At 43.8% G+C, this 121,896-nt stretch overlaps 4 protein-coding genes and 1 pseudogene across 4 annotated transcripts; 2 read left to right on the top strand and 3 right to left on the bottom strand.

Annotated features, from left to right (window-relative positions):
* Window positions 1-10,459: 10,459 nt before the first annotated feature.
* HOATZ (HOATZ cilia and flagella associated protein) lies at window positions 10,460-16,767 on the bottom strand. The gene is made up of 5 exons (XM_087434086.1): window positions 16,611-16,767; window positions 11,991-12,407; window positions 11,457-11,495; window positions 10,912-10,982; window positions 10,460-10,468 (listed from the first exon to the last, which is right to left on the bottom strand). The coding sequence occupies exons 2-5, from the start codon at window positions 12,214-12,216 to the stop codon at window positions 10,460-10,462; spliced, it is 345 nt and encodes a 114-aa protein (XP_087290212.1). The 5' UTR covers window positions 12,217-12,407; window positions 16,611-16,767.
* Window positions 16,768-16,994: 227 nt separating this feature from the next.
* Window positions 16,995-31,239, top strand: BTG4 (BTG anti-proliferation factor 4). The gene is made up of 5 exons (XM_004427349.3): window positions 16,995-17,040; window positions 27,256-27,453; window positions 27,927-28,064; window positions 28,920-29,118; window positions 30,951-31,239. Exons 2-5 carry the CDS (start codon window positions 27,281-27,283, stop codon window positions 31,128-31,130), a joined length of 690 nt encoding a protein of 229 aa, XP_004427406.1. The 5' UTR covers window positions 16,995-17,040; window positions 27,256-27,280; the 3' UTR covers window positions 31,131-31,239.
* Window positions 31,240-37,767: 6,528 nt separating this feature from the next.
* Window positions 37,768-49,488, bottom strand: LOC106801380 (uncharacterized). Its single transcript, XM_014785018.2, has 11 exons — window positions 49,304-49,488; window positions 48,984-49,109; window positions 48,617-48,839; window positions 47,757-47,879; window positions 45,592-45,743; window positions 44,811-44,897; window positions 44,347-44,364; window positions 42,703-42,831; window positions 42,068-42,265; window positions 38,894-39,016; window positions 37,768-37,782 (listed from the first exon to the last, which is right to left on the bottom strand). Exons 1-11 carry the CDS (start codon window positions 49,442-49,444, stop codon window positions 37,768-37,770), a joined length of 1,335 nt encoding a protein of 444 aa, XP_014640504.2. The 5' UTR covers window positions 49,445-49,488.
* Window positions 49,489-49,592: 104 nt separating this feature from the next.
* Window positions 49,593-85,782, bottom strand: LOC106801407 (uncharacterized). Its single transcript, XM_087434085.1, is given in 25 exon segments — window positions 49,593-49,853; window positions 50,132-50,251; window positions 51,601-51,758; window positions 52,217-52,387; window positions 53,484-53,639; window positions 53,642-53,863; window positions 54,346-54,588; window positions 54,591-54,680; window positions 54,993-55,220; window positions 55,921-56,042; window positions 56,186-56,421; window positions 56,719-56,844; window positions 57,393-57,514; window positions 58,148-58,322; window positions 59,183-59,362; window positions 60,033-60,195; window positions 60,308-60,479; window positions 60,596-60,691; window positions 60,994-61,045; window positions 61,047-61,100; window positions 61,823-62,005; window positions 62,210-62,371; window positions 63,054-63,271; window positions 63,519-63,761; window positions 85,731-85,782. Coding segments are annotated over 25 exon segments (4,005 nt in total).
* A 20,372-nt stretch (window positions 85,783-106,154) lies between these two features.
* On the top strand, window positions 106,155-106,487 carry LOC106801408 (ubiquitin-conjugating enzyme E2 variant 2 pseudogene; annotated as a pseudogene).
* Window positions 106,488-121,896: the final 15,409 nt, after the last annotated feature.

The raw sequence follows: 121,896 nt of genomic DNA, 5'->3' as shown, positions 1-121,896 counted from the left end.
TGGAGTTTGGGGGAAGGGTATATGCTTCTAGGACTTTGTTTTCTTTTTTATAGCCAAGCCTCTGTCTCGTACCAAAGTTTTAGAATATGGAATATTGTCTTGTCCTCTGTGTTCAGCTCCTTGTCTTGTTTCCTTGTCTAGTATCCCAGATACTCTGGGACAGTGGTTCTACCTTATTTTCCACTCCTGATCCTGTATTCTCATTCCCATGTCAAGGTTTCTCTTACATGCTGTTGAACCTTGGCACCATGACCTTAAATTTCAGTCTATTGCCTTTTCCTGCTATCACTTCCTTCAGAGAAGATACATTGCTCATCTACTGTGACCTACAGACTATATTTCCATTCTTGTCTGTTGCACATCCTTTTGAACAATTGACTACATTTCTGTTCAATATCTATGAGTCTGTGAGGCCTCTGAGTCTTGGTCAATGCTATTTTGGAATGTCCTCCTATTAAATGAGTACCTCATAGGCCATCAAGCTCAAAGAACTGGGCTATCACACAGGATCCTGGTCCAAACAACTTAAATCATCCATTTACTCATTCATAAGCATTTATTTGGAAGATTGGAGATCATCTACTATTTGTCAGGACCTGTGATTATAGTTAAAGAAGTCATGATCCTTTTCCTTAAAGAACTTTAGAGCCTGCAGGAGAAATACATCAACTACACCACAGCACTATATATCAAGGACTATGACAGGGGAATACACAGGGTCCTAGGGAAGCACAAAGGAAGGGGCATTTATATCAGATTGGGGAATATGTGAGGGTGAGAAAAGACCTGAATGTGACCACTGAATTGTTTTTAAGTACAGTCGTGTGTCACTTAATGACGAGGATACATTCTGAGAACTGTCATTAGGCGATTCATCTTTGTGTGAACATCATAGAGTGTACTTACACAAACCTAGATGCTGTAGCCTACTACACATCTAGGCTACATGGTACAGCCTATTGCTCCTAGGCTACAAACCTGTACAGCATGACTGTACTGAATACCGTAGGCAATTGTAATACAATGGTGTTTGTATATCTAAACATATCTAAACATAGAACAGGCACAGTAAAAATATGGTATAAAAGATAAAAAATGGTACACCTGCACAGGGCACTTACCACGAATGGAGCTTGTAGGACTGGAAGTAGCTCTGGGTGAGTCAGTGAGTGAGTGGTGAGTGCATGTGAAGGCCTAGGACATTACTGTACACGAATGTAGACTTTACAAACACTGTACACTTATGCTACACTAAATTTATAAAAAGGTATTTTTCTTTCTTCAATAATTAATTTTAGCTTAATGTAACCTTTTTACTTTATAAACTTTTAAATTTTTTTAACTTTTCGACTCTTTTATAATAACACTTAGCTTAAACACACGCATTGCACAGCTGTACAAAAATATTTTCTTTATTTATACCTGTGTTCTATAAGTTTTTTTTGATTACATTTTTTTTTTAACTTTATAAACTTTTTCGTTAAAAACTAAGACATACACACACATTAACCTAGGCCTACAGAGTCAGGATCATCAATATCACTGTCTTCCACCTCCACATCTTGTCCCACTAGAAGGTCTTCAGAGGCGATAACATGCATGGAGCTGCCATCTCCTATGATAACAAAGCCTTCTTCTGGAAAACCTCCTGAAGGACCTGCCTGAAGCTCTTCCTGAGGAAGTGTCACTCTTTTCAGAAATATGTCCATGGTGGTTTGCTTGGTTTCTTTTTCTCATCATAGATTTACTTATAAGCAGATAATACACCAAGAACATTCCTCTCTATTAATGAAAACCTTTCGGTGTTGGGGTCCATGTTTTCAAACTTTGCAAGGAGCTTGTTGAGCCCTGCAAAAGCATCTGTAAACGCTTCACTGTGAATTTCCCTGGGAGTTCTTCTTTTTCTTCTCCCGTAGTTTTCTTTTCTCTTGCCTCTTCTTCAGCTATGCGTTCCTGTTCCAGTTCCAACAACTCCTCATTAGTCAGTTCCTCAGAAACCACCTCTAGCAGTTCCTCAATGTTATCCTCATCTGCACCCAGGTTAAAGTTGTTTGCCGTCTCAACCACAGCCTTGTTGATTTTTGCAAGCTCCTACTCCTTGGCAAATCCTTTGAAGTCATGGACGAACCTCTTGAATATCTTCTTCCAGATGCCATTCATATACTCCTTGGTGACATCACCCCAAGCCCACGCAATGTTCTTGATGCAGTCATAGATGTTGTAATCCTTCCAGAATTGCATCAGTGTCTTAGTTGCAGCAATAGCCTGGGCAAGGGTCCGCCTCAGTTCATAGGCCTTAAAAGCTGCTATAACTCCTTGACCCACTGGTTGGATCAAAGAGGTGGTGTGTGAAGAAAGAAACACTGATTTGATATTAGGATGAAGATCACCAATAAAAGGAGGATGTCAAGGAGCATTATCAACAAAAGCAAAATCTTGAAAGGTAAATTATTCTCCAAAGAATACTTCTCCATTTTGCTGGCATAGCAATTCAGGAGGGCATCTTGGAAGAGGAGCTGGGTCATCCAAGACTTCTTATTGCTCCTGTAGTACACTGGCAATGTGTGCTTATTGATTTGCTTGAAGGCCCTAGGTTCTCACTGTGCCAGATCACAAAGGGTTTGAATTTTGAGCCTGCAACATTGCCCCCAAGCAAGACTGTTATCTTGAACTTACAAGACTTGAAATCTTGCTTTGACTTGGCCTCCTTCTGGATGAAAGCACTTTCAGGCATGCATTTCCAGAATAGGGAGGTTTCATCCATATTGAAAATTTGCTCTGGCAAGTAATTTTCCTCCACAATGAAGCTTATCTAGAGTTTCCAAAAATTCTTCAGCTGCCTTCACATCAGCACTTGCAAACTCACTACTCACTTTCACATTATGTCATGAATAACAATTTTTCAATCACTTAAACCCCCCAGAACTAGCAGTAAAGTCTACATTGTAGTCAGGTCCAGCCTTTTCTTTCAACATTGCCAACAAAGTTTTGCCTTGGCCATGATTGTCACAGTGCTGAGAGGGATATGCTTCTCTGTCTGGTCTTCAATCCAGATCATTAGAAGTTTCTCCATGTCTAATATAACTCCTTCTCGAAGTTTTGTTAGTCTCATTGCCTTCAGTGAAGCAGATCCTTTAACAGCTTCTGTCATTTTGTTCTTGTTCTTCAAGATCGTAGCTATGGAGGAATGGGACATGCCTGACTGGCGAGGAATAACCATCACTGATTTTCCACCTTGGTAGTCCTTAATTTTAATTTTGTTTCCAGGTCAATCATTTGACGTGGCCTCTTACTGGCAACATTAACAATGAATTTTGTATGCTTAGGGGCTGTGATGAACAAAACAGCATGAGATTAAATCAAGCACAAGAAAAAGTAATGCAATCAAGAGACGCAGTAAACATGAGATATATGAAGCGGCTGTCGGTGTAACATGGCATACTGTTTTACAGTAAACTTTTTTTTAATACGTAGAAAGAGTACACTCTAAAATAATGATAAAAAGCATAGTAAGTACATAAACCAGTAACACAGTTGTTTATTATCGTTATTAAGTATTATGTACTGTACATAATCATATGTGCTATACTTTTATACAACTGGAAGATGACGTCACTAGGTAATAGGAATTTTTCAGCTCCTTTATAATCTTATGGGACCACTGTGGCATATGTGGTCCATCGTTGACTGAAATGTCGTTATGCAGTGCATGACTGTACAAGTAGGCATTAGTTAAATGGGAAGAAACAGGAGAAAGGCATTTCCAGGCAGAAGAAATGGTAGACTCAATGACAGAGGTATGAAACACCTTGCTGGATTCTCGGAACTACAAATGGTTCAAAATGGCTGTAGTGTGAATTGCACTTAAAAGGAAATGGTGGTAGCTCCTGGTAGCATAGTGGTTAAGTCCGTGCACTCTGCTTTGGCGGCCCGGGGTTTGTAGGTTCGGATCCTGGGTGTGGACCTACGCACTGCTTATCAAGCCATGCTGTGGCAGGCATCGCACATATAAAGTAGAGGAAGATGGGCATGGATGTTAGCCCAGGGCTAACCATCCTCACACAAAAAAAAAAAAAAAAAAAAGGAAAGGAGAGGAAATGGTAAATGAGGCTGGGGAGGTGTGGCAGGAAACAGATAGTGAAAGACTTTGTACTTTAAACTATGTTTCAACGAATTTTAGTACAGTTAATTCTCATTATTTGCGGTAGCTATGTTCTATAAAGTGTCTGTAAAAAGTGAATTAGTGAATACTGAACCATTGCTCCTAGGTTCCTGCCTGCTTTTGGTCACAACATTTCATCAATGGTTCAATATATAGCTTTGTTTTATGTGTTTCTTTTTAAAGACACCTTATTTAAAATACATTGTTGATTCGTCAACGTTGAACTCACGGCCAGCAGCACTTTTAACTTATGTCTGAACAAAGTGCATCTAATGCATGTCTTTTCTCCATAAGGCACATCACAACCTTCTTGCACTTAGGAACCCTAGACAGCACTTCAGCACTTGGCTACTTTTAAACAGCAAAATCATCAAAAAAAAAAAAAAAAAGCTGAAAATTTGGCACTACATAAAGCACAAAAAGGAAACTTGTTCACAGTGTGAGAGCTCAGACAAGAAGGCAGAGCATCGCCTTGTTCATCCTCAGCTAGGAATGTGTATGTTGGGCAAATCAAATTTTTCACTGCTTTGTGGATGTCCATCAATGACCAGGAAAGTGCCACGAATATTGATTTTGGAGTTACAAACAAATTGTAGCTAGTAAGTGAATTAGCAAATATGGAATCCGTGAATAATGAGGATTGACTATATTACCAACACTGGCTTGGGGAACTGTAAAATCTTAAGAACCAACTAGAAAATGACGGTGTCACCTCAGGCTCTGAGGGCGTTCTTGACCACATTTCATGTGAGTAATATACCTCATCATAGAAAATGATAAAATGAAGAAGTAAATATAGATACATAAGTCATTTAACTTTATTATCTGGCTCCAATATAACTTGCCCACAGATCTTTTCATCTTACCTTTGATAGAGGCAAAGAGAAAAGGCAGATGAAGGTTTTGATTTCAGGTATGTCATGATTATTTTCAGAGTCACCTGAACCACAGAATATTCCAGTTCTTCAATAAATCCTATTTGATTTGCCCTACTGCTTGGAAGGTGTTTACTGATTTGAACAATAAAGCTTCATGTAACTGGAATCAAATCGATAGTTCTGTATTTATTTTACAAAAATACATGGTCTTTTTTGCTTCATTCTGCGTTCAATAGTTTCATTTAATCATGTTTTATAAGCAGACAATTAGCATAGGTCCTTTCCCAATTGTATCTTAAGATTTAAAATGCTTTATTTTCTTCTTAAGGTGAATGTGTATAGAAGATAAAGTATACAAATCTTTGGAAAAAAGAGGGAGAGATGCATTTGGGGCATGGCCCTACCCAACTCTGGGGTTGGGTCTGTCTGGGGTAATGAATTCAGCTATTTTATGCCAAATCTCATTCCTTTCCCCAAATATATTCTCATGGACTGCAGATGTTACTAAAGAAGATTAAGAGGGGAACCTCATCTGTCAACTGAAAATGTTCCCCAAGATTGAATAATGTTTGAAAACACAGTGGTATATAGATGATATAAAAGAGTGATTAATATTTATGTAATCTTCTAATTACCATTTGCCACCAAAATATTTGTTTGTTACTGTGAATGCACAGTCTGTTTTTATGATTCTTCCATTTGAATTCTTTGACAAATTAGGAACAACAAGAATTTAAATGACTAGGTATCTTTTGTTGGCGAAGGGGAAATCCACCACTTCCTAATATTTATTTTATGGAGGAAAAAGAACTTTGTTAATATTACATTAGGGCAGGATAGCAAAGCTAAAACAAAGCCAGATAACACGTTATTGAGAAAATTTAGGTTTGTCTGGGAAGCCAATCCTGATCAATTTGACATCAAAGAGGATTTTCCTTCATCTGAACATCCTGGCAATGAGACCGAGGAAATTCCCTACATCTTTGGTTTGGCTCTACGAAACTGACATATAATGATTCTGAGTATCCCTGTTACTACTTTGAAAGTGTAGGATAACAAAAGATAATGTTCAAGTTTTCCACTTTCATGATTCAGTGTCTAAAAATACACCTTTGTGAAGCTTCTTAGATTCTTCTTCTTCTAAGAATGTTCTCCTCATAGCATGATTTGCTTCTGGTTCACGTAAGTGCCATATAGCAAACTCCCTTTTGAGGAAGACATACACTATGTTCAGTATCAGTTGTATAGGTTGTGTGATAGGATGGATTAACACCCCATTCCCAATAAAGAGTATATCTGGGATGTTGTTATGCAGATTGCATAATTTCCTTGTAAAAATCTTTAGTTTATATCACTCATGTTAAAACTTTGATTCCAGATGGACATTTCCAAATATGTCATCTATATACATGCCTTAAAATACCATTCTGATCTCTTCTTCCTTCTCCCAGCAAATGAATTATTTATAATTCTTTTCATAAAGACATAATCAGCTAAAGAGCTTTCTTAAAGGTGGCAAAACTAAAAAGCAAATTAGTTTTATGATTTCAAAGAATTAGCTGACTATTCCTTTATTATAATGTTTTTAGACTACTTTAGAACTCTCAAAGGAAGAATAATGGTCCAGTGTAGTGCTATATGGTCTCCTTTATGGACAGAGTAAGCCATTTAATTTTGACAGATTCAATTGTTCTTGATTTTCTGCCATGGATATCCATCACAGAAATAGAAGTTGTGATTAATGGCATTTTGTCCACTAACCAAAAGCAATTATAATGTATACTTGGAAAATATCCCAAAATGGAGGATAATAAAGTTTAAAAAAAGTTCAACAACTGAAAAATCAATATCAGTTGGGGAGAAAAAGCTATAAAGGTACTTTTAGGGGAGATGGAAAAGAAATTTTTAGATTTTCATTAATTTTAAGGAGAAAGTGGAAGAAAAAATCTTTAAGAGAATTCATGGGAAATATTTTTTCCCATTTTAAAATGAAAATTATACCAGGAGTTTACTTATCAATGTATTTTCTCAAAACATGTAGAAGATTCTCTTAAATTAAATAGATCATTGCAAATGTTTTATTAGTTAAAGAGAACTTTCCGCCCCCATTTATTTTCTGCCATCAAGATAAAAATTCTGGAATGGTGGTGGCAACAATGCAGAGAGAGTACTATAGACTTAGAAAAACAAACAGTGGTATCCAAAAATAGATTCTATGTTTTAGTAATTACAGGGAGTCAGATTTCTTCCCATCATATATAGACGTACGAGGAAAGCAAAACCGAGAAGAGGGGTGATGTGTTAAAATGGTCATAAAGCAGACTTGCAAACAGACTAGCTTTTGGGAATATTCTTGCAAAAATTATCAGTCTAGAAAAATTTGCTAGTTGGATATATGTGGAAAAGGCTAAGCAAAATGGAAATATCTCTGACTAGAGCATACATTCACCCATTAATTAATTCAATTATGCATTTATCTATTTAATCAACAAATATTTATTGAGTTTCAATAACTGGAAAGGCACCGAGGTTAAGCAAATAAGAAACAACCTCTGCCCTCATAGAGGGGAAGAGAATTAACATTTGTTGAGGGCAAACTATGGCCAGGCACTTTCATATCTTACTTCCACTGTACGAGGGGGATATTTTTATCATTCCTCCTGTTTCATCTGAGGAAGCTGAGCCTCACAGGGGTTAAGTAGGTTGTTCAAGGTCACATAAATGGTGAATGGCAAAGGTGGACTTCCAAACTCACTCTGTCTCCACAGTCCACTACACTATGGTGCCTGTAATCTAGCAGGAAAGACAGAAATGTACACAATGACCTATAACACAGACCAGAGACTGTGATAAACACTAAGAGAGAGGTATATGTGACTTGCTATAGGAGCATAGAGAATATAGATTATTCATTCTGCTGGTGTCTAGGTTACCTCTGGAAAGGCTTCACAGAGAAGCTGGCATTTGAACTAGGCCTTGAAGGTAAATACGGAAGAGCATTCTAGGTAGAGACAATGAGTTTCATGGGCTTTGGAGTTAGGATTTGGGCTTTGAGTCTAGGCTCTGCCACTTACCAGTTGTGGGAACTCTGGAAAATCATTTAAGCTTTGCTTGATTAAATGAAGATAATCATCATGAGGTTATTTTAAGTAGAATATGATTTCATACATGTAAACTGCTTAGCTTAGTATATAGCACATGGTCCGCACTCACTAAATTGGCTGTTGTGAATACTACAGCACAATAATATCTGAAGATGTGTATAAGAGCTTTAAGTTATTGAAGGATTCTCTTGGTTGCTTTTTGCACCACGGCCTCGTTTGAACAGAACTGTACTGTGCAGTACTGAGTAAACTCTGCCATCCTATACTCACAAGGCACAGTTTCAGTAACATTCTCTTTCCTGCTGGCTTGTTTTACTAGGACTCTTATCTTCTACTCTCAACAAATAGAATCTTCTTCTATACTGCATTGCAGGACCCACTTGACTTAATGTACAATTTGGCAGATATCACAGAATAATGTGTATGTTTGGGTTTAGCAAAAATATGTTTTACCCATTCACCACTTTGGTAGCACATATAGAGAGGGGTACACAGTGTGCCCTAGCCTAGTGGTTGAGAACCAACTGTACAGAGTAGACTACATTGGGGATGGGGGAGGGGAACAGGGGAAGGAAGAGAGTCAGGTTATGGTCAGGTTGGAAATGCCATACTGAAGGGTTTGATCTTGATCCTGCAGAAATGGAGAGCCATGGAAGAAAATGAAAGTAGGTGTATGGACTGAATTGTGTTCCCCTAAATTCCCCATGTTGAAGCCCTAACCCCCAGGGTAACTGCATTTGGAGATAGGGACTTTCGGGAGGTAATTAAGGTAAAAGGAGGTCATAAAGATGGGGCACTGATATGATAGGACTGGTATCCTTATAAGAAGAGGAAGAGACACCAGAGCTCTCTCCCTCTGCCTCGTGAGAACACAGTGAAAAATGTGGCCATCTACAAGCCAGGAAGAGAGGATTCATCAGAAACCAACTCCCATGACATCTTGATCTCAGACTTCCAGCCTCCAGAACTGTGAGAAAATACAATTTGGTTATTCAAGCCATCTAGTCTGTGGTGTCTTGTTACGGCAGCACTAGCCGACTAATACAGTAGGAGAGCAGCATAATTGGATTCAGGTTTTAGGAAGATAACTAGTGCAGTACGGAGGATTGCTTTGCATATTCTTTGTCTGGTCAACTCTATATATTCTTCGAAATTCAGCTCCTTTGGGAAGGGTTCTAGATTCCTTAAGGTTGATTTTCATGTCCTTCAATATGTTTCCATAGTATTATGTGCATACATCTATCATAATAATGTATCATAATTCTTGACTTTAATGGACTATGTCCCCCACCAGACTGTAAACTCCCTGAGATCAGGGACCACATCTTATCTGTACATTCTCAGCTCTAGTACAGTAGGTGGCACAGAGCAAGTTCTCATTAGCTGTGGAATTAATTAAGTAATTAATAAGTTAATAGAAGAACCTGCTGCAAGGAAACTAGTTCTAAGACTACTAATATAATAGCCCATTAGCAGAACATCCACCTCCAACTCATATCTTATTGTCTTAATTGTTTGACAAAAGATGATGAAAATTGATAATAGTTTGTCTTTAACCTTTCATTTCTAATCCCTTCCAAAAACAAAATTAAATGAAAATTAAACTCCAAAAGTGCTGAAGAAGTCAAATTTTTTTTGTGAGGAAGATTAGCCTTGAGCTAACATCCGATGCCAATCCTCCTCTTTTTGCTGAGCAAGATTGGCCCTGGGGAAACATCCGTGCCCATCTTCCTCTACTTTATATGGGATGCCTCCACAGCATGGCTCAACAAGCGATGTGCTGGTGCGCGCCCGGGATCGGGCCCGGGAACCCTGAGCTGTGGAAGTGGAGTGCGCACACCTAACCACTACACCACCGGGCCAGCCGCTAAAGAAGTGAATTTTTAATGATTTTTATCTCATTGAAAATTAGGCTCTCTCCCCCAATTAAGTCCTGGTATAAACATATAAGTATCTAATATCCTCAGGAGAGAAGAAAATGCTGACTATTTCTAATCACCTAATTTGTTTGGAGGAATCACCAATAGTCCACAAAGTGAATTACTGTGATCAGCAAACTCAAAGGCATTGTTCTGTAATTTATGTAGAATTCCCGATAAGACTGTCAGAGTTTGCCAATACGTCCAAAGATTGAAGATATTAGGCCAAAACGAATCCCCTATCTTTGCTTTTACAGCACAGGAACAGTTACAGGAATGGAATTTATCCATTAACCAAACAAAATGTTTCTATAAATCACTGTATTAATTGCTGAGTTAAAGGCTGTGCCTGTATCAGGAGAAGTAAACAAGAAATGCTGCCAAGAAGAGACACGTTCAGTTGTTCTGACAACAAACACCAATATGCTTAATTTCAGCCTTTAGTCAAAACGGTTCTAGATGACAGACTCATTCCTCTGGTCATTTAATTTTGATCTATTAAGGAGTCAATTCTGTTCGATTTTTCCTGTTCTTACAATATTTCTGTTTTTAGAACATCGTATTTGGTTTGGGGCCTTATTGAATGGAAAGTACGTGAATCCATGCTTCCCCATTTCCCTCTGATTCTATTGTTCCTATACATCTTTGGGCTTTTGCAGAGGCTGAGGATAGCCAAAGTCTGATAGAATTTATTAATCTTCAATTAAAATTCTAATAAACATTTTCCAGCTGCTCAAGTTGACACAGCAGAAGCAGAAAATTTCTATATATATATGTTAAAAGAAGAATAATTGGGATTATTTAGAAAATCTAATGAAAATAGATGACCTTCTGAAATACTGACCCACCTTTTGGAGATACTTTTCTTTTTCCTCAGATTCTTGAATCTTTAGGGTTTCAGCAATGACATCTGTATTCTCTAAGGGAAATAAAGTCAAATTCAGTCTGAAATAATTTGATCATGATTTTACAATAATGTTGATATAAAACTGAATAAAGATTAAACGGTAATAGAGTAGGAAGGTAAACACAAGTACGTACTATGTCTTGAAACTTTAAAAACCAGAATCAAAAATAATTGGAGACTGAATTAATTAGCTGTGGCTTCAGGGAACCTCTAGTCTCTTTAGAAGAGGGGTGAGCCTGAGTCCAGACACAAGAAAAGGTCTCTAAAGATAACATATTTGCAGTATCAGAGATTCCAATTTCTACATTCCTATTCAATTTAGGAATTTTCCTCTGGAGAAACAGGGTGGTCCCTGAGAAGGGGGTCTCATTGGCATGCAATTCAGAAAGTTATGCCAAAGTGTAAAGTTGCTGGCTTATACTTATCACCTATTTTCTGAAGCATCTAGGAATCAGGATGTTGAAAGGCATAAAACTTGGTACTTACTGTCTTTCTCAAGGAAAAAAGGCTGCAAGTAATTTTTCCCTAAAAAATATAAAAGGGAAGTAAAGAAATCATAAGCTTTCTACACCTATAAAAATTGCATAACAACAGTTTCCACATCTTTGGCTTTACTAAGGTCTTACAGGTCAGGGAACTTGGTTCCTAATGGTGACTCTGCCTTCAACTTTCTGCCGGGCTTCCATGTTTGGCCTCAATTATGTAAACAACTACCTTTAATATCCTTTCAGCCAACACATAACATTTTCCCAGATTATTCTGTACTGTTTAGCAAATAAATGCCATAATCTAAGGGATACTTTAAAATGTATGTTTAGATGTAACAGAGATACCACTGATCCTCTTTGGGTGGAACGACTGCTGAGAAGGTTTAAGAACCATTTGTATAGGGTTTTAGACATTTGTAATGAAAGATTTTCATTTTAGAATTAGGTTCGCAGTTTCTGCTGGAGGGGCTCTGGTATCTTCCAGGTTAGTTATGGTGGAGGTAGAAATCATCCATAGGAGGCAGCTACTCACCGAGCCCACTGCTCTTAGAGGACCCCGCCACGGGCAGACGCTGACTGCTGCCTCTGGACAGCACCAACTGAGATTCGTTAGGAGGATACATTGACGCCGCGATCCAGAACTGCTTGGCCAAGTTGGCATCCTGTTCAGAAGAGCCGGTGAACACCAGTAATCCCTGGGGACAAGTTTCAGGGGACTCTTTTCGGCTGCTAGGACCGCCGCTGGGCCTCGTTTCCATGGCAACTCAGGACGCTTCTCCAAGCTCCCTCTCCCGTCTCCCAGCCCCGCCCTTTGGTGAACCGCCAAGTTGGCAACAGCCTCGGCTGGAAGCCCTTAGCTTCGTCGGTGGACGTTGGAGTCCAGCACGCGCTTGCTGGACATCTGAAGCCCTCTTCTGCAGTGATCACCGGCTTCCGGACCAGTCCAAGCCTTGGAGTCGAGATAGGAGAGTCAAAACATGAACTTTGGGGCGTGTCCTGTCCTGTTGGAGTCAGTGGGGGAGCAATTCAGCTCTCAGATCCTGTCAGCCTTCTACACGCCTTCCTCACCTCCCAGCTTCCACCCCCGCAAAAGATATCTAAATAAAGCTTTCAATTCCCCAGCTCCACCACCCCAATCCCTCTTTCCACACCAGATTGCCCAGTAGCTCAGCATTGCCTATGTGGAAGTTGTGGGTCTGCACTGGTTGGAGAGCAGCTAACATCCTAGCCTATGGGAACTAGAGGTCTGGACTGGTCAGGTAGGTATCCATGTATATAGTTTTTGTTATACATTTCCCCCCTGAATCCTTTAAGACAAATTTTAGGAAAGAAGCTGGATTAAATTGTAACTACATTTACTAATCAGTCCCACTAAAAGCTGCCTGGACTGCAACAGTTGTAAATGATTACTTCACAGAAGGAATATATCTGATGAGTAGACTCAGTCCCCTTATAAAAAATAAAACACAAAAAATTTTGTTAATGTATTCTTATAAAAATATTAACGAGTGCTTGTGAATTGCTTTCCCAGGAGATTTTGTTAATCCAGGAACAATTTAACCATTTCAGTGATAGGAAATTCGTAATTACTGTGGCAGGAATTGAGAAGGAAATCAGAAAGCCAACTTAGGAAAGGAAATGGACACATGGTAATGACCACAATTTATGACGTTATGGCACTTTATTCTTTCAAAATATTAATAGTCTCACAGAAACATAGTTCAAAAATTGATAATCACAAGTCTATACAATGACGTAGATCAGCTAAAGAAAAAAACCCTATTCCCAATACATCTGAAATTTTTTTTGGTTAAGACCCTGAAGGAATATTGAAAAATTATATATTAAAAAAATATACTTATTATATACTGTCGTATATTTAGCAGCTAAAATGTTGATTTCTTTCTTGGCTGAGCTATTGATAAGCAGGCAATGGGTAATAGGGTATTCCAATCCCCCCCCCATTGATATGCACAGACAGCTCATTTGGATGAACTCCCAAATCTTTTTACCTGGCCGTGTGGTTAGTGATTGGTACTATTAGCAATCAGCTAACTACACTGCCTGGTAACTAGACTCACAGAAAAAAAGGTTTACTTTCATCACAAACTTGTCTCAAGTTGGTGCCCCCATGCGTTGTGATAGGCAAATCATTGGTTGTTCTAACACTTTAGTTGGTGGGTTGGTGAATACCCTACCTAAGAATGAAAAAGGCACAATGAATCACAGTATACAGCATTAAACGTTACATAGGGGTCTTCTCTCAGCAATTTAAATGTCTTCATATCTTACAATTAAAGCTATTAAACGCCACAGATTTCGCCTTCCTTACAAGGGATTGCCCGATCTTGCTTTTAGTCCTGGAGATAGCTAACAGTTTAACTCTCTCGAGAAGCAGCAGCCCGCCTGAGTCTGCAGGGGTTTGCTCGCGCTGTGACAACGTGCCCGCCGCGCCGCGCTCCGAGGAACACATGCTGACGCCTCAGATCTCGAAGCGCGGCGGCTTTCTCCTCAGACGTTTCAGGTCGGCCGTTCGCCGCCGAGGGTGGCGTCCTCCTCCCGGCGGGCGGCGGGTGATGCTGTGCCTTGTTTTGATGGCAGTGGAGTTAGTGATTGTAAGCACTAGAGTACAATCAGCTAATTACACTGCCTACAAACCGAGCACCGGGCGCCGGCGGGCTGCAGCTCCTGGACGGTCCGCAGCGCCGACGAGGTGTCCCCGAGCGGGCGGGCCGCGCCTCGGCCCCACATTTCACCCGAGGCGACGCTCGACAGTGCCTGGGCGCGAGACCCAGGGCGAGGGTCCCCCTAGGACGCCCTCGGACCCACTGGGGACCCTCGCCCGGCCCGCGGGCTGCGCTGGCCCACGCCGGACTCGCCGCGCACACTTGGCGTGGCACAGCCAGCGGGCGGCGCTGCAGAGGGGACCTGCACCCCCAGGGCCGGGCCCCCGCACACTAGGTGACTCCCGGGAGCGCCCGGCCGGCTGGCTTCACCTCCCCTGCCCCGCGATCTCCCGCACCTCCCAGAGCCCTCCCCCTCAGGTCCCCTTCCCCTTTCCTTTCCCCTTTGCTTTCTCGGGCGCGGCTCCCACCTCCCTCACTCCGGTACCACCCGCCCCCAGAAAACTTCTCTTCAGTTCCCAGCCCAAACCCTAGAGCCGGCTCTCTCCACCGGGTGCGCCCCGCAGCTCCGAATGGCCGAGTGACCGTGGCCGTGGCGGGCCAACCGCCCTTGGAACCCCGCGGGCAGAGGGGGCGGGGCGGGCGCGAGACGGGGTGGATGGGGGAGGGGCGGGGGGAGGGGCGGGGGGAGGGGAGGAAGCTGCGAGAAGGGGCGGAGGGCGGGCCCCGGTGGGGAAGAGGACCTGGAGACGCAGGCACAGATTCTTGAGAAATTTTTCTTCCTGATATGGCCGGAGGGACGAAGATCTGCTTCTCCCCTCCCCCTCCCCAAGAAGCCCCACCGGCCCACCTAGTTTTCATGCCCATCCCCGTCAGGGAAAACAGCTTGCCAGATACCAAATTGTAGGCTCAAATTTTCCAGATGGAGATACGCCTGGGTAGCCTCTGACATGCAGGAGGGGCTGCCTTGGAGAGTCCCACCTGCACCCTGTGTTCCCCTTGGGCTCCCCTTATACTCTTGGAGGGCCGTTGAATGAGGTGGAAGGCCGGATCTTCTAGTCTAGTGAGCCAGCCAGCTGTTACTTAGATCCCAGTGTGGTCCTCTTGAGATTGAGGCCACAGTTTTGTACTCTCAAGGTCAGCTGTAGGCAAAACTGTTCCTACTTCTAGCACATATTTATTTAACTACCTGCTATATGTTCAGGACCTAAGGTCATTCATTCCACCCTCCATGTGTACATTCTGAGTACTAACACAGAGCGAACACACATTATTTACCATTCAAGACAGTATAAAATAAAGTACTAAATTGGGTAGAAATAGAAGGGGGTAGGGTGGGGCATCAATGAGAACTGTAATTGATCAAGGAAGGTTCATGGAGGAGGTGACCCTTGAGTAGATCCTTGAAGCAAGACTAAATTTGGACATTCAGGGTGAGGGCTGTGGAGGCCAAAGAAACAGTGTCTTGTGACTAGTTACATTTTCTTATTCTTACAATTTCACATTTGGTGATGTAGATGTGTTTATGTGTGTGTTTAGAATAGATTGGGCAAAGAGGACAGTTACAGAGGATTTCTGGGAGACTTCTACTAATAATTCTTTCCTTTAGTTACTCCTTCCCTTCTTTTCCTTCAATGAATGAATCAGGAGAGGATAAAGAATATTCGCTGATTACACACTTTGTAGAACTCAATTGGAAGGAGCCCCCCCTCCAACATATGGTCTTCATGCACCCAGTATAGAGCATATATATATCATTGTTGACCCTGAAAGCTTAGTTCTAAATTATTTTCCCCAAAGGAAAACTTCCCAGCTATGGATTGATTCCCTAAACCCAGCAAATGGTCTCACAGATGCCACCAATAACATAGATAGGGGCAGGCAATCTAGATCATTCAAGACAAATTCCAAACTCACACTATTAAAACACCAGAAGAACTTCCCAAGGATGAGTTTGCATGAGTTACAGCATTGTCTTTGAATATGAAAGACAGCACATTTTTTGCCAAATGCGTCATTTGTTCTGTGAACACCAATTGAAGAGTAAGAAACCCAAGTTAAGTATAAAACATACAGTACAGAAAACGTTAATTGTAAAACTTAACTTGTAAAGTTAAATTGCAAAAGACAGGTCATTTACAACAACTAACTATAATTTGTATTCATCATGTCTTTGGGAGAGGCATAATGTAGAACACATTACATAAATTCCTCACACTCCCTTAACATGTACAATATACCAAGCCACACCATGCAGTATGCTGAAATCAGAGCTAATTAACCTCTGAGCTTTCTAGAGATTAACTGTAGAGCCATTTTTGTATTTTATAAATATATATATATATAAATCAGCAGTGAAATAGCCTCCATTCCATTAACAATATGCAGACTTATAAGTCTTGGTTAGGATATAGTTACAAAAACAATTCTGTTCTTTTAAATTGTTAGTCGTTTTTACCGAATACAATATTTAATACCTCCTCCTGATTGATGTTTTATGATTATTAGTTGCATCTTACATGTCTTACCTGAGCTGGATTGTTGCCATCGAAGGCAATGGTTGCAGTAGATGCCTTAAAACTGCGATTTTTAAAACTTTTCTTCAAAGATAGTAAAAAAATAAAGAAAATTCGTATATAAAAGTCATCAAGATGCATTGCCTACTGAAATAAATTTTTTAAAAATACAACTATTTAAGTAGTACAACTAAGAAAGTAACGAGAGAAAATGTGTGTGGCCTAGTTCTGTTTAAAAAAAAAAAGAATGCTTGTTCTTAGGGTTGCTGTTGATTTGGCCTGCAGTTACTAGAGAAACTCCAAGGATCTCGTTCCCTTTATGGTTCATGTCTAGGCATGCCTGGAGACCAGGGAGACCCATGATTTAATCTAAGGAAGAATGCTTGTGGTGTTTTAAATGCCCAAACAGAAGATTGCGTTTGTTTTAGACAGCAACAGGAAGGTACCTTTCAGAGAATTGTTTACTGTTTTATTTAATTTCTGGGCTTTTGGTGATTAGGGTGATGGAGAAGGAGCGCCAAGGAAAGGAGGTGAGATTGGTGATTAGGAGGACACGAGGAAGACTACAGAAAACAAATACCTTCTGCGTTAGCTTTGGCAAATTTAAATTGGCTAAATTTACCACTCCTAGATAAAAGGCTAGAGTGATGGGAGTTAGGAATTACAAAAGATGGAGACAACTTAGTCTCTCCTTTCAACACACACAAACACACCATCTGAACATTTTCTATCTCCCATAGCTTTTGATGGATGTTGTTAGGGAGGAAGAAGTGAAGAATCAGACTGATCAGAAATTATTGGAGGTTAGCAGCTTCTTTTTTAAACCTGTTTTTTAAAATGAGTATTTTCTATTAGGAAATATAAAACCATGTTTTGATTTTTGTATAGAGCAGTCAATGTCAATTACCTTATTAACATTTATAATACTATATTTAGGAACTAGTTTATATGTTAAAGGAAGACTAGATTGAAGTCAGCTTAGTGCCTTTGAAGAACTAAAAAGCAATGAATCCGTTTGGTTATGAGAGGAGATTTTCTTTCTACCTAAAATGAACTGTCAGCGGTTTTTATAATTTTATAAATCTGATTCCATTTCATTGTACTCTTATTAGTAAGAGTGCACCAGATTCTTAATTAGCTTCTTGTTTATATTTATTGATTAATCAATACTGTTGTTTCCAATATGAAAATGTTAGATTAATCTATCTTTTAGTAAATGACAATCTAAAAAATAGGCTTTATAATTAAAGTTGCTTGAGCCCTTAGTTATAGCTTAGCAGTAGGAGCAACCACGTTGCATATTTACCATCTTTAGAGACCACAATCTAGGGATTTATGGTCAAGTAACTATTAAGATAGTTATAGTATTTTAGTTATATTAATATATACAATATAATAATTTATTTATATATTTATATTATATATAATTATATTAAATATCAAGATGGTTAGATTAATAGGTGCTTCAAGACTCTTGAATGCTAACATAAGCTTCATTATTGCCAGCATTTAGGAAAAAGGAAAAGGAAAATCACCAAAGGTTGGGACACAGAGAAGGCTATATGGAAAATATGGGATGGAGCTAGAAGGAAAAACAGGACGTAGATAAAGGAAGAAGATGGAGGGTGGATCTTCTTGGTAGCAGGAGCAATTTATAAAGGAAAAACACAAGTATATTCATAGAGGCTGTAATATACCTAGTCAACTGGGAGAGCAATGGGCATGTTCCCACTGGGGAAATAAAATTGGACAGGCAGGTAAGCAGGAGATAGATCATGGAGGACTTTAAATGTCAGGCCAGGGAGTTTTAATCTCATTCTTCTGGCCAAAGGACCTATGACTTATATAGTGTGTTGTTTTATGGAGATTAATTAATTGGCATAGGTTAGAAGAGAGAGAGAAAGAGGAGACTAAAAGTCCATTTAGGAGATTATTTTAATAGCCTTGATATGAAGTGATGTAGACGTGTAGATGTGAAGGAAATTTCACGGGACTTGGTGACTGGTTAAAGTGAAGAGAGCGAGAACAAGATTAACCTTCAGGTTTCAATGACAAATAGAGACGTTGGGAGGCAAATCTAGTCAGAGGATAATTATGATGTGTTTAGGTTTAGGCATGTTTAGTTTTAGGTAATGGAAGGACATTGTGGTGGAGTTAGATATATGGAGCTGGCACTCTGGAAAGAGGGCAGAACTGAAAGGAGAGATTTAGTAGTTTTCTAAAGCTGTAATAGTTGATGTCATGAGGATAAATGAGATCTCCAAGGGAGGTACACTGTCTTATTTTTCATTGACCCTTCAGCACGTGCTATGGTTCACTGAGGACAGAGTAGGTGACTAACAGCAAAGGGTTTTTCTTGAATAGAGAATAGAATGAGGAAAGCAGAAGGCTGAGGACCAACTTTGAGAGTATCTATCTCCCACTTAGGGACTGGCAGGAGGAGGTACATCTTGAGAAGGGTTAGTCCACAAGGAGAAGCAGAAGAGAGGACTCTCACAAAAGCAAAGCTGTTTTCAACAGGGTCATATACACATACGAATTCAAAGGAAACTGCTCCCTTGGCACCACCACATCATAAGGTTTGGTCGGTTGAATTAGTCATCAGGCAGCAGGTGACTGTGTTGGCTCTACCAGAACATTTCAGGGCTTTATTCAGTGAGTCACTGGAGGGGCAATGAACTTCTCTAGGCTATGACTAAACAGATTAACTTTCCTAGGCACTGCTCACCACTGGTTAGCCTCTGTCACCTCTCCAAAAAACCTCAGGTAGATTTTCAAGGTTTACAGAGGTAATTTTAGGTGAACAAGTAGTCTGGGTGCACAATTGAAGAAAGTCTATTCTCCTTAAGAGCTCTAGGATGTGTCCTGTGACTCTATGAAGCCAAAAGGAGGAAATTGACTGATTATCTGGTTAATTAATTCATTTACAAGAATGAAAATACTTTAAAATGCCATTCTCTTAAGCATCAGTCTATGTCTACTTATTCTTGTTTTTATTTCTGCTCTCCCCATTTGGCACTTAGGCCCTTTTTTCCAGGTGGGATTTCTATTCTCTAGCTTTTAAAAATTACATAACTGTCAATTGTTATCTTTATTTTCTCTACATCCATAGAATACATCTCAAGGATTTCATCATGCTTACATTTAGTAAAGTTCATATGGTCCTTCCCCTCTTAGCTCATCTGTAGCTTGTTTCAGTCTCAAGCTCGAGTCCTACTTCCTGAGTAAAACCTTCATTGGTGCCATTCCCTTGGTGGGAATCATCATGCATGAAGTTGGAAACCAAGACAGCCCACTAAAATTACTTCAGGGTGTAAGAAAATGTATATACAATGCTCTACACTAATAAAATAAATGTGTTATATATATCAGCACTCTCTACTATTATAATAAAATGCTAATTTTGAAATGCAATCAAGGGGCCGGCCAAGTGGCGCAAGCGGTTAAGTGAGCGCGCTCTGCTGCGGCAGCCCGGGGTTCGCCGGTTCGGATCCTGGGCATGCACTGACGCACGGCTTGTTAAGTCATGCTGTGGCAGCGCCCCATATAAAGTAGAGGAAGATGGGCATGGATGTTAGCCCAGGGCCAGTCTTTCTCAGCAAAAAAGAGAGGAGGATTGGCATCAGATGTTGGCTCAGGGCTGGTCTTCCTCACAAAAAAAAAAAAAAAAAAGTTAAAAAAAAAAAAAAAAAGAATATTTGGGCCGGCCCCATGGCTTAGAGGTTAAGTGCGTGCGCTCCGGTGCTGGCGGCCTGGGTTCGGATCCCAGGCACGCACCGACGTACCGCTTCTCCGGCCATGCTGAGGCCGTGTCCCACGTACAGCAACTAGAAGGATGTGCAGCTATGACATACAACTATCTACTGGGCTTTGGGGGAAAAAAGAAATAAAAAATAAAAATTATGAAATGCAATCAGAGTATTGGAGAATACTCCTCTAACTCCTTTTGCACTTAATATATTCACTCTACAATTAGTATCTTCCATTAGTAAGAGAATATTATTCTCTAATACTATAATTGCATTTTTAAATTAGCATTTTATTATAATAGTAGAGAGTGCTGGTATATATAGCACACATTTATTTTATTAGTGTAGAGCACTGTATATACATTTTCTTACACCCCGAAGTAATTTTAGTGGGCTATCTTGGTTTCCAACTTGATGCATGATATATATATCTTTTTGTGCTCTCTAGCACAATGCCACTTACAATTCTGAGTGCTCAATAATGCACATAGGAAATACAAATAAAGTAAGAAAAAGGCTGGTGGCAAATAAAACACTTGGATGGTAACTTTATGAAAAAGAAGCATCATATAGTTTAAGATTCCTTTAGTTTATCAGTAAATGAGTTTCACTTAGTAGATTAGGCAGCTCTAAACTTAATTTCTTTTGGGTTCAAATAACATTGCATGACTAGAATTTTGTTAGGTAACATTTTGGTATATGCAATTTTGTTTTGACAATGTAACTTCCTTTATATGTAGTTTGATCATAATGGGCCTGAGTTCATATGTGGGTTGTAGAATCAGTTCATTGCTCTATAAAATGGTGCTCCTTACAGGCTGTTATCAAAAAAATACACTTTCTATCAGAAGTGGGATTTTTGCTAAAACATCTACATTTTTTCCCTCATTGGCAATGATGTGCATTTGCAAATGGATGGATGAGCCTAGGGATGTAACTTGCAGCTTAAGGAAGGGAAGCTAATGAAATCAGATAGGGCTGATTATAAGACTGGTTATAACATCACGAGTCCGGTGAATTTAATGTTCAATTTAGATGATATTTTAAAATTATTTTGCCAATTTTTAAACTGTTGTATGCATTTCATTTTATAGTTGAAGTTTAGCTAAAATCAAGAAGACAAATGTAGAATCAGATTTTCAAGGTTTACATTTATTGATGAAACTTGGGACTTGAAGATACCTAAGCTATCAAGTTGAATTCCCTCATGTTAAAATGAAGAAATGCAGTTCTGGAAACTGTTAAATGTACAAGGTCATTTTTGTCATTTTCATGTTTTATACCATTTGATTCTCTGTTACAGGCTTAATAAGAAGGTAAAATATGTCTCTGATGCTTCTTCCCCTTCGTTCTGTTCTTCACCCTCATTCCAAATGGCCAGAAACCTCATGTTTCCCCCGTTTTCTGTGGTGCTTTTCCCCAGGCTTCCTCTCCTCTTCCAAACGTCCCCAGACAGAACATGATCCTTTTGTTCTACTATGGAGAACTCATTTGACATTTTCAGAAGGAAATCCTGGAAAGATAATGTCTTAATCAAAGGAATAAATGTCTCATAATGGGATTTTGGGCATTACATAAAAACAGTGGAAGAACTGTCTCTTGTCTTCAAATTTTAGCAGCCGTTTTCTATTCTACTTAAATATGAGGTTGGCTTAGGCTGTCCTAGGCTAGAACTTCTGCTAAATTCTAATATCCTTTCAATGATCATTACTACTTGGGTGTTTAATTGCCGTCGAAAACTCAGTGTAACTCAATCTGAACCAACCATTGTTCTTTTTATGCTGGCTCTTCTGCTGAACTCACTCATTTCAATGATCACATTATTGTCTTGGTTACTATGCTTGAAACTTGGAGTAATTTTTGAGTACCCCATTTCTCAAACCCTATATCCAAATAGTCACTTGCATACATATCTGATTTTTTTCTCCAGATTATAAAACTCTTGGAAGGAAAGTTGAATCTTTTTCACCCCACAGCACTTAGCAGTGTCTAATATGTAGTAGATAGTCAGTAAATAGACACTGAGTGAATGTTAACTATAGCAGAAGGTATGGTTGTCATTAATGTGTAGGAGGTGATGTAAATAAAGTGTTTAAAATCATCATGAACAAGCAACTGAAGGAAGTCTTGAGTGATGTTTAGTTTCTATTTGATTGTTCTTTCCTGAAATCTAAGTACATTGCTATTCTACTATTCTATTCATAACTTCCAAGGCTTGCCTGGGCCTGTTGCAGAAAATAATGCTACGAGAGGGTTCAAAGCCTCATCAGCTAATGTGTTTCACCAACTCAGAGTGCAGTAGAACAGTATGTCATCCAGGAAGGTGAAATCGTGAAAGAATTATTAAGCACCTGGCACCATTTAATATTGTAAATGCAAACACTAACCATTTGAAAAGGAAAAATTTGAGTGTGTGCTAATGCATATGTTGCCTTTAGTTCTGAAGCAAATTTTATTTCAGCAATATATGAGTAGTTGTCCTGATTTTCAATTTTGTTACTTCTAACATACATTTAAAAAATAATCTTTGCAAAAGTTTTCTAGAAAAGATGAGAATAAATGATGCAGATTTGTCATAATAATCTTTGCTAAGTTTAAGGCATTACTAAGCAATCAAAAGTGTAAAATAAATTTAAAATCTCCTTGCAAATTAGAGTCACTTGGGGAGCTTTTAAAACTCCCGATACCCAGGTTGCATTCCATTCCAATTAAATCAGAATTTCTGGGGGTAGGAGTCAGGCATCAGTATTTTTAAAAGATATTCAGGTGATTCCAAAGAGCAGCAGTTTGGAACTCCTGCAGTTGAGTAAAAGGAATAAATATATCATGGAAGGCTGAAATAAATAAGATACTGTGAAAGTGGAGGATTATTAAGGTCCCAGTTGCACTTTTATTTTCTGGGCATGTAGTAGAAACTTAAATACTTACTGAATTGAATTGAACTAGCCTTATTAAATTGTCTCATTACTAGATATCAAGGTGCTCAGCCATCCATTTCCATAGTCTTTATATTATCATTTCTCATAACTCTTAAGCATCAAAGATATTACACTGGCCAGTGCACCCCCTAATATCTATATTTAATCTCAGCTCATCACTGGTGAAAGTTTTAACAGTTATACCACTCCAGCATGCCAGGAGCCATCCATATCTGTATTCTACTACCACTAGCAATGAGGTTTTTATTCCAGCCAGCAGGTGAGTAACCCTTCTCCAAAATCACATTTTAGAGTCTGCTTCCTTAAAACATTCTGGTATAAACTGTCTTAGAATGGTTCTTTAGAAATAGACTCTGGGATTTGGAGTCGTATGCAGTAAGTTTACTGGGGATTCCTCTTGAGAGACATACTCATAAGGGAGTGAGAAAGAGAGGATTGGGCAGAGGGAGAGGTGGGCAGTGATGCAGTCACAATTGAGGCCTCAGCCGTCTTATGCGGAGCTCCAGAGATGGGATGGCCCTTCAGAGTTGTTGCAAATTAAGGCAAGCGGGCCACGTTTTTGTATCCCCACATTAACCGTGTCTGCAGGCCACCCCTTGGTGGGCAGATAACTTACCTTGAGGTAGTTTGTGAGAGCAATTCCCAATGAGAGATACAGCTATGAGCTGTATCATCACCATCTGATCATACCAGCAGTTGGGGGATGATTGTGTTGCCCTCGAAGAAGGGAACTGGTTGAAGGACCTCAGTATCTGTTACAATATTCAAAATGGCTTATCTTTGGCCAATGGGAGCTCTTCATGTAGGCTCTTGTGTCTTTTTTTTTTTTTTTTTTTTGGTGAGGAAGATTGTCCCTGAGCTAACATCTGTGCCAGTCTTCCTCTATTTTCTATGTGGGTCACCACTACAACATGGCTTGATGAGCTCTGTGTAGGTCTGTGCCTGGAATCTGAACCTGTGAATCCCAGGGCCGTCGAAGTGGAGTGCGTAAGCTTAACCACTATGCCCCTGGGCCAGCCCTGGCTCTTGTGTCTTTTGACATGACCCATTGGCTTTGTATAGCTTCCTTGCTTTCTGGTATAATTCATTCCAGTCTCATCTAATGTATTACCTGAACTAGAACTGGAATCAGCCATTTCTCCAAGGATTGTTTTTTTTAAGTGGGAAATGGTATTTAGAGATCACAAAATGAGTGTTAGGATTGTTTATTGACTCTAGGCCTTTTCAGTGGACAGAACTAAAATATGTATTTTTGAGAAGAAAAAAATCACAAGTTCATATTAATATTGCCACTTCAACTTTAACATTATAGAATTTTTACTTAATTTCTTTGATTTTACACTTTTATCTCTTTTTTCTTACATTGGACATTTTAGTACATAACAATGTTAAAGTAAATATTTGCATTACCCTATTCTATTTCCTCTCTCTCTGTATATATATATGATAGTTTCAAAATAGTAGTACTAATATTACTGTAAACAATTAGGACACAGAATGACTTCTAAAAAATATGTCCTTGCAGCTCTCTCTAGAATATATCCCAATGTGTTCCAGAGTCACTTGGATTTTGTGAAAGCACTCTGCTTGATCTTTATCCTATTCAGCTTGTTTAGTCATTACTTGTAGCAGGACACATTCTTGTCAAATTTACAGATAACAGGTAGCCAAAAAGATAAGAGAATTTATTGGAGGGCAAAATCAGAGTCACAAATAATCTCGATTCCCTATAGTGATGGTCTAAATTTAACACAATGAAATATGACAGGTATAGCTGCAATATGTAGTTGTTTTATATGCCACTTAATCCACAAAACATTAGAAAAAACATAATAAAATGATAAATATAAACTTATATTTATTAATAAGACAAACTACCACTTTTTGAGCACTTACTATATGCGAGGCACTCTACTAAATGCTTCATATAATTTAATGTTGACAAATACCTCATGAGACAATAGTAGTAGTATGGTAATTGTCCTAGTAGTAGTAATATCTAACATTTACAGAGCATTTACTGAGTACCATGTGCTATTTCATACATTTTACACTTAACTCTCATAACAACCCTACAAAGTAGGTACTGTTGTTATTTCTTTTAAATTGAGGCACAGAGAATTTAAATAACTTGCTAAGGCCACACAGTAAATTGAGGTAGGATTTAAATCTGGCAGTCTGATTCCAAGGCCTTAGGTACTCTTCTTACCCCCTTTTTACAGATGAGATTTTGAAGATTAGAGAAGTTGAGAAACTTCCCCAAGTTTCTAGAAAGCTAAGGACTGGGATTCAATCCCACAACACTTGACTTTATAGCTGATTTCTTAACTACTCTGCTGTACAGCTTTCCTGTAATAACTACCAGGCAGGCTCCAGCCAGGTGCTTTAATACACTATTGATTGTAATTCAGAGCAAGGGAGGTGACAGTCCCACTCTACTCTGTAATGGCAGAGCACACCTGGAGCATTGTGTGTGATTCTGGGCTCCACACTTTAAAAAAGGATCACTGACCTACCTGGAACTCATCCAGAGGTGAGTGCCGAGCACGGTGAAGTGTCTGAGTATCATGTCTATAGGAAGAACTGTTAAAAAGCTGAGAATAGTTAGCACTCCAAAAGAGAAGACTCAGAGGAGGCTGAATGCTGGTATTTGAAGTGTCTTCATGTGGTGGAGGGTTAGATACAATCTGCGTAGTTCCGGAGGGAAAAACTAGGCTGCACATAGAATCAAAGAGGTGCATTTGGCTCCTCATGGGGAAGAAGGACTGCCTGGTATTCGGAGCATTTTAGAAATGAAATGGGCTTTCTTGTAAGAGAATGAATTCTTTTTCGTGCTGAAGAAACTGACTGACCACTTACCGTGGATTTAAAGACTTATATCAAGTGTAGTGGTTCTTAAATTTTAGTGGGTATAAGAATCACCTGGGGAAACTTGTTAAATACTGATTCCCAGGCCTCACCTTTAGAAGTGCTAATTCAGTAGATCTGGGATAAGGTCCAAGAATCTGCATTTTTAACAAGCAGCCCAGTGGGTCCAAGTGAGGTGGTCGGTGACCCACACTTGGAGAACCAGTGAGACTAGATAAGCTCTGAGATCTCTTCTGCTTATTTTACCAATAAACATTCTAGTAAAAACTGTGTGTAGTTAATGTAATGATTGTTCAAAGAAAGTTGTCTTAAGTTTTATAAAAGATCCACAACAAAATTCTTTAATACGTTGACAGTCACAATTAGGATAAAGTTATTGGAAGGTAGGATATTAGCATACGGAAGGAGAAGGCTTGATTCTCAATCTATATCATAAAAGATAAGACTTTAATAGCAAAATAGAAGATAAATCCAGTTTGAACATCTTTAACCACTTTAAATAAAGAACTCACTCTACATTTGCTAAGGAGCAATCTGATGGGGACCTGGAAAAAGCTATCTGATTATCCTAAAAGACACACCTGTGTAAGGTTAAGCACCTCTCAGGCTTTGGGGCCCAGGCTTATATAAACTTCAGCCTAAAACTAACAGAACAGGTGTGGGTCAGAGTGTCTTCTAACTCTGGCTCGCTTTTTGGTGAGGCTGAAGAGCTTTTGCTGGTAAGGATAATATATGTTTGATTAACCTTAACTTTTACTTCAAGTGTGCAACCTGAGTCACATTTTAGAACTACTGTATCCTGAAATGTTTTTGCTCTCCGTAAATGTTTTTAAAAAGTAGTGCTTGGTGTGATTTATTGCCCCATATTAGGACTTTTTTTTTTACTTAAGTTGCATAATCATGTCTCATTTGTTTCTTAAGTGTATTAAAGTTTTAAAAAGATTTTTTTCTTTTGATGTACTTATTTAGTTCATTAAAGACTAGCAAGTGATTTCTGTTTTAAATTTAAGGTATATAAAATTTCCAAATGGCAATTACATGTTGATAAGTTAGATCCTTGTTTCTCTTTAATTTCTTCTTGTTTCCTTTTAATGTTTGCAGACTTTCTGTAAGTTTTTCTCGAATCATGAGGGATGAAATTGCAACAACGGTTTTCTTTGTCACAAGATTGGTGAAAAAGCATGATAAATTGAGTAAACAGCAAATAGAAGACTTTGCAGAAAAGCTAATTACAATCTTGTTTGAAACATACAGAAGTCACTGGCACTCAGATTGCCCTTCTAAGGGGCAAGCCTTCAGGTGAGAGTTAGTGTGTGGTATGGCAAAGGGAAGCAACAAGCAAGCTATAACCATCGGCAATGATTTTGTTGGCAGTCTGTAAGTCACAAAAGTTTTATGGGCTCAAATTTATTTGTTTGAATGTGGGCTTGAAAGAAAGAGATGCAGTAGGTGACAGCATAGCTGAAAATTATAGAGAAAACCCCCTTATGTGAGGTGGGTTAAACAATTTCTAACTTATGTTTACCATGAAAGATATGCAGTGAACATTCGATGAACTAATTGTGTGATATAGTGATGCAACCCACATTCTGACTCACGGTGTAAAAGTTGATGATGCTTACCCTTGTAAAACCGTGGAGGGTGGGGAAGGGGTCGGGGAAGGTGGGAGTGAGGTGGTAGCTGCGTGTATTGGGGCAATTGGCCTACAATATCATTCTCCTGCTAAAGCACCTGTCACCGCGTCTTTGTTTCCCTTTCGTTGTTTTTTTAAGGTGTATCAGGATAAACAATACTCAAAATAAAGATCCCATTCTAGAAAGGGCTTGTGCTGAAAGTAATGTGGATTTTTCTCACCTGGGACTTCCAAAGGAGATGACCATATGGGTAGATCCCTTTGAAGTGTGCTGTAGGTGAGTAATTTCATTGGAGTTAGTCTGTGTGTTCTGTGACCCCTGGAAACCTTAGATTATTCAGTCAGCTCTATACACCTTTGTGAAAGATGATGCTCTAAAGCCTTAGGTTAGCAGTGAGGGCACTGGTTGGTTAAGATTTTATTTTTTTTAATTAATTAATTTTTTTTGTCAGGAAGATCAGCCCTGAGCTAACATCCATGCCAATCCTCCTCCTTTTGCTGAGGAAGACTGGCCCTGGGCTAACATCTGTGCCTATCTTCCTCCACTTTATATGGGACACCGCCGCAGCATGGCCTGACAAGTGGTGCCACGGTGCGAGCCCGGGATCCGCACCCGGGCCGCCAACAGCAGAGTGTGCACACTTAACTGCTACGCCACAGGGCCGGCCCCAAGATTTTAGATGCAAACTTTATTAGATAACACAGACTTCCATTAGGAGTGGATGGAGTGGGATGCACAAAGATTTTGCATAGTATTTGAAATTTGACTTTAATCACTGCACCCTATTGCCAACCATAGATTATAATGTCTTGAGTATTATAGGCAGTATCAAGGGGGAAGAGGAATTATCTACTATCGGGCAATTCAGAGTCCATTAGCTGAAACTAAAGAAACTAGTCTTTGTCTTTTTCTGAGCAATTAACCAAGATAGCTCTTACAGAACACCCCCACAAATTACAACAGTGTAGCAGCTGAATATCATAATATCTCTCGGTTTGCTTTGCTGTTAAGCCGTTTCAATCTGTTTTTTTAAAAGAACTCTTTTTGTGAGTTGTCTCTAGAGAAGATTAGAGATAAAATGTGTGAGAAGTTGAATCCCTAGTGAATATTTTATTTTCCTTTCCTACTTAGGTATGGTGAGAAAAATCATCCATTTACAGTTGCTTCTTTTAAAGACAGATGGGAGGAATGGGAACTCTCCCAACAAATCAGTTATGCTGTGAATAGAGCCTCGTTAGACGACTACTCGGGCAATTTCTCCGATGAAGAAGGTTGTAACCAAGAACCTCAGATTATTCCTAAAGTCAACAATCCAAAGAGTATTTATCAGGTAAAGTGTGTTCCAGTTCTTCTCTCTGTATATTTTTCCTATTCTAATTCTAAAAAGAATATGCTTACTGTAAAAGCAGAGAAACAATTGGAAAACATGGAAAAACATAGAAAAAACAAAAGTTTATAGTTTTAAGCTTTATAGGTTAAAATTACAATATTAATATTCTGGAAAAACTTTTTCTGTTTTTTTTCCTTCTTTATGTAGTCCCTCTAGTTGGCTGAGTGCTTAGGATCTACACAGTCTTTTGTAGTCCTGTTTCTCCATACAGTATTTGAACATACATAAGTTTCCTTTCACCTAAATTGCTTCAGAATTAAATATTAAAATTGGTGGGCTTTTTTGCCAATAGAAAATAACATTCCACTCGTAGTATTAAGAAATGGTCAAAGGTCTGTACTCCCACCAGCAGAGCAGTTAAAAAAAATTTTTTTTTAATATTCTTTTGTTTCTCTTGTAATTTACCTAGTTAATCTATTATTGGCATTCATCTACATTGTTTCCACATTGTTGTGATATAACAATCTGATAATTTTTATAGAGATGTCTGAATTACGTTATTTTTGGAGATCTGATTCTCAGACATGGAATTACTGGGTCATTGGGTATGGACATTTGACTGTTCTTAATAGATGGCCAGAATACCTTCTAGAAAGTTGTATTTATTTGTAGTCTAATCAGCTCTATGTGAGAGTGTCTGTTTTATCATTTTCCCTAAAATGGGGTATTCTCATTTAAAAATAATTTCCTAAGTGGGGCTGGCCCAGTGGCGCAGTGGTTAAGTGCCCGTGCCTCACTTTGGTGGCCCAGGGTTCCCATGCGCACTGACCACTGCTTGTCAAGCCATGCTGTGGCGGTGGCCCATATAAAGTAGAGGAAGATGGGCATGGATGTTAGCCCAGGGCCAATCTTCCTCAGCAAAAAAAAAAGACGAGGATTGGCATCAGATGTTAGCTCAGGGCTGGTCTTCCTCACACACACACACACACACACACACACACACACACACAAACACACACACAAAAAAATTGCCTAAAAATGCTATCTGTTAGATATCATTAATTTACGTAAACATTCAAAAAACAATATCCATGTGCCCAAATGTTTTGGGTACTTATTGTCTTATGAATTTTCTCTTCTTCACTCATTTATCATTTGAGGTCCCAATGTATTACTATTATTATAGGCTCTTCAAAGGTTAGGAATATTTTAACCCCTTGTCATATTATTGGCCAATATTTTTCTCTCTAGTTTGTTTAGTTTTCTAAACTATATAGATTTATATATAGTCCTATATGTATAAAAAGTTAAAATTATGTAGTGAAATATTTGCCCTTAATTCTATTTTTATGCTTAGGAAGATCTTCCATCTAGGGATCAGATCTATAGTCAGCTATATATTCTCTTAGAGTGATGTCCTTGCAGAGTGTGGACTGCAAAACATATGTATAGGTCATCTGAGATGTTTAACAATGGATATTTCTAGCCCTTGGCTCTAGAGATCATGATGAGATAGTTGTGGGTTGGGCCAGTGAGGTAGTGGTGGGGTAGAGGAGAACCCAAGAATACACACAAATTTGAATAAATGTGTTTTTAAGTAGTTTAGTTGGATTAAAGAATTAGTTTTGTTACAAGATGTGACTTATTTTATACCCCCCAAACACTAGCCAATTTTCCAAAGATAATTATCTACTTTGATTTCTATTCATTGTACTTCATATGCTTTTGAAAAGCTTAACTTCTGAGTTATGGGTTTGTATTTAGTCCTTAGAACTAGTTTATTAGTTTACAAAAGATCTTCATGCCCTTTCTTTTTCCTTTTCTCCCCCCAGGTTGAGAATTTGAAACGGCCCTTTCAATCTTGGTTCCAAATCCCCCGCAAAAAGAATATGGTGGATGCCCGTATGGGCCTCCTAGGAAATGCTTATCATGCTTTGCATAAGAACCCTAAGGGTCATAGGCCTGCTATACACCGAGTGGACAGGTACCACTGGGTCAACACAAACCGATAATTCAGGGGCTGAGCATTCAGTGGGATAGAGCTCAGAGGAGCCACTTTATTTTCTCTAAAATGAAAATGAGCCTAAGGTTGAGAGGCCCATGAAACTGAAAAAATAACCACATTAGGGACTAGGCTGCATGCTGGTGAATCTTCTCACACAGATCACGTCTATGTTCTTAGCTGTAATTTAATTCTTTAATTTTATATGAAGTTTTATGTAATGAATGTACCCAATGAGATAATAGAATGAAGATATTGACGTGTGATAAGATTCAATGAATTATGAAAAGTAACAGTTTAAATAAATGTATTGTGTTTTTAGTACCTTCCTAGTTCAGTTCGTTGCAAGAAAGTTTTGAAAGTTTGTGTTTCTTCATTAGCCACTAAAAAAAGAAAAAGTAGACCTTCATTTAGGGAAGCTGATCCTCATGATATAGTAGGCTGGTTCTACTTTATTACCTGCCATCCCTGTTCTATTTCGCAAGGCCATTAAGAGCTTGTTTTAAAATTATTTTTTAAGACATACAATTCCCTTGCTTGTGTATCTTTTTAAACATTTTAAATTTCAAAATAAAAAAACCACACTGATTTTTATGTCTAGTTGTTCTATAAATTGTTGAAAGGGAGGTGTTATGAAGTCTCCAAATATAATTGTGATTTATCTATTTCTCCTTTCAGTTCTATGAGTTTTTGTTTTACATACGGTGCAGCCCTGTTGTATATACGCATTTAGGACTGCTATGTCTTCTTGGTAGATTTCCCCTTTAATCATTCTATAATGTCCCTCTCTGTCTCTGGTAACTTACTTTGCCCTGATGTTGCCTTATCTGATATTAACATAGCCACTCCTGCTTTCTTTTGACTAATGTGTGCATGGTATATCTTCTCCCATCCTTGGGAGAAGGATTACAACCTGCTTGTAATTTTATATTTGAAGTCAGTTCCTTGTAGACAGTATATAGTTGAGTCATATTTTCTGCTGATTTCTGTCTTTTAATTGGTGTATTTAGACTGTTTACATTTATTGTAATTATAGATATGTTAGGTCTTAAGTCTGCCCTTATTTTTTGTTTGGTTTGTTCTATTTTTCATTTGTTTTCCTTGCCTTCCTGTGGGTTACTTGAACATTTTTAGAATTCTATTTGGCATCTTCATAGTGTTTTCCAGTGTAACTCTTTGTATAGATTTTTTAGTGGTTGCTTTAGGTATTGCATTATATGTACATAACTTGTTGTGGTCTACCAGTGTGGTCATTTTATCAGTTCAAGTGAAGTGTAGAAACCTGAATCTTGGGCAGGCCCCGTGGCTTAGCGGTTAAGTGCGCGCGATCCGCTGCTGGCGACCTGGCTACGGATCCCGGGTGCGCACCGACGTGCCGCTTCTCTGGCCACGCTGAGGCCGCATCCCACGTACAGCAACTAGAAGGATGTGCAGCTATGACATACAACTATCTACTGGGGCTTTGGGGGAAAAGAAAAATAAATTAAAAAAAAAAGGAAACCTGAATCTTCATGTCTCATTATCTTTTTCCATTTATAATATTTGTATTAAATATTTCCTCTACATACATTTAGAGCCACATCAGATAGTGTTATAATTTTAAGTTCAACTGTCAAACATAATTTAGAAAACTGAAGAAGAGAAGGAAAGTCTATTGTATTTATCCTCATTTTTACTTATCATATTCTTCCTTCCTGGTGTTCCAAGCTTCTTTCTTTTAGAGAATTTCCTTTAGCCTTTCTTTTAGGGTAGGTTGGCTTGTGACATATTCTTAGTTTTTCTTCATCTGTGAATGTAGTGACTCTTCTCTTCATTCCTGAAGAATATTTTCACTGGACATAGAATTCTGGATTGATGGTTCCTTTCTTTCAGTGCTAGAAAAATGTGCCACTTCTTTCTGGCTTCTATGGTTTCTAAGGAGAAATCTGCTGTCAATTAAATTTTTTTTCCTCTATAGGTATGCTGTCATTTTTCTCTGGCTGCTTTCAAGATTTTTTCTTTCCTTTTGGTTGTCAGAAGTCTAATTATGATGTGTCTTGGTGTGGATTTCTTTGGGTTTATCCTATTTGAGATTCACTCAGCTCCTCGAATCTGTAGTTTTATGTCTCTTTCCAAATTTGAGGAGTTTTCAGCCATCATTTCTTTCAGTTCTTTTTAGCCTGCCCTCTTTCTCTCCTCCTCCTGAGACTTTGAATGCTAGATCACTTGTTATAGTCATAGGTCCCTGGGGCACTATACATTCATTTGTTCAGTCTTTTTTCTCTCTCTTGTTCAGATTGGGTAATTTGTGTTGTTCTATCTAAATATCCACTGCCTTTTGTTTTCCCCTCTATCTCTTCCATTTGACTGTTGAGCCTATCCAGTGAGCTTTTTATTTTATTTTTTTTATTTTTCAGTTCTAAAATTTCCATTTGATTCTTCTTTGTCTTCTAGCTCTTTGCTGTGACTTTATAGTTCCTTGCTGAGGCTATTTTCTCATTTGTTTCAAGCATGTTCATAATTGCTTGTTGAAGAATTTTTATGATGGCACCTTTAAAATCTTTGTCATAATTCTAACATCTTTGTCATCTTGGTGTTGGCATGTGTTTTTTTTACTCAGTTTTATATCTTTCTGGTTCTTAATATAAGTGATTTTTGACTGAAATCTGTACATTTTTGATATTAAGACAGAGTCTTATTTAAACTTTGTTTTAGCTGATTTCCTCTGATACTATTCTAGTGGAGAGGGGAACAGAGGGTGCTGCCTTGTTACTGCCTTGTGGGAGATAAGAGTCTAGGTTCCTCACTGGCCTCCACTGATACCCAAGGAAGGGGTTCCTCATAACTGCTGGGATGGTATGGGAGTTCCAGCTCCCTATATGGTTTCCACTAATACTTTAGTGGGGGTGGCCTCATTACTGATGGGCAGTGGTGAAAGTTCTGACCCTCTACTTGGCCTCCAGTGATGCCACTCCAGCAGGGAGGTGGTAGTGAGGGGACTCATTACTGCCATATGTTGGTTGATGTCCAATTCCCCATGTGGTCTCCACTAACATCATGGGGAGGGGGCTTTGTTACTGCCCTATGGGGATGAAAAGATGAAAATTCCCAGCTCTCTGCTTGGTGTTCTCTGACACCACCCAAGAAGGAGGTTGGGGTGCTTTGTTGCAGCCTAGCAAGGGTAGAAGTCTAGACTCCCCACTCAACTTTTGCTGGTGTGGGTGGAGCCAGTTTTTTTTCTGTGATGTTTGGCTGGAGTAAAGCAGTTATTGTCTAAAAATTTTCTGTCTTGCTAGGCTGCCCCTTTCCTAGTCCTTTGGCTAGAGAGAGCAGTCTTTTGGGGAGCTTTATTGGTCTGTGCCCATTCGTGTTTATGGGTTGCTGGCTTGTTTATTTCCAAGTCTGGAATACATGAGGGGAAAAAGAGAATCTGTGGAGTTCCCGACCATATCCTGCCTTGGGTTCTGAGGTCCCTAGCTGGTCTATTTTCTTCTCTACACCTTGAAGAATCTTCTTATTTGTTTTTTATATATAATGTCCAGGGACTTTAGTTGTACTTGGTGGGACGAGTAGGGAAAAGTATCCTACTTCATCTTCCTGGAAGCAGAAGTCTATGTACCACTTTTGAAATTAAAAAATAATTCTTAAAACAATTAAGGTCCTCTCTGTTAACAGTTGGTAAAATATGGCTTCTATAGCTATTGAAGTTTTCTTATCCTTTTTCTCGTCAGTAGGCTGTGCATGTGTGTGTATATGTGTGCACACAAGCTAATTCCTTAAAGATAACTAGAATCTCAAAACTTTTAAAAGAAACTTGCTATTGATTTGATTCAGCAATAAATATACATAATGTAGCAGGAAGGAGAACATGATTCCTGCCTTGTAATCTGTGGCATTGCCATTAAAAAGCACGTGCTTACTAAAAGCCTGCAGCTGTTAGTGTATTAATGGAATCAGATGGAGGGCCCACGAAGTCAGCCAGGAAGTTAATAGGATCATGTTTTGGTAGGTGCCTTGCTCAGCCAAGAATGAGAACTATAAAAGAAAGATGTTTAATTTCTGGATGGCTTTTTCTTTGCCATCTCTCACAGAGGCCCTGGACATTTGGCTTAACTATCCTAAGTGGTCTTCTGTGTCTGGTTTAATTAATCTTCACTGTGCTCTCTGGGAAATACATTTCATAATTATGTGAGTAGCTAAATAACATTCTTCAGGACACACACTCAATATTTATCATATCAAACTATTATTTACCTTCTCAAAGTACTGGGGAAGTCTTTAATTTTATAAAGTTACTATGCATTGATTTGGGGGGGTGTACTTTGTTTAAGAATTCCCAGTTCATGGAAGAGACAGGAGAACAGCTGCCTCATAGTCCATTCTGATGGGCAACTTCCATTTTATTGGTATCTGTGCTATGAAGGCAGCAGGTGATTTTAATTGATAGTAACTAATGAAACAGTTTTAAGGCTGACAGATTTGGTACTTATTTTGCCTGATGGCTAATCTAATGATTTAAATTGAATGATACTTAAGATAAGTGAACAACCTCTAGCAGCAAAGATATGAGAACTCAATGTCAGTGTAAGATGGGAGAAATGGAGGAGTTTGATGTAGTGAGTTGATTCTGAGCAGATCTTCTTTATGGCTGATTTAAAGCTTTTTGTTAAACCTTAATTGTAAATCTTCTTGTCATGTTGTCTCAGTGTTTTTTATTTTCCCTAAAGTTATTTACCATTAGTATTTTGGTTGGATTTAGAGTTAAATCCTCAGCATGTATGGGCATCTCTTAATTATGATGAAAGACTTTCAGTACTAAAAAATGTTAAATATGTGATAGATACTGAATTCATTAATTATCATTCATTATCTACCTACATAGTGTTTGTTTAAAGTTTTTTTTTACTAGCCTGCTTGCCTTCCATTGCTTGAGAGACTCAATAACAACTGTTACATTAAAAAATCCCCTCTGCTACTCATCTTGGAACACAATAAAGAGAACTATCCATGTGAGAAGCAGCTTGAATTGCTAGCATTGGATTTGTAATATGAGCAGGCTTTGGATTTGGAGTTTGTATTTGAAAACATTGTTTTTGGCTTACCTTGAATTCATATGATAGCTGTGTCTCTCCTGATCAGCACTCAAATTCACCAGGAAAATTCAGTTTCAGATGACAGCTTATTTCTTTGAGCTGTCCTCCTCAAAGGACAAGGCCTCCAAAGTGCATTTCGTGTGTGCCACATGGCCTATATTCTGTGTACTCTTATTCCAGATCACCAGATATTGTGCAACTATATCTAACTGTGTGACTCAGTGACAGGCAATTTTAGATAAGTTAGTCAGCCTGATAAATGATAATATATACAAACTTTACGTTTCTAGAAAGAGGTTCAATCAATATCTTTAAATGAACATTTTAATAAAATATGTGGTCTAATGATCTTTTAGTCACAGTGAAAATATCAGCATGTTTTTTATCTTCTGTGCCAAATATTAGCCCTTAGTATGATATATATCTAGCCAAGATTATAATATACATTGTGTGGTTTATACATGAATGCTATAGGTATTTTTATTTTTTTTTTTTGGTTATTGCTACCTATTCAAGATCTTTTTTTAAGCTCTTTTATTTATTTTATTATTTTTTATTTTTTCCTGAGGAAGATTCACCCTGGGCTAACATCTGCTGCCAATCTCCCTCTTTTTGTATGTGAGCTGCCACCACAGCATGGCCACTGACAGACAAGTGGTGTAGGTTCGTGTCTGGGAACTGACCCTGGACCACCGACACGGAGTGTGCCAAACTTAACCACTAGGCCACTGGGGCTGGCCCTGCTATAGGTATTAAAAAAAAAAAAAAAATTCTCTTATCAGCTTCACCAGATATTGTATTGACATATTTAACACCTTTTAATCATGCAGATTGACATGATTTTCTTTCTAGATCTAAAAATAAAACAGAAAAAGAAATATACATAGTTATTTTTGTAAAAAGACAATCCACAGAATGAGGAAAAATAGTTGCAGAATAAAGAATTCCTACAAATCAATTAAATAGGCAATCCAATGGAAAATGGACAAAACATTTGACTAGGTACTTCTGAAGAGAGGCATTCAAATGGTGTATAAATACAGGAAGAAGCTCAGTTTCACTGGCTATTAGGGAAGTGCAAATTAAAACCACACACCCAGAAAAGATGGAAAATACAAAGTGGTGATAAAGACGGAGAGTGACCAGAACTCTTATCCACTGCTGGTGGCAGTACATATTTATACAATCAGTTTGGAAGTCTGGTTGGCAGTATCTGCTAAAGTTGAACATATCCACACTCTAAGACCCAGAATTTCTAGTCCTAAGTAATACCTGACTACATATAGTCAGAAGGTGCACAAGACTATTTGTAATAACCCCAACCTGGAAAATACCCACATGCACATTAGTAGTAGAAAAAATAAATAAATTGTGATATATCTACACAGTGGAATGTTTTACAGCAAAGAGAATCAACAAACTACAATGACATGCAACAATATGGATAAACCTCACAAGTGTGAAGTTGAGCAAAAGAAGTGATCAAGTAATTCATATTTTATGATTCTATTTATATAAAGTTAATGAATAAGCGAAAACAATTTATGATGTTTGAAGTCAGGGTAGTGGTTACTCTCAGGGGATAGGTGACTGGAAGGAGGAGACATGGGCTGCTTCTGGGAAGCTGGTAATGTTCTATTTCTTGATCTGGATGCTGGTTATATGTGAATGTTCACTTTGGACAATTCATGAGGTGTATATTTAGGATATGCACACTTTTAAAAGCTGTTATATTTTAATAAAGTTTTAAAAGTAGTTTTCACTCCAGACATTGGTGATAACTTTAATTAAGTGGACTGTGCCCCAGGGCTGGAGTGAGTGTTCCGTTATTTCTCTAGGTTGCTAGTTTCTTTCTTTCTTTTTTGTTTTTTGCTGAGGAAGATTTGCCTTAAGCTAACATCTGTTGCTAATCCTCCTCTTTTTGCTTGAGGAAGATTCGCCCTGAGCTAATATCTGTGCCAATCTTCCTCTATTTTGTATGTGGGTCGCCACCACAACATGACCGAGTGGTGTATGTCTGTGGCCGGGATCTGAACCTGCGAACCTGGGCCGCTGAAGTGGAGTGTGTGAACTTAACCACTAGGCCATGGGGCCAGCCCCTCTAGGTTGCTAGTTTCTGATCTTGATTTTGATATGTTAGGTCACCACTCTGCTTGGGGAAAAAGGAAGATGTTTGGGGGTTGCTTCTTTGCTAATTATCCATAAACCTTACAAAATATTAGTGTTGGTCATTTGGAACCAAAATATTTATTGGTTTTTAAAGATATAACATTTTAAATGCTTATGATTAAAAACAATCTTTTATAAAACAGCAGTATGTATCCTTATGGTAAAGTGGAAGAAACTCTGAGAAGGCAGTGGACCCAAGTTCTAGTTACTTTTTGTCCTCTCCCAACTGGGTGAACTGAGGCAAGTCTAAGTCTCAGTTCAAGCTCTCTAGGTTTAAGACTTTACCAGCCTGAAGGCAGAGGGATAAACTGATCTCTTGGGTTCTTTCTAACTCTGAGATCTAAGATCCACCATCTGTTGCATCTGTTGGTACTGGGAAAGCTCTTAAATTAAGTGACCAATGATATAATTTATTCATACCACCATTAATTTCCAATCCTTTGTTCTGCTGTCATGTTCAGTACAGAATAAAAAGTTTCAAGGTGTACAGCCAAGTACAATCTTATTGCTATAGATCATAAGGGCATCTCACCTTATCTTCACCCCTAGATTGATCTCTTGGTTTTCTTTGGATTTGTTGCTCTGCAGCAAGGATGCTTTTCAGGAAATGTTCCATACTGGTGAAGAGGAGAAGATCTTTGTTTTTCTTAATGTACTGTAGAGCGTATGGAGGACAGACTTAATACCTCTGCTCCCATTTCTATATTCGTGGATCTTCTTAGCCAGAATGGGACCTGCGAGTACTATATACAATCCTACTTTGAAAGTAAATGAGACCTCTTCTTAGATGGTGGTTGGCAGAGGACTAACATTCCAGCTCCATCTCTGTCTCAGGAAAGTCATTTTTAACACTTCAAAGCCTCAGGTTTTTTATCTATAAGTTAGGAATAAAAGTAGCGTCTACCTTATAAGAGCATGGGGAAGATAAAATGAGATAATGCATGTAAAACTCTCAGCAGAACAGCTGGCACCTGGCAAGTGTGTCATCAATGTTTGCTATTACCTACCTTATAGTTAGCTCTGGTAGGTTGGAATGTTTAGTATATAGTATCAGGGTCCATATAAACCTGTTCATTAACATAGTAAATATATTGAAAGCCTCTTCTGAGCCTGGCACATGGGCTACATCAAGAAACAAAATAAAGAGACATCTCTGCCCTCATGGAACTTACGTTCTAGCAGAGGAAGAAAAGTAATAAACATAAGTAAATTGTTCAGTATGTTAGGAAGTGATATAGGAGAAAGATTAGAGCAGAGTAAGGAAAAGCTGATGAACTGGGGTAAAGAGGGTTGCACATTAAGATAGGCTAGTCAGGGTAGGCCTCACTGAGAAGGTAATACTTGAACAAAGACCTGAGGAGGTAAGGGAGTAGGCATGCTCTAACTCCTTAGACCAGGGTTTCTCAACTTCAGCACTATTGGCATTTATGGATGGATAATTTTTGTTGTGGGGGCTGTTTTATGCATTGTAGTATGTTTAGTAGCATCCCTGGCCTCTACCCACTAGTTCACAGTAGCACCCCGTCCTCTGAGCAGGACAATCAAAAACATCTCCAGACATTGCCAAATGTCCCATGTGGGATAAAATTGCTCCTGGTTGAGAACCACTGTCTTAGAGGAAAGAGCATTACAGTCAGAGGGAACCCTTAAGAGGGGAGTCTACCTGGTGTGCCTGAAGAACAGCAAGGAGGAAAGTGTGGTGGGAGTTGAGTGAATAGGGGAAGAGTAGTAGGTGAGGGGGTGGGAGACAAGGGGGACTTGGCTTCTTTGGCTTTTACTCTAAGTGAAATGGGGAGCCACAGCAGGATTTTGAGCAGACCAAATTTTCATTTCAAAAGGATCACTCTGACTACTGTGCTGAGAATAGACTGCAGAGAGGCCAGGTTGGACCCGGGGAAAGCAGTAAGTATAGTAATCCAGGCAAGAGATGACGGTGGTTTGCACAAGGCTGGTAGCAGTGTAGGTGATGAGAAGTGGTCAGATTATGGATATACTATGAAGGTAGAGCAACAGAATTTCAAGATGGATTGGTTACGGGATGTATGTAACAGAGAGAGAGATTTCAAGGAAGACGTTGACCTGAAAAACCGGAGGAATAAAGTTGCCATTAACCGAGATGCAGAAGATTTCAAGTGGAGCAGGTTTGGAAAGAAGATCAGTTTTGGGCATGTTGAGTTTGAGATACCTATTAGACAGCCAAGCGGAGATGGCTAGTAAGCAGTTGGGTATATGAGTTGAGTGAGAAAGTTGGGTTGGGGCTGAAGATAAAAATTTGAGAGTCATTGACATATAGATGGGATTTAAAGCTGGAAGACTGGATGAGGTCCCCAAGGGGAATGAATATAGACAGAGAAGAAAAGAGGACAGGGCTGAATGCTGGCCCTCCAACATTAAGAGGCCAGGGAGAAGAGGAGGGATCAGCAAAGAGACTAAGAAGGAACAGCCAGGGAGGTAGGAAGAAAACCAGAGGAGCCTGGTGTCCTGGGAGCCAAGTGAAGAAAATATATCAAGGAAGAGAAAGGGATCAGACGTGCTGCTGTTAGATGAGGACAGAAAACAGAAAATGGTCAATTCTCTGATTTGTGGGAGGTAGGGTGTAACAGAATTCTGTTATCCAGATGAACAACATCACCATCAACAACCACAAGATAAATCTCTGACTCAGTAACTAATGGAGATTTGATTACAGAGATGCATATGGGACATTTACTTAGGAGTCAGGAGATCTAGAATCTAGTCTGAGATCCACCACTACAAACAGCTTCAAGATTTAGGGCAAATTGCTTAATCTCTCCTTAAATACAAAATGTGACTAAAAATATGTATGCTACCTATCTTGCAGGATTGCTGGGTGGATCAAATGAGACAATATATACAAAAGTGCCTTGCAATTTATAAAATTTTATATAAATAATGAAAAAATATGTTGTTGTTTATAACTCAAGAATGAATTGACCTTTAATGGAGGATCATAGATTTAAATTTTATGATTTTTTTTGGTGAGGAAGATTAGCCCTGAGCTAACATCTGTTGCCAATCCTCCTCATTTTTTTTGCTGAGGAAGATTGGCCCTGGGCTAACAACTGTGCCCATCTGCCTCTATTTTTATATGTGGGACGCCTGCCACAGCATGGCTTGATAAGCAGTGTGTAAGTCCGCACCTGGGATCCAAATCTGCGAACCCTGGGCCGCCGAAGTGGAGCGTGCGAACTTAACCACTACATCACCAGGCCAGCCCCTTTTTTGATATTTTTAATAGTTGAAAAGCTGGTTGATAATATTCTCACAAAAGTGCTTTAAATAACACGGTATTAAGAATACCATTGTCAAGCTTGCACAGAAAACAGCACACTGTAAGTTTGGGTAAACAGGCTACCACTTGGGCATCTAAATTTAGTCTCTGCATTTTATAGATGGAATTCTGCTTATTTATTGATAATATGTGATATGATAATATGTGACATGAGTTAAGTAACTACAGAGCCACATTTGCAATTCTCAGAGCCAGAAAGTCACTATCTGCCTTGTAGAATATAGGATTCAAAAAATATCGTCATATGTGATTTGAGAAGAAGGCTGAGCATCAAGTCAGTGTGCCGCCTAGGGAGGCCAGAAATATCTGGCTAGGTCGTACACTGAGGCATTTACTCTGCGAAGAAGACAGTTGTAATCAGGACCATGTGCTACACAAGACAAAGTTAGTTACCTCTTCTGATGACTCTGGCTCCAAGTAAGACTCATGCTTCGTTTCAATGAGTTTGGAGAGAAGATCTCTTCCTCTTTCCGAGATGGGCCGCTCTTCCAGCAGAATAGCACTTATGCTTTGGTCAAGCTCACTGTCCCGGGAAACTGCTGACATTTGCAGTGTGATAGAGAACGCTTCTCTGAAATAGGCCTCCAACCCCTGGTCAAGAAAAGGGTGATGGGGGCAGATCAGTATGGTGCTACACAATTGCTATTAAAGCTTTAAAATGATGGTTGAAAGAAAAATGGGGCTTGAGATTTATCATCTTTACTTGCCCTCACCATGGGTTATCATTGCATTAGCAATTCTGGTGAGGTTTTTGTGTTGACAAAGAAATATCCACAGAAAGCTGTGATACCATGCTCACAGGAAGACCATTTCTCTCTAACATTCTTACAGAATGCATGCATTTTGTTATACGCTGCCGTAGGAAATTCGATCAGGAAAATCTTCTTGCTGGCCAAGCGGTAGAAACCAAAGGCCACCCATAAGACTTAAGTAGATTTGAAATGTTACAAAGCTTAAAGCATTTATTGGATAATGAGGTCTGAGTCACCGAGAAAGAGAAACAAAAAGCTCTGTGCATGTATAAATACCTTGTAAAATGACCTCAGAAAGGCAGGGTTAGAGTCCTGGTGGAGGTCCGCAGCAGTGATGTGGGCCAGGCAGTGGATCAACAGCAGAACGAAGCTTGCCACAGATGCCAAACACTCTCTCCCAACAAACTGTGTTTTCAGCACTGTGAGTGGAGAAAATACCCAAACACAGAGAAGTCAACCTCAGGGAACATTTCCACTGCCTCCTTTTTCTAGTTTTATGTGGTCTAAAATAACTTTTCGAATCATAAAGTCAGAGACTCCCTGGGCTTAATGGGAATTTACTGGAGGGAAGACTCAGATGACAAAGGAAAAAATATCGTTTCAGTTCAACTCTATGAATAAATCTTTTTCTCTCCTGTCTCCCAATTTTTCTGCTACCCCCATCTTACAGGAAACAAACTATCAGAAATTCAGAGCAAAATTACTCATGTATCTCTGTCTTTCATCAATGTCCTCTAATTACTGTTTCCTTAAGCAGCAGTTCTCAAACTTGAGTGTGAGTACGAATCACATGGGAGTGAGTCTATTCTTGGGGTCCCTCCCAGGATTTCTGGTTCTGTGGGCTTTAGGTGAGGCCTAGGCATTTCCATTTTTACCAAGCTCCCCAGGTGGTTGATGCATGAGGTCCAAGGACCACAGTTTGAGAATCATTGCCTTAGAGGGCTCTCAGGCTTTCTGTCTTTCATGCCTTTATTGTAATCAAGTTCTCAAATCTCTGTCTTGCCAAATTGATTTGAAATAACTCTCTTATTCATTTTCTTAAGAGGCAATAGGTTGGCATGGAAAAGCCTTAGGTGAGTTGGAATCAGGCAATCTGAGATCTGTCCCTGGAATGAGCTGTGGGTGGCAGCACAGACTAGTGGTTAAAAATGAGTTTGGTGTTCCAATGCACCTGGACTTGAGTTTCAACTATTGCTAACACTGTGGTCATGGGCTAGTTACTTGGCTTCTCTGGGCCTCAGTTTCCTAATTCATTTATTTATTTATTTATTTTTGTGAGGAAGATCAGCCCTGAGCAAACATCCATGCTAATCCTCTTCTTTTTGCTGAGGAAGACCGGCTCTGAGCTAACATCTATTGCCAATCCTCCTCCTTTTTCCACCCCCCCCCCCCAGAGCCCCAGTAGATAGTTGTATGTCATAGTTGCACATCCTTCTAGTTGCTGTATGTGGGACACGGCCTCAGCATGGCCGGAGAAGCGGTGCGTCGGTGTGCGCCCGGGATCTGCATCCGGGCCGCCAGTAGCAGAGTGCACGCACTTAACCACTAAGCCACAGGGCCGGTCCCCCTAATTCATAAAATGGAGATAACAAGAGTACCCACCTCATAGGGTTGGGTTGCTGTAAGTTGTAAACGAGATGATGCATGTAAGGCACATGGCCAAGTGCCTGACACACAGTACTCAATGAATCCTGAGTTTGTTTCCCATCAGTAAAATGGGATTAAATTCTTGTCTATTTCATAGATTGCTTTGAAGATCAACTGAAATAATACCTGAAGGTACCATATGTAAGTAACTTTTGGTATTATTAACAACCTATCCCTAACAACCTATCCCTAACAACCTACTAGTTAAGTATAAACCATTTCCTAGTCCTCTAACATTGATTAGCAGTTCCTCCTTTCACCATCATTGTTTACCAATGTGCTGTCATCAGTGTTTAAGGTCTGTATACACCAGCTTAGAGTTCCACCAAGGCACTGCCAGTCTACATATTTGAGGAATTACCAGGACAGGAACAATTTAGATCCCTTTCTGTAGAAAGATGCTGATTGTGTAGGATTTCCTGAAGCTGGAACCACGACTCTTATGGGAAACACTAGTCTGGAACCACCGGCTTTGATGACAGAGATTCAATAATGGGCACAAAGCCATTATGATTCTTTGGGCAAAAGCCAAGACATATTCATTTCACTAATTAGAGAAAGCTCTTACATGGTGACATTTATTGTGCCTTAGCTAAATGACTTATTACCAAAGGGGAAAAAAATATGTCAGGACTTGAGAGAGAAAATGTTTTATAACATTTGTTCTTTTTGCTTCTGTCTATCTTTAGGAGACCCTAGAATTCTACAACCCACATCTGGGACTGAATTTGCAGCATCTGATAGAAGAAGGAACCTTGGAAGGCATTGTCAGAGGCTTCCACAGCAGGAAGATGAGAAGCAATCTGCAGGGTGATTTCTGGAGCCTGAAAAGAATAAAAAACAAATAAAAACAAAACCAAAAACCATCCTTTTGCTAAAAAATTCTCATGCAGCTCAGCTTTGGTTCCCATACAACCAAATTAACCGAAAGTAAATGCATTGGAACATCAATTTAAATTGTAACAGGATAAGTAGGTTCAGTATACGCTACAGGACAGTGGAAAGAGTATTTATGTGTTTGACATTTATGCTAAGAATTAGTTTACTACTTTTCTAAGTAGAGGTAAGTTCGAGTGGTAGTTAGGCATGAGGGCTCTTGAGCCATTACTCCTGGATTCTAAGCTGACTCTATCCTGTTGGTTGTGTGATCTTGGGTAAGTTTACTCAACCTCTCTGTATCTTTCCCCCTCAATTTCAAAATGAGAAAGAAAATAATAGTAACTATCATATGGTTTTTGTGAAGATTAAATGAGTTAACTCATGCAAATTATTAGAACATTTTCTGGCAAGTACAAAGTGCTTAATTCATTCTATTATTATTACTATCATTTGAGAGATTAGACTTTAGATTGGTAAAATGACTCCTATCAGTCCCCTTAAGGAGAGACTAGAAAGATCCCTGTTCCAGGTGCTTAATCCTAAGGAATATCCAGCTCCTCAAAGCCTCCTTCCTGGTCACCCTGACCTTCTGGGCACCATGGATGACAGCTCCACAGAGAGGCCAGAAACCAGACTTACGTGAATCTGGGGGATGAGGAGGTGCAGGATGGAGAGGCCATACTGGTAAACCACAAACTCCCTGGCAGAAAGGTCTGTGGATTGCACAGTTATCAGCTCTTCCTTCTGCATTATCTGAGGTTTTGGGAAATCCTGCAAAGAGCTTTTTGGGGCTACAGAGATCTAGAGAAACCAGTAATGATTTCACTGACTTTTCTGTATAATAATGATATTAATAAAAACAATAACAGCAACAATAATACAATTCAACTTAGGAAAAGGTGTATTTCCATCCGTCCGTCCGTCCATCCATCCATCCATCCATCCATCCATCCATCCTCCTGTGCTATATATGCACTGTGCCTTAGGCTCTCTTGCCCATCTTCACGGAAAAGCCACTGAGTCTCAGTCAAAAGGAAGAGAGGAGCCAGAATGAGTGTCCAGAACAGATGGCAACTGATTTCCTTCTACTATTTCATAGCGTTGTTTGGAGCATTAAATGTAATGTACTCAGAACAGTGTCTGATGCACAGTAAGCACTCAGTAAATGTAAGCTGTATTAACAATCTTAGTTCCCCACAAAATTGTCTCTAATAGGCCTTCGGTCTTGAACCATTTTCTATTGTCTTTTTATTCTTGAAAGGACAATGAAAAAAGGCTTGTGCAGCATGGTATGGGAAAGAATGCTGAACTAACAGAAGACCTGAGTTTTGGTCCATGTTCTGTAAGACCCTCATCTATAACAAAAATAAGTTAATAATCTTCCAGTATCTTACAGAGAGTTTGGGTTTCCAAGTATAAATAAGACAATGTTTATAAAATTGCTCTCAACATTATAAAGTCAATATAATTGTAAGACAATGAAGGTTGAAGTAGTGGTGGGAACCCTCAAAGGAGGGCCCACCTGTCTGCCCGTACTCTTCTTAGTTTCCCCCAAAGGGAAGTGGAATTAATACTAAGATGGGTCAAGTTCTGGGGTCAGCAAACTTCTTCTGTAAAGAGGCAGAAAGTAAGTATTTTAGGCTTTGCCAGCAAGAGGCAAAATTGGGGTTCAAATTTAGTGTTCCCTTTCATCATGGTAGAAGTGTGGCCTCATTCTCCTACAAAGCCTTCCCTTGCTTCTCTGACACACAGTGATCTGCCCTCCTGGGAACTCATCAGAATATGTTGCCTGCATCTCCCTTTTGGCACTGCCATCATAGCGTTGGGTAATTCTTCATATGGGGAAGCAGGTTAGGAGCACAGGATCTGGGGTAAGACTCCGTGGGATTGAATTCCAGCTGAACTCCTCATTAGCAATATCATTTTTGACTACTCGACCTATTCAGAAGCTTCAGTTTCCTTATATAAAATGAGTAATAGTATCTACTTCACTGGACTGTTGTAATGATTAAATGAGCTAACATATCCAAAGACTTAGAATAGCACATGACATATTGTGCAGCACTCCATAGAAATATTGTTCTTCTTTTGACATTTTCTTTTCAATTATTTACATATATAAAGCCATTGTTAGCTTACGGGCCATACAAAAACAGATAGCAGTCTGGAGTTGGCCTGGGGACCGTAGTTGCTGACCCCTGGTCAAGTTCAAAGATGTTCTTGGGACTGTGCTCACTAGTGGCCTGAATTGTGGTCAACTGAAGGGCATACACTCCTTCCCTGTTAATCCTCTTCCACTTGGGAGGTCGGTGAGTTGAAACAGACCTGACTCTTCAGGGCAGGCCAGCCACATTCTCTTCTGACTTCCAATTTCAAGGGGTGGTACTGGTAAAGTGATCTGGAGTCCCTTTTTGGGGCAAGGTCTTCTTTCTCTTGGTCTCCTCTGTCTATCTCCCTGTGTCACATACTTTATCATGAACTCCTTGTAACATGTGGCTGGCTGGTATGGGGTAAAATCCCAAGATTTAGATTCAGTGTTTAGTGGGGAGGTCGAAAGCCTTTAGGAATTCCCTTTATGGAACTGGCCAAGTTATTATTACAGTGGGACTTTGATTCCTATTTGTTATTCCTTATATGGAAAAATCTTTTGGGAATCTTAGGATGAGGGTGGAGAGAAATGATGATTGGCAAAGCAGGATTCTGATATTCCTAGCCCCTGCGGGTTATATCATTGAACCCAAGGTTATACCACCTTCAGTGCGCCATGATAATTGCAAACAGAGGCTACAGGGAAAGGAGGTCACCTGGTTTGTGATGCGCTTGTCCTTGCAGTTCAGCTCCCTCCTTGTGGGGTTGGGACCAGATGTCTACTTTCTTCAGGCTGGAGAAGAGTGGTGAGGTCCACATGACGTCAACGTTATCTGCATCTGAACAGAGGGGAAGAAAACAATTGTTGGAGTAAGGGTACAGGACTGTGGCCAAAGTTCAAAAGAGCCAGACATAGCAACCGTGTGACAGGTGGCATCTAAGATGGCCCCTATGATCCCCCCCAGGTATATCCCTGCCCTTGTGTAATCCACCCCCCTTGAGTGTGGGTTTGGTCTAGTAATTCACTTTTAAAGAATAGAATATGGCAAAAGTGATGAGATCAGGATACAAAAAGACCGTGGCTTCCATTTTTTTTGCTGTCGCTTGCTCTGAAGAAAGCTAGCTGCCATGTTGTGAGTTGTCCTATGAAATCCATGTGGCAAGGAATTGATGTCTCTGACCAACAGCCAGCGAGGACTCGAGATCTGCCAATGGCCACCAGAGTGAGCTTGGATTCCCCAGTCAAACCTTGCGATGACTGCAGCCCTGGCCTGACACCTTGATATACCTATGTGAGACCCTGAGCCAGAGAGCCCCAGCTAAGCTGAGCCCAGATTATTGACCCACAGAAACTGTGACATTAAAAATGTTTGTTGTTTTAAGCCATGAAATTTTGGGGTAGTTTGTTACACAGTGATGTATAACTAATACATTAGGTTTCTCTATTTTCTTCTGAAAGAAACTACTGTGGTCACAATCTCATGGTGCCTAAAGCCCCAACTGTAGTAGTAGAATTTATCAAAGCATGATCAGGATTGGCAGCAGCAGGGAACGTTGGACCCGTGACCAGCCTTACCTGTTCCAGGACCCTGATCCTCCAATCCTAGGCCATGGCCTTGAGATCCCACTAGCGCTGCAGTGAGGCTCTTCAGGAAGGGGATCAACAGTGAGCAGGCAGCAGCCCGGTCACTGACAGTGGCCAGGCAGCAGTCCGGTCCCTGAGAGAAGTGGTGATTGTTCCGTAAAAATATGTCTTCAAGGTAATTCTCCAAACACACAGGGGTTCCTGAGGCAACAATCTAGGATGAAATAGTCAGAACCTAGTTCCCTAGTTCCGTGCTTGGTTCTCACCTGTCCCATGTGGCTGCTTTGGGAGCTTCTCTCTGAAGCCCCCATTAAAGTTGGACATACAGATCTCCTCGACCAAGTCCAGACGTCGGTACCTGAGTGTGCAAGAGTTGGAGGCGGCTCAGCTCCCGTTGGTATTGCAATTGACCGAGGGCCCTATCCAGGAAGCTCTGTCTCTCCCTCACCACCACCTGAAGCTCATCAGAGAGATGCTGAACCACCTAGAACACAGGAAATGTGATGCCCAAGTGAAAATGGAGCTTCTGTCTCTTTCTTTCTGCTCCTCTCCTAGCCATCTACTGCTCCATGGGTCCACTCATCCCTGACTATTACATTGTCCTGAAGAGCCACATCTGATGACATGGGAGGATGTACTCAGCCCACGCGGGTCCCTTAGTCAGCTTCCGAACCTTACCTTTCCGGGACAGTTCCAGATCTGTGGACTCTGATTCCTACTCTGCTGTAGCCACATCTCTTCCTCCTGGCCCTGCAGCCAGCTAGCTGCTTGCCTGAGCTTTTCTGCTGCCTGTCCTAAACTCTGCAGGACTTTCCCCATGCCCAGCGCCACTTGTGCCTCCTGTTCCCACTCCTCTCTGTCTCCTGCAAGGGGCAGAGAAAAGGGCCCCATGGCGGCAGCCACCTCTGGGGGTAGGGAGGGGAAGCAAAGACACAGTAGTTTATTGGAGCCAGAGGAATCTGCCAGGTTAGAGCCAGGGCCTGGCTGGAGCCTGGGAGATGAGCACATTCAGAGAGCAGGAGGGACTCCCAACTGGGCAGCTGTGGGTGATGGCACCACTCCTAGGAGATTTCTGCTCTGGGGATCTGGGCCCAGGGGATGCTTTCCCACCTTGAGAGAGCAGGCCTTGCACTGGGCCACTCTGCATGTTCAGGGCTCTGGCTCTCCTCTCAGTCTCTTGCAGGCAGCGGGTCTCCAGGGCTACATAGGCCTCCTCAGCAGCCCTCCGCTACACCAGATGGGAAGCACAAAAGAAAGGGCCATGGAGGTGAAGGCAGGAGCTCTGAACTGGGCCACCTCATGTTGTCCCCTCCTCCCCTGCTGAGACACTCAGGAGTAGCTGAAATGTAGAGCCTGGAGCTGAGGAATCTTGGGACTTTATCTGCCCTGGGATGGATTCTGTTCCTGTGGTCGGGGGGAGACAAGGGCTCCACACTTCCAAGAGAAACCTGTGCAGTCTGGTCAGACGGGTCGGGGGTACCGTGAGGTGGTGCCTCTGAGCCTCACCTGCTGCCTGGAGTCTTTGCCTGGAGTGAAGAGGAGCTCCTGGCTCAGGTCCTCCAGGTGTTCTGTCAGCCGCACCTCTTCCTGTTCCTGGCGGCGCCAGTACTGCTCCCGGGCTCTCAGCTACAACATCCAGCTTGTTTAGGGCTCATATGCTTTTTCTCCTCACAGCCCCGCACGGTCTGACTGAAGATCCCCAAAGCTTCTCGAGACCTAGGCCTCTTCCGCCCCTGGGCATCCACGACTAAGCTTGGTGAGGCAGTTGACTTGGTTGTAGATGGAAAAACCTTCTTCAAGCTCCCAGTCCCTCCCTCTCATCTTCTAACACCTGAACTCTGCAGAGTCACCTGTCCCCCTGCTCCCATTTTGGTCTTGGGAGGCCAGGGGAGGTGGGCACATGGCAGTGGGAAATTGTTCTCATCCCCTCATGTTGCCCCTTCATACTCAACTGTGACACTAGAATTTACATTTCTTGGCTTTATAACATATCTATCTTTGTTTCTGAAACATAGGCTGAGAATATGTGGGAGGACCCTAAATCATTTTCATTTTTGTGGACATCTGCCAATGGCTGAATTACTGCAATAACCTCCTGACGGGGCTTTTTGCTCCAGTCTGGCCCTGCTCCCATCCATTCTCTGCACTCCCTCTGCTGCCAGAGGGAACTTTCTAGAATACTGATTATATACATACATACATAAGCATAAAAATGTCTGGGAGGAGGTGTGCCAACCTGTTAATAGTGGCTGCATTTGGTGGGAGAGACTGGAGGAGGGGTGAGTAGCATCTGGCTAGGGGAGCACTAGGGTGGGTGTTGGTGGCAGATGGAGTGAGAGGAATGGGGAGGAGGGAGCTTCTTTACTTGCATACTTTATAAAAATGTAGTAAGACTATGAATAATTTGTTTTATTTTTGTATTGTTGCATATTTTCCAAATTTAAAAATCTTAAAAATATTCATACTTGATCATATCACATGTCTACTTAGAATCCTTCAATGGCTCCCCATAGCTTTCATGAGAAGTCACATTTCTTGGCTTCAGCCAAGCACACAAGGCTGTTCATGATTTGTTTCTTGCCTTCCTCACTGGCCTCACCTGCTGCCTTTGCCCCTATGCCTCCCTCATGTTCCTGGAACATTCATGCTCTCACACCTGCCACCTTTACACTTGCTGGCCCCTGAGGCATTTCTCTGACTTCTTTGGGTTTCAGCCCAAGTGTTGCCTCTTCAGGGAAGCCTTCCTTGAACTTTCCTCCATGTGATTTAGATGGCCATCCTCTGCCTTCCCTTAACACCCTTGAGAACCACAATCATGGCTGGAACCCATGGATGGCCAGTTGCCTGAGGATAGGAGCCCTGTCTAGGTGTCTTTGCATCTCAACACTTAACACAGTGCCGGGAACATAGAAGGTTCTCGAAATGTAATTGCTGAGTGAATGAAGAAATGAATGCAATGAACTCCTCCTACATACCATGTCAGGGTCTCTCACTCCCCGAGGTCAGGCCTCCAGCACCTGGACAACGGGCACCACCACTCCGCCAGAGGGATCCACTCGAGCACCAATGACAGGACCAGGTTCCCCTGTCAAGGGGTCTAAGGCGTGAGCCCCAATTGAGATTTGTACAAGACCTGTGGGATGCCAAACCCACCACCGGCTTTAGTATACAGAGATGGGGGAGAAAAGGAAGGGTAGTCATGGGAAGAAGGAAACGTGGCTGGAAGGGAGCCACAGGAACCCTCAAAACCCCTCTTACCATTTGAGCGGCCCTGAGCTGGATTAGAGGGCTTCCTGATGGCCACACACCCTGAGGGTGAGGGTAGTGAGTTTCTGAAGTGCTGGTCTTTTAAGGACCCAATTTTCTCAGTGGGGGATAAATGATCTGTGGTACTGGGGTTCTGGAATCTCTGAGCACCTTTATTTTGGGTCTCAGCAGCCCTGGTGGAAGCATCAGAATGAGCGCACCCCTTGGCTCATGAGTGAGTAGACTGAGGGTGCCCCTCTTGAGCTTTACAGGATTTTCTCTCCAAGGGCTAAATCACATTCCTGACCCCCCGAGGGCTTTCAGAGGCCCCAAGTTCCCTCCTACCTTTGCCATCAGCATCTTCCATGGACCCTGCCAGGGGTGTGGCATCACCGGAATTCCCATCTCTCTCCATGCCCAGGATGGGCACCATGAGCCCTGAGCCCTCAGGGTCTGGGATCTCCATCCCATATAGGACTGGGACCCATAGCTCTGTCCCAGGACAGCACATCATTCCTAACATAAGGCGGAGGGGGCACAGAGAGGAGGAGTTGAGGGTTAAGTGCCACACCGAGGATCTTTCCAGGCTCACAGGGCTACAGCCCTGACCAGAGAGGCTTCCCTGCAAAGACTGCATTTGTTTCCTTTGGGGCCCTGCTCAGTATTTTGAATTCAGAAGGGAAGAATTGAGCGGTATCAGGACTTCAGGAAGCTGGGGACACTTTCCAGGCCACACTGAAAAGGTGGAAAAGAAGGGAACAATTATTCTTGAGCACCTACTATGTGCCAGAGTCTGAGCTAAGAACTCTACATAAATTAGATTTTATTTGGTCCTACAACTAAACATCTGAAGCATGTACAATTTTTATCCTCATTTTAAAGATGCTAAAACAGAGGCAGAGCAAGCTTTAGAAGCCTGCCCAAGATCAAAGAGTTAATAAACGGTGGGGCAGGTCTTCAAACTCAAATTAGTTCTGACCCAAAATCCTCATTCTGTTTTGTCACCCCATGGGCAGAAGCTTCTAGAAAGAGTGAGTGAGATAAGCTCCAGGAAGATGCCACTCTCACTTCCTTTCCCTGCCCTTCCTGTATTAGTGCTGTTGGGGAGGTAGAGGAGTTGGGTGGGATCCTTTCCTGAGCTTATTAACGGAAAGTTGAAGGCTGTTGCAGGAATAAAAGTGAGAAGAGAGTTGAGGACTCAGGAGACTCAGGCCTCAGGCCTGGCTGTGCAGCTAACTAGCTATAGGACCCTGGTAGGGTGAGTCACTTAACTCTCTGAACTTCAGATTCCCCAAGGTCAAATGGGTGTCACAATGTGTTACGGTATTTGGGGATCCTATGAAATAACAAGAGAATATACACTTTACAAACATAAAGCATAAGACCCAGTGGAATTGGCAAGAAATTGAAAGACAGAGATTAAAAGCCAAGCATTTGTGAAGTCGGGGCATGAAGTCATCGAATTCCTTCTCTCTTCCCTTGGTCACGCGTGTGCATGGCCAGGGGGCTGCAGTCCTGTCCCTGGGCTTATGGGCTGAGGAGCACCGAAGCACCAGGTCATTCTGGGCCTGGGATTTCAGGGCCTGAGAGCTTTTGCCAGATCACCGTGTACCTATTCTCCCACAGCTGGCCTCAATGCCCTCCGTGGCCTCCAGCTGTCTCTCCAGTCTCTGAGCTTGTTGCAGGACATGGTGCAGACTCAAGGCCAGTGTGTGTCTCATGTCCTTGGTGGCAGCCTCCAGAAGCCCAGGGACCCTGGACCCAGCCTCTCCTGGTGCCTCTGGAGCACTGTAATCACTCACCTCTGGGCCACCAGCACATTGGCATCCAGCAGGGCCTGTGGCCCTCCCATGTGGGGCAATGTCTGGCCCTCCTGTAGGGAAGTCCCCTGGAGCTGGACTGTCTTCCTGCTCAGCGGCTCCACAAAGCTGTCACCAGGTAGCATGAGGTTCCCCGAGGCATCTCATGGCCCTCCCAGGGCAAGCACATGACCTGGAAGCAGGAACCCAAGAGGGTGAGGTGGGAAGCGGAAGGACCAGAGATGCAGGCAGATGAGGCATGAGGGAGAACTATGGCCTGAGGGCAGAGAGAGTGACAAGGGTGGGGGATCAGAAGTTGTGGAGGTGGGGGTGACTAAGGGGTGAGGGAGAGGGCAGAGGGAGAGCACGTGGTGGTGGCAGGAGGAGGAACGTTGCTTCTTGGTTGAAAAACATCCAATTACTTTTACTGCAGAACCAGCTCAGTTCTCTTTTTCCTCCCTGGGGGCACTGTGCTGGAGAGGGGGAAGGAGTGAGGGAAGCCAGGAAGGAGAGGGAAGGTGGGAGGAAGAGGCAGAGTGGGGATGAAGGGTGGAAAGAGGGGGCTGGGATGGACCAGAACACGGAGGGTCTAGGGGGCTGAGAGGAGGGGATTGGGAAGCCAGGCCAGGCAGGGAGGAGAGGGTGGGAGGAGAGCACTGAGGGCTGCCAGGAGACCTGTGTTTTCATCCAATCCGACTCCCAGGATTGGTGAGATGCCTCCTGTGACTGGGTCCTCCATGGGGCCCCCCAACTCTAGAGGGACCAAGGTCTTGGTGAGGGGATTGCAGTATGCCCCCCCAAGAGTGAGCCACTGCCTTGTTTGGGGGTGCAGAGTCACAGCCAGCACAGGCACCTCGATGCCAGTTATGGGGTCTGTCATGAGAGCCACCAGCTGTGATGTCCTTCTTGGCTGCAGGAAGGCAGGCGGGTGGCTGGAGGGGAGCCTGTGGCAGGACAGGTTGGGTAGGGCACGTAGGGGAGGATGGCAGCTTCTGATGTTCGGACGCCACCTGGACAGGGAGACAAGGAGGCCTTGTTACCCTTGACGTGCCAGCCTCCCTCCCTAGCCCTGCAGAGCATGGGCAGAGAGCAGCCTCGGGCACAGCTTTCTTTCATCTAGCAGCTCTCTTCAACACGGCGCCCTCTGCAGCAAGAATGTTTTTGAGGAAGGAGGAGAAGGCAGTTACTGCTCTGCTGGGCATCAAGCCCCACTGTCCAAGAAGAGAGCCCTGCTTCCTGTGCTGTGCCCCCTGGGAGTTTATTCAAGAGGGCCCTAGTGAGCCCTCGGCTGGGTTGGGGCTACTTAGTAGTCAGGGTCTCACTGGAACTGGAGTCCGTGGTGGGCACCAGGGTAGCTTCGTGCAGATCATAACCCAGATTTCCAGCCTCCGGCAGCACCCACCCAGTATCAGGGTGGATGAAGTAGCCAGGGGGGACGGACCCTGTGTGACCACTGGCTGGAAGCATCATGCAGTTGGGGCCAGGGACCATCAACTTGGTGACGGGATTCACAGTGATGTCATCGGCACCCCCTTGAGGGCCTGCTGAGGCTGCTGGAAAGCAAAGGCCTCCTCAGCCCTGGGTCTGAGGCCAGCAGGGTAACTACGGGCTCCCTTTGCTGGTGACTGGAAGGAGTTGGGAGAACCCCACCCCAACCACACCCCAGCACCGAGGTGTAGCACATGCGTCCCAAGGAAAGGGACCTTATCTTTTGCTGAGTCCAGGTTGGGACTCCACATTTGGGACATGACTCTGTGACATCATCATATTGCAGGCCAGCAGTGATTTCGAGGGCCTTGGGAAATGGTTGTGACAGCCTATGGGGTGACCAGATGGGGTTGGGAGACTCCTAGAACTCAGCATGCCTACGAGGTCCCTGAGGGGATCCTTCTCCCACTCTTCCTGCCAGACAAGTCCAGTATTTTCCAAACCTGGCCCTGTGCATTCATCTGTCAGGCTTTTGCTCTCAGGAAGTGCTACCTTATATGTAAAGATATTATTGTGATGGTGTTGTTTGTTTCCTCCTCTGCTCTTCCCATTTCGGAGGCTCCTTCTTCTGTAACACAGACGTTTGCCCAGGGCGCTGCACAGGAAGCCCCTCCCAGCCTCGGGGGTTTCCACTGTGTTTACCCCTCCTCCTCCCTTCCTCCCCTGCAGGGTTTCTTAAGGGTGGGACTCGAGTTTCTGCAGGGCCTGTTGCCCTGAACGCAGGGCCAGGTTTCCTGGGGGCCCTGGCTGAGGCTTGCTCACCTGGCCGCAGCAGTTCCGCCCCAGTGCCGGTGCCCAGGACGCCCCAGGCCTTCAGGCGGTGGCCCTCCTGCAGCACAGCCTGGGACAGGCGGCCCAGGGCAGCGTCCAGCTGGGGGACTTTCCTGTAAGGGGCATGGGGGAGGGGCAATTAGGAGTGGGAAAAGGACAGTTTGGTGTGGCCAGTTCCGGGATCCCACAAAGCCACATTTGCTCCTCCCCTAGCGCAGATGTCACCAAGCTTCTCTCAGATTCACCAGGTACACACCCTTCTGGGTTCTCCCCAGCCTGGGAGGACTTCGCGGGCCGGGGGCCTGTCTGTGCCTTCAGCAGCCGCTGAGCCACCATCAGCGCTGAGCAGAAGGAGCCCCACTGCTCCTGCCTGGCACGGAGGTCTTGGCGAAGGAGCTTCAGTTGGTGACTAAGGCTTGCTGTGTACTCGCCTGCCAGGTGCCCCCTCTGCCTGGCCGCCTCCTCTGCAGCCCTGGCAGCGGCCTCAGCAGCCTGGCGTCAGAGACAACTCTGCCTGCTCACCTGCAGGGGCTACAGCCTCCAGGGACAGCAGCCTCGGGCACTGGACACCAGCTTTCCCGGGGAACTCCAGAGCATTCTGGGTGGGCACGGCAGCAGCGGCAAAGGGGGTGAGAAATCCTCAGGGGTGGGGGTGGGGCTAAAAACTCTGGAGCCTGAGAGATGGAACAGGTGGGAGAGGCGCTAACAGGGGAGCCCGGGCCGCAGTGAGGGGGGAGAGTTGCCTTTGGGCACAAGGGACCAGATGGGAAGGTGTGAACACAGTCCAACCTGTTGCTGCTCCCTCTGGGGGCTCCCTCGAAACTGGTCAGCGGAGGCTGGGATGCGACGCTCAGCACCCCACAGCTGCCGGGGAGAACGGGCTTCGCTCACAAGTTTGAGGCAGAGGAGTTTGAGCTGTGAGAGAGCGTGTTTGCCTGTGAGCTTAGTTCTGTGAGCCACTCAGCCTCTTTCGCTGCTGTGACTGCAGCGCCCCCTGCTGCCAGTTTGTGGAAGAACGCCAGAGGACAAAAGGCCTGAACGGTTGGAAGGAATGGGTGAAGACCAGCCCAGGCAGATCCCGGCAAGTCCTAGCTCACACATTCTGCCTGGGGAACGCCTGGCAAAGTTTTGATACTTGGACTTCTAGTGTGTTCTTTTTGCTCGTAAGACTTGTCACCTACTGGCCTGAATTTCTCACCCAGTTGGGCTAAGGACCGGGAATGGGGATCTAAGAGACTCCAGAGGTGGCCTTCGTGGATTCCCTACCGTTGATCTGAGGCCCTACGTCTCATAATATCAGTCCAGAATTTAATCTTTTCTCTCCCCTCCCCATATGCTCTCCCTTTTTTTCTGATTGATTATGGGTAGACTGAGGATTTCTTCATGGTCTGTGGCCCATAACCAGCTCTCCCAGAGACAAACCTGTCTCTGGCTCCACTTGCTTCTCCAGCTTCTCTGCTTACCTCCTCATTGGTCTGGTTGATTGTGGTCATCACTGACAGAGACTGCCTATGTAGGATCCCAAAGAAGGTTTCTGTGTCAAACCACTCCAGGTCTACCTGCGCCTCGGCCTCCCAGCTCCCACCTACAGAGGAATGGAAGCAGGATTATCCTCCTGAAATGCAAATATGAGCTGCCCTACAGATCTTCAATGTACCTTCTTCCTACAGATCCTCAACCATCTAGGCGCAGTCTTGCTGCTAAATGTGTGGTCTTTGGATGAGCAGCATTAACTTTGCTGAGCAACGTAGTAGAAACGCAGAATTCCAAGCCCCATCCCAGACCTGTTGCAGCAGCAGATCCCCAGGTAATTCATAATCACGTTGAAGTTTGAGAAGAACAAACAAACTCCAGCGCTGTTCTCTGAGGACCATACTTTGAGTAGAAGGTGAAACACCTCCGCAGGACACATAATGCCTTCTGCAGTTCGCTCCTCTAGGTAGTACTCGTCATTTCCTAGCTTTGTACATGGTTATTGTGCCTTTCTTTTGGACAGTTTGTATTTCGATGTCTCTATCCCTCTCTACACTGTGTGCTCCTAGAACCTGGCAGTGTCTGGCATACAGTGGCCACTCAGTAAATATTTACTGAGCAAACGAATGAATGAATGGAGAGGAATGGAACAATGAGTAATCTAGGAAGATGAACAAAGGAAGCAGGAGCTGGCCAGGTGGATTTGGGGGCCCCTCTGGGATTCTAGCCCAAGTCTGTCACTCACCGTGACCTCCCTCAACTCTGGGGGTTTCAGAGTCTTGGTGTGATTGGCCTCTCCTCACTGAGGTTATCCCAGTTCTTGGGAAAGTGTAGGCATCCAGGTGGTATCCTTGCTGATGCTTCTGAAAGGTGGGGTGAGGAGCAGCCTTCCGGGCCCAGCTCAGGCTGTGACACTGAATCTACAAGGTACATAATGCAGTGGTGTGAACGAAAAGGAGAAACCGAGTGAGAAGCATCCTGTTTGAAGACTCTGAGAGAAGGAAGATCTCTGCTTAGCCATGGTTAGGGAGCACCTCATCTTCTCTCGTTTGGACCATTCTAACAGCTTATCTCTTTGTAGCTTTCTCCTCTCTAATCCATCTCTGTCTTCTACCCTATTGCTAGAGTAAAAGTAAAAGTCTTACCAGGGTTTCTCCCCTGCTCAAAATTCCTAATGAATTGCCACTGCCTAGAGTATAAAGTCCAAGCTTTTTAGCAGGGCCCATGAGACAACCCACAATTTGGCCTTTCTCTCAGTTCCAAGCTCATTCCTGTCCTTGCGCCCTAAACTGCAGTCACAGAGGACCACATTTGGTTCCCTGAGCAGGTGAATGTCATTTCACACCTCTGTGCCTTTGCTCATAATACTCCCTTTCTCATCCCCACCACTCTTCCCAAATGTGTTACCCTCCCCTCACCCCAGCTCGCCAACCCCTTTGTTAGCACAGGGACCACATTCTTATACATCTCATATCTCAAACCTCTTTTAGGGATCACAGACTTTGTAAAAGTCTGTCCTGACCCCCCTAGGGAGAACAGTCAATCTGTCCTTTGTGCAGCCAGGGCACCCTGGACACATTTTATGTGGACATACTCCGTTAACACTGGCTGACATTTATTTGTTTCCTTGTCTATATTCTTCCTTCTAAACGTTGACCACGGGAGGCCTGAGGCTGCACCTTTGTCCCTTTTGCATCTTAGCAACTATTATAATGCCTACTGCAAATGGGGACTGGGACACCCACAGCGGTCAAGATGTCACTTGTCCAGCTTTACTCACCAACAGAAGCAGGCAGAGCCCCAGGAGCAGGACAATCTCCCCGAGGACTCCTGGCCAGTCAGACCTCTTCGGGCGCCTGGGAATCTTGGCGATGCCCGTTTGGATCAGATACCTGGGAGTTGTGGAGACAAAGGGCCCTTCCGCAAAGCACTAGCCCCCTGGCGGGAGGGTGCGGATGTACTGGGTGGAGAGAAGTCTGTTCAGCCTTTGTCTCACTGTCTGCCAGAGACCGGCCAGGGGACAGAGTGGGGACCCAGGCCTGTCTACACTAACCGAATGGTCCAGATCTTTGCGCATACCTGGGGGAACCAGAATCTGGGTTTTCCCTGGGAAATGAATTCACATCAGATAAGTGTCTGAGGAGCTGTCTGTATGTTCCAGGGCTGGGTCAGCACAACCTCTTAGAAGTTATGCTGATGGATCAAGATACTAGACCCTGTGTGTGACCAAGACAGTGCACTTGGATCAGTGGTGGCATTATGTGCAGATCACATGTGTAAAAGCCTGTGTAGATGGCTTAGGATTTGTGCCTTCAGGACGAAAGAAGGGGAGGGGCTATGAAGTGGAGGGCCCTGAGAGATGGCCAGACATTCCGATGTCCTTAGATACGCACTGTGTTGTCATCCTCACAGTCCTCCCCTCCTTACACATCATGTGTTGGGCTGCTATGGAGTGAACCTTTGGCGTCCCCAGAATTATCTGCTAGGATTGATACTGAAACCTTGATAGAAGCATCCAGGGCATCTCCTTCCTTGGAGATCTGTCTGGGATGGTCAGGAGGCAATATTTTTTAAAGTGAGGGGAAATGGTGGGATAATGTCTTAAATGAGGCAAACCATCATAGACAAACCATCTTCCGATGCCGATTGCTGCTCAGACGAAAGACAAAGACCCCAGGCTGCTGGAACTGCTGCAGAAAGAGGTAGGGGCTTTGATCTTGGCGCTGGGACTCCTCAGCCAGGGCCCGGAAGCGCCCCCAGTCAAATTCCTCCAGTGTGTTATAGAAGTGGCCTCTGGGGATAGAAAAAGAGGGAGTGTGTTGTCTCTTGGAGGTGGCTGCAGGCACAGGAGCATTTCCTCTCCAGGGCCTTGGTGGTGGCAGGGTGGTGTTCTCTGGACACTCACAGGTTGTACTCAGGGGAATGCTCACAGGTCACCAGGAAGGCCAGTGTATGATTGGTCTGGAGGCAGACTGTGGGGTTTTGGATGCCCAGTTCTGGGGGCAACGGATCTCCAAGGCATGTGGAGTTGAGGCTCAGCAACCAAGGAGAGCTCAGATGTCCTTCCCTTGACTTTTCTGGGAAGATTCAGAACATGAGAAAGAGCAGCCACTCTTCAGATGGATTCGTGCTGGGATCTGGGAAGAGTGGAGGAGGGAGAAGAGAGGCAACAGGTGTCAGCAGTGATGCTCACCTGCATCCTGGCCTGGGAGCCCGGGATCCCTGAGGGGCATTCCCAGGGAGTGCAGAAGTTCATGACCTGGTCTGGTCAGGCCCAGGAAGCCCGTCCCTAGAACAAGACAGAATCTCCCTGAACCTGCAGACCTGGGGAGAGAGTTTTTCCTAGTGCATAGATACAACAGAAGCTGTCCATCCCTGACTTGCACACGGCAGGATTCAACTTTCTAAAAAACTGAGGGGTCAGAATTCACATGCACTTCTTGGGGAGCCCTCCCTGGGGGAGATGTTGCCTATCACCCCCCAGCTTCTGCTTGCAAGGGCAACGCTTATGCCAGGTAAGGGCAAGTCTTGCCCATGTGTGGTCCTGAGCTGCAGGCCTCCCTGGGGCCTCCCTCTGTCCAGCTCTCTTACCGTCCATCCTGACCACATAAAGAGGGACAGGCTTCTGCCCTTGGTCCAGGGGGGCAGGGATGGCCCACAGCATGTGGTGAGGAAGGCCTGTCCAGAAGGTAAAATTCCTGGGAAGGGGAGACCCAGTGTCAGGTCTTCCCTTAAGACACTGTGAGTAGGGCCGGCCCCGTGGCTTAGCGGTTAAGTGCGTGCGCTCCGCTGCTGGCGGCCCGGGTTCGGATCCCGGGTGCGCACCGACGCACCGCTTCTCCGGCCATGCTGGGGCCGCGTCCCACATACAGCAACTAGAAGGCTGTGCAACTATGACATACAACTATCTGCTGGGGCTTTGTGGGGAGAAAAAATAAATAAATAAAATCTTTAAAAAAAAAAAAAAAAAAAAAGACACTGTGAGTAGCACACTGGTCCGGCAGGGAGATGAGGAGAGCACAGGGCCTTCCTTGAGCCCTGTCTGAGTGTCCTGACAGGGTTGGAGGGGAGGTGGGGGTGGGAATGGGTCTAAGAGCTCTGTGCGAGTAGGGGCAAGCTGGAGTCGTAACTCTGGGTACTGTCCCTTGCTCACACGGGAAGATTTCCATGACAGTTTCTCCCTCTTTAATGAACACAATGACTTCTTCAAGGAGTTTTACAGGATGAAATTAAATCAAGAATGAGTCCTTTTCTCTGGTACCAGAGGTTGTGCCAGCGCTGTGGGTCAGTGAGCAGGGCCCTGGGCCCCATGCACAAGCGTGTGACACACGCTGTCAGGAGGCAGAGGCCGCAGGTGCTGGATCTGCACTCTCTGCAGTTGCCCCGGCTCAGCATAGGGTTGAACCTCAGGGCACTGTACCTTGCTCCCCGTGCCTTCAGTGATGGAAATCTGTGGGACGCTCTCAGAGCAGCTGAGCTGCAGGGCGTGTCTCTGTGTCTCTGGGCACAGGGGGCCACACATTCCACTTGAACGTTGTTCCCAGCACAGACAGAGCCCCAGGCCTGGGTCATAGGCATGGGCATCTCCCGGCGTAACACACACCTGCACAAAGACTCAAGCTTCTTGGGGACACCTTCCTGGGGGAGGTTTTCCCCAATTCTCCCCAGCTTCAGAGTATAGGGCACAAGTCTCCATATTTTTAGAGAGAGATTAGTGGAATGAATCCAGCAGTTAGCAGGTTAGGCATGTGAATCGTTGGACAGAAGGCCAGGAGTGCAAGAGGTACAATATGTGGCAGCCTCCTACCTTGTGGGCACAGTGGTCACTCCATTGATCCTTGGTCAGACATAGCCACTCCTGGTTCCAGGTGGCCCCATCCTTGCAGTTCTTGTGTTCTCGCTGGACACAGCCCCTTGGCTCTCCAATATCTTGGTAGCCTGGGAGGCAGGGGCACTGCCCATCACTGGGCTGGGGGTTGGGGAGGGAGGGAAAGCAGTTTCCGCTTGGCTGGTTAGTACTTGGTTGTGGTGAACCACACACAATGCTTCTGTTGTGACCCTGCCTGAGATGGACCAGAAGATAAGGGCAGGGGAGAGGAAGTGAGGGATCAACAGAGCTGGAGAGGAGTCAGATCAGAGGGAAGGTTACAGCCACGTGCTGGTTAGGGTCCAGCTGGTGCTACCATTTCCGTCAAACAGACCTGGGAATTTCAGGAAAGGAAGAATTCACATGCATATTTTTTGGCTTAAAGGGAAAGTTCAAGTTGGCAGGGCTTGGGCCAGGGTGTGTTTTCAGAGAGGTCATGGTGGAGAACAACAGCCGGCCCTGTCCTCCTGGTTAGAGTTGCGAGAGTTAGCAAATAAAAATGCAGAGTGCCCAGTTACGTTTGAATTTCAAATAAACAATGAATCCTTTTTTAGTATAGGTATGTCCCATTTAATATTTGAGACATACTTATACCAAACAATTATCCATAATTTATCTGAAATTCAAGTTCAACTGGGCACCCTGTATTTTATCTGGCAACCCTATCCCCAAGTCACTTGGAAACCTGAGCTAACCCTGGTCAGGTTACACTTGAGCTGAACTTGAGACCAAAACAGCCCTGGAAACGCAGCCTGTCCTTGGGTCCCACTGCCAGAGGACATACCTGGAACACTCGCCCAGGCCCTGGGCAGACGAACGTGTCCTTGCCCTCTTCTGGTTGGGTGGCCTCTGAGCCACATGGGAAACAGGCATCCTGGCCAGGCCAGGCGTTGAAGAATCCCTGAGGGCAGGGGTGACAGAAGGGGGTGTTGTGGGGACCAGCTCCCCAGAGGAAAGTTCCAGGGGAACAGGGAGCAGCTGGTGAGCCAGGGCAGAGCCTGCCTGTGGGGTGATGGGTGCACATTAATTAGGGCAAAGACTTACTTCCAGGGGCTGTGGGTCACAGCTGATTCCCCCAGGGGCCCTAGGTGGACCCCTGACTACTCTCTTTCCCACTTAGGGGCTTCTGACCCCCAGCCCAGCCCAGGTGTCTGATGAAGCCAGCTCCTCCCCTCAGAGCTGTTTTTCTTTCCCCACTCCTCAACTTTACCCTCAACTCTTTTGGTGCACATTCAGCCCCATCCCCTACCCTCTGGGCACCCTGGTTGGTCTGGCTCTTCTTCTCCACAGGGCGTCTCATCTCCACAGTCCTGAAGATTCTCCATGCTCAGGCATGTGGCGCTCTGGAGGGCAAAGCAGAGGAGAGCTACCCAGGCTCATGTCCTGGGGAGGCCCCCAAAGGGGAGAATCGTCACCTTCTGGGCAGGGGCGACAGTGGCAGGGAGAGAGGCAGATATGCAGGTGGGGGTGGGGGGCAGACACCGAGAAAGACCTTTGGGGACGCAGATGGGGAGAGAGAGGAGACAAAGGCAAAGACACAGTGACAGCAGCACAAGGGGAGGATGAGATCAGGATGAGAGAGGCACAGAGAGGTCTGGGCCCAGGGATCTGTATGCAAAGAGAATGCCAGGAAGGACAGCCTCCGACACTCATGGGAGCTCCAGGAAGCACTCACTGAATATTTCATGAGGATGAAATCTGAGATATGGATTCTCTGGGCGGCTTTGGTCCAGACAACTTAAATAGTGCCACCCTCTTTTTCCTCTCGCCATACTCCTTTTCCTTCCTAGAGCAGCTGGTGGTGTGTGTGTGTGTGTGTATCTGTGTCCGTGTGTGTGTGTGTGTAGAACTGGGCTCAGTGAGAGCAAGGGACATTCCAGCTCCCTTCTTATGCAAGGCAAAGCCAGTCAACCTTGTTTAAGAACTCTGCGTGTGCAAAATCCTGCAGGCGACGTGTGAAGGGAATTAAACATAAGGCTTCTGCCTTTGGTGCACCTTCAGTCAAGTTTCAGAGATCCATAGGATTTTAGCATCAGAAAGAACCTAAGAGATCATTTATTTCTACCCTCCCAATTTACAGATGAGAAGACTGAGGCCAGAAAGATGGAAAGTTTTAACAAATTCATAAAACCGGTCAAATGCGCTTAAAGAATATGCATATATGAAATACCTGAAAACTGTAAAACAGCCAATGAACCCTTGAAATTAACCATGTAATGCAGCGGATAAAGCATGCAGCAGGTGGTGGAGAGAAAGGGTACCTTTGGAAATTGGATAATCAGTTGACTTATCATTTATAAAAAAGAGAGAATAAATTATACTACTTGGCTTTCTTTTTTTAATTGAGGTAACATTGGTTTATAACATCATATAAATTTCAGGTGTACATCACTATATTTTGACTTCTGTATGGACTACATCGTGTTCACCATCAAAAGTCTAGTTGCCATCTGTCACCATATATATGTGCCCTTTTACCCCTTTTGCTTTCCCCCCACTCCCTTCTCCTCTGGTAAGTGCCAATCTGGTCTCCATATCATATCTATATGTCCGTTTATCTTCCACATATAAGTGAAATCATACACTGTTTTTCTCTGTCTGAGCTATTTCATTTAGCATAATACCCTTAAGGTCTATCCATGTTGTCACAAATGGCAAGATTTTATCTTTTTTAATGGCTGAGTAGTATTCCATTGTATATGTATATCACATCTTCTTTATCTCTTCATCCATTGATGGGCACTTAGGTTGCTTCCAAGTCTTGGCTATTGTGAATAATGCTGCAGTGAACATAAGGGTGCATACATCTTTTCAAATTAGCGTTTTTGTGTTCTTTGGCTAAATACTCAGAAGTGGAATAGCTGGATTATATGGTAGTTCTATTTTTAATTTTTTGAGAAATCTCCATACTATTTTCCATAATGGCTGCACCAGTTTGCATTCCCACCATCAGTGTACGAAGATTCCGTTTTCTCCACATCTTCTCCAACACTTGTTATTTCTTGTCTTCAATAATAACCATTCTGAGGGGCATGAGGTGATATCTCGTTGTAGTTTTGATTTGCATTTCCCTAATAATTAGTGATGTCAAACATCTTTTCAAGTGCCTGTCGGCCATCTGTATATCTTCTTGGGAAAAATGTCTGTTCAGATCCTCCGCCCATTTTTTGATGGGGTTGGGTTTTTTTTTATTGTTGTTGAGTTGTATGAGTTATTTATATATTTTGGATATTAACTGCTTATCCGATATATGATTTGCAAATATCCTCTCCCAAATGGTAAGTTGTCTTTTCGTTTCGTTGATTTTTTTTCCCATGCAGAAGCTTTTTAGTTTGATGTAATTCCATGTGTTTATTTTTTCTTTTGTTTCCCTTGCCTGAGGAGACATATTCAAGAAGACACTGCTAAGACTGATGTCAAAGAGTGTACTGCCTATGTTTTCCTCTAGGAGTTTTATGGTGTCAGGTCTTTCATTCACTACTTGGCTTTCTTCATAGCAGTTGTGAAAATCAAACAGGTAAGGAAGTGCTTGGAAAGCCATAAAGCGCTAACAGAAGTGAGTGCTAGTGGATGAGGTCTGGCTGCGTGGGACAGGGAACTGAAGCTCTGGAACTTTCAAGGCCACTCAGCTTGTAAGCACAACTTACAACTTGCAAATGAGACCTCTGACTCCAGGTTTGAATAGTACTGGGTTGGGAGAGCCTTAAGAAAACTTGTTACATGACTTTGTAATCAGGCTTTGGTTTTGAAAATAATAAATGGTTTATCTGATTTGATTTGTCCCATGTAATTCACCAAATTTCCCTCTAAATGACTTACGACTTGTTTGCTTCTAAAAAGAGATCCACTCATCCAGGACAATGTGCCCCTCTACTTGAGGGCACTTCACTCGCTCATTCATTCATTCCACAGATATTTATTGTGCACTTACTATGTACCAGACTCTCTTCTGGGGCTGGTGATTCCTACAAGAATGTGCTGCAAGCCTGAAGGATTGCTGGATGCTGTTTGTGGAGCTGAGGCTGGAAGGAGAATTACTGAGGTGCAGAAGTAAAGACTCCTAGTGGAGACATATTTGAGGGGGAAGAAATTAAGATCCATGGGAATCTATATTCTGAACAAACATAGCTGATATCAAAGCTGTTCAATAGAAATATAATGTGAATCACATATGTAATTTAAAATTTTCTAGTAGCTACATTATAAAGGTAAAAAGAAACAGGTGAAATTAATTTTAATAATATATTTTATTTAACCCAATATATATAAAATATTACCTCAACATATAATCAATATAAAAACTAATAATATGATATTTTACATTCTTTTTGTACTACATCTTTGAGATCCATTTTATACTTACAGCACATCTCAATTCAGACTATCCACATTTCAAGTGCTGAATAGCCCTATGTGGCTAGTGATTACAATGTTGCACAGCACAGGGTATCATCTTCCGGCAAAGTCACTGCTCCTCAGGGTCCTCTAGGCCTGTGAGTGCTCCCCTGCTTTGAACATCGCATCTGTCATCTGCTTTGTTTTCCTGAGTGGCTTAGTCTTCCTGCCTTGGTCTTTCCAGAAGGTGGCACTGTGAGCTTGTAAGAAACGGTGGTGGTGGTGGCGAGGTCTGATGGAGGGAGAAGAGGAAATGCAGTTGTAAGGAAGGATATATGTGCGTGCGTGTGTGTGTGTGTGTGTGTGTGTGTATGTGTGTGTAAATTAGTGTCATTACCTTAATTATTTTAGTGAAAATTAAGACTAACATCTGTGGAATATTTTATAACAATTCTCGTAAAACTTACTATCCCTACCAATCCTACCAATCACCTGGGGATCTTTTAATACATTTCTAATTTAAATTTAATTTAATTTTTCCTCTTTTATTTATATATTTTTAAAAATAAAAATTGTATATATTTAAGGTATACAACATGATGATTTGATACACATATATGTAGCAAAATGATTACCATAGTCAAAGGAATTAACATATCATTTCCTCACATAGTTACCATTTTTTTATGTGATGACAGCACCTGAAGTCTACTCTCTTAGCATATTTCCAGTGCTCAAGACCGTATTATTAAGTATAGTCATCATGCTGTACATTTGATCTCTAGACTTAGTCATCCTACAAAAGCGCAACTTTGAACCCTTTGACAAACATCTCCCCTTTTCCCCCAGGCTCCCAGCCCCTGGTAACTACCATTTTACTCTCTGCTGCTGTGAGTTTGACTTTTTTCTTTTTTTAGATTCCACATATAAATGAGATCATATAGTATTTGTCTTTCTCCATCTGGCTTATTTCACTTAACATAATGCCTAATGCCTTCCAGGTTCATCCATGTTGTCACAAATGACAGGATTTCCTTCTTTCTCATGGCTGAATAATATTCCATTATATATATACCCCATTTTTTTAATCCATTCATTTGTTGAGGGACGCTTGGGTTGTTTCCATATTTTGGCTTTGTGAATAATGCTGCAGTGAAAATGGGAGTACAGATATCTCTTCAACATACTGATTTCATTTCCTTTGGATATGTACCTAGAAGCAAGATTGCTGAATCCTATGGTAGTTCTATTTTTAATTTTTTGAGGAACCTCCATACTGTTTTTCATAATGCCTGTGCCAATTTACATTCCCACCAACAGTGCACAAGGGTTCCATTTTCTCCACATCCTTGTCAACACTTATCTTTTGTTTTTTTGATAATAGTCATTCTAACAGGTGTGAGGTGATATCTCATTGTGGTTTCAATTTGCATTTCCCTGCTGATTAGTGATGTTGAGCATCTTTTCATCTATCTGTTGGCCATTTGTATGTCTTCTTTTGAGAAATGTCTATTCAGGTCCTTGCTCATTTTTAAATTGGGTTATTTGTTTTCTTGCTATTAAGTGTTTGAGTTCCTAAAAGGGAGATTGTGATTCAGTACTGTAGGTGATCTGGGGTGAGGCCCAAGATTCTGCATGTCTAACAAGCTCTCAGATAAGGCTGTGGTCACCATGCTTCAAGTAGCGAAGTTTTGTAAGGAACTTTCACACACCACCCTATTTGATACTCACAACAATCTTGTGCCATAGACGTTACAATAAACTCCATCTTATCATGTAAGAAATGAAGGCTCAAAGCAGTTAAGTCACTTGCCTAAGATCATAGCATTAATAGGAAGTGAGGTCAGGGGAAGAACCCAGGTATTCTGGCTCCCAAGCATGTTCTTTCCATATCAATTACATAAATTTCACAGGTGGCAGAATGTGGGTTCATCTCATCACCCCTTCTTCTGTGAGAAGATAGGTGAGCTTCTTCCTGCTCTGAGATCTTATGGGAAGTTCTATAACCTTCTGGACCATCTTCATCCTGTATCTATTACAGTCATGGCTGGCAGCTCTCCTCGTTCCCCTTCCTGCTGTGAAATCAGTCCTGACAGTTACTTTCTACCCAGTGAATGGGACAGTGAGTTGGGACTTCGCTGCTAAGAGCGTCCTGGGGGCCTAAATAGAATCAGCTTACTCCAGCGGGTGGAGAGTATTCAAGCTGGAAGGGACCCTAGGGGTTATGTTCTTCAACCTCCTTATTTTGCAGATGAGGAAACTGATGCCCAGAGAAGGGAAGTGGCTTGTTTAGGGTCAATAAAAAATTCCCATAAGGTCAGGTCACTGGATCAGATTTCTAGGAATCATAAACTGGAAAAGAGAAAAAAAAAGTTCAGATTGCTCCTCAGATCAAAGTTTGAATAAAAAATCTGATTCTCATTGTTTTCTACTGAGATGCCTACCCTCAGAGTCTTTAGCCATTGGGGATATTTTGGGCCTAGAATGTGGCAAAGTATTTAATGAACACCTTTCCTAGGCCCAGTCCTGTGGGAATACAAAAGAAGCACAAGATGTGAATGGACTCTGCCCTCACAGGCCGTATATATGACAAATGAGGGCACAATAAAAGATGTAGAATCAGGTGCTACGTTGTGTGAATGACTATGCCTGCTGAAGGGGCACAGAGAGAGAACATTCCCCGGACTTCATTGGGATGATAAGCAATGGAAGCGGGAGAGTAAATGAAGAGCACAGTATAAAAGCAGCCACCGTCAGGTAGTGCTACCAGTCTTCCTTCCTGCGTTAACTCACAAATTGCATTAACTGGTGGAATCAGAGAAGGGAGCTTAGACATTATTTTCAACCCTTCATTTTAAAGATGAGGAAACTGAGGCTCAGAGAGGTTAGGCCATTTTCACAAGGTCACATGACGGGTTGATGGCAGAATGAGTGCGGGTGCCCAAACCCCCGTCCGTGGTTTCTTCACAACACCACGATCAAACCTTCGATTTTCCTTTGAGCTGCTGGTCTCTCTTTGCCACGGCTTCTCCTTTCCCCTCCCAATGTTTCTTTTTTTCTGTTCCTTAAAGCTTATACAGGAATGTCCTACTTGACAAGGAAGGTTGTCGCTTTCAAAAACAAACTTCCTTGGTTGACAGTTTGTTTTGATATGGCCTTCCCTCCCTCCCTCCCACAGAGAGGCTTTAGATCCTGTGCTCTCCTGCCTTCCTTCTCTGGCAGCGCCATCCTCTCCCTTTCCGTTATTCCCTTCTCTTCTGCCTTTCCTCCAGTTCTGAAGAAAATCTAATTCCATTACCACTTCTGGCTCTCCTGTTTTCCTTTTTCCTTCCCTCTCTCTCTCTTTCTCTCACACACACACACACACACACACACACACACAAGTCCCTCAGATGTAGAGGTTTCAGTTACTCATACTCAGTTCACGGCAGATTTTCATTGCTGTTCTGGGCAGGAACCCTCTCCAATTTCATTCATTTATTTTTCCCCGTTTATTCTCATTTCGATCTCCCCGTAGACAAAGACTCTAATAAATTTAACAGGTATATGTGTGTGTTCTTGCAAAATGAGTATTACTTGTGCACATGCACTTTTTAAATGTATGTAGAGGCTATTGTGCAGTCACATCCTGGTTTTTACTTTCCCACCTCAGCTGTTTTAAAGACTCACTTGTGTTGCTAAGTGTCTATCTAGTTTGAGGCTTCTGAGACCTAGTGCTTCATCCCTTCTGTCTGTCTATCCCTAAAGACCACACTTTCTGATAATCTGTCTCCATTTGTTGCTTCCAGGTCCTTGTACTGTCTGCCCTCGCTCTCTGACTTCCATATTCTCCAACTCCTAACCCTGCCCTCTCCAGGGCCCCTGGCAGTGCCCCCTGGCTGGTCTAGACCTTTTGGTTCTGATTTTAAGTGACTCTTCACGGGGTCTGACAGGTTGGGGACTTCTTAACTTCTGTGATTCTAAAGTCTTCTCAGTCTCTTATTTTTTTCCTCTGTTTATAGTTCTGTTTAAGTTTTTCCTGGAATATGCTGATTTTTTATTTTTGATAAAGTTTTTTTCGAACAGTTTTAGATTTACAGAGACATTGCAAAGATAGTACAGAGACTTCCCATATAACTCACACCCAGTTTCCCCTATTTTAACATCTTACGTCAACATGATACATTTGTTATAATTAAAGAACCAATACATTATTAACTGAAGTCCATATTTTGTTCAGATTTCCTTAGTTTTTACCTAAATTTTTTTTTTGTGTGTGTTAGCCATGAGCTAACATCTGTTGCCAATCCTCCTCTTTTTTGCTGAGGAAGATTGGCCCTGGGCTAACATCCATGTCCATCTTCCTCTACTTTATATGGGACACCACCACAGCATGGCTTGATAAGTGGTGCATCAGTCCGCGACCGGGATCCGAACCCGTGAACCCCGGGCCGCTGGAGGCAAGTGCGTGAACTTAACCCCTACGCCACCAGGCCAGCCCGCCTAATGTCTTCTTCTGTTCCAGGATCCCACATTACATTTAGTTGTCATGTCTCCTTAGGCTCCTCTCAGTTGTGACAGTTTCTCAGACTTGCCTTGTTTTTGATGATCCTGACAGTTTTGAGGAGGACTGGTGAGGTTCATTGTAGGATGTCCCTCCATTGGGATCTGTCTGGTATTTTCCAGTGATTAGACTGGAGCTATGGGTTTTGGGGAAGAAGACCCCAGAAGCAAAGTGTTGTTTTCATTACTTCACATCCAGGGTGCGTACTATCACCAGGACGTGTCACTGCTGTTTTTGACCTTGACCTCCTGGCTGAGGTCGTGTGTGTTAGGTTTTCTCCGCTGTGAAGTTACTCTTTTATTTTTCTCCTTTTCATACAGTACTGTTTGGGAGGAAGTCAGTACATACAGCCCACACCTAAGAAGGGGAGAGCTATGTTCTACCTCCCTGAGGGTGGAGCGCCTACATGAAGTATACAGAATTCTTCTGATTGGGATATTTGTCACTTCTCTCCTATTTATTCATTTATTCGGTTATTTATTTATATCAGCATGGACTCATAGTTATTGATTTCATACTTTGGGTTGAAAGTATTTTTTTTTTAACATTTCCTTACTTTCTGGCACTGTAAGATGCCCGAGGCTCATCTTGTATATTCCTGCCCCAATCTTAGAATGAGCCATTTCTCCAAGGAGTCCTAGTTCCTTTTATGAGAGAATGGTATTAGAAGCCAAGATCTGGGTGCTAAGTGTGTTCTGGTCTCTTATTTTTCAACTCACTTTCCTTTCCCTTTCTGTTAAGTTTCCTGTCCCCTGCCCACTGACCATGAGGGTTTCCCAAGAATTAATCACACATTCAAGTCAATAACAAAGAGTCCTGACTCTGCTCAAGAACTTTGTGAGAGATGAAAAATGAGTAATGCACAGTCTTGGAGTCTACAGTCAAGTGTGGGAGATAGATGGACATAGAGACGTAAAAGTCAATCCCTAAGGAACTAGTGATGAATTCAGACCATGGGATCTGGGAAGTCTCTGAACTGGGAGTTGAAGGAAGCAATGTTCTACATTTGCTATAGTCTAGCCCCAAACTCTTCTAAAATCTCCCTTAACTGGGGACACGATAAGTGGACCATCTTTGGATGGAGCAGCAATTGTTAATGCTGATGTTAGCTTCCCTCTTCCCCATCAATGCTTCTCCCCTTCCCGGGTGGAAATGAGCAGACCCCCATCTCTCCCCAGCTCTCCAGAGCCCTGAAAATACATGCAGCATGGGGAACTTCAACAGCATTGGTAACATTTTGTTTCTTACGTTATGGGGTGGGTGCCTAAGTGGTTTTTTTTTGTATTTGTCCTTCCTTTTGGTGTGGCTTAGATATTTCATAATAAAATTTGAAACATAGTAATGAGGAAAATGAAAAAAGACCTGTGTGTGGCTGTGGCCTACATAACCTTGCACCCTTGCTCCTGAAGCAAAGGCTGCCCTGCCAGATGCCTGTCACTCCCAGCCTGGAGCCAGGGACAGTGCAGCTGGTTTGGGCCAGATGGGTCTGCCAGAGCCTGTCTGACCAGGCATTGCTTAGTGTTGATGTGGCACAACACCTAAGTGATGTGGCAGATAGAAACCTACCCCCCATCCTCCTTGCCCCCCTCATCCTCAAGGCTCACCTCTGACTCCCAGAAAGGCTTAGAGCAGCTGACAACTCCTTCCCTCAGCAGGGACTTGCTGCTGGAGTCATTCTGCAAGGGCTGGGATGAGACTTGAAGTCTGGAGCATTAACCCCGCTATCTTATGGCAGCGTCTTTGCCTCTGCAAAAATGAACTCAAACTTCCTTATCTCCCATCTGAAGCCATCTGTAAACAAAAACCTGAAAATGGCAGCTCTAGTTCTGGCAGCAGCCGAGGAAAACCAGACGTCCTGCCAGCAGCCAAGGCAGGTGAGATGCAGGCCAAGCAGTGGGTCAACTGGGGATGCGACACTAGGCCCGGGGTAGGATGCTTGTTTGAGTCTCTGGGGGAAACAATGAGAGTGATGCCAGTACCTAGTGTATGCTGGCTGGTAATTGTGATGTTCTATTTGCAAGGTGAGGCTATTCAGCCTCTGGGCCCAGGACATTGCTCTTGTACTTGTTATCGAGGCTGGTGGCTCCTGAGCAGACTTTTTTAGCTGGTGTGGTAGACGAAAGATGTCTACAAATTCCCTCCTCTTGAATCTGCTTGACCAATAGAATGTGGCAGAAGTGAGATTCTGGGATTTCTGAGCCCAGGCCATCTGAAGCCTTGTAGCTTCTACTCACTTCTTTTGGAATATTCTCTCAGGGATCCTTGATCTGAGATGTAAGGAATCTCATTATCCTGAGACTGCCATTTAGAAGAGACCACATGTCGGCCCTTTTGTCAACAGTTATAGCTCAGCCAAGCCTTCTAGGCATACCTACCAAGGCACAAGACCTGAAAGTGAAACCATCTTAGCTCCCCAGATCAGCCCATCCACCAGCTGAATACCACAAAGTAACCCCCACGAATGCCACAGAGAGCAGACGAATTGCCCAGCTGAGGCCTGAACAAATTTCTGAACTACAACAACACTGTGAGATATAATAAAATGATTGTCACTTCACGCTGCTAAGTTTTGAGGTTGTTTGTTACACGGCAATAGATGACTGAGACAGCCAGGCCACCTGTCTGATTATCAGCTTCCAAATCCTGCATCAATATAAGAGACAGAGGATCATGGTTCATTCTCGAAATGAACTGGCGGAGGGCTGGAGCCAAGACTAAAGGTAGAAGGCATCTCTTCAAAATAGTATCCTAGAATCTCTTTGCTTGGGCAAAGTGCCTGAGTCCTAGGCGTGTAGTGCTGAAGTAAATAGGAACACTGACGTCCGCAATGACTCCCAGATGGTGGGGCAAAGAGTGTATAAAGGAAGGGGATGAGCCATTCTGGGAGGGGAAACACGAGGGTGCTGAACACTGTCTGGAAGAGGATCAGCTTGGAAGACTAGTACAGAAGGGGCTGGATTTGGGGAGGAGGGTTTGGGGGTGAGTGCTTCCAGATGAGAAGAACAGGGGTCCGTGGGAGTCTGGGAAGCCTAGAACTGGTGTCCGGCTGAGGGTTTCCTGCAGCGCCTGGGCTGGTGCCTTCTCCCTGGCTGTGCTTGGCTCTCTTTAAAGAGCTCTCCCGGGCACCTGGTGATCTCATACACACTGTGCAGGTGCAGGCCTGGCCCGTAAACCACAACAACTGGGGCCTGTCTGGCCACAATGCACAGGGCAAAGCCTTCAGAGGGGCATAAAGGGCGATTATTTGTTTAGCATCATTAGCAAGAGACCCAGAGCCCATCCAAAGCAAAGCAGAAACTTTTGTATTAAGGAGATTAAACCTTAAACTCAACTGAGAAGGCTCTGCTGTGTGGAGTGGCTTTGTTGTCCTGGCATTGTATGTGATTATATGCAAATCACCCAGAGGCCTCCCTGGGGTCTGACCACAGAGGCTTAGCTGCCGGCCCAGGGTGTGTGTTCGGGAGAGGGGGCAGCGGCACGCACCAGCCAGGCAGCACCCATCACCCCTGGAAGGGGAAGCCTGTTTTTTCTCAAGTTCAGGAAATTGGGGTTTTGACAAAAGTGTTGAACATGTCAACCAGAGGTTTCTGATGAATGGATAGGAGTGTAGGGACAGAAGTGCTACCAGAAAGTAAAACTGGAAATTCAGGGTCATGTCCAGTGAGGATGGGGGAGGTTCTTATATCCAGGGACCTCTGACCATATCGCCTAGGGCACTCTCTAGCATTCTCTCTTTTGAAGCTTAAGAGTAATATATGTGGTTGCCAAGGAGATGGGGATATGTTTTGGTTTTCTTGATTTTTTTCCCCCTCAACTATTAGCCAGGCTCCCTAGTGACCAATCAGAAGGACTTAGTGGGAGGGATTATCCTGGATTTATTGATCCAGAAAATGTTTAATGTCTGCTCTGTGCAAGGTACAGCGCTAGGTGCTGGGGGTAGGGAGTGGTGGGCAGTCAGTGAGAACAGAGATGAATAAGATATCTCTGTTGTTCAGGAGATTACAGATAAGATGTGTACCCAGATAACTAAAATACCTGGTGGAATTTGGTAAGTGCTGGAAGAAATGTCTTCAGAGAGTACATGGCTTCAATTAGGAAGGGGTCAGGGAAGGCTTCTCAGAGCCAGGCCTCAAAGGTCTGGAGGCCAGGGCAGGCAAGGGGGTTGGGTCTGCGTGAGCCAAGGGATTCATGCTGGAAAGCAGAGGGTGCAGACCAGCAATGTGCACTGGGTCACATTGTGTCTCAAGGGACTGGGCAAAGCAGCTTCTCCATGCCAGGGCTCAAGTTCTCTTTTTGTGCTAGAATTTGGCCTGCACAAATTGCAGTCAGCAGTCCAACCCAAGAGCTAGGGAGTCTACGGACGCTGGGACCCTGTATCAGCATCAGCAGAACTGCTGAATTGCCGGGGGTGGCCCCGGAGACTTCTGTGTCCGGCTGCTGATGGCTCTGTGGGTGCCCTGGCATGCTCTTTTGCTTTTTCCCTGAGCAGCATCTTCAGCTGCTTCTAGGTCCTTGATGATAGGAGCTCTGCCAAGGCCCTACTTCCAGGTGGGCATAAGATGTTGCCCAACAGGAGTCAGGAGTGATAGCCATCGGCTCCCCCTCCCGGGAGGCTATGGGCCTGGCTAGAGTCCTGTGGGTCTGAGCTGACCATAAAGGTTAAATGAGATGGACCCTTGGTCTTTAAGACGTGTTATTGATGGAGATCACCAAAGACACGATCAGAGCTGAAAAGAAAACCCGGGAAGGCTGGGTAGCCAAGCCATCAATCTGAGAAACTGGGCAGGGTGGTAGAAGCAGGTAAGAGACCATAGGATGAAAACCGGGGAGTCTAGCCTGGTTTCCTGATCACTGGGCAGTGGTGGGGGAGCAGGGGATGGCTGCCGGCACTCGTCATCGGAGCTCTAGTCTCAGGGATGGGCAGCAAGGACACTCAGATGCTTGCCAGCTCCTATACCCCACAGTCGCCAGTTCACCAGCATTGGCCCAGCGGGAGAGGCACCAGTCCTCAAGTAGAGCACAGCTCTTGCGATCAGATAAGAGCACTGAGATTTGGGAATGAGATACATTTGCTTTAAAAACAGAGCAAGTCCATCCTTTTCCAGCACTCCTCCACTCTAGTCCCCTTAGGAGCATCTGGTCTCATCAAGGGGCCTCTCAGGGGCAGTAAAAAGCTGAAGGTCACTGGGTCCTTCTGCTGAGGGGAGTTCTGAGCACAGAGGATAACAATTATCTTCTACTTTCCACAATGAATATATTCCCCTCCTTTTGCCGGAAGTTTCTGTGAGCATGGGTCTCGGTTCTGAGTGGGTGTAATGGATAGAAACCAAAAAACAAAAGAAAAAACCCCAACAAACAAACCTAATTGCTCTTCGGAACTATGTGTCCTTTGCCCCATCCAAGGAGCAAATGTTTCTGTGAGGGTGGGGGAAGGGTTGGGGGCTCCAGTCGGATGGGAGTCAGGCAGAAGGAGTCCCAGATGATGGGGGAGTTGAAAGGAATTTTGTAAAGATATTGTCTGGACTCCAGTTGGATAAAAGACGCCGGCAGACGGGGCTGTTCACCTGCTAGGCTTTTGTTCTGCCCTGCCGCTTCTGCTTTCCACACAGCCCTTGGGGTGGGGTGATGGTGGGGAGGGGACGCTGTCTGCCATCTGCAGGAGAAATACAACAAACACCCACACGAGAGCCAACGGAAACTCTCAGCAAAACAAACAGCGCGCGGAGGGTGCCTGCCTGGAGTGTGTGGCAGGGAGGGCCAGGCGGGAGAGGTGAGTGGGCACCTGCCGGGGCGGGGCGGGGACCTGCTGTGCTCTGTGGCCTGGGCTGCTGCCTGGGAGCGCAGGGGTCAGGCGAAGTCTGTAGCCACGTCTGCCTGCCCCAACTCAGGCTGCCAGGTGAGAGCCTCTCGTTCATTCACCTGCCAGGTTTGAAACGCCAGGGGTTGCAAAGCTGGAATTGGTCATAACCGATTCTCCTGATCACCATGACCGATGACCAGGCTGCTGGGTTTGTAGCGACGGATGAGTATGAGATGTAGAGTCAAGTAGCGTGGGTTCAAGACCTGATTTTGCCCCTCCAGTGGAATACCTCTCTGAGCCTCCTGCTTCTGTGTCTGCAAAATGGGGAGATGATAATGCCTAACATAGAAGGTTGTTAGGAGGATGGAAATAATATCTGTAAAAAGTACTTTGTAAACTGCAGAATACTGCACGAATGCTTGTTATTATAACATTTAACTTCTGTGGCTGGCCATTTGGATCACAGGTCCTTGCTCCTGACTTGCGACATGCAGAACACATATACATCAGTAGAAGAGGCCCCCAGCCTGAACAAGTGGCATTTGGGAAGTCTTTCAGCTTATAGGGCTTATGGGGAAGAAACCCTCGACTTACAGCTGGGTTCTGGCCTGGGTCAGCGAGGAGGGTGGGAACTGAGATGGCATGGGGTGCAGTGGAGGGTACAGAGTTACATCTGATGCCTTGGTGGCATTCAGTGTTGGGCCCTGGCCTTGCCAGGGGTTAAGGCTGGACGAAGGATCTTCCCCAACATCCCTAATCTCCCGGGCATCAGCTTCCCTCCCCTTCCCCCACATCCACACCTCAGTGCTGTGAGTGGCAGCTGGCGGCCAGTGTCCACAAACCTGTTGGGACAGGGCAGACAGCTTGTTTGCTCTTCCCAGGGCCAAGCCTGGTGGGCTGGACCAGAAGTATTGTGTTACTCAGCCAAAGAATTCCTTTCCTCGCCTGCCTCCATTTATAAAGGGGAAATAAAACCCTGAGCTATATGCTCTCGTGGCCCCAAGCCAGGTCCTTAAATGTTGTTTCTAGGGAGCTGCTTTCTCTAGGGCAGGGTGCAGCCTCTAGGAAAACAGGACACCTTTTTCCTCTTCCTATTCATGGTGGTGGTGGTGGGCCTTCTCTAGTCCACCCCTCCACCCACCCAAGAGGCCCTGGATTCTCCAACACACCCTTGAATATTTTCCTCATCCCAGGTCTGGGTCCTTGAGAGCAGAGTAGGGCTTGGAGCTTCCCCTGGCCCAGTGGAGACCTGGGCTGGGTTGCTGGGTTTCCGTTCCAGCCCTAGGTGGTGCTGGTGCTAGTGCTGGTGCATTCCAGCAAAGAGAACCACTGAAGAGGTCTTTTGCCATTGCCTGTGGCCTGGTGTCCTCGTCTCTGTTTGCGTTGAGAACCTGAGACCGGTTTTGGATCCTCCAGGGCTTGCTACACTTCAGAGTTCTGGTGAGAACTAGGTAGCCCTGGGGAAGCCTGCACCAGCCTTTGTGAGTTGCATCTCGCTGGAGAGCCCCAGGACCAGGTGAGGTCTGAACTTTAGAGACCTGCCAGGTGAGATCCTTTTATTCTACAGCCAGAGTTGAAATGGCTGATGGAATAAGAGTCAGGCAGGGAGAGTGACAGGTGAGGAGGGCGGGATAAAGATATTGTCCAGGGCTTGGGCTGGGGAAAACCTCAGAGAATCCTTGCCTCCACACTGCCTCCTCAATGCATGGCTCTTTTTCTATCTGGAGGAAATGGGTTGGCTAGGAAACTTGCATTTGAGTCTGCTGATGCTACTAATTCACCATGGACACACCATTTCATGTTCCCATGCCTCAGTTTCTTCATTTATAAAATAAGGAAATCAGACTGGATGATCTTCAAGGTCCCTTCTCTCTTTGATGTACATTTTATGACCATTTTATTTCCCTGGCCCATTGCAAACAATAAATTCTGGTTTATGAATGAATTCTGGGCACCATCTCTTTCCTGCCTCCCCTTCTGGCCCGAGTCTGCCGGTCTTGGCCCAGCTGAGATGATAAGAACTTCTAGAACTACTTTCTAGGAGGGACAGATATATCACTTGGGAAGTAGTGGTAATAAGATTCAGTTTTTGAGGAATACAAAAGTTTAATTTTTTAAACAATGTAAAGTGATATATAATTAAATTTGGCTAGCACTCTTTCCTGCCTCCAAACATGATCATATCTCTTCTACCTGGAAGGACAAAACTTTGACTTGCTAGTTTCTCTCATGTCTGTTATTCTCTTTACATCTTACTTAAATACTGGATTGCAATTCAGCTCTCCATGTGTTTGTTTAGTATCCATGGCCCAGCTCTGAGTGATTTGGGTGTAGGGACCATGAACTACCTTCTTTCATGTTGCCCCACAAAGGAATGTCTTGCTCATAAGCATTCTCCAAAAGTGTGAGTGCCCTGAGAGCCGGGCTTTACCTGTGTGTTCACTGCCCTCTCTCCAGCTCCAGGCACAGTGCCTGGCACACAGGAATATCAATGTATATTTGTTGAATAAATAGAATGCCAGAGGCATGAAGAGTAGGTCCTCATGCGTGCTTACTGATTTGAACTGAGCCATTCTCTCTCTTGCTGCCGCCCTCTGACTAACTTGGTGTTATATCCTCCTTCTTCTTACCTCTCTGACAGAGTCTCCCTGGCTCTAGCTTTTAGTGTTCCTTGATACTCAGTTCTCTGGCTTCTGCTCCGATCCCTCTCTGTGTCCTCCACTGGGAATCCCACCCACTCTTTGCGACGGCATCTACTACTTTCGTGCTGATGGCTTTAAAGTATGCATCTTCAGCTCTGAACTTTGTTAGAGTTAAGTTTTCATGTCTCTCGTTGACTGTCAGCCAGTTAATAGCATCATGGACTATCAGTGTTGGAAGGAGACTTGGAAGTCATCTAATTAGATCCCATCCCTAAACTTCCATGCTTTCACTCAACTCCCATCACAAGGCAGCCCATATCGTTGCCATCCAGCCCCAGTGGTTGTCCTGCAACCTGCTTCTTTCCCTTCATCTGTCCTCTTGTCTAAATTCTAAGCCTCTTGACAGCATGGGCCATATCTTATGTGAATCAATTAGCATCCGTTTATAAATAGTGAATATTTGATAATATGAAAAATTTGAATATGTGAATTTAGGCGAGAGGTGCTGTCCCCTAAATAGGTTTTTGGGTTCCTCCCCTCCCCTCTGGTTTTGGAACCAGAAAACCTTGGGTTCAAATTCCAACTCTACCACTTAGCAGCTATGAACCTTCAGGAAAGCTAATTCTCTGAGCTTGAGTTCCTCGTCTATAAAGCAGTGATAGGGGCAATACCTACCTTGTAGTCTTGGTATGTGGATTCATGAGATACTGTAAATTCAGTGCTTAGGACATTGCCTGACATATCAGGGGCTCTAAAAATGGCAGTTATTATTGTTATTATTAGGCTGACATTAATACAGGAGCTGGGCCACAAAGCAATTTGTAGCTCTTGCCATGCACTTCCCCAACCCCAGTTTACCTCTCGATACAATACTGAAACCATTTTTGTTAGTGCCATCCAGTCAATTCTGACTCCTAGCTGCCCTATGTACAGCAGAGTGAAATCCTGCCCAGTCTTTTTGTGCCATCCTCTCACCTTCTGGCACTGTCTCAGACAGTGCTCCACTGCTATTCACAGGGTTTTCATGGCCAGTTTTTTTTGGAAGTGGGTGACCAGATCCTTCTTCCTAGTCTGTCTAGTCTGGAAGCTCCCCTGAAAGCTGTCCACCATGGGTGACCCTGCTGGTATGTGAAATCGCAGTGGCATTTGCTTTTAGTATCACAACAACATGCAGCCGCCACAGGATGACAACTGACAGATGACTGAAACTATAGTCCTCCTTTGTTCTCTGGGTCAAGGTACAAGATCAGTTGTCCCTTCAGATAAGTCCATTGATTTCTGCTTCTGGATGTGGCCCCATTTCCTCACTGACATGGATATTGGGGCGGGGAGGAGAAGAAGGCAGCTAGTCTGCCCGTGTGAGGCACTGTGCTGGCTGCTTTTACATCATGGCGCCTGCCCTTGAAATGCTTGTAATCTGGGAAGAAGGAAAGGCCAGCCTGTGTGGAATAATTAGGAAACAACATTAGCTCCATATGATGAAGGGCTGCATTGTGACGTACAAACTCAGTCGAGAGGCACTTTAATACGGTGGTTAGGAGATTAGGTTCTGGAATCACAAAGACCAGGATTCTAATCTTGGTTCTGCCACTTAGTGCTTGTGTGAATTTGAGTAAGTTCTTCAACCTCCCTAGGTCTCAGTTTCCTCATCTGGGTTCTTTTATGAGGATTCAATGAGGTCATGTGCTGAAAAGTGTTCAGCGTGGTGCATGGCACACAGCGAGGGCTCCCCAAGCGTTAACTACTGTTATTATCATGTGCTTTCTGCATTAGAAAAAAAGCTCATTAAGGCCTATGCTGATCAGAAGAGATAGGATTTAGATAAATGAAGAGGAGGGGAGAATGGAAAACAAAACAACAATGGCACTTAAGGAAGGTTTAAGGATGGTGGGACGTATATCAGCTCTTGAGTAGAGATCATCATCTGGGGAGAGATGAGAAATTAAGTCGGACCAGCTGAAGGAGAGTTGTGTTGGGGAGCTGCTTCTTGGTGTTCTCCATGATGCCTCGCCTAGTACTTCACTCAGCAAATGCTTATTATTCGCTACCGAAATTCTTGGCCTATTTAGGTGGGCCTGGGTCTCTTATAGCTAATGAATTTCACAGTGATTCCATTCAATTTCATAAAACTGCCTGGTTCAAATCTCCATAAATATTCCCTTTTCCTACTATCTTCAGATTTGTTTAGCAAGCCCATAGGAACCTTATCTGTATGGTTTATCACTGAGAAAATATGGAGCATCTTTCTTAGCTTTATCTTCCACACAGAAGTGTTTACCCCAGACAGAAGGAGTCAGACAGCCTGACTTTACCAGTTACTGTGTGACTTGGACCAAGTTACTTAACCTCCCTTGCTGGCTGGACTCTAGCATTTCTCTCTCCAGTGAGCATGATGTTAAGCTTTGTCAGTAAAGGGCACTACCTCAAAAGTAGGTTCTTGTGAGTAATGGCTTAAAGGGTACAGGTTTCTTTTGAGGGATGATAAAAATATTCTGGAATTAGATAGGGTGTTGCTTGCACAACATTGTGAATGTACTGGAAGTCACTTAATTGTACACTTTAAAATGATTAAAATAGTGAACTTTGTTACATGACTTTTATCTCAATAAAAAATAAAGTAGGTTGTTGTGAAGAAGGGATAAATTTATGAATGAACAAAGTTTAGAACAGTGCTTGGAACATAGTGAATAGTCTTTTACAGTGATTATCATTTCCTTAATTATTCAGTGGTCTATCACTGGACCTACTCTACCTTGTGCTAACGTGACCTTTGTACTGTCTTCCTCGTTGTCAGAGCCTGGCTGCTGTGGAACTCTTCCTGTCTCTCCTTGTGGTAGGAATAACTCCACATAGACGAGAATGGCTGGATAGCAGAAGGAAGTCAAAAGAAAGGATTTAATATTGGGCTTTGTGTCCTAGGGCTCTGGGCCTCTCAGCCAAAGTTTAACTGGATAATGAACAGCACTGATGATGCATGACTGTTCTCCCAGGTCTCCCCACTGGTCTTCTATCCTTGGTGTGGTGAACATAGAGTCAAAGCCCACAGTCCCCAGTTGCTTCTGGGGAAAGAAGGGGGCTCTCTGGTTGGAGGCTCTGCGAAGCTCTGATGGTCAGCAAGGCCTGCGTTGGCTCCCAGGGATGCAAGGAAAAGCAGCAAGAACCATGTGGTAGTGTTTGAAGAAATCCTGGGGGCTGGTTTGAGGGAGATCTTCCTTTAGGAAGTATAATCATAGATGATGATGGAGGGAGGGAAACTGGAGAAGGTGTAGAAGTGTAAACAAGGAACTCAATTTCTTCTTCCTCTTCCGTCTATGTTATATTATATGACTTAGCCTAGAAGACTAGTATTTCCATTGTATCCTCTGTCATTTCATACAAAACCCAGAGTTTCCAGGAAAGCCCTAACTCAGATGTTTTCTGTCCTGGTAGCTCTGTCTTACCCATGCTTGTCAGGCCAATTGTCCTAACTCTTGGTTAGGAAAATATGGCCCTTCGTCAAATCCCTCTCCTTATAGCTTCATCTTCAGATGAGGCTGCTTGCTGGGGGTTTGTCCAGGGCAGGAGGGGAGCATGCTACTGCCTTGGGCTCCCCCCTGCAGAGTTGCGTGTGTCCTCAGCCTAATGCTGGGGGTGGGGGACTCCAAAAGCTTGTGCCTTGTGATGTGACACCTCTGTCATTCTGTTGCCATTTTCCATTAAGCTGACTAGGAAGGCTCAGGGAGCAAATGTCTGCAAAACGCTAGAGAATCCAGCTGCCTGCTTTCAAGGCCCACACATCTGAGCCCCGCGGAGTAGCCGCAGCTTCTGGGGGGCATAGCTTTTGGGGTCCCTGAGCTGCCAGGGTATCCCTCTGAGGACTCCCCTTGGACCTCCCCTCAAACACAGTTACCAAACATGTTTTTCATCTTCATTAATCTACTCCTCTTCTCACGTTTCTCAGGTCACAGCTGCATTGTTATCTGATGGGCTTGCTGCCAGCCCCATGAAGCCTGACAGTTACAAAGGGTGGATTAGCTGCAAAAGAATATTTATTAGGAAAAAAAATCCCTTTTTATTCTTCTGTCCTTTTATGTGGAGTTAGCCCTGTATCACCTTGGTGAGATAAGAACAGCCTTTGGGAGCTGTACACCGAGGTCAGATATCTGGATTATCGGCAAGGCCGGGTGAGCGGTGATGATTCTTCTCGCCAGCCGTGGACCATCTCTCTCTCGACCTCTCCTGGAGGATCTTGCTCAATTTCACAGCTCAGGGAGGTCTGTAATGTGGCTGGCTTTCTCCAGAAAGAGGAGAATCTTTTCGTGAATGGACTTCATTTTTCCTCTAATCTCCAGGGCTGAAGATGAGTAGAGAAACGATCATTTGATAATTATTTTTCAATTTAGTAGCTCCACTTTGCTGCGGTTTGTGTAATAGCATTATGAGAGAAAAGAGATGATCTGATAGAAAAATGGAAGCAGTAGTGGTTTTTCTTACCCATTTATAAAGAAACTCTGCCGCTGAAGGAATTCTACTTCTCTGAGGAAATCAACTCCTTTGTGGGAAATTGATTTTCATTCTGTTTTTGAGACTTGGGTGATGGGATTACAAATTAAAGATGTTTCATTTGGCTGCTGCAAGCATGAGAAATGTCCTGATCTTGCTACCCAGAGTCCCTGTGAGGTCCCAGAGGACATGCTCCGTTAGGGCACATGCACTCTGAGTCAACTCTGAGATGTCAACTTTCCCACCCCAGCCTGGGATCTGCTGTGCCAGGCCTGCCCGGGCCTGCCTGCCTGTGATGTAGCATGATACAGAGGGGAGTAGATAAGAGGCCCTGGGGGCTGGCCAAGAGGGTGACTTCTGGTCTTTCTGATGCCAGTAGTGATCATCATCTGGAATCCGGGCCAGCCTGGGCTCGGAGGGTAATGGGACAACTGACGAGTCAGGATCTCTAGACCAGGAGTCAGGGTCTCTGGAGTATGGAGGGATACACTGTCAGAGGAGAAACCAAGATAAAGAGCTACACGGGACATTGGAGATGGAGACCCCTTGTCCACCCACCACCACTAGAATCTAAATCCCCTTCAATATCCCCACCACACTTATCACACATATTTCTACTGTATTCTCCATTATGTGGTCTCCTGGGGGAAAAGCTATTTTGGAAGAGAAAGTGTCTTTCTAAAGAGCTTTGGAGACATCAAGAGAGAATAGAAGGTGCTAGGGTCTTGAGAAGATGTAACTGCTCACTATCTAGCCCTCCTTTACCACTTTTTTCATTTACCTTCCTTTCCTACTGGCCCTCTCCTCATGATTTCTTCACTATTCCCAGCTCTCTTTGGATGGAACATCCTCTGTCTCCTTGGTGGACAACACTCTGGGTATACCCCACCTTAACTCATCATCTCCTTTCCCATCCCAGTGTATTTCTCTTGACTCCCTGGTTTTGGATAATGGCACCAACCTTCTCTGAGTCACCCAGCCTCCAGAGCCCAGACCAGTTTGACTCTTTCCTTGCTCTGCCTTCTACATGTGGCTAGTTCTCATATTAAATATAGTCTACCTGCGTAGTATCTCTTCCATTCATACCTTTATTTTCCTTCCTACCTATTGCCCTGGTTTGGGTCATAATCTCTCATCTAGGTTACTGTGATAGCTTCCTATCTGGACTTTCAATTTTTTCCTCTTTCTTCTTAAATTTGCCTTATACTCTAGGGCCAGAGTAATTTTCCTAAAAGCTCTGATCATAAACTTTCAGTATTAAAAACTTTCACTAACTCCTCGGTGCCAACCTGAAAATCTCAAAACTACTTAGAAAGGCAGAATTAGAGTTTCTCCAGTCTTCATTTTTGGCCTTATCCTTGGAGGGACTGTAAGCTCCGTGAGGTCAGGACCTTGTGTGTTTTGTTTACTGGTGTGACTTGGGATCAGCGTAGAGCATGCATACAGCACACGGTGCCTGGCATGCAGCAGGGCCTGAGCAGTGCTTGTGAACTACTTCCCTACACACAAACGCTGCTACTGTCTACCAGGAAGCCTCATTGCTTCCAAAAAGTGCCCTTCATTTTTCCCGCCTCCGCCACTGCACATGTTCTCTCTGGAATGCATGCCACACCATCTCTGTCTGTTCTACTCTTACCCATTTTTCAAGGTCCTGCCCACATCTCACGTCCTTCTTGAAGCCCTCTGTGATTCCGTAGAGGGACATGACCATCCCCTCTCTGGACTGTCACAGCAGTTCGTACTCTCCCATGACACTTGGCATGGTTTGCCTTTATTTGAGGACTTCTCATGTCTTGCTGTACTAAGGTTTGAGCTACTTGAGGGCAGAGATCTTTTTTATTCATCTTTTCAAGCACCTAATACAGTGTCTTCCTCTGGAAGGTGCTAGGTAAAATTTATTGAGTCAATAAATATATACCCAAGTGACTGGTAAATCTTTTACTCTTACCTGCAAGCCTGGTTGATTAGCAACTATACAATCTTACAGTTTTAATGATGATGAATGACTCTGAGGCCAATTAGCATTCATTTATGCCACTGCTGCTGAGTTGATTAATCAACACTAATAAATGTGAACAAATTAGCATTTGTTGTCTTACAGCAAAAATTACATCAAGGTGAATCCCATGCCAAGTTGTGAAGGTGCTGGATTGTACCAGCCTCAGCTGTGGATGGGAGAAGCCCTGAGGTTTAACCCGTAAGGACCTCCAGCATTCCCCTAGCTGACTGCTCTCCTGGATCCTTCGGAAGATGCATTTCATAGTGATGGTTAGGACAGGAGAGGCCCATCAAGTCTATGAGCCTGTGTTAATTCCCTTGGCCTATTTTCCTTCTCTATTGAGCCTTTGACCCACTCCTGTTGGTGGTTCTAAGGCTGTGAAGATCTGGGGATGGTCCCTATGGTGAACTCAGCACCTGGAGAGGGAGAGTCTGGCTCTCTCTTCTTCTGGCAGAATCCTGAGAGGAGCTCAGGCCTCAGAGGCTTCCTGGTCCCCAGTGTTCCTCCTCCTTAGGGTTCTCAGCTCTTCGCAAAAGTGACGTAATGTAGGAGGAGCTGAGCTGTCATCTCAGCACGTTACCTCCTCTCTCTGTGCCTCAGCTTCCTCATCCAATGGTGACATCTGTTTTATGAGGGGTTGTAGTGGTGTTGTTGAGGATTATATGAGATAATGAATGTCATGGTACTTTGAAAACCAAGTGTCTTATATTATTACTCATTTCATGGACATTGACAAGTCCCTTAGAAGTTGTAGGCTTGTGTTTAGCTGCCTTTGGCGTGAGAAGTGGGAAAAGTGTCTAAGAATTCGTTTGGGAAGGGGTAGGCCCTCCTTTGAGAGGGGTAGGCCAGCTCTTTGGGTGGCAGTCAGCGTAGGCACTTAATGGAATTGCTTGGCACACATGATTCTTTGAGCTCGGTGCAGTGAGGACCCTGGAACACATCCTATCAATCTGGCCCACTGTTGGGTTAAGGGCCTGTCCTGGGTGTCATTTCGAGTTCTGCTTGAAGTTCTGTGTTGTCTGGGGAGCCCTGGCACTGATATAAAGTCCTTTGCTTCTCAAGATCTCCCAGATAAAGCTGCCCTTATTCGTGAGCGGTGGATTGAGGGGGAGCTGGAAGGTATTCCTGGAACCTAATTTCACAGAACTCATCCTACTGGCCTTGCTGAGCCCATCACCACCGTGAGCTGTCAGTAGGGGGAGCTCTGTCACTGTGGTGCATCTTGCTGCAGGTGGGGTGAGGGTCTGCCTAGGCGCCAGAGGAGGGGCTTGATGAGTGGCCAACAGGGAATCTCTTCTATAGGTGTGTGCTGAGGAGTAGCCAGGCCAAGAGCCACAGGCTGCAGGAGCCTCAGCTAGAAAAGAAGTGGAAATCCGCTGTGCCCAGTGCTCAGGGCTTGGAAGGGTGCTCAGGTTAAGCACACAAAGAAAATGCACGAATGTCCTGACTTAGGATGCTTAGTTACCAGGGTTGGGGCAAAAGAAGGGATGGAGGGGTGTGGTGTCACCAAGACTGAAGCTGCCAGAGAATCTACCTACTAAAATTGCCCTCCCTCCCTTGCACAGGGCTGCCCCTGGGGACTGGCTACACTGGGGGCCCAACCTGGAGCCTGGAGTTGCTGAGTGTGCCTGTGGGAGGGCAACGTGTCCATGCTCACTGAGCAGCACTCCAGGAGATGCCCTACCCTGACCCTGGCCGATCTAGGCAGAAAGGTTCTAAATGAGATGTTTCCAAGTGGTAATAGGTCTTTCTTGACTCAGATTGACTGTCTTCGCATGCACCCAACTCCCAGCCTCACGCTGGGAGGAGATGAGGATAAGACAAAGGGAGACATCCTTTCGTTCCAGTGCTTGTGGTGGCCCTACGAACACTTGTGGGGACAGATGTGTGTGTGCATGTGTGTCCCCAGGACTCTCATGGTGATGGGGTGGGGTAAGCAGCATGAATATGCATCTCCTGCAGAAGGTCTTTGGCTCAGATGGGATTTGCCTTTTCCCTCTCTCAGGAGGCCACAGAATTGCTTCTCTTGCGTCTCTGTTTCATGCTAGATGAGGCCCTGGGAAGCCTCAGGACAGGACATTAGGTTTGTCATCAGTCCTGCATATGCATGAGATGAGACTGTGTGGTGTGAGTCCAGGCTTTGGAGCAGGAGGGGGTCAGTGTGAGAGGCGGAGCCTGCGACCCATTTCTCATGGGCAGGTGGGGAAGAAGTCCAGCAGAAGTGGGGCTGTGTGGTCTTGTCCAGAACCACTCTACTCTTAGTGGCGACTTGTGGGACAAATCTTTGTGCCTTGGACATTGAGACTGAGATTGAGACTGGGGTGCCAGGGAGGGTGGCCGGCTCAGAGATGGAGGAGGGATTTGCTGGAGCTCTTTTCTGAAGGTCTCTAGGAGCATAAGGACCCTCTCTGCATCCTTCCTCTTTGGGGTCAGAGAAGAGACTGTCTGGCTTAGAGCAGTTTAGGAGAATCCTAACAGACTGAGGGATTAGAGATTCCCTTTGGGTGAATGGAGAAGGGACCGCCTTGCTTTTGTGATGAAATCTGCAGCGAATCACAGGGTTTCAGAGACAGAGAGAGGCTGACTCCCCATCAGCAGCTTCTGTGCTCTCTAAGTCCCATGAGCTCGGTCTCAATGATAGGATGAAAAATCTCTGTAACCGGCCATACCTCCCACCTTTTGTAGACCTCAGTGTGTAGCATTGCTGATGAAGCCAGCCTCACTTTCTCTTTCCCGCAACCTGGGTGGTCTAGACCCTCTGCAGTGCAGATACCATTTAATGTGTGGCCCAGGCAGGAGCCCACAGGGATGTCCTGTTCTTCTGCACATACAAGTGCAAACCGAAACTTTGTCTTTGCAAATCAGTTGGCTAGCTCTGCTCACTAGAAACAAAATAACCCTCTTGAATTGTCCAGTTTAGGGTTGTCAGATCATGATGGACCCAGACACAAGATCAAGTCTCCCCATCTGCATCTAGGCAACACTAGGTAAAAGGGGACACCTGAGTATGCAGGTTGGCATACCTAATTATGTCATCTCTTCCTCCCTCAAGCCCTTCTATGACTCCCTACTGCTTGTGGATAAAGATCAAAACCCTTTAGAAAGTACAAGGCCCCACGTGATATGACCTCCCTGAGAAAGATGCTCTTCCGATCCATCTCACATCATTCTCTGGACTCCAGCCACTCGGGATCTCTTAGTTTCTTAATTCTGTCAGGCTCTTTCCAACCTCAAGGCCTTTGCATATGTTGCTCCTTTTTCCTACCATGTTCTCCCCTCTCCCCTCCCATCCTTTCCTCTAGGTAATTCCCACTCATTCATCCTTCAGAGCCCAGCTTAGCTGTCACTTTCAAGGAAGCATTCCCGGACCTCCCACACTAGGTCCTATCATATTCTCTGAAAGCCCTTGGTAGCATTTGCCACAATTATAAATACTTCGAATTGTGTAATTGGTTATTTTCTCTTCTTTCTGCTCGAATGTAAGCTTCATGAGGGTAGGGCCTATGAGTTTATCTTGTTCACCACCCAGCACAGTGCTTGGCACAAATTAGATGCTCAACAAATGTGTGCTGAATGAAAGAATGAATGGGGTCACCAGGTTGCCAATGGAACCTCTCCAACCTTCTGGCAGGCAGACTCTGGATTGTGTGGATGATATTTTATGTTCCTACTCATTGAAGGAGAGAACCACGGTAGTTCTACATGTAGATCTTGTGATTTTTGAGGCTTAGCTCTTGTGAGATGATCACTAGTCTCCTCCTGTTTTATCTCCCCGAGAGAGTGTCTGCTAAGGTATGGTCCATTTCCTACCATGCCCACTGCCTTCTTTCTCCCGATTCTTAGCCTTCTGGTCTTTGTGCGAAAAATGTGACTTTCTTCAGGCAAAGCCCAGAATGCTACCTGGTCCAGGGAAGGTTGTTGGCTATTATCCCCTGAGTTACGGCTCCAGAGCTAGGCTTCTTAGTTTGGTCTACTCTGCCATAGAAGCAATTTCAGGATGAGGTTGAGGAGCAGGTCATCTGGACTGCTTGGGATGGTTTGGGAAGAAGCTTTAATATCTCCTGGAGAAGTCAGCATCTGGTTTCTGCAAGTCCTCCATGACGCTGCACCTTGAGACCTGGCTCAGGGGCAGCTGAGAAGCCTGTCTGTGAATTTCCCTTGTCCTAGAGAACTGAACTGCAGCTTGCTGGCTGAGCTCTGAGCATCTCTAGGCCACTCCAGTTGTCTGTGGTGGGCAGGTTCCACTCCTCAGCCACTCCCTCACCTGCCTGTCCTTGGGCTCCCCTGTGCTGAGTCAGCAACACCCCTCCCCTGCTGTCTTGGCACTGTGCAGCCAAGCTAAGCCAAGTCTGGTTACAATGAGTCGGTTCATCTGGAACCTCACATCCTGTACTTTTTTCCAATATGACATTTAGCCAACTGGCACCCAACAGTGAAGAACAAACAGCCCTGGCAACTGAGGCTGCTGAGGACTCATGACCCTACACAAGCCAGCAGCAAGGGCTGTGTTGAGGGGAAGGCCATGCTGTTGCCAGGCATCTCAGTCTGTTCCATCTTGGTTCCTGTCTAGCAGCACATGGCTCTGGCTGGCAGTCAGCAATCCACTGCTGGTGCTTATTGGTGGCTTGGCTCTTCTCCATCTAGCTAGGGCATTTGGATCTTTTTTCTATGTTCTGCTTTTGAGCTAGGGAAGCAAGCCAGTAGGTATCTTGGAAATTGCCTTCCTCCATGTTGTTTCCTATCCTAGGCCCAAGGGAGACATGTTTCTTTACTTTTTCCACATTGCCATCTTTTCTTGCTCCTGACTCAAATACAGAAACCTCAGGTAGTACCAATGCTGGGGGGAGGGGAATGAATGAGGGGGTACACTTAGGATGTAGGGGTGGCAAAATAGGATTATGTTTGGTCACCAGTGCTGGATGAAGCTTGGAATCTCCAGGCTTTAAGTCAGCCAAGAAGGGAGGTGGTCACAGCCCTGTTTCTTGGATCCTGGATTTATTGGCTGTGGCTTTTATCAAGAACTTTCTGGCTCTTCTGTGAGCATCAGTGTTGACTTCTGTCATGGGCTGAATTGTGCCTGCCCCCCACCCCAATTCATATGTTGAAGCCTTAACCTCAGTACCTCAGAATATGACTGTATTTGGAGATAGAATTTTAACAAAGGTAATTAAGGTAAAATGAGGTCATATACGTGGGCGCTAATCCAATATGACAGGTGTTCTTGTAAGAAGAGGAGGTGAGAGAAAAGACAGAGTGAAGACAGAGAGGAGAAGGCAGTCATCTGCAAGCCAAGGAGAGAGGACCTCAGAAGAAACTAACCCTGCTGACACCTTGATCTTAGACTTCCAGCCTTCAAAAGTGTGAGAAAATAAATTTCTGTTGTTTAAACCACTCAGTCCATGCTACTTTGTAATGGCAGCCCTGGCAAATGAATATAACTTCTTCCAGACATAGCAGAGGAGGTTTGCAGAAGGGCCAAGAGAGCGATAGATTAGATGATCCCATTTTGACTAGCTTCTTCCTGGGCCCTCAAGATTGGTGGTAACCCTCTGGTTTCTCCAGATCTGTCTTCTTCAGGCAGCCACCAACCTCATCTTGTCTTCGTTGTTAGCCAAATAACTAACGTTATTGGTGGCTAATAAATAAAACATTTCTCCTCTTATCTTATATCCCCTTTATGAAAACCTCATGATATGAGCTGCAGAATCTCAGTGTCACCCAGCATGGCTGGTCTAGCCTTCTGGAAGCTCATATCCTATGGGGAAGAAAGTCACGAAGATTATTTCACTGCAGCGTGGTAGGTGCAATAATAGTGGTCCGCAGAGGGATATGGGGCCACAAAGGAAGACAACCTGAGCCTGCCTTAGGAGGTCACAGAAGGCTTCACGGAGATGATGGCAGCGCTGGAAGTCTGTCGCTTCTATGAAGGCAGAAACTTAGTCTTGCTCACCTTCCTTCCCCCATGGAATCTGACACATAGTAGCTTTCACATCGTAAATGCTCATCTAGTTTGTTGGGTAAATTATCCTCTTGAAGGCCTTTCCAGCTTTATGATTCCATGATTCTAGGACCTCAGAGGCCCACAGCAGTCAGATGGTGGAAAGTGCTACTGGCAGACTGCGTGAAGATGAACAGACACAGGGTTTTGTAGTGTGCAAAGTTATTTATGAGCAATTAAACTGGGAACAAGAGAGGAAAGCATAATGAGCTTCCCTTCTTAGCATTTCTGAGAGAATCCTCAGGCATAACAACAGGAACCCAGCCAGTGCACCTGCCTCACGTGTACGATCAGAGGTGACGTCTCGCTCTCCACAAAGCAAAGGTTGGTCAAGCTCCTCACAGCTGTTTCCCACAGATAGGAAAGCCCCTAAGTTCCCAGGCAGTGTAAACTGACCGGGTGTTTATAAAATACACCCCACGGCCCAAGAATACGAAAACGCCTCCGATGCACAAACTGGCACCTGGTGCGTCGGGGATTCAAGATGCATGGGAGCAGGGAGGAGAGTGTGGGAGAGAGAATGGTTGAATGCCAAGTCAGCGTGGCTTTTCTCTGGAGAACACCCAAACGGTTCTAAAACTAAAGTTCAAAAAATAACAAACATACGAGCCTTTTGAAAACAAATTGTGCTCAGACATCTTTTAAAGCCGAGTGGCGGACTCCCAGACAGCGCTATGAGGGAGCGAGTGCAGACCACCCAGCACCCAAAGAAGTAGGGGCAGCTGGTGCTCCCTGTCCGAGGGCTCCAAGAGCTTAGATTAAAAGACTTTCTGCCTGGCTTTTGCAAGATGGAACCGGCAGAGCACCCTTGTGTGAGGACGGGAGATGGCGGAGGGCCGTCCCCCTCCCTGTACACATGGCGTGGTGCCTTCAGATGAGCTGTTTTGTTTCACGCTGAGCTGAGCTCACCTGGGCGATGACCTTGTGACAAGAATACCAAGCCGAGTCCAGATCAGCAAAGAGAGGGCAGGAAGAGGAAGAGGAAGAGAAGCAGAAGCAGCCATGTGAAGCAGTGACTGGCAGAAACCTAGTCAGAATTGCTGGTTAACATCATTTTTAATCCTTCAATCAGAGTTGATAAAACTTTGACAAGGGCAAGGCCTTGTAGCTAATCTCTCAATCTATAAAAAAGCTGGTTCAGACCCAGGGGCATAAGACAGAGAGGTGTTGGAGTCACCAAACTCTCTCCAAAATATGGGCCCACCCTAAGGTTGCACTGGGCCCTGAGAGCCTCAAGGTTAAACTAGCGTATGGCAGACTGTGCGCACACTGACATCCTCAAGAGTTTCCTGGGACTTGGGAAGTGCTGGGGGACCAGCTTCCTCAAAAATCTACTCTAAGAGAATTCATTGCAGGCCCAGTGAGGCTACTGATCTGGGGAAAAACAATGATAATAGTAATAAAAATAATAAGGATGACTATTATTTCTTGAGCATTCAATCTGCTCAGGCGCTCTGCTAGGCATACACAGTATCATTTAGTCCTATCAAGGACTGTTATTATCCCCTCTCCATATATGAGTAATGAGGTTCAGAGAAGTCAAATGGCTTTCTCAAGTTCACAAAGTCTGTGATGGAGCTCGAATATGAATTCAGGGGTTCTGACCCCAAAGCCTGTGCTGCTAAAGGTCATTCTGTCCGGCCCTGGGCAGACACCTTCTGTACCTTCTGGGGGTTCCAGGCTGTAGTGGGAGAAGGCATAGATGTTAAACTAGAACCAAGGCATGTTCTGGATCTACCTGAAGTACCCCAAATTGTTCCATTCCATTGATGTGACAAATGGCTTCTCAAATCTGTTCTTCTTTTTTTTTTTTGTTTGTGTGAGGAAGATCAACCCTGAGCTTACATCATGCCAATCCTTCTCTTTTTGCTGAGGAAGACCGGCTCTGAGCCAACATCTATTGCCAATCCTCCTCCTTTTTTTTTACCCCCCAAAGCCCCAGTAGATAGTTGTATGTCATAGTTGCGCAGCCTTCTAGTTGCTGTATGTGGGACGTGGCCTCAGCATGGCTGTAGAAGCAGTGCGTCAGTGCGTGCCTGGGATCCGACCCCCCGGCTGCCAGTAGCGGAGCGCGCGCACTTAACCGCTAAGGCAAGGGGCCGGCCCCGTCAAATCTGTTCTTCTGACCTGACTTCAGGAAACCAGATCCCCCGAGGTCTGGAGTGTGTATGTATGGGGACCCCAAGTGAGAGGCACACCTTACCTAGGAGTAAATGCAATAACATAACCAAGAAGGGGTCAGCGAGAGAGAGACTCAGGTGTTTATATCTAGGGGCTGGGAAAGGAATGAACGAAGGTCCTATAGACTCAGTCTATACAACCCCATCTCCCCAGGCTAGCCTATCAGTAATACTCCAGCTTTCCCTTCCCCACACCCTCCAAGCTCTTCTGTCTTAACATCTAGACATTTTAGGTTGCCTGGAATGAAAAATAACGTGAAACTTACCAACAAAGGAGCTGTCATATTCCATTGTATTTCTAACCTCCAGGCCTCTGGCTCCTCTATATGGCCCCCAACCCCAACCGTAGCCCCCAGAACTGCCACATCCACCCTTTCCAGCTCTGGGACCAGGAGGACTTCCATTCTGGAGGCCAGATTCTCTCATTTGTTTAATGTGGATGTGTCTTGGGAGGCTGTTGGGCTGGCTATTCGGAGAGGGCATCCATAGGTCGTACGGGGCCACAAACCATACCAATCTCCTCATCCTGCATTTTTATACATCAGGAGATACGTAGGGAATCCCAATCTTTCTCTCTCTCTTTCTCCTCAGCCTAACCTCTGGGGCCTAAGATCAGGAGGACACGATTCTTTTTAAATTAAAGGAGAAATCTCTCATTCTTTTACCCTCCAACCTTTCAAGCCCTCTACACAGAGCTATCTTTTATCCCCACTCTCTCTGACTTCTTAGTAAACGTTAGCATCAAAGTGACTGGTGTTACCAGCTGCCAGCTTATAAAATAAGAAAGTCTAAAGAGGAATGAAGGAGAAGGAGAAAGCTCGGAGGAAGAAAGAGTGACCAAAATTAGATTTCCCTCTTTTTGGGCTGGCAGAACACGCTGGGCATCAGCAAACCAGTCACAAGGTATTACTGAGAGGGGCCAATTCTGCACTCCACTCTGGGCATGGGAGGTGCTTCAATCTGGGTTCCAGAGGAATTAGTCCACGTCTTAGGGCATCTTGCAACTGGAATCCCATTTGGAGCCAGGTAGCAAGCAGGGTTTGTGTGTGTAGCCATTTATTCTTTTTAGCTATTTTTCTCTCTCAAAGGATATATGACTTTGTGTTCTCCTTCTGTTTTTCCAGAGCAGTCTGCTCCCCTCTCCCCAAGCCCTTCAAAGACTCCCACAGTTAGTTCTCTTTTTAAGTATTCATGTTCCCCCACCCTCAAGGGCTGGGGAAGATGGCAGCATCTCCGGCAACCTCAGGCTCTGAGTCTCCGTCTGTAAGGTACTGGATTGGCAGCCCATGCAAATCAGTTTTGCCCAGAGATCTGAAAAGAAAGGGAAGCTCAGAGGCATTGATCTTGCCCTGTGTTCTGGGAAGCTGCGTTTTTCTTCGTTGCTGCTTTCAAGTGACCCGGATCTCATTACAGACATTGAAATGGGGCGTGATTCTGAGGAGGTGCCTGAGAAATGGGAACCTGGCTTACTTATTGCCTTTAAGTGTAGGTAGGAGAGAACTTATCATAAGAACCAGATCTTATCTCCTCAGGAAGGGGCAGGAAAACAACACAGCAAAGCAGCTGCCCGGACGAGAACACCACCTAGTGTCTTCACACCACACACCCACGTGTGGTGAAGTTGCCGTTTCCCACGAAGATGAAAGTGGAGGGTGAGGCACGGCAGGGATTCCCTGAGCCCCAGAAGGGGAGGCTCAACCAGGGAGGAAGGGACCGTCAGGCCAGCCCATGGGGATGGACCCATTTAGCAATCAAGACTTGTCACCTTCACCCCAACTTCTCTCCCTGGAGGGGGCTCAAGAGACCTGGGAGAGACTGGGCTGCTTTTGCTCTCTAGAAGAGGCAATGTATCACCAAAAACTTACTTAATACGTACTGTGTGTCTGCCTTGTGCTCTGGGAAATCCAATTAAATACAAGACAGTCTTGGTCCACGTGGTACTTGATAAAAACCGAGTGGTGAGACCAACCACAAATAAAGAAAAAGTTAAATAACACTACACACATGCACATAAATCACACACAAGAGCGGTTACAAGTGGTACATGACTAATTGGCAAATGAAAGACATGTTCACTCTCGGTTTGCTCCCACACTGACATTTCACTGAACGAGCTGAACTAGAGGATAACATGCTGCTGCTAGCTGAGCTGGGGGAGGCAAAAAGAGGGGGTGCTCACAGTAGGGCAGCACCTTATGGCTGGAGCTACCTCGACGTGCCCCCTGTTAGACTGTCTGAAATGGATTAAGGCCAACTTTGCATGCTCTCAGAAGGCCCTGGTTGTGTATTCCTATAGGACATCAATGGTACCTGCTCACGTCAGCCCCCTTTCCTTCCTTCCCTACTGCAGGAGCCTTCCTCCGTGGTTCATTGTAACACCCTTTGATACACACCAGCAGCAGCTTCTCTGTTATTGCCTTGGCTGGGTCACTCTATTCCCAGGCCCTTAGGATGGATTTCTATTGAATTATCAATAGAAATGCATTGAATTTGAAGCAAATTGGTTTGGGAACAAATCCTTGCTCTGCTACCCATTAGGTGTGTGACTGTGACTGTGGGCCTCAATTTCCTCACCTGTGAAGCGGGTGCAAAAAGAATATCTTTATTGTATAATGATTATGAGGATCAACAGGGATCATAAATGCGAAGCGCCTGGTGTGTGCCAGGAGTCTATTGCTGTGTGGAAATTCACCAGAGTCTGGGCTGAAGCAGTGCTTCTTGAACCTGCATGTGCATGCAAATCACCTGAGGATCCTGCAGATTCTGATTTAGTAGAACTGGACAGCGCCTGAAATTCTATATTTCTGGTAAGTTCCCAGGTGATGCAGGTGCTGCTGATCCAAGGACTGCACTTGGAATAGCAAGGTATTAAAGGACTTGATGATCAGAAGCCTGCATTTCCAGGATTTTCTTGAGTGCCGACCCTACTGTGTGTCTACTGCTTATGCTGACTTTTGCCTTCTCTGTGTTTGAAACCTCCTGCCTCACCCTTCTACTCTCTATTTTGCCCCACTGCTGACCTTTTTTGGCACCTCAGTCTACTTTCCCCTCTGGCCTCTGACTCTACACTTCTCTCTGTTTGACTCTGCTCTCTACAGGGGTATTGCTCTCACTGACTACCCCTGTTTAATGTTTCTCACTTAGTCTCACAAGGCTTTCTTTCAACTTGCCAGATGTCACCTTTGGCTAAAACCCATCCCATTTTCCTTTTCCCCTGGGCTGCTAGGAAGCTTATAGTTAAGTTTGTGGTGAGTTTTAGCAGTGGTGTCTCCCCAAGTTTTCTGATAAAGTTAGTTTCTTCCTACATGCCATCCTTCCTTTCTTTTATGACTTTATTTTTTGATTTATTGTGTATGTTGTCATTTGCTGGCTGTGTAATCTTGGACAAGTCACTTAAGCTCCCCAGGATTCAGTTTTCTCTCCTGTAAATTGGGGATAAAAATGGTACCTATCTCATAAGATTATTGTGAGGATTAAATGAGTTAATACTTGTAAAGTCCTTAGAACAGCTTGGCACATGGTAAACACCACATGAATGTTATTTATTGTTGTTATTTTATAGAATATCTCAAATTCTTTTGAAAAACGAGATGGGTATAATCTTCCTCACCATCATCATCAGCAGAAATACCATGTTGACATTAAAGTGGTATACAATATACCATGAAATTGTCATATTATACTGGAATACTTGAGTTATGGGACAACTTTTAAGCTAGAAAGAAATAAATTGAGAACAAATTAAATCAAATGCAGTGAATAGTAAACTTTAGGGTACGTGTTTCTTGTATTCTAAAATCAGGTCATTCCAAGCTCAGTTGAAATGAAATGGAATTTGTCCTTCCCAACTGTGTGCCTTTAAACCAGAGCAGTCCACTGATGGAACCGCATAACCCCCACATTGTCAAGTGGGCTTTGAGCATTGCAGTCACCACTGAAGCAAATTTCTTGAACCCGCTCACTTCTCTTTTGCCGTTGTTCTAGCTTTCTGATCCATTCTAGCTCTGACTCTTGGACCTCGCCTCTCACAGCTGGCCCAACTTATTTATTAAACCTAATGAATGGATTCAGCAGAACTGATTTGACCCTGTAGTCTCCTCTGGCTTGTCACATTTCTTTCCCTCCAGCTCCTGGATTTTATTAAACGGCTCTCTGGGGTTCTCGCCATGCCTGCTCCATACTGTCATGATTCCCTCATTCATTCATTCAATGAAATTTATTTCATGTCTATTCTATGCCAATCTCTGATCTAAGTGCTAGGGAATATGGAAGTAACAAAACAGACAAAGTTCTGGCCCTCATGGAGCTTATATTTTAGTTGGGGGAGACAGACAAGAAACAAATTAATACATGCTCTATACTCTACATTCTTGCTACTCAAAGCATAGTTCATGGGCCAGCAGCATGTTAAGTTGGGAAATGCTTACTAGAAAATCAAGTAGATATATCAAGGAGACAGTTGCTTCTATGAGTTAAAGTTTACAGGAGACGTTTAAAGTGTGATGGACTTGAGCGATCATCTATTCCAACCACGTCATTTCACAGATGAACAAAATGAGTCTAGGTGAGGTGGAAAGGCCTTGATCAAGGGCACACAGTTTAGTTGGTTGTAGAGCTTATTTTTGGTCTTTTCTACTCATTGTACACCATCTTTTCTTGCATGGATTCTAGGCCAATGAATTATTAAGTCAACTTTGTTTATTTAGGGGAATTATCAAACCTTATGGTGTTGTGGAAATGTAGGGAAATCATCTCTGCTATTTCCTGTCAAAGCCCCATTTCTGGATTAGAGGACTCTTGGGTTGGCTTCTACATGGCAATTCTCGAATCTTGAATTATATCTGCCCTAGACAAGGAACATTTAAGGGTGAGGGAGAGGGATGGAGCAAGTTCCTTTCTAAGACACTGCTGGAGGGCTCTGTGCAAACTGAAATTAAGAAAGGGTTTCAGAAAGACTCATAGATTCATTTGCAAATAAGGAAATTGAGGCTGAGAGAAGTTAAGTGACTAATTCAAGATCCCACTGCAGGTTAGTAGCAGACCTGAGACCAGAGCTAAGTCTCCTGATACACAGAGCAAAATTTAAGATCTATGTTTGACTCTCATCATTTCCCTTAGCCAAGTCCCTTACCTTCTTTAGGCCTCCATTTTTGCAGACATATGACACTGCAAGTCACATCTCCCGTACACCTCAGCTTCTTCATTTGTAAGATGCAGTTGATCAAACGAAATAATTTACACAAAATTGTTTTACAAAACTGCTTTTTTCCTACCATAACATACAGCATTTCTTATGCCAAAGCCATCCAAAAGAGAGGAAATAATCAGAATCCAAACTGAGTCCTGCCTTAGGAAGAGGACACTGACGTGGGAGAATTGCATGCACCTCACTATCTACTCAGCTCCTTTTCCAGTTCCCCTCATCTCCTACAGGGGTGATTTTTAACCTTTCTCTCTTCCACCACCTCTTTCATCACTCTCAGAGAAAATATTGGCTGTCGAGGGGGAATTTCTTCAACTTCCTGTAACTGTAGTTATCTGCATAAACCCTTCTCTCCACCTTTTATCCTTCTGAAATGGCGTCATCCTGCTGCTTCTCTTTGTTAACCGGAATTCCCACTTACTCTTCACAACTCAACTCAGAGGTCACTGCACCCCCCCATCCACCCTTCCTCGGCTGATTGGGTGCCCCTCTTCTGTTCTCCCATCTGCACCCCATCTCTCCTCTATCAAGCATGAACTCCATTGTCTTCAATATTTGTACTCGAAAGCCTCCCTCACTAGAATGTAGGGATTCTATTTATCCTATGTGCCCGGCACATAGGATGTTCTCAATAAATGTTTTTTGATAAATGAGTGTGTGCATGATGCTTACTTGGGTTACCCTGAAGATGACTTTACTAGCTTCTGTTTTATTATCTCTCTTGGGTCTGATTTTCCCTGTGAGAGGAGTCTCCAGGTTGTCCAGGCTCTCTTTGCACCCCTCAGCCTCAGGTGGAAATGAATGAAAGCAGAGCTGCTCTGTTTTGACTGTGCCCCAGCTGTGCCCCGGTGCCCTGTTTGTGTGAAATCCTCTCTTGGATGGTGGAGGTGATGACGTCGAGGACAGCTTCTGGAGGAGGCAGGCCTGGCCTGGTTAATCACTAGAAGCTCCTGGTTCTCCCAGGAGTGAGCCTGCTCCTTCTCTCACTTCTGCTGGGAGCCTTCCCTGAGGTGCTGCAGCAACCTCTGCCCTCAAAGAATCTTTCCCCAGGGCAGTGAGTCAGGCTTATGGGACTCTGAGTGGGTCATGGTAATGGGTATTTCACGAACTAAGAAACAGGAGGAAGTGGGAAAGTGTAGGAGAGATAGATGAGAAGGAAGGGGATGGCTTCCTGCCTCTGCCGCCGCATCAACCAAGTGTGGTTCTCAGCTCCGGTGACTCTGCGTGACCATTTCCACTCGTCCTCTGAGACTCTCATCTGGTCTACTACATGATGTTGGATGTGGGATGGGGAAGGCTAAGTATTATATGAGCCTGGCGCCAATGTAGGTGAGACACTGCAGTGTGGAGGGGGCTTTAGCGTTCTTCCACTCGCCGTGACCGAGTTCCTTCGCCCCAGCACTGCTCCCTGGCTGTAGGGGCCTCCATGCCTCTCCCCATCCTAATTCCCACACACTACACGTTTCTTGCCCTTCTGATCTGCATCAAAAGTCACGTGTTCTGAGGAGTAAGAACGTGTACTCTGGAGGCAGTCTGCCCCCGGTGCATATCCTGGCCCCACCATGGACTGTTGTACAAGTTACTTACCCTCTCTGAGGATTAGTTTTCTCATCCAAAATGTGGCATATATTATCCACTCATGGGGTTTTGTGAGGATTATATTAGATAATGCTTATGAAGGGCTTAGCATATTTTGAGCCCTCAACAAATAGTGACTATTATGCTGCTTTAAAACTATATCTTTCTCTGACCCACCTTGTCAGAAATAATCACTCCTTCCTTGGTGTTGCTATTGAACATTGTAATAATAATATAGTTATTTTAATAATAATATATATAATAATATGTTATATATAGACTATATTCTATATAGTATATGTATATTATATACTAATATGGTATAACTATAATAGTGTATATACTGTATACTATATGTAGTATACACTGTGCATATACTATATATTTAATAGTATATAAAATATATAATATAATATGATAATAGTAATAATGATAACTAACTTTTATTAAATGCTTACCGTGGACAGACATTGTTCTATGAGCTTTATATGTATTAACTCACTGAATCCTGACAAGGTAGGTATAATTGTTATCCAAATTTTATAGATGAGAAACTGAGCCACAGAAAAGTTAAGCAACTTGTCTAAGGATATGAGGTGAGTAAGAGGAAGAGCGGGATTTGAAACGAGGCTGGCCGGCTCAGGTACTAGCATGTGCCATGCGTGGGCTTTGCAGCCATCCCGGGGCTGTGGTCTCATGGTGCACTGCCTGTGTCTGGTTCATCCTGTAACCTCCCCTGCACCTTGCTCCAGATTGGCGATGGTCTTCGAATGCCTGCACAAAGCAGATGCCATCAGCAAACATGCCATCAGTAGCTAATAGCCCGGGGAGACAAGACACTGGCTTCCTGGTGCCCAGGTGCCTGCAGCCCAGTGCCCAGGGCCCAAAGGTCTGGCCTCCTGCTCATCTCTGGCCCAAATAATTAGGCTATATCTGAGCCTGGCAGCAGATGGCAGATATTTTTCCCCCAGAGAAAAGCACTTAGAGTATAGCACAAGGTATACCATAATGGGACAAAATGACCACCAAGCTAATTAGAATAAGAAAAATAGAGGTTCGTTTTGCAGTGAGGGACTGTATTTGAGGAGTGAGCAGAGGTAAGATGTTGGGCACAAGCAGGAACTTCATAACATGGTGGTCAGTCGCTAAAGAGAGATGATCCTCAGTATCAGCCTATTTGGGCCAGCAGGGCCCTGCTGAGCCATCTGCTCCTGCCTCACTCCGGGCACAGCAGGACCTGACAGTCATCTGAAGATCACTGTAGCACCATCATCAAAAGACAAGAACGGTGCAGTGAAATGAACATAGGATTGTTAATATGTCACTTAAGTCTTCTAATCTTAATTTTTCTTCTATCTAAAGTGAGGATAACAATAAAATCTGTCTCATGAGTTTTTTGGGAGAAAGTGAAACATGCATTGTGAAGAATGGTAAAGATATCTCCTATCTGCAGAATGCTTTAATAACAATAATAAGTAAAAATAAAAATAATAGCAATAATAACATCTAACCTATGTACAGCACTTGCTATGTGTCAGGAAATTTTCTAAGTGCTTTATGGACATTTAATCCTCACAACAGTCTTATGAGATAAGTAGTATTATTATATCCACTTTAAAGATGAAAAACTGAGGCACAGAGAGGTTAAGTAAATTGTCCAAAGTCACGCAGTTAGTAAGTAGCACAGCTGGCATTTGAATGCAGGCAATCTGGTTCCAAGTCTGTGCTCTTAACTGCCACGTGGTTAAGATGAATGTGAACAGGTGCGTTTATAAAGCATGCCTATATCCATCACCTCACGTAATCTTTCCTGCTCCCTGAACAGGGGAACTCCTAGGTGAGGGGAACTTGTGCTGTTCTTCACAGTGAGCTGCATCTACCTCCTGGAAAAGTGTCTTCAGTCTTCCCAAGATCTGGGATCTTGGGAAAGCTTGTCTGATACTTGCAGAAAAATATCAAGAGGGTTATCTTTGTTCTTATAGGGAGGCCAGATAATCTCTCTAAACTCCCTGGGTTCTTATTGTTCTGACATCTCAGTGTCCATCAGAGTCCCCAGTAGCTGACCCTGACTGCAGTGGAGGTGCCTCAATAAATCAGACCACAAAAATTCATTAGGCACCTACACCATGCCCAGCACAGTGCAGGAACCTGGGGGCGTGATGTATGAAAGAAGCAGGATTCTGGTCTCCATCCACAAGCAGTTAGTAGTCTATTTGGAAGGATCAAATAGATTGAAACAATAGATTAAGATAACAAGATAATACTATTAGTCAATAATGTGGTGACACATGAAATTGTTGAGTATTGACAATGACACTGCAGGAGATGAATGTAACAAGTCACTAATTGTGTCCCATTCATCTCCTGGTCTTTTTCTCAAAGTTCTAAGTTTTCTTAGGGACATTGTACCAGCATGGTACAGTGGTACAGAAAATTCCATGTAAAAGAACATTCTTCACCCAGGAGCTCCTGCTGTGTTCACCAAGACGTGTCTTTGCCCTTTCCTATGTATTTCTTCATCAGAGGTAGTAGAGACGTCAATTTGAGGTCTGTTATCCTGAGTAATAATAGTGATGTGGTCAGAGCCGACTTGAGGCCAAGGGGCTAATTCAGAAGATGCTTTGTCTTCTACTCCTTTCGTGGTGTGCACTTACCTCCCCAGGGACCTTGAAATTGCTTCCTAACCCTAGAAGCTTAGGGTGCTTAGCTAGGGCACCATCTTAAGTCTTTGATGGGCTTCAGTCCTTCTCTCCTAGCTAGGTGACTTTGGGCAAGTTGCTTATCTCTTTCAGCTTTAGTTTTTCTAATCTATAAAAGGGACATATAGGAGGGAATGTGAGGACTGAAATAGTTAATATACAGGGCTTATCATGGTGACTGGTACATAATACATTTTTCTAAAATGGTATTTTTCTGTTATTATTAGCTCTACTACCAATACCCTCACATCACTATCACCACCATCATCATCAGCAATACCATTATCATCATCACTACCACCATGACCGCCACCACTGTTATCAACACCATCATCACCACCACCATCATCAGCACCACCGCCATCATCATCTAACCAGTACACCCCATATCCCATTCCCTTAGGACCTTGTAAAATGACTGGCTGGCTAATCTGCTAAATACCAAGCTCTCCCAGTGTGACAATGGCTTAATTTGTCATCCCACTCAGATAATATCTTTATTCAAGTTTTCAGAGACAAGGCAGTGACTTGTTGAGAATTAATGCTGACAATTTAGTCTCTGTGGTGGGAAAGAAAGGAAGTTAATTTTGGTTGGATGGACTCTTGGGTGCTCCTCAAATCACCCCCCTGCAGCTCTTAGGTCTGTCCCAGAGATAAACACTTTCACTGAGTTCTTTCCATTTTCCCATGACAGGTAAAGGAGATCAGCCCACTAAACTCATTTCCCTTTTCCCCATTAATTATAGTGTCGTGGTGGTGCTTCATTTCAATTTTAGTCCCTAATAATGGGAGTGCCTGGAGAAGAACAACACAAATATGTTTGGGGTTGAGATTCTGAGGCATAAAAAGCACCGAGTTAATTTCCTCTGGCTTCCCAGACAGATTTCTATGTACATAATTGTGTTTCATCTTTGTAACCTGCTGCTATACTTTGAGGGTTTCTGGAGTAGAGAAATTACCCATGCTGTGTCCAGAGTCATGCCCAGTCAAGAGCTCATAGGAAGATGGACATAAATACCACTTGGGGATCCCACAAGACAAGCCCTTCTCCAGAGAGATGTTTATTTGGTAATTCAGAAGGATAAAGGGACTCATCTGAAATTTTTGCTTGGGGGCTCTCCTGTAAAGCTCCACTCTGCAAAGGGGTGTTCAGTTCCGCTTAATTTCTTCACCAGGTCAACACAAATTGCAATGTGGAAATGAGTGTGTGGAGACATTTCCGATGTGGTATTTCTTTTTTTTACCTTTGGATATAAACACAGTCAGACCTTTGTGCACAATGTGGATTCTGAAAGGCTGTGGAAGGCAGAGTGGGAGGATCTCTAAGGCATCTCAGAGGAACATTTAGCACAAACATAGCACGTGCCAACTTGCCTCAAGGCTGAGAGACTGAGAGCTTCTCTGCAGCAACCCCGCTCTTCCTACACACTCCCCTGAACGGAACCGAAGGCATCCCCTTGGCTTGTACGAGAGGCTTGATCCATTCATCCATTGAACAAATATTCATTGAGTGTTAGCTAATGCCAAACCTATCCTAGGTGCTAAGGATACAGCAGTGAACAAAAATAGGCAAAAATCCCTTTTGACATAAGTTCACTTTTCCTCAGATTGGCTTAATATTGTTATTGTGCTCTCTCTGATTCTGTATATGTGTGTGTATTTTTCATATATATCTTAGATTTCATATATAAATTTTAGATTTCTCAGCTTTATATATAAATAATACACAAGAAAAATATAAATATATTTATATATAAATAAAAAATTTTAAATATATCTTCTTAGATTGTATGTTCCAAGAATTCAGGAGTCGATTTTTTCTAATTATCTGTGTACAAAGACCAGAATAGCATCATTCATTCATTCACTCAACACATAGTTTCTGAGTGTCTACTCTGAGTTGGGTGATGTGGATATAGTGAGAACAAGACAGAAAATTTCTCATACAAATCATAGCATAATTTAGTGAATTAGTAAAGATAGCAATGCCATGGTTTTCTGACATTTAATTTGGGTTTAATGATGTACAAATTTTCAATCTTACATTTGAAATGATATATCCTACATCTGAAGAGTAACGCCATATTCATTGCTAGTTGACACATTTTCAGCATTAATGACTTTGCCCACCCCATGTATAGTCTTTTTTATTTTGAAATAATTTTAGCTTTACAGAAGAGTTGCAAAAATAAATTACAGAGAGGGGCTGCAGGAGAAAATGGTGGTCTCCACAGTTTTGGATGCTCATAAAGGTCACCTGACTGAATTGTTTATAAAAAGGAGGCAACGAAATTCAACACAAATTCAGAATTATTCTTGGAGGATGACTTCATAATGAAGTTAAAGTTCCTCGTAATTTTTGCTTGTTGGAAGAACTTGAAGAAGGACAAAAAGGAGTAGGTGATGGTACAGTTAGCTGGGGCCTTGAAGATGATGAAGACATGACAATTACAAGGTGGACAGGCATGATTATTTGGCCACCAAGGACAAATTATGAAAACAGAATATACAGCCTGAAAGTAGAATGTAGACCTAAATACCCAGAAGCTCCTCCATCAGTTTGATTTGTAACCAAAATTAATATGAATGGAATAAATAATTCCAGTGGAATGGTGGATGCACGGAGCATACCAGTGTTAGCAAAATGGCAAAATTCATATAGCATTAAAGTTGTACTTCAAGAGCTAAGACGTCTAATGATGTCCAAAGAAAATATGAAGCTTCCACAGCCACCAGAAGGACAAATAGACAACAGTTAATTTTAGTGGATCTCAAACTTGTCTTAAATCCGCAACCTTCTACTCATGTTAATGTCTTGACTAAACATCACAATGCAGAATACCCAAACATTAAGTAAAAGAATTCCAGCTGGTAAACATGACCTGGACATTTGTAAGAATATATTTAATATGTGTACACCCACTGTGTTTTTAGGTAACAAGAGGAAAAATGCAACACAATTTTTTTTCTCTTGTTAAGGCACTGTCATTTAAGCATAAACCTGGAGTACTCAACATAGAATTCAGGTTTACAGGATGAAAGCATGGTGAGAAGTGTCAGATGGCTGTGTAAGCATGTGTGTTTCTGAAAAGTAAAAATCTCAAGAAGGAAAAACAGAAATGGCATGCTTTATCCATCTTGCTTAGTGAAAGAGCTTCAGCTGAAATTGTCTAAAATAGCAGGTACGATGAATATTGTCAGAAATTGTGTTAATTTTTGAAGCGGTGTGGGTGCTGAGTACTAGTAGCATCAAAAATATGTTCAGGATTATTTTGATACCTGTATTTATAATTTAAAAAAATGTCATGGGGGAGGTCGATGAATTTCTGTTAAAATCCGTTCCTGTGTGTTACATGTAACAGACATGGTAAATATTTGTTTATAGTCTTTGACAAACCGTGCATTTAAGAGTAAGTGAAGTCAACAAAAAGGAAATAGATGTATGAATACGTGATTTTGAGATTAAAGATAGTCTTAAAAGGTAAATAAAATGTGGAACGTGTCCTCAAAAAAAATAAAAAATAAAAAATAAAGTACGGAGAATTCCTGGATACCCTTCATCAGCTTCCCCTAATGCTAAGATCTTACATAACTATGGTACATTTATCGAAATTAAGAAATTAACTTTGGTATAATCCTATTAACTAGATTACAGACTTGATTTAAATTTCACCAGTTTTTCCATTAATGTCTTTTCTTTTGTTCCAGGATCCAATCTAGGACACCTATCTAATTTAGCCATCATGTCTCAGTCTCCTCTGATCTGTGACAGTTTCTCAGTCTTTCCTTGTTTTTACGACTTGGACAGTTTTGAAGAGTACTGGTCAGGTATTTTGTAGAATGTCCCTGTAGACTGTTTGATGGTGTTTTCTCATGATTAGACTGGGCTTGGGGATTTTGAGGGAAGAATGTCACGGATGTGAGGTGCCCTTCTCATAGCATCATTTCAGGGATACATGACATCAACATGACTTCTCACTGGTCATGTTGACCTTGGTCTCTTGGTTAAGGTGGTATCTGCAGGTTTCTCCACTGTGGTTATTTTTCTCCTTTATATACTTCGTATGTTAGAAGCTAGTCCCCAAGTCTGCACTCAAGGGAAGGGGGATTCAACTCTACCACCCGGAGGAAGGCTTCCTTTCTTCTTGAGTTTTCCTCACTTATGTGTCCTGTCTTTGGGATTAAGGGCTTTAGGGATCATAGTATTATTTCCCCTTTAAGTGATATTAAAGTTATGTTAAAGTTCATAAATCTAATCTGTTTGTGCAACACTTTGTTTAGAAAATCGCTCATCATTTAATATGAACTTTTATCAGAGAGAGAGAGGGAGTGTTTTCATGGGAGGGTTCTCAAGTTCTTGTCACTTGTAAATGAACTCTAATACTACAGATGAAATACTTTTTGTTCAGTTTAATGCAGTTTTAGCAACTGCTTATTGTATTTTAAAGTAAATGACTCAGTAACAGTTCAATTTACATCGCTGTTGGTATCACAGAACCTTGGGCCTGGGTAAGATACAAGGGTCATTTGGTCCAGCTTCGTCAATCTACAGGTGAGAAAATTGAGGCCCAGAAAGGAGGCACCACTTTTTTTGAGGTTGCTCTTACCTTTTTTTGAGGTAAGAGGGAGCCTAGGCCTCCTGCTTCTCAGGGCTCTTGTCCTGTAAATGCCTCTGTCTGACCTCCCCAGCCACTGAGGGAATCTGTAGCAGCCCACCCCCACCCCTCCCCAATCCCAGCTCTATTCCTTCTGTTCCTTCCTGCAGGTCAGGAATAAGGCCTGTATCCAGGCCGTCCTTAGGGCCACGTAGGATTAAGGGAAGCACATTTTGCTAACACCCTCACAGCCCCCTCCCACACAGCTCCTATCTGCCAACTCTGAGGGCGAGAGGACTTCGCATCCTGCAGCCACTTCTCTGCATCCCCAGTTCCACCAGCCTCGGCTGAGGGCTGGAAGCCTCACTCCCGGTTTAGCCAGGCTCTGCCCTTCTCTGGAGATGCTGTAGTTTGAAAGAGGAAACTCTATTAAATTTGGAGTATGTTCTTAGAGGCTGCTGTTCCAGGAACAGTGAGAGCAATTCCCTTAGATGACTGAGGCAGCTTAAAGCCACGAAAGGGCTAAACTAATAGGTCTTACCTTCTCAAGAAGCAGCGAGAACTCAAAGCTTGCATTTGGGAGAAGAAACTACAAAAATATTGTCCCTTTCCCCCCTACCACCCACTTCAGCTGGGGTTAAAGGCAATGAAGTAAACATCTGACGGAATATGCTCAGCTAAAGAGATATGCAATTTCTCCTAGTAAACGAAATAAAGCTTAAAGCCCCACTCCTACGCACAAGGGGAGTACCAGTGACCAAATCCGTATGGAAGTGCTGTCCGGTGTCCCCCCGGACAAGGAAGTGCACGAGAGGTCAGGGGCAGGGCTGTCCCATGGACAGAGACTAAGTGGTATCCAGGGGTTCAGTGAGAGTGTCTGGGCAGCTGGCTTTTTTACGTTGCCCATTTTGACAGCCTTGGCCACAGTTGGTGAGCCTGAGAAGTGGCCAAAGGTAGTGAGAGTGTCCAAGGAAGTGGCTGCAATTGTAGCACCAAGGGCTCCTACTGCAAAGGGCTTTCACTAAGAGGGATGTCCCTCTTAGTGAGTAAAGACAGTTTTTGGCTGCCTTAATTTCCCTCCGCTTCGTGTGCCTCATCCACATGTGCCCTTTGGTCTAGGGTCTTCAGTACTGAGTCTCTTTCCCTTCATTAAAATCTCTCGGGAAAGCTCAGGAACTCATTCACACTAGCATGTGAATCGCTGATTCCACTTCAAAGTGTTAGCCCTTTTGAAGGACCATCGCCTCTAAACAGGGATAAACACGGGGAGTTCTCAGCCTTGGCCATGCATCAGCATCACTGGTGGTACATTGATAAATATGGAAGCCTGAGCCCCACTCAAATTAAAAAACTCTGCAGGTGATTCTCATGCACAAGCAGAGCTGAAAACCATTCCTGGTTTAAGTGAGAGGATCTAGGTGTGTGGTCCCTGGACCAGCAGCATCAGCATTGCCTGGGAACTTAGGAATGAAAATTTTGGGGCCCGAATCAGACCTCCTGAATCAGAAACTGTGGGGGAGGCGGGCAGCAATCTGTGTTTTATTAAGTCTTCCAGGTGATTCTGATGCACGCTGAAGTTTGAGAACCAAGGCTTTAAGCGAAAGGACCAAGATCTTACTGGTATATTTTGGTCAGGAGTGGGGGAAATGTGGATGGAGGGCAGGGGTGCCCTCTGAACCCACACTCTGTAAATGATTGGCTAGCCTGTGTACACATAAAACCAGCTCTGGTTACTTGTCGATCCAATGAAGCTGTCTCAGATTCCCAGACCATCAGCGTGTTAGAACCTTTTCTTCCAGTAGGAAGGAGAGTTTTACTTAAAGTGGCAACAACATAGTGGGGAGTAGTATCAATTGGTGGCGGTTATGTTGGTGGTCACAACTACCTGCCTTCCTTCCTCTCATGCCCCACAAGCCACAGACCACAAGCGAGGCCGGTGGACAGAGCAGAGGCAGAGAATAAAGTTGTGGTAGGGGAAGTAAATGATTGATTCATTAAGCTGAATTGGACTGAATTAGAGGCCATGGAACTCTTCTGTACAGTGAGAACTTCTTTAATTATAGACTTTATCTCAAAAACTATGATCCCAAAGCACTCACTTGGAGAGTAATATCTTCATGGCCTGAGGCATTGTACATGGGAAAGATGTCCTGAACACTTGGCTGAAATATGGGAACATTTCAATTCTATTCAACCAGCACTATTCTGGGTACAAGGGATATATCAATGAATAAGAGAGGCATTGTCCCTAACCTTAGGATCTAGGAGGGAAGACAAACAGGTGAGAAGGCCGCTAATATAGAGGAGACATAGGAAGGATGCTGTGTGAGCATCTTGCAGTTTTCTCTGATCTTAATCTGGGGCTCAGGTAAGTCCTCTCTGGGTAAGTGATGTTTAATTTGAAAACTGAAGGTTAAACTTGAATCAGGCAGGTGAGGAGATGCAGGGGAGGGAAGAAAGGAGTGGGGAAAAGATCATTCTAGACAGAAGAAGGGCTTGTGTGAGGCCTAGAGTGGAGAGAAAGCCTGGTATGGAAGTTTTAAGAACTGCAAGCTGAATGTGCAGGATCCTAGAGAGCACAGTGGCACGTGATAGAAGATGAGGTTAGAAAGGCAGCAAGTCCGGATCCCCGAGGGCCTAGGAAGTTAGATGAAGGATTTGGACCAGGGCCTAAGGGCAACTGGAAGACACTGAGGGGTTTAAGTAGTGGAAGAAGATGACATATTTGCATGAAAAATAAATCTCTTGGCTGCATTTTGGAAAGTGGATTGGGGGGTGAAGAACGCATATTGGGAGACAGGAGGTGTGTTATACAGACTAAACTTAAGAATGTTTGCTTAGGAAAAAGATGAAATGAACTGAAAAATTAGGAGATTAGAATGTGTGTTTCCTCTTATGATCTTTTTCAGCCCTTGTTTGGTTTCTTGGAATGAAATAGATCTATGGTAACCATCTTCAAAGAGTGGATGTGTATTCGACATGTGGACTACTTAGCCAGCGGCCCAAGTAAGTCAATTACTGCTACCTGAACAGCAGCCATTTGCAAATCACAAAATAAAACACAGTGCTGGACACCATGGAGGAATTCCAAGAAGGCCTTGTCCTTGCCCACAAGAAACTAAGAATTGAGTTGTGGAAATAAATAAAAACACTTAAATGTTGATTGAGAATTCAAGCAGTATGTGATTAATTATCAAAAAGTGAGGATGGAATCATGAACACTCTAAAAGTAGTAGTAGGGAAGTAGTTTCATGGAAGATGTAGGTCTTGGGCAAGGCTTTGAAGGATCCTGGGAGGTGGGTAGACGGACAAGCAAGGAGAGGACAATGCAGGTGGGGGAGTGGTCTGAGCAGTGGGCATTGTGGTTAGATCCACATTTGTGGTTTCTCCTTGTCTTGATTTTCAGGAAAAGTCCACCTCAGACGTAATAGAAAAGCGCACTAGCTTTTGGCAAAGAATAAGGAAGTAGTAAATGTTCCCATCTTAATTAGTGGTCTCTTTTCTGCTGCTCCTGTTGGAACTGCGGCAGACTCAGGGGGTGTGGGTGGACTTGGCTGGAAAGGCATGTGAGGCTGACTGAGAAGGGCAGTGGGAGCCCAGGTACTGCCGCAGAAGAGCACAGTGGGTCTTCCATAACTCTGACTGGTCACCCCAAAAATCAGCCTGCTCTGTTTTTCAGAACCTTACCTAGTGCCAAGGCAGTGTAGAAGTTACACATAACAGAGGGGGCCATTTCTAAAGTCACATCCACCAGAAGCCCAAATCTTTGCCTCTTAGCACTGAGACAGTCTGCTCTTGTGCAGGAGTTCAACTGTTCTGAAGGGCAGATTTGACTCTGAATGGTCCTCAAGTCCCAGGTACAAGTTGCCACTTGATGGCCACCTGCCACCATCCCGGGCAAAGAGTGGAGAGGAGGTTAAAGGGCAGAGGAACTGAGACTGGACCCTGCAACAGTAGAGTCAGGTCTGGGCCAGGCTCAGAGAAGACAGGCATAGTCTGGCCGGAAGACATTAGCCTGCCAGGTGAGTTCAAAGGACAATGTCATGGGGCAGAACACTTCCAACCATGTGTGTTCTCTGGAGATGCTTGTGGGGCTGCCTGGACTGAGGGCTGGGAAGCCAAAAGAGCGGGGAGACCCCAAAGATAGCTTATGGACACCACCCTTTTTTCGCTGGAGTTGGTCATTTTCTATCGGTTTTATATTTTGGGGATCTGCTTAATAATTCATTTGGGGGAAAAAAAAGGATTCTGATGATAGAAATCAGTTGATAGCAAATGAATCAGACACTCAATTGAATATGTTGCTTTCAAAATTGTCACCCTGGAAGGTTCCAACGTTATTTCAGAGAGGCTACCCTTGACCAGGAGAGTGTTGGAACACCCCTTAGAGCCTGTGGACCATTTTCTCCTGAAATGCCTCTGCAATGGCGAATCCTCAATATTTGATTTCTAAATTGGTCAAACAGTATCCAGACCCATATCTCTCTCATGAATAAAGTGACTAATGGAGCTGGATGACACTTTTGAGGAATCAGATTGTCAAAATAAAAATGAAGGTGGTACTATAAACTCGAGATTGAGTCATTTGGGAGATTTCTAAAAGCAATTCTTGCTAAGAGGACCCCAAAGGCCTCCTTAACTTTGCTAACTAACTTGGGGACTAGAGGTTCACCTACTCATCCAAGCAGGAAAAATTTTCAGAATTTTCTTCTCTCATGACTCAAACCAAAAACAGAACCAGAGAATAAGGTGTCACATGGCAGAGATGCTCTATGAGCTTCCAGGAATAGAAAGAGGGGAAATGTGAAGACTGGACCTGGGTCCAAACCGTGGCTCTGCTACCACCAGCTGGGTCACAGGGACACGTGATGTAACCTCTCTGAATCTCTGTTTCCTCACCTGTAAAATTAGAATGATGACAAATACTTCAAAGGGTTGTTGGGAGAATTTAAATATATAAACAAGTATTCACACAGTGCTAGACACACATTAAATTCTCAACCCACTGTCACTGCTGTCATTATTATTACCCCTGCTGGTTATTGTTGTTTTCACTCTGAATCACCTTTCTCGTTGCTCTTCCTTGCTTCATCCACTCTGCTTTGCCTAATTGTAAAATTAGTTTGCATAAAATACATTTTAATTACCCTACCAATTTCCAGCCCCCTATAATCCTCTTTAAGAGACTTTGTCAAATTATTTTTGACAGCATTTTTATACACAACATGAAGGTTAGAAAATAAAACTATTTTTAAAACAAGTTTTACCATCCAACTATACAGACTACTCAGAGTTTTCGGTGCTATACAATGAACAAGCCATTAAAGATTTATAGAGGAACTTTTTAAGGATTTGGGACAAGATTGTTGGGTCTGCTGTGAACAAAGAGCATGGACATTGGAGCAGACTGCCTGGGGCAAAACGCTGTTACTCACTCTTTAAAAAATTAAAAAAATAAATAAATAAAAAAGAAAAGAAATCAGTTGAAAATCTTTGTCAATCAAATGGTCTTTTCCCAACACGCTATTCTGGGCCCTGCTACCAGGATTGAAGGTATGTCCCCAAATAGGGATGGTACTTGTTGAGCACCCCGACTCTGTGACGTCCACTGAGGTGGCAGCCCTGAGCCCCAGGACCTGCTCAGTGTGTCCAGACCAGGCGAGGCTCTGCTGACGTTGCTGGGGGCAAAGATGGGGAGCAAGAGCCGGGGAGCTGCCAGCAGGCGAGAGAACAATGGGCTAGTGTGAGTGCTGCCTGAGGGGCCCAGCGGAGGTGACAGTCCACCGGGGCTGCGGGGGCGTGTTTGTCCAGGCAGCAAGCCACAGGAGACCAGGAGCCAGGCTCCCCTGGCACATCTCCTGACCGCACCTGCAGCGGAGCCTGTGGGCACCTTGAGGATGGCAGGAGCCGTTGCTGGGAAGCCTGCCCCAGCCCACGTGGCCAGGCCAGTTTCTTCCTTATTTCCTGGTTGTGCTTGAGGACTGCCCTCCTGCTTCAGGAAGGATTCTCCACTGTGCTCAGGTTGCTCAGCCTTCTCCCTTAGTCACCTTATAGCCTCACTCTCTGGGAGACATTCCCTAAGCTGGGGTAAGGGAGGGGGGAATCACTAAAATCTTATGAAACAGCCTCTAAGGGGGAATGGTCCGATGGGGACAGGACACTTCATAGGCTCTCATCAACATACGTGGGATGAATGATTTTATGAGTGTGCCAGAGCTCTTCCACTGTGTTCAGATTGTTGGGCCAACACAGGTATGACCATATCTTAGTGGGTGGGAGTAGTTGTGAGACCACACCATTCCTAGTGTCAGTCACCTAGGGCCTGCCTCTCAAACCGGGCATAGGGCTGGGCACAAGTGTCTGAGGAGGGGGTCAAGGTGGGCCCATGTGGAGATAAACAGTAGAAATGAGGAGGCCGTGGAGGTGGGCCACACTTCTGCATGAATTTGAGCATCGTGTATGGAAAAGGCAGGACCTGTGAGCTGTCAGAATGAGCTGGTTATGGCAAGTTCTGAAAGCTGGACTTTGTTGGCTTACCTTCTTCACCACTCCTGATGTTCTCTGGGCTGAATCCCGTGTGGTCTGTCTTGCTCAGGGTTTAGTAATGTAATGGCCAACATTTATCAGGCATTTCCTTTTGCTGGCATTGTGGTGCTCCTTTTCATGCAGTATTTGAGTTGATCCTTACAACAGTCTGGAGAGAAATTGTTATCTGTATATTACAGATGTGGAAATTGAGACACAGAGCGTTAAGTGAGCTGCTCAAGATAACACAGTTTTACGTAGTAGAGCCAGGATTTGAGCCTGGATCTATCTAATTCCAGAGATCAATTTCTTACCTGCTTTTTGCTGTGGAGTCTTTTAGAAAGTATTAGCCTGTCTTGACTGTGTTGTGTGTTACTAAGGGGAGTGTTCAAGTTCAGGCTTGTAGGAAGCTTTTCAAGGGGTGGCAGAGCTCCCTGGGAGGACAGAGTTACTGTGTGAGGTGGAATTTGTGGGACCAGTCATGTCACTTGGTCAGTCATCCTTCCTTCCTAGAACGTTTCCTTCCCATGCTAGACCTTAGATACTCTGGTTTTACTTTAGTAATTTGGGAGCCATCTCCCATGGCTTCTTTCTGTAACCTATGCCCAGCTGTTCCCCAAAGATGGGAGTGGCTAATGAAGACGTTCTCTTAAGAGTCTGATGGTGCATCCAAAATTCAGGCCTAACAGAATGTACAGTTTTCTGGATGGCCAGCATCCCAGGGACCCATACTCAGCTAGTGCCTGGGTTTAGCATGTACTGCTCAGGCATCCACAGGGACTGAGATCCATAGTCAGCTGCTGGTGCGGCCTGAGGGCATTTGGAGGGCTGGACAGGAGCAGATGTTCAAATGTTTGATGCCTGCCATTTGCTCTGGTTGATCTAATCAGTCCAAGCTGGCATCACGGCTTCTGAAAGATGGGAGCAAATGGCTGTCTAGATTAGATTATGTGACTCATTGTCCTTTATAAACTGTAATTTAGTAACTTGGTTCCTTAACTCAGAGAAATAACAGGAGAGCTCCGTGATAACAGTGGACTTGGAGGAGGCCTGGAGAAGATCTGGATAGCATCAGTCCATGGCGATCTCTCTGTTCTTCTAGCTGTCTTTGTACTCAGTGGTATGTATGTTTATGAATCTAGGTGACTATATCATGTAATCTATCATCACTCTGTTACATGTTCTCACACCTCTCTGTGGTCCAGGCAGTACCACAGGACTCGCCTTGGGCCCAGGCTCAAGCCCATCCATGTATTGTAATACTAATAGCTATTCCTTTTAGATGCTTACTATTTGCCAGGCACTGTTTAGTGTTTTACATATAACTAATCCAATCCTTACAAAAATTTTATAATATATGTGCCCAGAGAAGATAAGTAACTTAGTCAGGGTTGGTGGAGGAAGGATCAAACTCAGGCTTGTGAGTCTGGGCTCTCAAACACCAAGCTATATTACCACTGTACAGGCTGAAATGCCTATTCTGCCAAAAGCTCAGAGCCAAGCAATGAGGGATGAAAGAGCCAGGCCAGGCCTTGTTTTCTGAAAAAGACAGCTAGGTATTGTAGAGGGAGAACTGGATAAGACAGGGGTTCTCACATGTGATCCAGGCACCAGCAGCATCAGCATCGCCCCTCGGAACTTGGTAGAAATGCAGATTCTCTGACCCTGTCTTGGACCTACCAAATCAGAAACTCTGGGAGTCATGATTCTGATGCATGGTAAAGTTTGAAAATCTCTGGAATAGGGAGTCAGGAGGCTACATTCTAGGCCCGTCTCTGCCCTTGCCCAGCTATGACACGTGGCAGGTAGTTTCACCTATCTGATCCTGCTTTCCTCATCTTTAAAATAGGAGGCTTACTCCAGATTCATTCACTTTTCATTAATCCAACAAACATTTCTTGAATGACGACCATGTGACAGATTCTGAGAATACAGAAATACTATGCCTTCAGAATGGAACACAACGACAGTCAGGAGGCTTGGGGTCATCTGTGGTCACCACTCTAGGTTCAATCCTAGCTAATTCTTGCTGTAACTATTGTTAGAAAGACTCTTTCTCTACCTCCCCTTTCTCCAAACTCCAGTACGTCTCCATACTGTTGCCAAAACCACATTTCAAGGGAGCATGACTCTGATTCTATTGTTCCTCAGTTAAAAACCTCCAACAGCTCCCTATTATCTGTGCTTTCCAAATGGATCATGATGAAGGATCAGGCTGCTTGTGATCCTTGGAAATGGCAGAGCCTCAGACACAACTCTGCTCAGGACACACAGGCCTATAGGATGGTTAGGAGGAAGGAGTCCTGGCTAGCAGAGGTCCTAGGTTCTACAGAACATGAGTCCAGCAGCTGAAAGAAGAAAAGAAACTGTAAGATTCTCGTGCAGCATTTGGCAAAGCTCTGCTCTTCCTTGGGGCTGACATGACATTTCTCTAGACAGACCTGGTTAAATTTCCTGCTTGCATTTCAAAACCTATTAAACATTCGGAGCAACAGAAAACGGATGTGTTGGCACAAGACTCAAGACTCTCAATGGCAGAGTTTGAGTCTATTGTGGCAACTGGAGCCATTGTACTCATCAATCAGCAGCCTGAACAAGATCCCTGGGGCTTAGAGACTGCAGTTAACCTTGATGGACTGGGGAACTTGCTTTCCAACTTCAGGTGCAGCCGCTAATGTCTACATGGTTGTCTCACCCTCTGAAAAAGAAGAAAGGATCAGTGGTCAACGTACCCATGAGACTTTATTGAGCACATATTCTACAGCTGGCATTGTGTCAAACTTTCTGTTATACAAAAGAAACTCACACTTCTTGCACCAGAAAAGGCCGTCTGCCAAGGTTTCTGCATTCCATGGCTTGGCGTCATCTATACATTGGACAATACAAACTCAAGCTCAGGTGGGTCTGGGACTGCTTAGCGATCTGTCTGGAACTTTGCTCTGGAGTCTGTGTATCTGCCTGTGAAGGCCACCTCGCTGATGCAAAATGATTGCCTTGTTTCAGGGAGATAAGTGGTCTGAGTTGCATCCTAGGCTGTGCATGTGGGACGGGAAGCCTTTGGAGAAAGAGGGAAGGCAAGGATGTTCGGGTCCTATTAGACTCTTAGCTTCTGGGCTCAGCATCCCCTGGTAAACCTTCCTAGGCATCTGTGGCAGAGTGGAAATCCTACCAGAGCCCTGGCCCCACTTCGTGCTATCTGACTGAGCTTGGGTCTCCCTGGGCTCAGTTTCTACTTTGCCATTGTGAGGGCAGTGGCTGGTGCTCAGTTGGTGTCTGTTGAATTTGTTGAATATAGAACACACGGGTTTAATTCCGTTGATGGTTTTTATCTATATCCCTTAGCAGAGTTTTTGGAAATGCTTTTCTGAATGTGCCCTGTGGAAATATAAGGCTGGAGGCCTCAAGATCGTTATTTGGAGAGACTCTTTCTGATCCACTGCTTTCCTTGTTCTGGTGGGAAGATATTTGTGCTGGCTGTCTCTCCTCCACCTCCCCTCTACTCCCACTAGAATGTAAGCTCGTTGAAGTCAGGGACCTTACTCTCTTTGTTCACTGCTATATCCTCAGTGCCAATATAGACTGGATGACAGCAGGATGACAGTCAACAAATATTTGCTGAATGAGTGGATGGATGGATGAATGGAGGAGTGAACGATTGATTGTCTGGGACTTAACTCTCTCGTGGGGAGGTAGTGCTATATGATGATTAAGAGCTGTGGAATCAGATAGCTCAGGCTGGATCCCTGGCTCTTCTTATGAGCTGTGTGTTTTGGCCAAGTTTCTTAACCTCATTCTGTCTGTGTATTTCCTCATCTGTAAAATGAGGCTAACACTTCAAAGCATTGTTATGAGGATTAAATGAAATAATATGTGCAAAGTATTTAGAACGGTTCCTGGCATATAGTAAATGTCCAGAAATCTTGGCTATCATTGGCTTTGCAAAGTGTAAGATACATGTGGACCTCCTGGTGTTGTTTGATCTCTGTCTCCCTCCCCCCCGCTTTTTTTCATGGTGTGACTGTGTCTATTTTGGGAAAACGTTAACTAAGGGAGATTTGTTTTTTTTTAGAAAAGAGACCTCATGCCAATCATTTATGGTTATTGTGTTCCTGTTACATTTCTTACCCTGTTTTTGTGTTGTTTGTATTTGCTTCCATGGATAATGGTAGAAACACTGGGCTCAAGTCAAAAGCTTTCATATTATTTAAAATATTTCATATTAATAAAAATAATAATAACAACAATAATGGCTACCATTTACAGAATCTTACTATGCTGGGCATTGTACACTTTGGTGTCTAAGTATCTGCCTGGACCAGTGGATCATGGATACCCAAGTATTGACTGACTGACTGTATCTGACTTTGTCTCTGGGTTCACTGAGGACAGGCTTAGCTTACTTCTTCCACTAGTCTCTCTGGGGTGTCACTGTGGCCACACACATCTCACATGGAGTTACTGCTTGATTGAATTAACTGCTCTGTCTTTGGAGGCAGGTCTTTATTTCCTTTGGACCTTCAAGATGTCTAAAATTCTGAGTTGTCTTTTGCTCTTTCTCACCCTTTTTCTCTTTTTCTTCTTCTTCCACTTACATTTCTATTTCTATCTGCTTTTCATTTTCTCCATCTCTTCATTCATTCATTCATGTTGCTCTCCCACCGAATTAGAGAAGTGGCAGTTCAAAAAAAGCACCACAGCTGCCCGCGCTGCAGCTCCACCCGTGACCGAAAGTTGCCTAGGAGCATGGCACGCATGCAAATAGACTTGTCCTGACGTGCTGAAGCCTTTTCCTTTTTGTAGTAAACTAAACCTTTGATTCACAAGGAAATGGACTTTGGCTTTATTGTAATTCCTGTTTCCATAGTGTTTGGGCACAAATCATGAACTACATCTGGTAAAAATCCTGAGTCACCAGAGGGCTTGGTGTTTCAGGAAGAGGAAGAGGAGGAGGTTCTTTGTTGCATTTTCAGAAGGAAGGATGATTGACAAGAATTACCACAATCATTGGACAAACTCTCTTCACTTTACTCCTCTGAGCCTTTAGTTCAAGGGGAACAGGAGCCAACAGCATCCCTGATGTCTGTCGTTATGGGGGCTCTAGTCACTTAGGGGCCTTTTAATGCTACACAGAGAAGCAGTGAGACTGAGTGGTCTGAGTCATGGGCATGCAGAGTGGGTGTCAGGTCATAGGGTCACCTGGTCACTATTCCTTGGTGGGGGAACTACAGGAAAAGGATTGTCGCTGGGTGCAGAGCATTCATGGTGCTGTACTCCCTCCTGCGTGTGGGAAATGATGGTTATGTGCTTAGCTAGACAATGGATCTTCCACGCTACAGTTAAGCTGGAGATTTTTGTTTTCTCTTCTTAATCAGGGCTTTCTAGGGGCATTCCAATGAATAAGAGTTGAAAAAGGATAGATAGAAAAAGAGATCTTGAGAGAAAAGGAAGAACTAGTTTTTTATTGCCTAGGTTAGTGCTTCCTAAATCGCAAACTAATGTCACTCGAATTTTCTTTTTTTTAACGAAAACAACTATCCAACAGTCTTGGATCACTCCAGACCTACTGAGTCAGATTTTCTGAGGGCGGGGCCCAGGAATATCTCTTTACAATAATTATCCCATGTAATTTGGATGGCAATCACTCTCTAGGAATTCTTGTGGGACTTTCCATTATAAAAAAATCAGGTTTTCCACCTAGGGATAATTGCTTGAGCACAGGGACTGTGTCTTCTTCACCTTGGTATCCCTGATATCTAGCATAATTCCCAGCACAGAGTTAGTGCTCAATAAGCAGTAACTAAGAAGTATCATGGAAGATATTTCACGAAGGTGGCCATCCACTGTGCAGATTGTGGGGGAAAGTACTGTTTGTGACGTGGAGGTGAAACTACGAAATTAAGCCTGTTATTCAGCATGTGGTGCCAAATAATGGTAAAGCAAAAAAAAAAAAAAAAAAATCCCTTTCTCTTGGAAGGACCACATGGTGGATAGAATAGCTTGGAGACTTTTTCTTTTGCAAAGGCTATTTTCCAAAGCCACCTGATGCTTGCTTTTCTCATCTGCAGAATGGGAGCATGGACACTTGCCAGCTGCCTGTGTTGAAGCGAGTTTGTCAGTACGACTAGAGCCCATCTGTCTAGCATCAGAAGGGATTCAATAATAGCTATAAAGAGAGTTGGGCTTCCTCCAGGCTGTTACGTACAGTAAAGCCCTAGCTTCTGAACCATGAACCATCCAGGCAACTTTGGCTTGGGTCTATGCAATCTCTATTTGATCAGAATGAATGTGATTTCCTTTTTAATTGTTCCTAATTATTTAAGGCACAATAAAGCGGAGATCCCAACCATTAAGGCCATTCCTAGATAAGGAACTGCCATGCAGCTGTCAACCGTATTTGTAGATGGTGGCTGGGAACTAGCGATGATAAGATGTGGTCTGAATCCCACTACTTCTTTGGCAGGAGTGGTGGGACCTGCTCTTCTCTTAGAAAAGTACAAATTGGTGAAGCTTGAAGGGGTCCCTAGTGTGCATGAATTTTGAGAACAAAAACACAGAAGGGAATTCAGTTATGTAGTCTGTTGATCAGAATGAAACAATGAAAATTAGTGTATGTAGAGGCCTCTACACTAGGCTATTGCATTGAATCATTGCAACAATTATTATTATCATTATTATTATTATTTTGATTTGGAAGAGAACGAAACTAAAGCTAGGAGGGTTTAAACAACTTACCCAAGGCAACACTGCTAGCAAAATCTAGCAAGGCCACATCTTATCATTGCTAGTTCCCAGCCACCATCTACAAATCGCAGCCAAATTCCAAACCAGGCTCTCTGACTAAATTAAATAATCTCTTCAGTATGCTCTGCTGCCTTGCCCAGGGGCAAATTCTATGGAAGAATGAAATGATATTCATTTGCAGGAGACATGAGAAATGGGCTTAGCCAACTCAGTGTGTAAAGGAAGCATAGGAGATTGACTATAGGCAGCAATGGAGTTTGACATTATACCCGTGGATTTACCCATATCACTTGGGAGCCCATTATTG

Source organism: Ceratotherium simum, chromosome 7 (assembly GCF_057802395.1).
Source record: "Ceratotherium simum simum isolate JZ-2026a chromosome 7, ASM5780239v1, whole genome shotgun sequence".
Lineage (NCBI taxonomy): Eukaryota > Metazoa > Chordata > Mammalia > Perissodactyla > Rhinocerotidae > Ceratotherium > Ceratotherium simum.
Note: the sequence above shows the minus strand (reverse complement) of the source record. Positions and strands in the feature narration are given on the sequence as shown.

Bases quoted from the DNA above. Each gene is read 5' to 3' on its own strand.
- HOATZ (XM_087434086.1), bottom strand. From the start codon at position 12,216: ATGGAAACGAGGCCCAGCGGCGGTCCTAGCAGCCGAAAAGAGTCCCCT. The intron at 11,496-11,990 runs GTGAGTAGCTGC...TATATTTTTTAG, and splicing joins CTCTAAGAGCAGTGGGCTCG to GGAAAAATTACTTGCAGCCT. The intron at 10,983-11,456 runs GTAAGTACCAAG...TATTTCCCTTAG, and splicing joins TTTTTTCCTTGAGAAAGACA to AGAATACAGATGTCATTGCT.
- LOC106801380 (XM_014785018.2), bottom strand. From the start codon at position 49,444: ATGGGGAAAGTCCTGCAGAGTTTAGGACAGGCAGCAGAAAAGCTCAGG. The intron at 49,110-49,303 runs GTAAGGTTCGGA...CCTGTGTTCTAG, and splicing joins TCTGGAACTGTCCCGGAAAG to GTGGTTCAGCATCTCTCTGA. The intron at 48,840-48,983 runs GTACCGACGTCT...ATTTCATCCTAG, and splicing joins TCCAACTCTTGCACACTCAG to ATTGTTGCCTCAGGAACCCC.
- BTG4 (XM_004427349.3), top strand. From the start codon at position 27,281: ATGAGGGATGAAATTGCAACAACGGTTTTCTTTGTCACAAGATTGGTG. The intron at 27,454-27,926 runs GTGAGAGTTAGT...TGTTTTTTTAAG, and splicing joins TCTAAGGGGCAAGCCTTCAG to GTGTATCAGGATAAACAATA. The intron at 28,065-28,919 runs GTGAGTAATTTC...TTTCCTACTTAG, and splicing joins CCCTTTGAAGTGTGCTGTAG to GTATGGTGAGAAAAATCATC.